The following is a 143,147-nucleotide window of genomic DNA, read 5'->3' as shown; positions in this document are numbered from 1 at the left end:
AATTAAATGATTAGGTCATGAGGGCTCCACCCTCATTAATGGGTCAGTGTCATTGCTATGTGGGGGGCGGGGATGGGCTGGTTGCCATGGTGTTGGGTGGCTATAAAATTGGAGGCCTTTGGAAGCATGTTCTCCATCTCTCTTTTCTCTCCCTTTTCCTTTGATTCTCTCTTCTTTTTATTCTTTCTTTCTCTCTCTCTCTTCTTAGTTTCTTGTTTTTTTCTTTGACTCTTGTCATCTCTCCTTTTTCCCCACCCTGTTCCCACCTTTCTCTCTCCCTCCTTCCCTCCCCCACCCCTCCCTCCCTTCCTCTCTTCCCATCTCTCCTCTTTCTATCCACTGCCCATCCCCTGCCAGTGGCTCATGTAGACAGGAAGCTTGAGCAGTTTCACACACGGATGTATCCAGATACTTAGCGATGTCGGCAGCTACAGCTTCCCCCACTGTCAGATGGACCCGTATGTTCTCAACTTTCTTTCTGGTTAAGTTTTCCTAATGTGATGTTAGATGTTTACTGTCCTCTACAACTTATCTTCAGTCTCACTAGAGATTCCTGAAGATTCCATCTAGCCAAACGTCAGGGAAGATTCCTATTGGAATTTACACGTGAGTAGCAACTGGCCCTGAGCTCCCGTGTGCCACTCTGGCTTGCATGGGGAGGATGGATATTACACAGGTGCCCATTCTGCCTGGCCCCGTCAGGCCCTCTTTGGTTTTCCCTGTATGGGAAGATGGTTCTGGATATTTGGCTGGGGAGCTGCATGCGATGGCTAGATTCCAGACATCCTGAGCAGCTAGACCCTGCTCAGACCTGTCCTGAGTTCCGGCTTCTCATGTGCAGGCTACAGCAATGCCGGGAATGGGGGCAGGCTGCCTGCAAAGGCCCACACACCAACCAGCCTTTCTCTGACCCTTACTTGGCCTTCGTGTGCTGCAGACTCTGTGGCCAGGGCAAATATGCTTTCATTTTCTGAGCCGGCCTGGAGGAGAGGCACCATCTGACTTCAGGGGGAGGCTAGCATCCAAAATGGCTCTTTCCCAGGGTGTTAGGGTGCTCCTTAGCTGGAAGTCTTTTGTTCAGGTCCAGGCTTTGGGGTCAGCCCTGGACCCTCCTCTCCCGTCTCACGAGAGCCTGACATCTAAATAGGAAGCATAGTTGCCACCCTGGGAATCTTGGCCACCTGGATCTTTGCTTCCCCACCCAGACTCAAGCCTGATGTGAGAGACTGAGGGGCAGCCAGCTCTACCTGGCTATAGGGAGTGTTCTTGGGTTCCAAGGTCCTTGCTATGGCAGGAGCTGGCTGAGGGACAGTGAAATAACTAGGACCCCTTGAAAGACAACATTTTCAAGTGGACTTAGGGACAGTGCCCAGTTTCAGCTTCTAGGCAGCTAAGTTCCTATACAGCTTCCACTTCACACTTGTCTGAGTTCCTAGAAAGCAGTGACAGCGACTTTATCAATAGCTTCATCAAGAGAACAGGGTCATGGTGTTGCTGTACCCTGGGAAGGCCATGCTGCCAAGGGACGGAGTGTTAACACAACTCCAGCACATAAATACACATGCACACATACTGCAAGATACCCTTAACTCATGGCCTACAAGAATTAGTATATTAGAATCCAATTAGGCATGATGGAGTTTGCCTGAAATTCCAGCATTATGGAGGATGGTGAGTTCAAGGCCAGCTCAGAGTAGATAGCTAAACTCTCTCTCAAAAAACAAGCAATCAAAAACCAATCCAGCCCTGTGTCTCCTCGGATATGTTCTTTACATTTGTACGGTTTCCTTATAGCCACCTGGAATTCTGCTCTAGAAGTTCAAAGGAGCTACCTGCTTGTAAACACAGCTTCCCGCCTCTCCCAGCTCACTTAGTCACCTCTGGGTCCCTCTAAGGTCACCAACTGCCGGGATGCACTGTGCCCCCCTTTCCCATGCTGAATCTAGCCCTCTGGTGCAATTGTGTATGGAGATGATTCCTGTTTGGGCAGTAGTTCAGGTTAATTGAGGCTATAGGGATTGTGATCTAACAGGACTAGTGTCCTCATAGAGACGAGTCCTGCAGGGTGCCTCATGTCTGTAACCTCAGCACTCAGGAGGCAGAGGGATTGCCATGAATTTGAGTTAGCCTGGGATATATATATGTGTGTGTGTGTGTGTTTTAAAAACAAAAACAACATAAAAATAAAAAAGGGCTGAGGACACAGCTCAGTTGGTAGAGTGCTTGCCTACCATCCACAAGGCCTTGCGTTCCATCCCTAGTGATGCATAAACCAGGCATGGTGCCATGGGCCTCTGATTCCTGCACTCCCGAGATGGAGGTAGGAAGAGATGAAGATCAAGGTTATTCTTAGCTAGGTAGTGAGTTGGAGGCTAGCCTGGGATCTTGTCTCAGAAAACAGAGGAGGAGGGGGATGGAGAGATGGCTCAGTGGCTAAGAATACTCACCGCCCTATGAGAGGACTGAAGCTCCATTCCCAGACACCACTTTGGGCAGCTCAAAATTGCCTGTAACTCCAGCTGTGGAGCATCTGACGCCCTCTTCTGGCTTCCAGAGGCACCTACAAGATGGGAACACATCCACATCCACATATATCTAATTAAAATAAAATAAAATTTAAAAAAGAAGAAGAGGAGGAGGAGGAGGAAAAGGGAGGACACTGGGTATCTGTCTCTACATGTACATGTAAAGATAGTGTGGAGGGACTGGGCACAAACCAGACAGGGGTCCTCACAAAAACAGAGCCCTGGAGAAGACCTTGGTCTTAGACTCCCAACTATCATCCCTCCGTGTGAGAAAATACTTTTCTGTCTTAATAACTACTCAGCCTGCCACATTTTTTAAAAAATTTCTTCATTTTTAGTGCATTGGTGTTTTGCCTGCTTGTATGTCTGTGTAAGGGTGTCATATCTTGGAGTTACAGACAGTTGTGAACTGCCATGTCAGTTCTGGGAATTGAACCCGGGTCTTCTGGAAGAGCAACCAGTGCTCTTAATCACTGAGCCATCTCTCCAGCCCACAGCATTTTCTTATAGGAGTCATGGTAGACTGATACACCCAACATGCTTATTCTTTTCTTAAAACATTATTTGCTTATTTGTTTGTTTTGTGTGTGTATTTGCATGTGTATTCATCCGTGAACCCATGTGCCATAACACCCCCACGGGAGCCAGATCTTTCCCGCCACCACATGAGGTCTAGGAATCAAATACAAGGCAGCAAGTCAATGCTGGGCAGCGAGGACCTACACCCACTAAGCCGTTCACCAACCCTACACTGCTCATTTTTTTTGACCATATCATTTCAGGTCTGCCTCTAGGAGACACAAATAAGACAGGTGCGTGGAGCATCAAGGAGACAGAAATGAAAACCACAGGGCAACACCGTGTCTCACCCACCCAGACAGTGGGCAGGAATCTGTCCACGGCAGTGCTGATCAGGGCACAAAGCTGTTATGTGCAGCTGACAGATGTGTGAACCGGCAGGACACTCTGCAGAAGTATTTTCTGATCCCCAGCAAAGCTGAGGCAAGGTAGAGCCAATGACCCAACAATTTTGCTCCTAAGTATAGACTCAGCTTCTAACACTGTGGCTTAGTGGTGCCCGTGGTCAAGGTATGAGTGGCACGGGGTGGTCAGTACCATCCGGCTCTGCACTTTGAATAAACCAGGTTGCCGTGTTCAACATGTTGTGACTCGGTGTTATAGGGTCTTGCTATAATTCCTGTGTTTCTGGGTGACTTCCGGTTTGGGGGGGGTGTCATAAATATTGCTCAGGTAAACATTCCCTCCTCCTTTCTCTTGAAGTGAACATCTAGGCCTGTCTTTGAGTAAACACCTGGCCCTTGTCAGCTTTAATTCCATTCATTGTCTTCTCCATCTTCTAGTCCTGGCCTCCCTGAGTTCCTCTTCCCCTAGCATGTCTCCCTCCCCCGCCCCCAAGCGACCTCTGGCTCCCCTCCAGATGAAGTCAGCAGGCCTACTTGCCCCAGGGCTGGCCTGCATACTCACTCTGGGTGCCTTGAGGCTGTAGGAGCTTGTGAAGGGAGTAGGATCTGTGTGTGGTGTGGTTCCTTTAAAAGCCTGGCTCAGGACTCCGCCTGCCTGAGGCCAAAGGTATCCCAGGCAGGGCAAGCACCCAGCCCCATTCTCAGCTGTCCCAAGGCCAGATGCAGAAAGAGGGCCAGTGGGTGAGACTCAGGTCAGGGCCAGGTCAGCAGAGGAGAGGTTGGACCAGGCTGAGCACCACCCAGGCTGGGTGGCAGGAGCTGAGCTGAGGGGCTGGGGTTCCCTGCTCTGCCCACCTGAGTGGGCCGGCTTCTGCGGCACCCACCTGATCTGCCTGGGGGATCTGTTGCCTCCTCTGCCCCGAGGAATCAGTTGCTTTTCTTCCGGAGGATCGAAAGCTACAGAACACTTCGGCAGTTTGTGGGGACATGTGTGCTGCCCACCCATCTCACCACCAAAGCTGGAGTTGAGTGACATGAGTTAGCCTCTTCAGGCCATCAACAACCTGAAGCCAAATCCTTTGGCTGAAGATGGCACTGTTCTGCTTCTTTTTCCTGTCTGCCTTGGGGATGACGTGGTTTAAGTTTAAGAGGAGGGAGAGCCAGCCCACGTTGTCCAACAATGTCCTTCTATTTGAATTGTTTCTTCTGGGTCAGAGTGTCCTCTTTCAGAGTCATGTAAGCCAGGGGTAAGAATTCCTCTGAGACTCTTGAGGGTAAGCCTTTCCAGACAAAGCTAGAGAGGAGTCCTGCAGGGTGCTAAGACTTCCTTCCTGCACCCAAGGGCTCTTCCACATCACGGACTGGAAATCAGACCAAGGAAAAAGAGTTCTCAGAGGTTCTCAGAGTCTTGACCAGGGCCAGTATCACAGCCACTAGGTCCCCCGGGTTAGGGCAGAGATTATCTAGGAAGCAATTCTGAAGAAGGGAGGGAGGCATGGGTGTGGCTCTGGTCTGAGGGCCTCTATCGTTGATGCCCTGTCACCCTCTCATGTATCTGCAGCCCCCCCTTACTGCCTGGCCCATCCCAATGGCTCCTCCTGTTGTCCCAGGCTGCATTTAGCTGCTTTTCAGCCTGTCCAAGGCCCCTGTATCCTAAGATAGTGGCCTCTTTGGAGTAAGGTTTCATGTGTGGCCTGTACACCTGCTATCTGTCTGTGTTTGGTGGGCGCTCCCAGAAAGAGACCAGCAAAAAGGGCAGGGCATGGTGGTGCACACTTTTAATGCCAGCCTTCGGGAGGCAGAGGCAGGCGGATCTCTGTGAGTTCAAGGCCAGCCTGGTCTACAAAGAGAGTTCCAGGACAGCCAGGGCTATTACACAGAGAAACCCTGTTGAGAAAAACAAAAACAAACAAACAAAACAAAGGATTTGAGGGTACGGTGTATGTGTACTGGGACCTGGTCCAGACTGTGAGAAGTGTGCTAGGGAAAGACGCCAATGTAGGTGAGCTAGTGAGCGACGAGCAGGCAGCTAGGGTGTAGGAGACGGCAGAGGCCAATCCTTGAGGGTATCCCCAAAGGAATGGGGATGCTGGCCACCAGCCTAGATGGACCCGCCCATCTCCCAGGGCTGCTCTAGAAGGCATGGACTCTGAATTCTGAACCTGACAGTTCAGGAGTCCTAAGACTGACTCTTAGAACCTGGCTTTGTGCCGAGGGGGAGGTTAAGGAGCCCCCGGGGGGTGGCCTGCAGACTGGCCCAGCCCGGCTTCTTCTTACAGGTGCGTGGTGAGGCCCCGAGCTGATAAAAACTCTAGTTGTCTGGGGTGGAGGCTTTCTCCTCCTACAGCTGAGCAAGCAGCAGGCTGACTCATGTCACCTACAGGTGCCCAGTGACATGCTGTTTGGACCAAACATTGCTGTTCACATGGCATATTCTCCTTTTTTTTATCTGTAAATTTTAACGTCAAATGTTGACTAATATTATATCATACCGGGCCAGGGTAGGCTGTGGGCACCTGAAAGAGCTGTAAGCTGGTCCTTGGCCTGAGGGAGGCCAAAGTCCAGCTGGGAAGACAGCTGGGGAGCTTTGAGCGCTGGGAGACACAGAGGCAAGCCTAGGCCGGGCAGTGGGGTAGAGACTGTTCAGGCCAGGAAGGCGTGCACATAAAAAAAGTGAGCAGGGGGTCAGAGCTCCTGTTGGGCATCTCTTCCCCGCAGAGGCAACATATGCTGTCCACAGGGCAGTTCCAGCCAAGAGCAGATGTCTACTGGCACTGCCAGAGAAGGGGCTGGCCTGCAGCTGGGACCTCCCACTGGGGACATCTACACCTGACCCACTCTACCTCCATCAGAGGGAGAAGAGGTAGAGCTGGGGATGACCCTCTGGGAAACTGAGGCAGGAAGAGCCCTCAGCTCTGGCATCTGTCCCCTTGTCCCTTCTTGGTTCCTGTTGGCTGGGGCAGAAGCCTCCACTCCTTCCTGCTCTGTTCAATTCCATCTGAATTCTGCATCTGTGATATAATCATGTTTGTTTTTAAACTAAATGAGGTTTATAATGACTAGCTAATTACCAAAATAATTAATCTACACGTAAATAAAACAAGCTGCTCAAAGGTTACACAATGGCATTTACCCCTTAGTGCAGCGGTTCGCAACCTTCCTAACGCTGCGACCCTTTAATACGGTCCCTCATGTCATGCTGAACCCCCCAACCATAAAATTAATTTTTTGCTACTTCACAGCTGTAATATTGCTACTGTTATAAACTGTAATGTTAATATGTGATATGCCGGATATCTAATGTGCGACCCCTGTGAGAAGTTCATTTTACCCCCAGGTTGAGAACCACTGGCTTTGTGGGGGTAGAGGCCAGAGGCCCAGGGCAGGCACAGGTGGGGTCAGGAGGAAATACCATGTCCTTCAGAATTAGGGCTCTGTGTCCAGAGCCATTGTACACCTCACCTGCAAGTGCACACTTGTGAGTTCACACCTGCAGTCACACTGGTGCTCAGAGGTTCACACGCAAGTGTGTGCATGCATAAGTATGTCGCCTTACTCGTGCGTTCTCAGACATAGGCAGGCCACCACATGCACGCTTGCCCCAAATCTGTATTTCCAATCACTTCATGCATGTATTCTCACACGTATGTAGCCTCCCAGTGTGTGTGCACTCCCCAATCTGCACCAGCATTCATTCTCTGCATGTGCTCTTTTTTTTTGACCAGAGGTTTAAGTAAGAAAAATATCCCAATACTAGGAGGGACTCCTAGGAAGGACTGTTGCAAATATATGTTCTTACAGATATGCAGAACATCACATGGGTGTTCCCTCTGTCTATACTACCATTCCCCATATGAGTGTGTTCATATATGTATGCAGCCTTCCCTACATACATGTGTACTCATGCCACGCACATGACTCCCCACACCCACAGTCCTAGATTATCAGACACAACTTACAGGAACAGACACAGCCTCAGACATGCACACATATGTGCACACGTATCTATGTAACCCCAACCCAGCAAGAACACATTGGGGGCACTCCCAGACACACTGGCATGTGTGTGTGCAGGAACGTATACATAGGAATCATAGGAGTGCACACATAGTGTGCAGGTTGTTTTGGACGCCCATCCTAAGAGACTCAAACTCATTGCCTATAGACTAAGGAAGGGCTCCCAGTCTCACAACTGGGAGTATGTTTCCGCTCACATTCTTGTGTATGTGCTCTGACGCATGAGTGGCTTTATTACTGCATACAACATGTTTCCTTTTGGCTAGGTAGGACTCCTGTGTCCAAAGTTCACTGTGTGGAACCAGAGTGGTTCAGAAGGAACCTGGTGGTTCTCAACCTTCCTCATGTTGTGGTAGCCCCCCAACCGTAAAATTAATTTTGTTGCTACTTCATAACTGTATTTTTGCTACTGTTATGAATTATAATGTAAATTCTGATGTGCAGGATATTGGCATGTGACCCCCACAATGGGGTCATGACCCACAGGTTGAGAACCACTGTTTCGGGGGGCTGGGGACTGGCTCACTTGGTAGAGCGCTTCTAGCAGGAGGAAGCCATGCGTTCAGGCCCCAGCGCTGAATGGACTGGATGTGCGGGTGCACACCTGCCTGTAAGCTCATAATTTAGAAGGTAGAAGCAGAAGAATAAGAAGTTCAAGGGCAAAGCTGGGTGGTGGTGGCGCACGCCTTTAATCCCAGCACTTGGGAGGCAGAGGTAGGAGGATCTCTGAGAGTTTGAGGCCAGGCTGGTCTACAAAGTGAGTCCAGGACAGCTAAGGCTGCATAGAGAAAGCCCTTCTCAAAAAACCAAACCAAACCAAACCAAACCAAACCAAACCAAACCAAACCAAACCAAAAAAGAAGAAGAAGTTCAAAGGCAGCCTGGGAAACATGAGACCCTATCTCAAAATGAAACTTCTGTAGAAACAAACCGTATAGCTTAATCTACACAGGGCTAATACTCCTTTTCCGAGCGGTGAGGCCTAGGGACTGGCTCCTTACTGGGTTCGGTTTTAGTTACCACCTCGGTCACACTATATTACCTCTATAATGAAACAGATAACTAAGATTTCTCATTTGACTTCTTTAAATCAGAATCTTACATGTATTGATTGATTGATTGATTGATTGATTGTGTATGCATATCGGCCCATGCACGCTTGCATTCACAGCTTGTATGTGGAGGCAACTCGAGGGAGTCACTTTTCATACCATTTATTTATTTATTATTTTTATTTCTTTCTTTTTTCTTCTTTCTTCTTTCCTTCCTTCCTTTTAAATTAGATTTCATTTGTTCTTTCTTATGTTGCTTGCATGTGTATCTGTGCACCCTATTTGTGCCTAGCGCCTGAAGAGGTCAGAACAGGCCATCAGATTTCCTGAAACTGGAGTTACAGATGATTGTGAGACATCCTATGGGTCCTGGGAACCAAACCTGGGTCCTTTGCAAGAGAAGCTAGTGCTCTTAACAGCTGAGCCATCTTTCTGACCCTGCATCCCAGTTTTGTTTTGTTTTTTTAAACAGACGGCGGCCCATGGGAAGTAGGGATGAGCCCAAGGCTGGGTGGCACTAGCCAGGACTGTGGCACTAAATTTAACTCCACCAGAGGGACATTTTCTCTGCTGCCCAGTGGCGTCTCCTTGGGCGTGGACAGAGGGGTGATAGCTACGCATCAGGGGTTGTAAGATGGTCCTTTGTCTCAGAAGCAGGCTCGCATTGGGCTGAAGCTATGTTCCCTTCCTGGACGACGCCCATGTTCTAAGAAGCTTGCACCTCAGCACTCGGTGCGAGCTGACAGCCAATCCTGGCTTCAGCTTTGCCTGCTAGCCCCTGCCTCTGTCCCTTTTAGAAACCTGGCCAAGAGCCAGACCTGTAATCCATCACTTGGGAGGCAGAAGAGGAGGATGGTGGTGACTCTGAAGCCTAACTCTGCAGCCAGGCTGAGTGACACAGCGTGTTCTTGGATAGGCTGGGCTAGAGAGTGGTACTCTGCCTCAGAACAAACTGCTGTCCAGAAGGGCCTCCTTTTGCTAAGTTCTCTGGGTGTTCCTTTGGGGGCAGTTTGCTAGGTGAGTTGGCCAATGTCATTTGATTTGGCTGAGGAGGCAGGAATCACAGTGGTTAGAGAGGACCATCCCCTCCAGAGCTTGCTACTAGGGTGAAACCTGCTGGTTACTAGTTGTGTGATATTGGATGGCTTGACTAACCTCCCTGGACCTCAGCTTCTTTGTCTGGATGCTGCTCCTGATATCAAGACCACATTAAGGAGTGCCAACGGTTTAAATAAAGCCCTTAGACCAGTATGAGCAGGCCAAATCCATCAATGGGTAAGTGCAAAGTCTTACGAGGCCCCACAGAGGAAAATCATCCAGCTGTGATGTCACAGCATGAGGAAGCTTGAATACACGTGGGGGTTAATATCAGTTGCCAGCCTGACAGGGGGGTCTGGAAGGAGCAATCGGTGCCTTCAGGCACACCTGTGGGAGATTGCTTAGATTAGGTTAGCCTCCGAGGATGCTCGTCTTGATGGAGTTAACTGAAGTGGGAAGACCCACCCTGAAAGTGGGCAGTGCCATTCCCTGCACTTGAATCTCCAACTGCCACAAAAGCTGTGACCAGCTGCCCCAAGCTCCTGCTACAGAGACTGCCCCACACGCTGGACGGCAGAGCCAAGTAAAGCCTTCCTTCCTTATGGGGATGCTGACAGAGTTTTATCAAGGCCACAAGACAAGTAAGTGCTACAAAGTATTGAGTGAAGGAAGTCAGGCACAAAGGGCAACATACCGTCTCATTCCATTCCTAAAGAAAAGTCCAAAGGAGGTAAAGAAACTTAGCAAGTTAGATGGTTGGTGGCTACCAATTTTCTTTCGGGGTGCTGAGAAAATCCGAGAATTCTATCACTGAAGACTATAAAACTCTGTGAGTCTAAAAACCCTTGCCTTATGCACTTAGGGTTTTTATTTTGAGAATCGCATACACGAATCCTGTATGTACACCATTTCCAACTCTTCAGCTCCATCTGCCAGTTCATCTTCTACCCTTCCCAGCTCCCTTTCAAATTCATGGCCATGGCCTCTTCTTTAATTATTTATGGTTATACACAGCACACACACACACACACAAAATATATATACATATATACATATATATACACACATACACACAACACACACACACACACACACACACACACACACACACACACACACCTGCTGAGCCCATTTAGTGTTGCTTATACTTATCTGTACTTAAGGCTGACCTCTTGGGAATAGCCTATCAGGGGCTTGTCCTTGGAGAAAAGTCCCACTAATTACCCAAAGCTCTTTATCCAGGGATCCAGCCTTGTGAGATTTCCCCCATCTGCACTGGCATGTCAACTTTTGCTACCATCATGCAGGTCTTGTTTAGGTGACCATATTGTTGAGACTTTATGGGGTGCAGCATCCATGACATATACAGAAGATGCTATCTCACGGCAGACGGCCTGGCTTTTATTCTCTTTCTGCTCCTCCTCTTTGATGTTCCCTGAGTTCTGGGTACCAGGGTGTCAACATGGGGTAGGCATGCCACGCTCAGCTCTTCTCTGCATTTTGGCTAGTTATGGGTTTCTATAATGTTCTCCGTAGAACATCTTTCTGCTGCAGAAAGAAGATTCTCTGATGGGAGGCAGTGGCTAGGATCCTTATCTGCAGCTATAAGGGTGCGCATTTAGAATGCAGTTTAGTTGGTCACAAACAATATAGGTCACTGGCCATTGTTGATCCCAGTACTTGGCAAGGCAAGATCCAACTGCTGAAGCCACCACACAAAGGACTTGGGAGAATGGAGCTGTTTCTGGCCTGGAAGCCTCCTCTCTTAAGACTAGCTCTCATAGTATGTGGTATGCAAGCTGCCAAGGGAGAAAAGCAGCCACTAGTCCTCCCCAACTGTAAAGCCTACGAACCAAAGCAATGACCAGCCCAGCAAGATAGTCTCAGGGTGCTAAGACTAGCTGCCTCCTCCATCCCCTCACCCTCTCCTCCATCCCCTCCCTCCCTTCTCTCTTCATTCCCTCCTCCCTCTCCCCTCTTCCCCTTCCCCTTCCCTTCCTCTCCTCTCCCACTTTTCCTCTCTACTTCCTCTTCACCCTCCTTTTTCCTTCCCCATTGCCTTTAACCTGAAACAATCCTCATGTGCAGAAGGTGGGAGAGCTGGACCTGCACCTCGCCTGGGCAGCACAGCAGAGCTGGCCCTGGATATGCAGATTGCAGGCGAGCCCACCCCAAGGGTGTAAGCATGAGAGAGCGGGCCCCACCACTTGCCTGCCGAACAGTGAAATGGACAAGAAAGAGATGCCCCCACCTCTCGCCCTTCGCTACCTACAGCAGGCTCGGAGAGTTGTCTGCAGGTCATCAGATCAGGAGAGCTGGCCCTGTACGTGGAGGTTGAAGGTGAGCTGCCCAGAGGGTGTGAGTGTAGAAGAGCAAGCCCTCCCTCTTGCCTGCAGTGCTGCAGTGGGCAGGAGAGTTGGCCTTGAAGGAGTCATGAGAGGAGGAGAGCTGTCCCTGCCCCTCACCAGGTACAGCACTCAAGAGAGCAGGTCTTGCACCTCACCTGGGCAGCACAGTAGAGGTGGAGGTGCAGGTGAGCCAGCCCTAAGTGTGTGAGTGTTGGAGAGCTGACCATGAAACTTGTCTGCTGGGAGATGGCATGCATGAGGGAAAGATGCCCTCCTCCTGCCTCTCATCCTTCGCTATCTATGGCATGTGGGAAAGCTGGCCCCAGGGTCATGGGAGTGGGAGAAGTGGCTGCAACACGTAGGAGAGCCAGTCCTGCACATCACCTGGAAAGCAGGGTAGAGCTGGCCATGTAGGGGTTGCTGTTCAGATGGTCCCATCGGTGGGAAAGCCAATGGTCTGCCCAGCTCAGATACCTCTCAGGTCCAGATCCAAGGCTTTGAGTTGGCCAACTCCCACATCTACCTCACTGATGAACTGCTGGAGTGCATGAAGGAGCTGGTCCTACAGATCCAAAATTACAGGACCCCCATGACACAGGGCAACAGCAGGATATCCAAAAGGAGACGCGGTGAGGTTCCAGTATTGATGGAATAGCAGAAGCCAGAGGTCTTGTACCAGACCAACTAGCCATTGCAATGAACATTTGTAGGAAAAGAAATGTGGACAAAAGGCTATATACTATGGGACACACTGTGACACACTACAGCTTCCAAAACGAGGGTTGTGTTTTGTTTGGATTTTAATTTTGGGGGAGAGGTTGCAAGGGTGGAAGGTAGGTACAAGGGGAGGGTGTGGGGAGTGGGATTGAGGTGCATGATGTGAAATTCACAAAGAACCAATAAAAAGTAAAAAACAAGACAAAACAAAACAAAAAACCCAAAACCCAAAAACAAACCACTCAGGATTGTGCCTGACATATATCAAGTGCCTTTTTGTGGGGGGATAATGTCTGTTATTAATGAACACCAGGGCAATCCAAAACTGCATCTCACTCAAGCTGCAGGAGCCGAGGCTTGGGATGTGATCTGGTTATGGTCTCCTATCCTAGCCTGCTGCCCGGCCATGGACGAGTCTTGGTGTCATGCCATTGGGGCTGCCCTTTCTAGCTCTTGTTTCCTTCTTAGCTCAGGTTTTCTGCAGTGGGGCCATTGTCTGTGTCCCCTGTAGGGGCACTTGATCAAAGGCTGCATATGCAGCAGAGTCAGCTGGTGCTGCAGTTACTGTGTTTCTGGAATAGACTCCGGCAGCTGGAACCAGGTAGGTGGGGACCCAGAATGTGATGGCTTAGGTAAATGTCTTGCTCATTGCCATAGGTCGGGTGGGAGGACCTTACGTGATAGGGCTTAGTGGGAAGAGGTTAGGCCATTGGAGACAGAGCCTTGAGGGAGATTTTGCACTTCAGCTCCCCACTCCCCCACCCCCCCTTTCTTTCTTTTTGCTTCTGGCTACCCACAAGGTAAGCAGCTTCCTTTGCTGTATGCTCCAAACATGTTATGCTGTCTTGCCACAGGCCTCAAAGCAATGGAACCAAACAGTGATGGCCCCAAATAAGGGATTTTGTTATAGCAACAAAGAGCTGTCAAATACAACATTATTTCCTATAGCCTATAGCCTAGCCGGCCCAGAAATAGTGAACCATTCAACTCCTGGTGACAAGGCCGAGAGAACCCTCAGGAGCAAGGCCCCCCTTTTTTTTCCTGACTCTGCTTGTTCTCTCTTTATTTTAGGCTCTTTTTTCAGCTGACTGTCCCTGGGAAAGGAACCACACCTCCACAGGCCTCCGTTTCCCTCAGTGTTCCCAGCACAATGAGTTAGGCCCGATCCCAGAGATTCAGTTTCAGCTTTCTGATCACTGTGGTGGCACTAGGAGAGAAATTTATCTCTCCAGGTCTCATCTTTTTGCCGGCACAGTGGAGCCATTATCAGTATCCTGTTTCTGGCCCGAGTAAGGATTAAATGAGAAATATCACCTAGAGTGTCAATGGTACCTTAAGGCCCCAAGGCTGCTGCTGTCACATTCACTCTGAAGGGGCTGAGGACACGTGTGTGCCTGAAGGCAAGGGGCAGGCCCCAGTCCCTGTCCTCCAGCTCCCAGCCTGCATCCGCACCCCCCCCCCCACTGCTTTACCTCTGAATGATCGACAGCTGGGGCGGTGGGGCCCTGGCAGGCCTGTCCTGGCAGCTGCTCCCACAAGGCGAGGCCTGGGAGCTTCAGAGAATTAATTAGGCTGCATTCCTCCTCCAGGGCTCCCAGCGGCCCCCTTGTAAGCTGCCTAGGGCTCTTGGCACAGATCCCTGGCAGGCCAAGTCGAGACCCACTCTGCTCGCACTGAGAGAGGGGCTGGGAGGGCCTCTGTAGGCTAGAAGCGCTGGCCCAGGAAAAGCTTTCGGTTATCCAGCAGCCCAAAGCCAGCTCCTGCACTGGCTTTTACTTAGCAACCTTCGCCAACTCTCCATCACTCCATTTCAAACTCCCGGCATTGGATATTCCTCTATGCCTGGCTCCTGCCCCTCTGCCTAGCCTCCTCTCCCTACCCAGATGCTTCCTTGCTGCAGCCAGACATTCCTGTCCCTGCTCCCCTGGCTGTGGTGCCTTCTGGTCATGCCCTTCAAGTGTCTGTGGCAGCTGGAAGGCTAACTCACAGCGTATTCCTCTCCTTGTCTTTTCCCCCTTGCCAGCCTGGGAGGCCTTCAGGGTAGCATGTAATGTCCAGAGGCAAGAAGCACCAGAAACAGAGTCTTCAGGATAGTGGTGGCCTTCTTTCCTGAGTCTCTCTCTCCCTCCCTCCCTCCCTCCCTCTCTCTCTCTCTCTCTCTCTCTCTCTCTCTCTCTCTCTGTATCTGTGTGCGCACACATGTGACAGTTGCTGCCAGTGTCCCCTGCCTATAGCCCTATGCCATGTCTAGATATGGCACTCAAGACATCATGGCTCATTCCTGTAGACCCTCCCAGACTTTCCCAGCTCCCTCCTGTCTTTGATGGTCTGGGGGAGACGGAGCACAGCGTCTGTCCTTGAAGAAGAGAGGCTTCCTCTACGCTGTTCTTTCTGTCTAGGACCCTTTCCCCCACCCTACTCCTTCAGTCAACTGATGCTAGGTCCTTCAGTCACTTCCTCCAGGAAGCCATCTTGGGCTTCCTTCCACAGAGTTTCCTCTCAGTGTGACTATTTCCTTGTCAGAGTTAGGAGGGCGTGAGATTTAAGAGCTTGAGGGTTAATGCCAGCTTAGCTTACAGCCAAACTGGAGATGGGCACCCAAGGCAGTTGGAAGAGTATTAGCCGAGCATACATGAAGCCCTGAATTCTTCATAACAATCTCAGCACATAGAGGCAGGAGGATCAGAAGTTCAAGATCCTATTGAATTTGAGGCTAGCCTGGGCTACATGAGACCTTTACTCAAAACAAAAACAAACAAACAACAACAACATGAATGAAGCAATGGGGGTCCCATTATCTCCCCGCCCCCACCTTTGTTTTTTCAAGACAGGGCTTCACTAATTAGCCCTGGCTGTTCCTGGAACTCACTCTGTAGACCAGGCTGGCCTGGAACTCTCAGAGATCCTACTGCCTCTGCCTCCCGAGTGCTGGGATTAAAGGCGGACACCACTATAGCCAGCCCTCCTTTCCTCTTCTGTCTCTTTCCTTCTCTTCTTCCTCTTCCTTTTTTTTTTTTTAAGGGATAGGTTTCACTACCTTGCCCAGCTAGCCCAGTTTCCTAGACTCAAGTGGTTTTTCTGCCTCATCCTCCTAGGTGCAAGCTACCACGCCCGACTTACCTCATCCGTGAGAAGGGAGTAATAATTCTAGAATCTGCTGTGTAAGGCTGCTGCTGTGAGGAGCCCATTAGCTTGCAGGAAGCTTAAGTAGATGGGTCCTGTGTGTATCTCTGTGTCCAGCAGCGCTCTTGGCCCTCAAGGCCGGGGCCACGTCCGTCTGCGCAGCTCACCAGCATCTCCACAGAGATGATTATTTATCCTCCCTATATGAATGGATGGCCACAGTCCAGGAGTTTATTGCTCTGAGGCAAATGGCTTATCTGACCTGACCCTGGACTCTATTGGAGGTAGTGGCTGGGGTGGAGCGTGGGTGTGGGTGTGTGTTTGTGTAGGAATGAGTTCCCTGGGCCTGTGGATGAGGTGTGTCTGAAAGCAGCCATGGTTCAGTCAGCAGCCTCCCTATATAGTGCCCTACTTGTTGCCCAGCTCACTTCCCCTAATGCATGTGCCCCAGGAAAGCTGGGGTCATTCCCATTTCTGGCTTCTTTCTGCCTAGGATTCCAGCTGGCAGAGCATGGTTTTGCTTCAAAAAGTCTTGGAAAACAGGTTAGTGCGATGGCTTAGTGGATAAACGTGCTGCTTGCTGCAAAGCTCGATGACACCTGAGTTTGATCCCAGGATTCACATAGTGGAAGAAGAGAACTGACTCTCTCAAGTTATACTTTGTTACACACACACACACACACACACACACACACACACACACAGAGGCATGCATGCAGAAAATGCACACAAACAATCATGCTCTCAGTCACTATGGCACGCACATGCCCTTTCTTCCAAATAAACGTAAAAAGAAATTAAAAACTTGGAAAATATTTTTTTTGGTTTATTGAAAAGGTAGAAAAGGGGGGAGACTTTTGTTGCCCGAATCCAGACTTTCTAACATGGTTCTTCCCAGGGCTGCGTTTGACTCACAGTTTTTCTCTTCCCAAACTGCAGCCCATACCCGCAACTGCTGGATCTCAGCTACCCGGGGCCTGTGGGAAATACACTGGGCCTATACGGCCCCTGGGCTCTGCCCTCTCCTTCCCCAGTGCGTAGAGGTGGGGCTGGTTGAGGGACAGGACAGGGTCTCCTGAGGTAAGAGGCCAAGTCAAACATTGCTTTCTGTGACCAAGGAGCTAAAAGAATGGCTACCACCTTGGCCAGTGTTTGCCATTCTGTCAATCTCTAGACTGACCATGGTTCCAGGCCTGAGTTGATAGCAGTGAGCACCCTCCTCTGTAGCCTCCAGCACCCCTCACCAGGACTTGCTTGTCTCTTTCCAGCCTGGTCCTGGGGCTGTCAGGCCTGGCCACTGGGTGTGCATTTGGGGCTTCTGAGGGAGCAGGGCCAGTCTGAATGGAAGGCCTCTGTGCCAAGGATGGGAGCTTCTTATTGCTAGCCCAGATGGGGTATAACAGGGCTCTCTGGCCTGGGATGCTAGCATCAAGTGGCAGAGTGGTCCCCATGACCTCATGTCCTGGAGATCTCAGACCTCCCCAGGGGCAGGCGCTTACATTTTTTCTCTGCTACCTCTCCCCTCACTCACTCTCAGCTCTGACTAGCTCTCTGGAGGACAGTGAGTGTTCTGGAGCCCACCTCTGACATTTTTTCTTGCCATTCAGAGTGCTGACAGTTAGTTCCCAGGGGCCCACAGGAGAAAGACCTGTCCCCTTTGAGGCCCTTAAGGCTTCATCTCTCTTGCCTGCTTTGGCTAGCTACAGAGCTTCTCTGGAGGACCTCTCTGTCACCTCACACCAACACCTTGCCTCCCCTCCTGACTTGCTTCTATTCCAATATTACTTATCTTTTTTTCTTTTTAAAACACTTATTTTATATTTAAAACTTTAAAACTAAGTGTGTGTGTGTGTGTGTGTGTGTGTGTGTGTGTGTGTGTGTGTGTGTGTAGGGGTATGTACATGTCATGGGGCACATGTAGAGGTGAGTGGGCAACTTTTGGAAGCCAGTTCCCTCTTTCCACCCTGTGGGGATGAGGGACCAAACTCAGGTTGTGAGTTTTGGCAGCAGGTGCCTTTTTCCCACTGAGCACCCACACACACACACACATTGGCCTCTTACTCACCTTTGACAGCACCGCTCTCGTGTGGACTCCTTTCTCCAGCCCCCACCTCTACCCTAGCCAGTCCCAGTCTGCCCCCACATAGTCCTTTGGCACAGTCCCCATTGCATGTGCCGCCTGCTTCCCGGGGCCAGAGCTTGCCACTTTCTGCTCTGACTGCCTGTCGGGTGAGAATTACCTCTTTCTGTTCTCTACAGGAGACTACAGAGGCCCGGAAGGAGAAAGAGTTCAAGGTCAAACTGCAATAGAGGTCCAGGAATTCAACCAACACATATTTATTATACACATGGATGCCAAAGACTCTGGATTCCAGTCCTTGTGTTCTTATTTGTGTTGTGTGACCCAAGGAAAGTCTGTGCTTGTCCCTGTGTGCCACTTTTTCTCATCTACAAAATGTGGGCTCTGGAAGTCTCTACACCCCAGTGCTGCTGTGAAGATAAAATGGGTTAATCTGAGAAGAGTATGAAACAAGCCAACGTGCAGGGAAAGTTCAACACATGCCACTATGCTGCTCTCCCAGGAGGAGGCTGGGGTTGGCTTTGTAAAGAAGGCAGGGTTGTAGCAGGTATGTAAATGATTATTGCCTGTTCCATAAATATTTTCTGACAGTGGGCTCAGGTCACAGCCTGCCACTCCCATTATGAGCCAGCCACTTCCAGCCAAGGGAATAGGACACAGCTTGTTTGTGGGAGATTCAGCTGGTCCAAGGGTCCAGGTAGCTAGCTGCCAGCGGGAATGGTCCAGACACAGGCTCACCCTGATTTCAATCAGTCACAGAGATGTCGAATTTCACTCCTGGACCTCCTGAGGTCCCAAGGGAGAGGCAGGGCCAGGGCCAGGCTGAGGCTGGGTCTTGGCACTCATTACTGACCATCAAAGTTGCACACGCACACATCTATCGGGTTCCACCTGTCATAGGACAGCTATGCCGTGGCCTCCTAGTCAGACCCTGGCTGGACAAGATTTCTGGAGCTGAAGATGGTCTCTGCACCTCCGTAGTGCTAGCTCCTTCCAAACATGCTCTTGAGGAAGGCCTGGTCATTGTATTCTGGTCTGGTATGAGTATATGACCCAGAGTGCTGACATCACTGCTGCAGATGGCTGGCTAAGCCATGACGGGAGTGGGGGGGAGGGAGATCCAGAGAGGAGCATCTTAGGAGCCAGAGAAACTCAGGAAGGGGCAAGCAGAACCTGGGCTCTAGCTACGCACGTTGTTGAACTTTCCTCTTCTTCCCGTGTCCTTTTAACATCCAAATGGACCCTCCTGGAAGGAGCCTCTCACCTCTGCTTGGCCAAGACAAAACTCCTACAAGACCATTTCATCCTTTATTACAAACAGGAGTTCCATAAGTAAACAACGGAGGCTCTAAAAAAATATGTTAAAAATAAATAAGAATCTCAAAGTTCTCAGAGCAAGTAAGTTATATACAGATGAGGGAGGCCGAGCAGGCTCTGCATCCCCAAAAGTGTCCCAAGAGAACAAGATGGCAAGACCTCTAGGGTAGGGGGACCAAAGAGGGCCACTGGGGCCAGCCAGGATGTCAGTCATCAGGCTGACCTGACCTGTCTCCAGGTGTGGCTTAGGTAATTGTGTCCTGCTGTGGGGCTTTCTCCTGGATTGCAGTCCAGCGAACAGGACACTCCTCAGGACACAGTCAGCGTGTTCATTTGGCCTCACACAGCTCTTTCAAGCAGTGCTGTAGCCAGCAGCCAGCACTGGGAGGCTGCACTGTTGCCCAGGTGCTGAGGGTGGCCCTGGCAGTGTAAGGGCACAGAGCTGCTTGCTGTAAGAGAGGCCAGAGCTTGTGCTGAAGCCATCAGATGGGTCTGGCTGACCAGAGCTGAGGCCTTGGCCCAGGAGACAGGCGTAGGGTCTCCCACCAGCTGCCCATTCCCTCGTCTCCACGTGGGCTTCCTTCTCAATGGTCCTGCAGCTCACGATGTTATCTCTTCCTCCTTCTAGAGTGTGCAGGGCTGGCTTCTCTTGTCACCACCGGCTGTAGCCTGGCAAAGCGGAGCTTGGTGGCAGAAATATCCCTGGAAATAGAGGAGGATCACTTAGCATCTCGGGAGACAGAGGGTATCCTGGGCTCCCTTAGGAGAGAGGTGGTTGAGCCTAGAGCCTCTGCCTAGGTCTCAGAGAACAGCTGCCCCTGGTCAGAATGGGGCTGTAGGCCCATTCAAGGACTGTGCATTGAGGTCTAGGCAGGTAAGTATAGTCCAGGCCCGGCCCAGGAGCTTGGCTGCTCATGGAGGCACCTGCAGTGCTTATGCTCAGCATTGGATACTGCCAGGATGAGGGGTCTGCCAAGAGCAGCCTGGGGGTGGTCCATGGTGTGCTATCCTTTTCCCACAACTTATGAATGTCCTTCATCCCTTCCTGGCATCCATCCTCCTCAATCCTAAACTGCATGGTCCTGGTGGCCTTTTGAGCTTGGCTGAGGTCATTACCACGGCTCTGGGAACTTGCACCTCTCCACTTCCTGATCCTAAGAGCTCTATCTGGGAGTGAGAATTCAGGCCTCAGGGTCAGGCTGTAGGGACCTGAGCAGGACCTGCCTTCTCTGAGACCATTTCTCTACTTTTAAGATACCAAGTAGGTCCAGCATTTGAAAAGCTGAGACAGTAGGAGATCCCTGAGCTCAAGGCCTGATTCATACATACTGAATGAGAGACCCTGTCTCAAAATCAAACCATACCAAACCAGCCAACCAACCAACCAAACAACAGGAATAACAAAAACCCTGCATCGCCACCAGGATGAATGCTTGGGTAGCAAAGCAAGCTCTGCGAAGTGCTGTGGATTTGCAAAGCCTCCCTTATTCTCAGTCAATTCCTGAGTGTATGCAGAGGCTTGCCTTACCTATCCTACCACCTCTGCTCCATTATTCTACCTTTTCCCAAAGATGGGAACTCCCAAGGAGCCACAGCAGGTACTGTCCATCCCCAAGGACCCTTTCACAGCAGAGGCAGATACGGCCAAGGCCTCCAGAGCTCCACAGGGACATATACTTCATACACGTCAGCACACCAACCTCATGAAAACCCTGCAGGGTGGACATTGCTAACCTCTTACTTCAAAAGTCAAAATCTGAGCCACAGCCAGGAGCCAGAGCTCACAAAGTCTCTGCCCCACCAGGTGCCCCTAGGTCACTCTGTTGAATGGCCCATGGTGAGGTTTCTGTCCTCGAGCTAGCTTGCTTGGACAAACATTTGTGGGTCTTCTTGTGCTGAGCCACCTGTGACCACCAAGGGAGGAGATTCCATTGGAAGTACGGAAGGAGCGAGCAACACAGCGAGTCGCTCACCCCAAGCCCCATACAGGGAAGATGCTCGACTGAATGACTGTGCTTCTTCCCAGTCAAAACCCTCAAGGCCCAGTACACACCTAGTGGCCCCAGAATGGAATAGTTAAGAATGTAGGCTTTAGGGGTTGGGGATTTAGCTCAGTGGTAGAGCGCTTGCCTAGCAAGCACAAGGCCCTGGGTTCGGTCCTCAGCTCTGGGGAAAAAAATGTAGGCTTGTGGCTCAAGAGATGACTCAGTAGTTAAGAGCACTTTCTGCTTTTGCAGAGAACCAGAGCTCTGTTCCCAGAACCCAGATGGCAGCTCACAGTGATCCACAATTCCAGTTCCAGAGGATCCAATGACCTCTTCTTAAATAATATAAGTTACATACAGACGACGCCTTCTTGTAACTTCTAAGGGCAACTTGCACACACTTGGTGCACATACATACATGAGAGCAAAATACTCATACATGTAAAAATAAATCTAAGAACTTAAAAAAAAAGAGCACAGGCCAGATGTGACAAATGCAGTGCGGCTCTAAACAAGTGGTGTCACCTGTGTGAGCCTCTGTTTTCTAGCACAGACGATGAAGACCCAATTCTGCCTCACACAGAAAATAAGGCAAACATGTAATGCATACAGAAAGCAATCAGCCATGCAGTTACCCTCACCTCAGCTTTCGGAGGAGGTCTCCCTCAGCGGCCCACCTCTCGCCAGTCTTGGATGTAGTTACAGGAGTCTGGCTGCTTGGGATGACCAGAGCTTCAGGCCTGGGTCAAGAGTGGCAACAAGTGAGGGGCTGGCCAGAACCCTGAAGCTACCTGGCTTCAGGCCCAGCCCAGCCCCCACCCCTGCCCTCAGGAGCAGATCCATTTCCACACGGTGCACCTGGCACCCTTCCCTCACAGGCGGGGTGGGTACCAAGGAAAACTGAGCTACTGGGAATGTGTTCTGAGCCTCAGAATGAGACAGATGGGTGGCTGGCCTTCCCAGAATCTAGCCACCTGCAGTTGCAGGGGAAACTGAGGCAGGGGTGGAGCCCCAGCTTGATCCCCGGAGGAGGAGTTTCCCGTAAACTGTCATGGGAACCGGAGCACTCAGTCCTTGCTTTCTCAATGGTTCAAAAGAAGGAAGGGACAAATGCATTCTCCCCCTTCACAGACGGGAAAACCAAGGAGACTTGGCATCCGCAGCCCAGTTCCCTGACATAATGGCAACTCTGGTACCTGTCACACAGATTGCTGGCTCTAGATGTTATTTTTCTTCTAAACAAACTGCGAAATATCAGAGCTTGAAGCCTGGGGAGGTAGGGATGCTGGTTCCTTGTAAGCCTGACACAAGGCCTGGCCTCTCTGAGCCTGGGCTATCACTTGGGCCCATGAATGGGGAGGTGTGCTCTCAAAAGCCCAGGAGCTGAGCAGAGGGAGGAACTGAGGGTATTCCTTCCTGTGGGACTTGGGAGGGACTCTGCCATAGACCCAGTGTTCTCATGGGCCCACCTCTGGGCCTCTGCCTCTATTAGTCTCCCAGATACCTTGCTTACAGGCTTGGTCCCAGCTAGCAGTCACCCAACCCCTGAAGGCTAGGAGTCCATACATACCAGGCTCTTCGATGGCAGAAGGTGGCACAGGCAGAGTCCCCGGCAGAAGAGCACTCACAACGCCTTGGCAGGGAGCGGCGCCGGCGCCTTGGCGGATTTCCCAGGCCGTAGGGAGCTGTCTGTCTGTGGGCGAGAAGCCAGCAAGGTAGTGTGTACATGGGGTGGGGGGAGGTAGAGAGGAGAAATAGAGAGGAGAGTCAGGATTAGATAAACACACCACCGGCCAGCAGGGACTGTCTACACTGTACAGCCAGTCACACCTCCAAGGTGGCCAAGAGAGGTGACCACCCGACTCTGTCCCATATTGTCAGCCACGCAAATACAGTCTCCTCTGCCAATGCCTCTGCACACTGCTCTGTTAGGAGCTCCTGCAGGGGAAAGTCTGCAGTCCCAGCGAAGCCCAGGTCGGTCCTCTGTGCTCAAAGGAACCTTCTATCTAGGCTGGGAGGAAGGGAGGCCTGTTCCGCTGCCAGTGAAAAGCACACAGCTCACAGCCAAGTACCCTCCAGTTGGTTTCCCACTTGCTGGGGGAAGTATGACAAATACACCTATGAGGTGTGTATGTGTGTGTGTGTGTGTGTGTGTGTGTGTGTGTGTGTGTGTGTGTGTGGTGCATGCATGTTCCTGCTTGTGCATGTGTAATTGGATTGATTTCTGATCCAGTTTGGCCAAGGCAGGCAGAGTAGGGGCCCTGAGGCTAGTCCACTCAACACCTTTGGTCAACAGCTAATTTTAGGTGGCCTGGTAGTTGGAGCCACAGCGATTCTGGGTGGACCCAGCACGCAGGGACTGGCAGGGTTCCCGCCCTGAGCCAGCGTTTGGATGTGGATTAGCTCTACACACGCTTATGTGCTCAGCTTCTCTTGCCTTATGCAATTTGGAGAAGGGGAAAAAAAAAAAAAAAAAAAAAAACCAACACAAACATACACAGAAACTTCAACCTGAGGTATGCAGAGGCCTGGAGGCAGCGTGGGGCAGGTAGAACCCAGCTCTGGCCCCTGCCTGGGTATCCTAGGCAGACTTCTTGTCTGCCCTGTGTGGGGCTGCAGCCTTGCCGGCCTTGTGGGGCACCTGGAGGCGCAGCGGGCAGATCTGCACTTGTGGTGCTCCACATACAGCATGCTATGGCCAGCTGCTCTTCTGCATGGGCTAATTCTCTGCAGGGGAAGTGTGCTTGAGATCCAGCATCCCTAGACTTGGAAAAGATTCTACCACTTATTTTTTCCTGTGTGACCCTGAAGAGGTCACCTCGTGTCTCTGAGCCCCCCGGTCCTCTGATCTGGAAAAATGCAGCTAGCACCTTCTCACAGGCTGTTTGTGAGGGTTTGAAGGGTACAGGGCCCTCTGCCCAGTTCTAGTGTCTCCCACGTGGGAGCTGATGCATAACTAGTCACTATGGGTACTCTTCCAGTTTCCCATCGGAGGCTCATGGTGAGCCAGGCAGACACAGAGGTTGCTAGCCCGCCCCAGGCTTTCACCCACCACCCTCTCCTACAGTCCTGGTGAATGCTTACCCTGCAGTGTTCACCCAGATGATGTCCAGGTGGCAGAAGTACACACACTCCTTGTCAAGCCAGGAATTACAGGAGCAACGACGGAAACGCAGGTGGGGGCCTCGGCCCTTGGGTGCTGATGCTGGCTGCTCCAGGGTGGCAGCTGCCTGGCCCTTCCCTGTACACAGGAGGGGAGGAGGGAGAGAGAGGTGGAGAGGAGGTCAGGACACCTGGGCTGCCTCGGATAGGGGACCGCAGGGCTCCTCCTCTTGCACAATAAGGAAGTTGGCACTCTCGGCACTCAGGAACCACTGGCTAGCCTGGGGAAGCCCCAGCCACCCGCGCTTTCCCTGCGCTGTGACTACACTGCAGCGGCAGCTCCTACTGTGGGCTCCTTGCTCTATGACCCCAGTTTTGGCTTTAGGAAGCACCATGCCCCTGGAAGAGACACCAATGGATAGACCTCGGGGCAACAACAAATGAGGGAGGGCAGCTCACCTTCATGCAGAGCCAAAAGCAGGGCCAGAGCGATGGAACACCAGGCGGTTGGTGTGGAGACCATAGCAGCAGCGCGCTTGGCTGGTCCGAAGGAGCAGGGAGCGCCTGTCGCCAGTGTCCTGCTGCTAAGCTGAGCTGAGAGCTCATTGCTGAGGTGCCCTGACCGCCTCTTTTAATACCAGTCAGGGTGCCCGCCCCTGCTGGTGCAGCCCCGCCTCGCCTTGCTGCTGCACCTTGGGCAGAAAGCCAGGGACACCGCCTCCTCCTTGGGTGCCTGGCCCGCCCTGGCCTCCCGGTGAGAGGGGGAGGGAGGTGGAAGGCTGGGCTCCGCCCTTTGAGTTGCGCTGGAACACCTTTAGGAGTCTCCAGGCTCCCTGCAGGCCCAGGGCCCCTCTGAGTTTGAAGTCAGCCCTAGGTGCTCCCAGCCCCCTCCCTGCTCTCCCAGTGGCGCTCCAGAACTGGAAATTTGGAGCAGAGGTCTCAAAGCAAAGCCCTTCCTATTCACAGGGAATCTGCCACCCTCATCCATGCCCGCTGTGAAGCAAGCTGGTATGTCCCCTCACTGCGTGGGAAGTGAAAGGCCCACTCAAGGCTTCATGGCCTTGGGCGAGTCAGAGCCCCTTTCGGACCACTGGCCTCAGGAAGGGCACAACTCATGCTTGACCCTTTGGCAGCCTCATCTGAGGAAATCCACCGACCCCTTCCCTCCCTCCGCCAGTAGACGTTCTGGTCCTTTATGGAAACTACTCAGCTATGCAATCATGGCCAGGCATAGCCTCCTGGGCCTCAGTTTCCTTGTTTGCCAAACAAGACCTAAACAGATGGCTCCCTTCTCTGTTTGACTCAAATGCCCCCTTGAGATAGCTGAGACGCTTCAGAGCTCACTCTAGGAAGAAGCTCCTCTGGCACGCAGGGGTGTCCTGAGTGCTTTCCCACTGTGGATGCAACAGAATATCTTGCCTTACCTCAGTGGTGATTTTATGCAAAAAAAAAAAAAAAAGGAGAGGCAGGGAGGCTGGCAAGGTGGCTCAGAGGGTAACAGTGCTTGCCACACAAAACTGATGATCTAAGTTTGATCCATGGAACCCAGCAGTGATGCGTATCTACAATCCCAGCATTCCTGTGGTGAGATGAGAGAGGGAGCCTATAAATTTACAGGCCAGCTTGGCTGGAGTAGAAAAATCCAGCAGCGACAAGAGAGACCTTGCCTTAAATAAGGCAAGAAGAGAGAACTGCCACCTGAACATTGTCCATTGACCTCCACACATGTGCCACAGTATGCATTCACTCACATTCACATAGACACACACACACACACACACACACACACACACACACCAATAATAAATAAATGGAGAAGGAGGATGAGGAAAAAGAGGACAGTAAGGCAGGAGGAGGGCTCTGGGTCTGGCATTCTGCTTCCAGTCCCTAGGTTGATCCAGAAGTCTTGTTGGAGGCAGAAGCAAAGATATACCGTGGGGCAGGGGCGGGACAGAAAGAGCAGCCTGAAGCTCTGGCAGCCTTTTTGTGTCTGTCCTGTCCTGACAAAGTCTGCTACTGTAGTGCCTTTCAGGGAGCCTGCCTGCAGGTCCATGGGAAAGGGGCTCAAAGTTCTAGGAATTTCTAGGGCTGCTTGACTCATCATGGCAGTGGACTTATATTCTCGAGCTCCAAAACCCTGCAGAGGGCATGGCCTGCAGCCTTCCCTGTACACAGAGCACACTGCTGGAGCTCCCGTGAATGCTTTCTGAGGGACAGAGAGTGACTTAGGTCTGACCTGCTTTTAGACTGTACCCAGACTGTTCAGCATCTTTTTATGTCTGTGTGGAGTTTTTAATTCCTGCATTAAAAATGGATAAAGAGGAAACAGGGGATGGAAAGGTATAGGCTATTGTGCCTCTTCCCAGGGTAACCAGTATGTGTGTGGTGTGGTGTGTGTGTGTGTGTGTGTGTGTGTGTGTGTGTGTGTGTTATGTGTTTGTGTGTGTGTGGTGTGTTTTGTGTATTATATGTGTGAGTATTGAGTATTTCTGTGTGTGTTATGTGTTTGTGTGTGTGGTGTATTTTGTGTATTGTATGTGTGAGTATTTGTGTATGTGGTATGTGTGAGTGTGTGTGTGTGTGTGTGTGTGTGTAAGCCTGGAGATGTCTGGCAGAGCAAATGAAAGATGAGGCAAGCGCAATGAGTGAAAGCTGTCCCAGGCTGGCACAGAAGAAGCAAGAACACACTTTCACCTATGATGTACTCAGGCGTTTGTTACTTCTCATGGTGACCCTAGAATGCAGCTCCTCTCCTCTAGTGTCAGTTCCAAGAGTGGCCACAAGGAGGCGCAGAGAGCAGAGGTGTGTGTGTCTGTGTGTCTGTGTGTCTGTGTATGTGTGGGGGGGATGCACATCAACTCCATAGCTGGCACACGACAGAACCCCTGTTGCAACCCCAATCTTGATCTCACCAGTAAACCACAATGGACTGGACTCCCATGTGGGGCTCACTGCCCTTCCCCGTGCCCCAGCTCTGTAAGAACTCAGAAGAATAGCTCTGGAGTGAGGTGAGCGATTCTATTAGGTTCTGAGAGAATGTGGATAGAGACTTGTGTGGGGGGATGTAGAGGGCGAGGAACCCGAAGACAGAAGAAAGAGCAGGTCAGTGGAGAAGGAGTAGGGTCAAGGTGGGGAGGAAAACAAACAGATAAAGGCAGGGAGAACCAGGAAGCAGAAAGACAGGAGCTGGGATTTGAGAAAGTAAAAGAAAAAGACCAGAGGCAGCCAGAGGCAGGGTTCTAACTTGTCTAATCTTCATACAAATGCAAAATGCCAGGACAATAGGGAAGTAGAGGCTCTGGGTCTGGGCAGCATAATAGGAGAATTAAATGGGGGCAGGAGACAGGATCCTTCTGGGTATGAAAAGGGTGACAACAGGGCAGGGGCCACTGCAGCCTCACAGGGTCAGCACAGGGAGCTGTCTTACTGGCTCTGGTTTCTCTCCTTCCCTGGCTCAGGGCTCCAGCTGGACAGGCTAGGCTATATGTAATGGAGAGGCCTGCCTAGGAACCTGAGCGAGTCTAGCCTGTCTTAGGGGATGGAGCCTTTCCGGGAACAGAGCTACCCTACTGACAAGAGCTGTTTTCCAGGTAGAGAAATTAAGCTGAGTTAAAAATAACCTCCCTATGGGAGGAGAGGAGAGAGGGGGCTAGGATCAGGGTGTAAAGTGGGTAAACAAGCAAGCAAACAAACAAACACATTAAAAAAAAAAAAAAACCCAAGACAAACAAAATAGCCTCCCTAGACCTTGGAATCTCTTGGCCTAGGCCCTAACAATCACCTATGTCCATCATGGTAGGTCTGGTGCACACGCCTGTTCACCGTCCCTAGTCCTTCCAAGTGACTTGGCTGCATGCCCTTGCCTCGCTTTGCTGGCTTTGGTGTTGTGGTCCTCACCAACTGGCCCTGCCACCCATTTTGCTGAATCCTCTGGCTCTGCAGTGCCCTGCAAACTGCCTGGGGTCTTTCGCAGCTACAGAGAGGGAGGTGGGGGGAGCACACCTAGCACCACCGGGCAAGAATTTGGGGGAACTTTCTTGCACAAATAAATTTCCCTCACCAGCTTGGCATTTGTCTAGGTGGGGGGGAGAGAGAGAGAGACAGAGAGAGAGAGAGAGAGAGAGAGAGAGAGAGAGAGAGAGAGAGAGAGAGAGAGAGAGAGAGAGAGAGAGAGGATTTTTGGGGAGTGAAGGCTGGCAACAGAACGATTGAAGTTTATTTTTGAACGAGAAGTTAGGAATTGCCCAGAAGAAATCCCCACCAGTCATCAACCTCCAATCCATAGATGAGATAGGGACCTGCTCGAGCTGTAATGGGTATGTTCTCTTAGATTCTGATCAAGGCTCACCCTTCTCACACACCATGAGTCTACCGTCGGGTCCATCTGGGCCCCTTTGGGAAAAGCTATCAGGAGGACCCCACTGAAAGAAATGCCAGACACTGGGGGGTGCCTAGGCTATCTCTCTAGCACCCTTGAACCAAGGAGCAGCTGTCCTGCCACCAGGAATACTGCAGTAGATGGAGGATTCCCAGGAGCAAGGGCAGAGTGCTCCAGGGACATTGTCCCACAGAAGAGGGATGGCCTACAGCAGGCCCTGGAGCATGAGGCCTTCGTCAGCTCCCTTCCTTGCTTCTGCCATTCCGCCTTCCTACTGATGCTCCCAGCCCTGACTACCCGTGGTGTTCAGAACCCAACCTCCTGTAGTTCAGAGCCCTATGAATGGAGGTTCCACAGTCTGTGGCTATGTGAGTCTGGTTCCTAGCTAGGCCCCTCATCTCTGGAAAACCAGCCCCAGCAAACTTCAGGAAGTTTGTTTGTACCCTGGATAGAAGGGGCACAGTGTCCGGCTGGCAGGTACATGCTGTGCAGGGGACTTAGAGTGAGCAGCTGGGAACGAGACTGGCCAGGTGCCTATTGGCCGCTGCGTGGCGAGGGTTTGGCCATAGAGCCAGCCTTGGCTGGGAGCTTGGGGACTGCAGACGTCTTCAGACATTCCCATTGTCACTTGCCTGGGAGGTTGTAGCTTGAACCACCCCTCTTGGGGCAGGAGGGCACATAGCCTCAGGGCCTCCTTCTGGTGGGTGGCCTGGGCCTCCTGCCATCAGTCCCAGCTCACCTGGAGCCAGCAAGACCTGCCACTGCCCACCCACATCTGGGTCTTCACAAAGGCCATGTGAGGCCTGTGGGACCGGCTCCCATGGTCCATGCTTCCTTAGGGACTACTCCTTTCTGTCCTCTCCCCGTTTTCACCTCAGCCCACTTGGAAAGATTTCTATCTCCCACATAAAGCATACATTTAAGGGCATAATTCATGCGCCTTGTTTGTTATTAAACTAAGAGCAACCAGAATAGGGTTACCAAGGCTATGGAATAGCTGGACTCCCGGCGGAACTCAGGCAGTGTCCGTCAATGCTGGACTGACACCTCTGAGGGTTTGATGGACATTTTGAAGTAGGTAAAAATGAACACAGAGGTTCAGCAGTTAGGACAGAAACCTTTGAACTCCAAATGTTAAGGCCCTTGTTCCCCATTTGGCCCTTTACGAGTTTAAGGAGAGCACACATTTATTGAGTACTTAATGTGATAAGTGATTTGCATGCACCAATCCCATGAACCATCCCAATGTGCCCATGGGATGGGTACTGTAGAAAGTTCTTGTTTGATAAACGAGGAAATGGAAGCTGACAGGAAGTGACCTGCTCAGTGACAGCTAACAGAAAGTGACCTGTTCAGTGACAGCTAGGGAGTGGTAGAGCCAAGATTAAGAAGCATGCCCATGTTGCTCCTCAGACTTGGCTCTGGACCCTGTGTGCCTCCAATGTCCTCTTTGTGGACCTCCACACAGCAGTTCTCAGAGGATGGTTTCCTGCTCATATTAGACAGAGAGCCCAATGCAGGCTTGGGAATATGGGGACTCCAAGAACGGACACAGGCCTCTTACCTGTGTCCCCAAACATAAAACAGCCCGAGCCTAAGAGGACAGTGTCCGAGGCCTGGACATCGAACACAGCTCACTTTTATTTTCACTGGATCCTCAAGCTGACCTGGGAGATAGGTTGAACTCGATCTCAGTACAGATGAGACACCAAGAAAAGCGGCTTTCTCAAAGAAAACCACACAGTAAGCAGGAGGTAGGGCTAGAGGTATCTCTTTTATAAATCTCTTCTAATAACCCTTCAGTTTATCCACAGTTTATTCAGTTATCCATTACCCAACCACCCTTCCACCATCCACCCACTCATCCACACACCCATCCTTTACCCACCTGTTCGTCCATCCTTTTATCCATATGTCCACCCATTTTTATCACCCATCCTTCCTTCCATCATCCATCCACCTACCCCCCACCATCTGTCCACCTACCCATCCCTCCATCTATCCATCCACTCATCCTTCATCCATTCGTCATCCGTCCATCTCTCCATCCCTCCATCCATTCACTTATCCCTATTTGAGCCTTTTTTCTCCACACACCTGCCCTCCAGTTCATCTGTCCTTCTTCATGAGGAGGGTCAGGGCTTGAGCGTTGGATGGAAGTGTGTGCTTTTGCTGAGACAGAATCTAATCGTTTCTGAGGAAGAGATCCCCGTTCCCATCAGATAACGAGGCACCGGCACACACCGTTTTCTCCGGAATTCTAATTTTAGGCTCTAGCCGAGGCTTGGATACATGGTACAGACTAAAGGCTTGGATGAAACTGAATGCAGCAAGATGGGTTATCAGACTGAACTTTGTGCGTACGACACTTCTAATGAATAGAGTCATGTCCCCTTTCTTGTCTGATACCATCTTTAAGATGCTCGAATGACAATGAGGTAATTTTTAAGAAGAAAATTCAGACAGGCATCCAGAAATGGAAATTCCGTTGGTCGTGAACCCAGAGGAAGAAACCGAGGTTGCAGAAGACTAGCTGCCAGTCCCCAAGCCTAGGAACTCAGGATATTCCACCTGCTCTGTCTCCGAAGCCCAGGCCCCTGCACATGGAGGGCTTAGAACCCAGCTTTTCCCTCTGTCCCACCACCACCACCACCAGCAGCCAAGACATGTGGCTGGTATTTTTCAAGGCCACACCTACCCTGTTGCCTAGAACCCGTGTTTTCCAAGGCACACCCAGAGCCCCACCAGAAGGCCGCCTTTCCCCTCTGGGAAGGTGTGAGCCACCAGGAGGCTGGGCCTAGTGAAGTAAAGTGCTTCATTCTAGAATTTGATGTCAGCCCAAACTAAGTGTCTGATGCTTGTATCATCAGGGCAACTTGGTGCCCAGAAGGCAGACAAAGCTGGAGTTCCCACTGGGGTTTTAGTTGACATTCATGAGAAGAGGTGTGCCCAGGGTACCACCTCCTTGCCTGAAGGCATGACTTTTCTAGTGGCTCTGGGAATCCCAAGCCATGAATGACCCAGGAGCAGTACAACTGAGCTCAGGAAGGCAGGGCCGACAGGAACTAAGTTATTGCCCAGGGCAGGTCCAGGGTGTGGGGGATGAATCAGGGGTCCAGATGACAAAGGGCACACTGAATGGCAGAGGCTGTATCCATCAAAGGTATCTGAGGAGGAAATATCATGCCTGACAGCTTTGAGGTAGAGCCAAAGTGAGAAGGCCTGTGGCCAGCTTTTGTCACACACTGTGACATGTAGAGTGTATGGACCCCACAGTGTGGATGCTGTCCTGTGAGGGAGGTGTGTGTGTATGTGTGTGTGTGTGTGTGTGTGTGTGTGTATGTGTATATGTGTGTGTATGTGTGTGTATGTGTGAGTAACTGTGTGCGTATGTGTGTGTATGTGTGTGTATGTGTGTGTGTGTGTGAGTAACTGTGTGCGGATGTGTGTGTATGTGTGTGTGTGTGAGTAACTGTGTGTGTATGTGTGTGTATGTGTGTGTATGTGTGTGTGTGTGTGTGAGTAACTGTATGTGTGTGTATGTGTGTGTGTGTGTGAGTAATTGTATGTGTGTGTATGTGTGTATGTGTGTGTGTTGCATGCACATATGCATATGTATAGGCTATTATTGGAGTTGTACCATCCTCAGGCCATGGGCCGATTCCCACAAGCATCTTCTCTGCTGTTCTGTATTGCCTGATCTCTCCGAAGCAAGCTGCACCTGGTTGGGCCCAGTCACTCACATTTGCTTCCACGCACCATTCAGTGACACACCAGACAAGAGGTGTGCCACAACTCTGGCATCTGGACAACAGTAGCTTGCTTCAGTTGGAAGTTCGAGGCTGGGACCTAGTGTAACATCAGAGTGACCTATCTCAACAAACGCCTGTGCTGACATTGGGTCTGTGTGAGTCTGACCCTGACCTATTTCTCCTTCCTTGTCTCCTCAGTCCTTGTCTGAGTGGCCCACACCCAACAGACCACAGCCAACTTCAGTGCTCTGCCTGGCGTTGCCTCAGTGCTGGGCAGGGCTGTACATCATTTCTTGATTTCTACTTGGTTCGTTCTGTCCCTCCTTCAAGGCTCACTACAATTCTGTGCCTCGTTTTTGTTTTTATTTTTGAGGTAGTGTCTCATGTGACCAAGGCTGACCTCAAACTCCCTATATAGCCAAGGACCTTGAACCCCTGACCCTCTTGCCTCTACCCTTTGAAGGGCTGGGATTACAGACATGCGCCATCAAGCCAGGCTCCATCTCAAATGTTATCTTCCCTAGATAACATCCTCAGTTCTAGTCAATAAACAGGGCTGGAGAGATGGCTCAGAGGTTAAGAGCACTGGCTGCTCATCCAAAGGTCCTGAGTTCAATTCCCAGCAATCACATGGTGGCTCACAACCATCTATAATGAGATCTGATGTCCTCTTCTGTTGTTCATGTATACATGCAGACAGAACACTGTACATAGTAAATAAATAAATCTTTTTAAAAAACCAGACAGTGCCTAACTCTCCACTGAGTACTTGCAGCCAATTATAGCTATCTCTGGCCAAATCTTCTCTTGCTTCTCACTGGGGCAGGCTAGTGGCTAAAAACCCTGCTTCTGGCATCAGGCCGAGCTAGGTTTGAATCCAAGGCCCACATCTCGCCTCAAATGGCTTTCCTCTTTCTTCGAGTCCTGGTGTCCTTCTATATAAATGGATGCTCACGGATCCATGACCAGGGTGAGGATTCTACAAGAGTCAGTCAGAGGTAACAAGCCACATGGCTAATCAAATCTGGTGACAGTTCTTGCAGCATAACCTCTGAGGTACGTCGCCTTGTCTATTTTCAGGTTAAGAGGTCCAGGTGTTTCCCTAGGGATATTCTAGGCTAAAATCCAGCCTGCATGAATTTGATTTCCTCCGATCTTCCTGCCCTTTGCTGTCGATGTGATGGCAACTGCACTCCATTTCCAGATCACGTGTGTAGCCAGGAAGAGTTGCACGAGAAACGAGAGTCAGTGAGGACTGCCTCAACCGTCCTTGTCCATGGCCCTGGGCCCTCAGATCCAATGGCTGCTTCTTGAGTATATCACATGCCAGTTTTTGGTACTGGCAGCTGGACAATGACCAAGGACAGCCCTGGTCAGTGCTCACTGGGGAATGTATGAACCTTCGTGAGGCAGGTGAGATCTGCAAGGTGCCCAAAGAGTCCCCAGGAGACTGAAGGGGGACACTTTTAAGTTCAGGATAAGATGGAGCGGCAGATGTGGGTCAAGCTTCCAGTTGAGGGAGCTGTAGGCAGGCCCCTTCTCTTCTCTGAGCACCAAGTGTGTCTGCTACAAAAAGAGGGCTCTGAGGGTGCTTTGGGGACCGTAAGTTGTAAGGCTGGATAAAGCACAGAAAGGCTCTCTACAGAAAGCCTTCTACAGCCCCCTGCCCTGGAGGGAAGTTCAGAACTTGGCCTGCAGAGGGCGATGTGGAACTCCTGCTCCCAGGATCCCTCCTCTGATTGGCCACTGTCATCACCTCTCCAGGAAATCAATGTAGGCTTGGCATGTGCCCAGCACTCTAAGAGTTAACCTCAGCTCCTGCTGCTGAGCACATCCCACCTGCTCCTGTTGTCACCCCCACAGGAAGGTCCTGTCTAACTGAAGAGAAGCCCAAAACTCTGAGAGCGAAGGTGGCTTACGGGTTCTAGGTCCACCTGCCTCACGGCCTGCAATTTTAGCCACCATCCCAGCAAGTGCCATCTTATGCATAGCAGGATCCTCACGGATGCAGCTTCATCTTGGCCTTATTTTCAGATGAGGAATAAGTATCTGGTCTAAGGCGATTCATGGAGCAAGAGAAGTGAGATTCGAACCCGGCTTAGTGGGAGCCCTTGACCAGAACTCACAAAGTCCCCCATAGCATGTCATCCTTGAGGTTAGGGGCAGCAGGAGAAGACCACTATTCTTTCAACTTGACCCCTAGGCCTTTAACAGTAGGAATCCTGGGAGCTTGTGGCGGGGGTGGGGAGTGGGGGGGGGGAGGAGGCTGTTTACATACTGTGATGGGTGGTGAGGTGAGCCATGGTGACTCAGGGAAGGAGGTCCTGAGTGGAGGACGGTAGGCTGTGTGTGGCAGCCCAGACTAGGCCAGGCCATTGTTGGGGTCCCCCAGGAGGAGGAGGAGGTTTGGGTAAGGCTGAGCTGACTCATGGCAGCGAGATCAGACAGGGAGCTGGGATGGCCCAATGACCTCACACTTTCATCAGGGTCTGGCAAGGAGCCTTAGGCCCAGGCGGGCCTGATGGGCCCAACCTAACTGGACATGCACACTCTCTCCCTGGTTGCCATTACCAGGGGGTGCCCATGAGACCAGAGAGCCTCCATTCAGGCTCACCAAAGTCTTTTGTTGCTGGAATCTTCGAATCCTACCTGACTAGGGGCCCTTTGGTATAAGATCAGGTGGTATATAAAATCTCAAGCTGCCTCTGTATCACCTGAGTCTCTGAGTTTCTTTTCTTTCCCGTGTGTGTGTGTGTGTGTGTGTGTGTGTGTGTGAGAGAGAGAGAGAGAGGGGGGGAGAGAGAGAGAGAGAGAGAGAGAGAGAGAGAGAGAGAGAGAGAGAGAGAGAACACACATACCTTTTCTCTTTCTCTCTCAGCACATCTGTATGGATGCACATAGAGACTGGAAGTCAACCTTGGATGTTGTTCCTCAGAAACTGGGGTTTTTTTTTTTTTTTTTTTTTTTTCTAAGACAAGGTATTTTTACTGAGATCTTGGGCTTGCTAATTAGGCTAAGCTAGCTGGCTGATGAGTCCCCGGGCTCTCCCTGTCTCTGTCTCCCTGGTGTTAGAATTGTAAACATGTACCACCATGCTTGGCTTTCTTTCTTTCTTTCCTTCCTTCCTTTCTTTTTCTTTAATGGGTGCTGGCAATCTGAACTCAGATTCTTGTGCTTGTTTAGCAAGCATTTTACCACCCGATCCATCTCCCCACCCCCAAGGTCTCTGAGCTTTGACAACCTCAGTCCAATGGATTCACACAAGGAGCTGAAAACCCAGTAGCTCTGGTACTTAGTCAGAGCTGGGAAGAATTGAGTGGATGAGCGAGACATCTACCCCCTGCCAGGAGCCATCACAGAACAGAGGGCTGGAACATACTGGCCTTGACCACCCTGGCTACAGCAGCCTATACTCCAGGTTCCCAGGTGAAATGACTTATTCAATTCTTAAAGTGACCTCCCTCAATGCTTAAAGTGGGAGAAAGAGGGAGGCATCCATTCCTTCAAGGACTGAGGCAGCAGGCATGCCCATCATTCTGCGGGAAGCACGAGCTGGGCATCCTCAAGAGGCCTGTGCCTTCCCTGTACAGCCCGTCTCAGGTCTGGGTCAGAGAAACTGAGTGCTGCCAAGGCCAGGCAGGCAGCTGAACAGAGCCTTCTCCAAGGGAAAACAGCCTTTATCTCCTCAGATAAGAGGCACTGAATAGACCCTGGAGGTGGAGCAGGCTGGGGAGGGCCTGTTGGCCTCAGGCTGACCATAAAACAACCACATTTTTTTTTTTTTCTGGGGCATCCTCAGCCTGAGTCAACCAGGGGCTGAGGTGGCTTCTGAGTTCATCCGCCTGCTGCCCAGCCTTGGAACCCAGGCCTCAGGCACAAGGGAGGTCCGGAATAATGAGTTGGTGGTAATGACAGCTGTGTGGGGAGCTGTGCCCACGTGCTAAGCACTCTCCTTGTTTTCACTCATTTGATCTTCTGAATAGCCCCAGGAAGTGGACAGGGTGTGGCTTGGGAAATGAGGTTCACAGAGGCTGTCGGCTGCTTAGGGTCAGCACTGCCAGGGGTGCCAGTGAAGAGTCTCCGGCCCTGAGGTTGAGGTCCTGGCTGCAATGTAGTAAACAAAAGCTTACTCTCTCCTAGACCTGGGGTCCCCGGACGTTAAGGACAGAGACCCCAAAGGCATCCGTGCTTGCCTGGGACAAAGAGCTGGGCAGTAATGAACAGTCTGGGAACGAAGGCACTGAGCTGAAAGATCAGGGCCTGGCTCTGTGTTGGTCAAAAGAAAGAGCCAGTGTCCATTGCTAATGGGGGTGGAATGGGGGTAGGCCAGAAAGTTCCGGTACAGACCAGCTTTGAGGAGGTGAGGCACTTCCTTCTAGGTGGATGACCACATAGAAGAGTAGCCCAGGCTATCTCCACATTTGAGAACAGAGAACAGGCTTGATCTATGATGGTCTCAGTCGGGAGAAATCAATCTCTCTCTCTCTCTCTCTCTCTCTCTCTCTCTCTCTCTCTCTCTCTCTCTCTCGTGTGTGTGTGTGTGTGTGTGTGTGTGTGTGTGTGTGTGTGTGTACAGTTTTCTGGAGGCAGGTCTCTTCTTGACCCTTGTTGAAGCAGGGTCTGCTTGCTCCTTTTGTTTTTGTACTGAGGCCAGTTGTTCCTCTGTCTTCCAGTCAATGAATGCCCTGTTTTTGCCTCCCGTCTCCAAGCAGGAACGCTCAGAGGATAATCAGATGCCACCACATCTGCCTATTTATGTGGGTTCTGGAGTCAAACTTGGATCCCTCGACCTTCGTGGTTAGCTCTTTTACTTGCAGAGCAATATCCCTCGCCCCTTCTATCTTTTGAGAGCTAGCCCAGGCTGGCTCCAAACTCAAAATCCTATGGCCTCATATTCCAGCTATTCCTGGGGCCCAAACCCATGGCCTCTGACTGCCTTAAGTCCCATCCTCTTGTCCCTTGCCTTGAAAGAGAAGTGGCCTTAACTCAGTTCCTCTCTGTGGCTCCGTGTAGGACAAAGTAGCTCAGGGGACCAAGGTTTGTTGAACCGAGGTTTGTTTCTTTCTCCAAACAGTGCTGTGTTTTCGCTTGCAATTTCCCCAACAGCCTCTGGAGGGCGCGCTGCGGCTGACAGCTATGAGCCCGGGAACAGAGGACCAGGTGGAACATCCCTGGTCTCCTCCAACCTACTTCAAGGCCTTATTCCACGCTACGGGGGGACATAAACTAATCATGAAACCTTACAACCAGGGCTCCAGTCCTGGCTTTGCTGCTCCATGCCTCAGTTTCCTGGTTTTAGGGCGAAAACCAGATCCTTGCAACCGTGTCTGGGGGCTAATCTCCACTGGTCACATGGAGAAACCAAGGCTGCATGAGAAGTAAGGCCTCCCCCAGAGGCTCACCTCCTGCCACCCTCGCATCCTGGGCCACAGGACCCACGCTGTCATTTCCCTCCGTTGTGCGTGTTGGGAAACCTCGTGCCGGGGGCACGAAGTGCGCCAGAGAGCAGGGTTTTGCGAGTAGGTGGCTTTGTGAGTAGGCTGTGGTGTTTGCCCCGCCCTCGCCTTGCCACCAATTTTGGGCAACAGCAGCGGCGCGCTACGTGAGGGTTGTGAGTCAGCGCGCAGGAATGCGGAGGACGCTTTGTTCCTGGCTAGCCAGCGGACGAACGTGCCGGGGCCCGGGCGAGGCGGGCCTGACATCACCGCGCGGGCTGCACCGCAGCCACGTGTGCCCGGATCAGGGCTGCGGTCTGGAGCTGGAGCCCCTGAGGGCCCTGCAGGCCCAGCCCCCGGGAGGCCTCGTGATACCTAGTCCCTAAATGGTGCTTGGCAACCCAAATCTCTGTATGAATCACCCGGGAAGGCGCTTCCCATTGCCCTCCATCTCTGCCCTGCATCCCTGTTGCCTCATGGGACAGTGAGATGGAAGGGGAGGTGATCTGGGGCTTATGGGACATGCTCACCAGGAGACTGATGTGGGAGAAGGAAGCAGGGATGGGGCCTTCCCTAGTCCTGCCTGCAACTTGGCTGGTGTTTTGCCTTCCCTGGGCCTGGGCTTGCTCCTCAGATAGATGATGTGACCTGGCTATTTTGCCCTGTCCCAGAATCCTGCACTAGGTAAGGGGTGCCGGGCCTTGAGGAGTCTTCGAACTACACACAGATGGCCAAACGGAAAGTCCTTAGTGTCCTAGGTCATGTCTGGGTCTTTCTAAATGCAGTGCCATCTGATGACAGATCAACCTGAGTGGTAGCCGTTGTGGTCTGTGGATTTTGAGGCTCACAGACAGGAAGCCCAGGCCTCACTAATTCTGGTACCTCAGTTGGCAGCCCAAGGGAACCTGGGCTCCTTCTTTCTGTTGGCTACAAACCCTTCTTTGGGCTGGAATGACCCAGGGACTCCCCGGGCTGATGCATATGCTCCACATTTCACCCCTGGCAAACAGAGTGGGGCTCCTGAGGCTCGGGAGGGGGTGTTGGTTCCAATATGGACCTGTGACACCTGAGTCAGAGTCCCTGCAGCCTTGGGTTTGTTACTTGCCTCAGGGTTTTTTTTTTCTTTTTCTTTGTTTTTTTAAAGTAACAATGTTTTTTAAAATACGTTATTTTATTTATTATGTATACAGTGCTCCAACTACATGTACACCTGCATGCCAGAAGAGGACATTAGATCACATTATAGATGGTTGTAAGGCACCATGTGGTTGCTGGGAATTGAACTCAGGACCTCTGGAATAGCCGGTGGCGCTCTTAACCTCTGAGCCATCTCTCCAGCCCTTGCCTCAGTTTTTACAAAGAGAACTTTTGCCTTGTCCATCTCTGTGTCCTTGGGGGCCGAGTGTGTGGGTTACGGGAGTTGCATGGGACCTGCAGCATGGCCCTGGGCTGCAGGGAAGGGAGGCTTTCTGGATGGGCTATTTCTCCTACATACCTATCTGCCCTGCTTTCTTTTCATCCCGATGCTCCCTGACACCATACTGCCCCTAAAGCTGGCCTGAGCCCCCAGGACTTCAGTTGGCCTCTCTCTCTCTGCTAGTGCTGCATCAGGGACTCTGTAGTTGACCAGGTCTTTCTTTATGGGGACCTCACTAACTGGGAACCCCAAAGCTTTACTTGGGGGGCTGTTCCAACATTCTGGCCCTGTATTCTGAGTCTCGTTGGTTTCTGTTCCTCTCAGACTGTGTATTCTGTATGGAGGAAACAGTGGTGTGTGTGTGTGTGTGTGTGTGTGTGTGTTCAGTTTTAGAAACAGGGTCTCATTAGCCCAGGTTGGTTTTAGATTTACAACTCTTTCTTCAGCCTCCTGAGTGGTAGGACTAAAGGCCTGTGCCAGCACACCCAGGTTGTCCTGGTTTCTTTTTGTTTGTTTGTTTTTTGTTTTTTGTTTTTTAATGCAGGGTTGCATGCACCTCAGGCTGGTCTCAAGCTTGACCTTGAACCTTGAGCTTCCTGCTTCCACCCCCTGAGTGCTGGGGTTGTAGGCATGTGCCACCACTGCCAGTTACTGCACTGTTAGGCATTGAACCCAGGCAGGCAAGCACTCTACCAACTGAGCTAAATCCCCAGCCTTGTTCACCACCTTCCTGATTGCCTGTCAGTCTGGCATCTCCTTGTGTATGGTCTTGCATATGGGTGCATCCAGGAAGGCTGATGCCGTCGAAAAAAAGGCAGAGGGGGTCCCTCTTCTCCTTGTAGCCTGAGGTCCCTGCATCTAGAACAGTGTCTTCTTCCCATCAACCACATTGAGGCCTCACTTGCAAACCTTTCAGAGCGTGAGCTGTGATTTAGGCAATTCTGGGGCCTCTGCACCTTTCCTGACCCAATGCTTTTCTGCACCTCAACTTTTGTGTCCATTTATGGGGAACAGGCTGCACCCTTTTGTGAGCACCGTGGGAATTTTCAGGCACAGAAGCCTTAGCACCAGGTAACTGCTGCCTCAACACTGGCCTCTGGCCCTAGCCTGCACCAGCGTAGTTTCAGTGACCTCCATACCACCAGCAGCCTTGACGCGCAGTGTTTGTGTTAATGACAGTCCTCCCGCAGACCCCTGTGCTCACAGCATATCCTCTCCTGCTCAGACCCTGCCAGTGAAACCCAGAGATGGAGCCAGGGCCTTGCCACATGGCACTGCTAGTCAAAGAAAATCTGTAATCCGCATCAAGTGGGGGCCCATGGTCTCTAGGCCCCTATGAACTCCAAGACCCAGAAGCTCTAAGGACATGGGGTGACAGGTGAGATGAGAGCAAGTGTCTGCACGTGCCCCACCCCCTGCACAATTCCTAGCACCTGAGGGCCCCGCCTTAGCCTGGCACGCCTGGCCTGCCTGGATTCCTGCCCATGTGGTTTCCCCTCGGCCTCTCCCTCACGTCCTCTGGCAGAGCATCCCCAGATGTCTGCATTCCTCTGTCATCAAGACGGCCACCTTAGGGCTGGGCCTGGCTAGGACATCCGTGAGTGCTGGCTAAGATGTGTGGGGACACACCTGAAGGCATCTGTGTCTCTGTGCCCATGTATGGTGGTGCCCCTGTATGTCCATGTATGTGTGTGTGTGCACAGTTGGGGAAGCACACAGTAGACATGGAGACTTCATGCATATGCATGAGTTCATTTTTCAGAGGTGGTGGGGGGCCTACTATGTAGCATCCCATTGGCCTGTGGACAGGGATCTGTGCTTGTGCACCAGGGTGCATGCATGCCTCCTGCACCAAAAGGCTCTTGCATGTGGGGGATTGTGTGCCCAGCAATGGCCTCTCTGAAGCTCAGCTCATGGCTGCTAGAGGGAACTAGAGGAACGGGGAGAAGCAGGCCAGGATAGGGTTAAATATGGAAAAGTAATTTGTCTAGTTGGGCCGGACCCTGCCTACATGTCCCCTTTCTCCCTTTAGCCCTCACATCAGTCCCAGAACATAGAAAGGTGGAGAAAAAGTCCCTTCTATTCAAAGCTCAGAGGGCCAGTTACTTGCCCATAGTCACCTGGTCTGGAAGTGGTAGAGTTTAGGTTCACATCTCTATCTGCCTTATTGCAGAGGATGTCAGGAGGGAGAGGAGGGGACTGCAAGGGCCTAGACAGTAGGGCATATGTACTGTGCAGCCAGGCTTATGCAGTGACCAGAGAAGGGGAGGGTCTCAGAGCCCCACCTTCCCCAGGCTGGGAAATAGACAGGCATGTAACAGTTAGCATGTAACAGTTTACATGTTCTGGGGCCTTGCAATAAGATTCTCTTTGCATGCAGTAACTTATCTAACCTCTAATAGCTCAAGTGATTATTAAACTATTATTAGTCTACTATATAATATTTATTATATTATGTAATAATGGGTAATAACGATAAGTATTACTAATAGTCTATTCTTGTCTTAGATATGAGGAAATTGAGGCATAGATAGGTCAAAGAGGTTTCCTAAAGTCCCACAGCTGAGAAGTGGCACAGGTTGGGCCTCACTTTCTGTAACTTGGCTCCAGGGTCTGAGGGCACTGCCTCCATAGACATTGCTATGGCTGGCATCTTCTCATTCAGGGTACCCCAGCTTCATCCTCCCTAATGGTTGAATGGTCTTCCATGCCATCCTACTTGCAGGCCTAAGAAGGCTGAGGGGATGTCTCCACTGGTCACCTACCTACCACACAGAAGGGGAAACTGAGTCTGTACTGGACTGGAGCCGGGGTCTATAGACTAACCCCCACACAAGGTCTTGGTTGCTCCCAGCTAGAAAGACCCAATTCTCTTCAGATTGTAGCTGTAACTTCTGTTCCATGGCCAGACAGAGTGGGTAGGAAGGGCTGCCCCCAAGCTGCCAGGCAGGGAGTCCTGGAAGGAGGCGGGGCAGGCCTGGCAGTTGGCACAGAGTAGACAGGCGGCTGAGGGTGAGGCTGGGACAGGGCCGAAGCGGAGGCTCAGGAGCCGGTTTTCCCAGGCTGTGTCTGAGTAATCTTGTGTCTATATTTATCCCCTCTTTTCTTGGGTGAGCAAACAGAGTCTGATGCCAGGCAGGTCTGCCACCCCCACCCGGTGCCAGCACGTTTCTCTCACCTGCCAGTGGCCTTTCATGGTACCACAGTTTTGGCCCTGAGCACAGCTTAGCCTGTGCAGGACTTATAAGGATGCTTAAACCTGTGGCTTCTGTGAAAAATCTCATCGTCTGTCATGGTCAGGCATGCTCCAAACTGGACGGTTGTGGTTGTGGCCATGCCAATGGCCTAGGCAGTGTTGGTGCAGGGAACCTAAATCACTTGAGAAATAGGTGATCCTCCTTCGAGGAAGCTTTCAATCCTGCCTTCACACTGGTCTACATGTGACCAGACTGCCTCCCTCTAGGAGCTAAATTCAGAGGAGAAGGGTTTGAGGGAACATGCCCTTAGGTTGAATACTACACTCTGGTCTTGGGTAAAGAGGCCCTCTGTGACTCACTTTCCCTTATCGTCAGTGCTGTGTTTTCCAGCTTCCACAACTCCTCTGTGTGTGTGTGTGTGTGTGTGTGTGTGTGTGTGTGTGTGTGTGTGTGCGCGCGCGCGCGCATTCATGGTTTAGGTGTGTCTGTATCTTTCTGTATGTGTGCACATATGCATGCATTGTGTGTGTGTGTTTTCTGTATGCGTGCACATATGTGTATGTACATGTGCACACATGCCCATGGAGGCCAGAGGCCAACATCAGATGTCTTCCTCAATCCCCAATCACCTTGCTTTTTGAGATAGAGTCTTAGAGCCCATCATTTCAGCTAGAGTGGGCGGCTAGAGAGCCCCAGGGATGCTTCCATTTTCCCGGTGCTGGGATTATAGGCGTTCTATGCCATGCCTGGCTGTTTACATGGGTGCGGGGGACCCAAACTCAGGTACTCATGGTGGCAGGAACATTATCAACTGAGCCATCTCCTCAAGCCCCCTTCCCACGGATCTTGTAAGCACCAAATTAGAGGCATTAGGAACTAACTGGTTGGTGGGAGAGAATCTGCTGAGAAGGGACCGTCGGTTTTACCTGCCTATTTCTCCCTAGCCTCGGATCCACAGCAGGACAATGGATGCACACAGGCCACCAAAGAAAGGATATGTATGAATTATGCATGTGAGTCTCACAATATGTAGGCATTGATGGGCATGCCTGATTCCGAGGTACACGTAGCCTTAGGATGAACAAAGTGGCTGGGGACATACCACAAGGTATGAAGGCCATAGGACTTGCTGAGGCCCATTCCAAAAGCAGAGAGGACAAAGGGATGAGAGTAGACACTCTTGTCAGTGATGATGCGGCCTGAACCCGGTCCTGTCCCCCATTATCACCCTGACCTCACCCAGGGTTGAGGGGTATCCCCATGACCAGTTAAGCTCCTTTCCTGACTCTGGTCTCTGCCCTGATAGTGCCACATCCCTGACCTTGGGGAGCCCTGGGCCTGGTGCACGTGCACTGCAGCCCTGCCTGCTCCCAGGCTGGATTAGGTAGAGTCGGAGGACGTGCTGGGCTGGCAGGCTCAGGGGTGGGGTGGGTGCCGGCACACTGGAGCTGCCCTGTGCCTGATCAGGACTGGGCTGCAACCAGGCCTTGTATGGCTCTGCCAGAGTAGTTGAGCGGCGGCACCCATTGGTTGAGCTGGCACTCCCAGCCAGGGCTGCCCGGGCCCCAAACCACGGGTAACCAGAGCTGCCGGGAGCTGGTGGATTAGCATGCCCGCCTGCCCGCCCGCCTGCCACCAGGGCTGCTCTTTTCCTTTCCTAAAAAGGCAGAGCTGGGCAGAAGAGCTGGGTAGTAGCACTTGGGACTGGGGTAGGGTGGGGTGGTGCAGGTGGGTCTGTGGAGACTATGGGAATCCTAGCCCTGGCCACAAGCCAAGGTCTTCCCGGCTCTGAGCATCCATTTTGTCACCAGGAAGAGGACAATTGGCACTCTTATCTTCCAAAAGCAGATGAGGTCATGATAAGAGTGTGGGATGTGTGAGCTGGGGGGTCCCCAGCTCCAGCCAAGGTCCCTGGGCTACAGAGGCCCAGACTCTCCATGGCTAGCTAACCAAATATGGAGCTCATGAATCAGAGCCCAGGCTCCCTTCCATGTAAAAGGTAACAATGTGATAAAATGGCCTTCTATCACCCATGCTGAGCTCTGCACAATGAAGCCCCAGGCTGCAGCATCTTCAGACTCTTGCCCCTGTGGCCCTTCCATCCTCCCAAGGCTGTCCTTCCTGAAGTGGTCTGTCCTCCAAAGTCTTTAGGGCAGATTATGGTCCCCAGGGATTGAGCCCACAATGAGCATAGTCTTAGGAATGGGGGCAAGTTCTCCCAGTTCCTGTGGACTTTGCCCAGCTCTGGATGGAGACCCAACAGGCCTTGACCAAGATGTCTGTCATATTCAGCCACTGTTCTCCAGGGATACTGGGAAGTGATGTGACAGACAGGACTGTGGCCCTACCACTTGTGAGCGTGTGATCTTAGGCCTTATCTTCACCTGTAATAAACATGCATTGTGACCCATTTGCTTCCCGAAGGGCAACGGCTCTTGACCCGTGTGCAAAGACCTGGGAGCCAGCAGCATGCCAGTGTCTGTCTGGTTCGGCATTGAGCCAATGGCAGGCAGGAGATGGCAGCAGCTGCCGTGGGGTCCACAGAGCCTGGTGGCAAGAGCTACAACTGGACTCCAAGCACAGGCAGCTGTGCAGCCTGATACCCAGCATTACCCGGGAGCCAGAAAGGAGCCAGAGATTAAGGGGGGAACTTGGATTCCCTGGGAGGCTTCCTCAGGGCCAGCCATAGCAAAAGGATCCCACTATGTAGTCCAGGCTGGCTTCCAACTTGAGATCTTCCTGTCTAGGCCTCATGAGGGCTGGGATTGCAGGCATGTGCCACTATCCTTGGGAGAGCTTCAGTCTTATTGTCACTACCTATGGTGTTCCCTTCTCTAAGGATGGCACCTGAACTCACCATTGGTCGGTAGTTGTCACAGCTGCAGACTGAGTTTGTAGGACTCTGGACACGGAGCACTGGGCATCCTCTCCTGGAATTCAGCAGGGCTCCTCTTCCCCGCTGTCTTGGATGAGTGTCCCTGACTCCGTTTGTGGGGCCCCCCCCCATTTTCTGTCCTCCCCTTAGGGTTTCCTCTCCAGGCTCTATTCCTTATCTCACACACACACACTGTGATTTCAGCATAGGGTACCTTCTCTGCTTCCTACACTCTCCTGGGGCCATTTCTCCATTCCTGTAAAAGTGCATCCCCTCTGAGGGGGACTCCATTGTCCTTGCCCTGTCCCCATCCCATCACACACCTCTGTTCATCTGGCTCACTCCTGAGAAGTTCTAACCTTGTATATGCATCAGAGGCTGTGCCCTGGCACCCCCAGTTCTCCTCCGTATGAACCTGGCAGTGTGGCTGGCTCTGACCAGTGATGGGAAAAGAAGGGATATATCCTAGTTGCTTTGGTGTCCATGTGTTGGAACACCTGACATCAGTTAAGGGAGGAAAGGTTTACGGTGGCTCACAGTCACGGTGGGCTCAGTCTAAGCGGCAGGGAGGGGCATGGTTGAACAGTACACCAGAAGGCAGTATAAAGGGAAATGCCAATCCTCACCCAGCTTCATCTTTCTCCCCCTGCCTTTATTCTGTCTGAGCCATGCAATGGTGCTCATATTTAGGGTGGGATTTTCTCTCTCAGTGACTCTTCTCTAGAAACACCTTGTAGACACACTCAGGGTGTACCCTATCAAATCTCCCAGGTGATTCTAAACTCAGGCAAGTGGATAGTGACAATTAACTGTGGCAGGATATTTGTTGCTGGTGTCCATTGGATGTCAGTTGGAGAAGGAACATGTTCTTGCTGCCTTCAACCCTAGAATGTCAGGCACACTTGTTTCAGCAGCACTGCAGAGCCTGTCCTGACTGGTTATAACCGGGCTCCCAGACCTGATCTCCATCTCAGATCTGCCAGCATTGGAGATGATCCTCGCTTGCTACCTGCATCACCTGCCTGGTACCCAAACTCACGTCTTGGCCTCTGCCTCTTCAGCAGCTGTGGTCCATAGGCTTCGTTCACTGTGGTCTCATCCTGAAACAGCAGCTAAAAGCACATCTTAGCCCATTTTCTCTGCATCCATACACCTATTGTGTAACCACGGCTTTTGGTCTGGCTAGTTTTTCCCTCCCAACTCTACACAAGCCAGAGTCATGTTGGAAGAGGGACTCTCAATTAAGAAAAAGCCTACATTAGCTTGCCCGGTAGGCATCGATTTGGAAGGGTTTAGCCCATTGTGGGCAGTGTGACCCTTGGGCGGGTGGTATAGGGACGCTATGGGGGAAACAAGGCAATAAGCAACATTCTTCCATGGCTTCTGCCTCAGTTCTTGCCTCAGGCATGATCCCCTTCATGGTGGACCGTAAGCCAGAAGATGAAATAAACCTTTTCCTCTCCAAGTTGTCTTCGGTCATGGTGGTGTTTGTTATAGCAGCAGAAAGCAAACTAATACAGCCTCCATCCTCCTCACCCACAGCCTGACTCCATCCACACCCAATGGCCCACAGCCTCACCTGCTCACTTGCCCATCTCCCTCCTCTTCTTCGCTCACTGTCGCTCTCTGCTGTGGGCTGGCAGAAGCCGCGCTTGGAAGAATCCTTGTGCCCATGGTCTGACTGCCCACTGCCGTTAGAGAAACCACCATCAGGGAAGACAGTGGCCACAGCCCTCTGGTCTTGCAAGACACCTTCCTTCTTTCCTGGGGACTTTCTCTCACTGTCCTTAATGGTCACTCATGCCTTCTCAGGTTGCGTTGGCTTCATCTGCAGCTCCCTCAGGTGATTCTACTGGGCTGGCAGAGAAGATCCCTCACAGAACACTCTCTCTGTCATGTCACCAAGGATGCTGACCTCTAGCACTTTTTTGGGGTGGGTGGGCTCCAAAGCCTCCTTCCCCACCTCCCAAGCTTCTCTTATTCCACCACAATGTTCAACATTTGCTCCCTATAATCAACCAACCACTCCCACAGTTCTGCTGCTACTGCCCAGGGGGTCTGTGTCCAGGTCTATGACAAAGTATTCTTCTCCATCTCTACCCACTCCCGCCATCCAGCTCTCAGAGGGCCTGCCACATCAGGAACAGATTCAGGTACCATCTTATAGTTGGTTCAACAGTGGCTCTCAAATATGGTCATATGTCATAATTCCCGAATTTCCAAGAGTACCCTTGTTTGGAACAAGGGTCTTAGCGGCTGTACTTAAGGGTCTTAAGATAAGAACATCCTGGATTATGGTGGGGCCTTGAGTCCACTGAGAAGTATATTGGGGAGAAGGGGGCATAGAATTGCATAGGCGTCAAGGAATCGGGTGTGTCTAAAAGCTAGGAGTGCCATGATTTACCTGCAGCCACCAGAAGCCGAAGAGGTTTCCTTAGAGCAAAAGGACCAAGCCAGCGACACCCAGACCTCAGAAATCTCCCAAGTACTAGCCAGATCCCATTCTGCTTAGTTTCAAAGACCATTGAGGACGGATATGATAAAGGTGGCATGGCCACAGATGGAGATTTCCAGAACTGCTGGAGAGGATCCATTCCTGCTGTTGAAAGTCAGGCAAACACTTGCTATGGTAAACCCTAGGGATGAATTCAGGCTTCTTTCCCACAGTGATGAACTGAGGCTTGTATTGACAGGCCTGGAAGTGAGGGGAGTGAAGTCCCAGGCCATATGACTATGACCTAGCCATTCCCCCTCCATGGGCTGTCTGCTGTAAAATAAAGTGAATGCCTAGGGCATCAGTATTCACCTAACCCTAATGTTCTGCAGTCCTCAAGAAAAGCCATGACGAGGCCGCAAAGGTAGCTCAGTTGCTGCTCTTCCAGAGGGCCCGGGTTCAATTCCCAGCACCCACACTAGGCAGCTCACAACTGTCTGTAACTCCTGCTTCAGGGGATCTGATACTCTCTTCTGACTTCTATGGGTGGCCCCTACGTGTGACACACACTCACACAGACGCATACCTAAAAATAAATTCTTAAAAAATGAGGAGGAAAAGCCACGAGCCAGGCCAACAGGGCTCTGTTGGGAACTTTCAAATTTATTCCAACGTGCTGTTATTTTTTTTTGTAAAAAATATCTTCAGGCTGAACACTCAGCCCAAGCTGTAATAAAGGCAATAATTATACTTGTAAAAACGTCTCATTCACAGTACAGATGGGATTTACAACAAGGGTCACACACACCAATACTGAGCGATTCTTCTCTTTTGTACAACGGACTCTGTGCTTTAGACCTGTGTAAATTTCTGTCTTTCTCTCTCTTTTTTTTTCTTTTTGGTTTGATTTTTTTTTTTTTTCTTTTGCACTGATGTATACCATACTGACAACTGCAAGATACAAGTGTAGAAACTGGAGTTTAAAGTAAAACCACAGGCAAAACTACCCCTCTCCAGTGTGGTTGCTGTACATATCTACAGTACAAGTTTTGGAATGTATTGCCATTTAAGAACGTGGAAACTCTCTACAGACAATTTCACGTACAGAATGCATACACCTTTTCGAAAAAAAAAAAAACAAAGGCAGAAATTTATCTTACAGAGAGTGAGTGAGTATCTTACATTTGCCTACACGGTTCCCTCTCTTCTTGGCCACCACCACATTCAGTAAAGCGATCAGTAGGACCCAAGCGGGTTTTCAAATGCCAAGCAGACAGGAACTGCAACACGGGGGCGGAGTTAGCGGCACTGACTTCAGACGACATGGCGGAGCAGATGGTCTTCCAGGACTGCACCTGCAAGAGTTAGCTGGAGCGAGGAGTAGAAGGAGGTTTCAGCTCAGACATATTCCTTCTTCCTGGGCCAGGTGGGAGCAAACAGCATCTAGAGGCAGCCGGGAGGTACTTCTCTTAAGATGTTTTTCCCCGCCGAGGCCAGCAGAGGCTTTGTGTCTGGAAAAATAGGCAGCTACCCATGCCAGGACCCCTGGAGGGTCTTGGTGGCTGTAATGGAGGAGGGGCGGGACGAGGCAGGCCTGCCCTCGGTGTGGAATGGGAGAGTACTCTGATGTGAGGTTGCCCCATGAAGGGCATCTAGGGGTCAGGCCTCAGGAAACCACCACCCACAGAAGACAGGATTTGACTTGAGACCTTACCAACTGTCACAGGTAGGGAGGGTCAAAGACAGTCTGTGCCAAGGCCATCTTGTTCTGGTGTGTGTCAGCAGACCCCCACACAGATCTCTGAATGAGACTGTCATCGTTGACAGTAGTGTCATGGGCAGACTGCAAAGCCAGAAGTTGTGGGTGAGGAGCCCAGATGGCATTCCTGGAGTGAGAGGTTTTTCCAGGTAGGGCAAGTGTGTGTAGACTGGGACCCTGTGCTTGGATAGGGGCTGGGGGGAGGGGCCTGGAGAGAGCTTGCGGGGAGGAGCTTAGAGCTGTGCCTGGTAGCAACATCCATTGCAGCCCTCTGGGCATCTGTGTGGGGCACCAGCCCAGGCTAAACTCTGTGTATTCTATCTCTGTCACCTAGAGGCAAGTCTCCAATTCCTAGCTTTTGTTCCATCCCGTTTCCCTGAGTCAGCTGTGCCCAATAACTGTGGAGACTTTTCATTTTGTGGCCACACAGTAGCTGAGAAAAAAGGTGGGGGTGGGTGGAAGGGAGGGAGGGAGGGAGGAAAAGAGAGACGGGGGGGGGGGGGGCAGGGGGGGGGGGGGCAGGAGGAGGAGTTGGGAGATTAATTCCCAGAAGATTTTTGGGCATAGAGTGATGTGGAGAAATGTGGGTATCTCAAAGTCAGGAGCTAGCCTGCTGTCCACTCAAGGTCAAGAGCTAGTCTGCTGTCCACTCAAGGTCAGGAGCTAGCCTGATGTCCATGGCTAGGAGCTCTCACCTAGAAAGCCACCAATCACAGGCTGAGGCCATGTTCTTTGTCCAACTCAGCCCCTAGCATCTCCAATCTGTGAGGCCTGTGTGTTAGGGCTGAGCGGCCGAAGGGACGAAAGCTGTGATCTGCGGCTGATGCTGGCCAGCGCCCAGGCTTCTACTATCTTCCTTCCAGCATCCCAGCCTGGCCTTGACAGCTTCTCCCCGTTGGGCAGGAGACTTACTGAGAGCACCTGGAGGCTCTCAGCCTGGTACCCATGGTACTTTGCAGCACAGCACACAGCACACTGCCCTACACTCTTACTTTTTAAGCATCAAGTCAGGCAAAGAGGACAAACTGACAAACCAGGTGATTGGCCCGGGCATTGGGCCTGTGGCTGATTTGCTCATCCAGCAAGGACCACGTGCACTTATGGGCACGATCTGGAGGGAGGAAGAGGGGCAGGCCAGCGCAGGAAACTCATGGCCTTGCAGCTCAGCCCTCCATGAGCCTTCAGCCACACACCCTGCCTGATGGCCAGGGATAAGTCCCTGCTTTGTATAGGGTGAGGGCAGTACCCAACATGGCTGGAACAAGGAACAGGGCTGTAGGAGGGGCCTCCTCGTGATGGTACCCCTTTTCTCTCTCTTTCTTGGGGAAGGTAAAGAAGATTATTTCTGGAAGGTCTTAGAAATGTAACCACAGAACCTGTGCTACAGATGATTTGTTTTACTTGTTTTTGTTTTGTTTTGTTTTGTTTTAAAGTATGAAACAGGTCAAGTTCCATATTTTAACTTGGGATTTAAATATTTGTTCTTATTACTTATTATTATTATTTTTTAAAGCGGGTGTTTGCCTTGGGAACTGGAGAAAAACTCAAATGACTTGGGATAATTCACAAGTCCTCTAAGTCAAGAGAAGAGAATCTGAGGAGGCTGGAGAAAGTACCAGACACCATCTTTGGTTTCTGTGTGCATGTACACACACACACACACACACACACACACACACACACACACACACACACACACACACACACACACGTAACCCAGCCATGCAAGAAGTGTAACATTTTGTTTCTTGGGGTGGGAGGTGGGGTTGGGGGAAACAATGCAAACCCCAGTCTCAGAACAGGGCCAGACTAGGAACATCCCTAGTCTTGCCTTGACCCCCTTCATCTGCAGAATCACCTGCCCATGGCCAGGCCCAGGAGGCTGAGACCCACAGTGCGTAGGAGAAAGCAGACAGGCTACCTGGGCTCCTGTGTTAGCCTTGGGAGAGGGTGGGGAGTGGAAGGGAGGAGGCAAGGCCCGCAGTTCTCACTGTGGGCTCTTCTGCCCCCCTGCTATTATTCTGTACTGAGATGCTACCAAAAGTAGTTTTTTGTTCCTATTCTTACAAAAAATAAAATAAAATGATGTTCTTGGTTGGTGGGGTGGGCGAATTCCTGCCTGTATCTACATCTTGGCACCCTCAGTGCAACAGAACCTTCTCATGGACTTTGAGGTTGGGATGGCTGCCAATGTGGAGTGGAGGCAAAGAGACCTCCCCCCTCCTACAGCCTTGTCCCCAAAGTACAAACTAGTCACAGCCTCAAGTTCCTTCATGGGTATTTTTGTTTGTTTGTTTGTTTGTTTTTATGGATGTGTGTGATTTGTGTTGTTTCTTTTCTTTCTTTTCAAGCAACAAAAGGGCTAGAAAAAGGCACAGGTAAGTGCATATGTGAAACAATATAACAGATGGGGCTGAGCAGAAGCCGCACGGACAGACGGACAGATGGACGACGATGCCCATGGAAGCAGGATGACTCCAGGCTGAAAATGTCTGTTGCCGAACACTGGACACCAGGTGCTGAAGTGGCTGGCGAGGCTAAGTGCTTGGGGGGTCATTGTCCTTGAGCAGGAATGGAGAAGTCCTGAGCTCCCCACTACATAAGAGCTCAAGGGAGCCTTGATGGGTCCTGGGTTCCCCAGAGAGGTTCCTGCTCCGGGCTGGAAAGTGAGCAGCGGAGGCCTCTGCCAGGCAGTCCATGGAGCTGCTGCGGTCCAGGGGTAGGAAGCTTGAGGCCTTTGGGTTGGCCAGTGTGTGTGGTGACTCCAAGAGGTCGCTCCAGGATGGTGCCACCTGATGGCCCTGGGGCAGCTGTGGAGAGCAGGGGTTGTGTGTGCCCGTGGGTTCTGCAGGGCCTTCAGGCCTCTGAGGGTTCCAGTCGGGAGGTCTTCCTGGGCCTCTGCTGGTCCTTCCCTCCTCCAGCTCTGAAGACAGTGTAAACTTGGAGACCTTGGCCACAGGGGACACCGATGCTGAAGGGCTCTCTGTGGGACTCCAGCGGTTGCGCTCCTGGGCTTCTCGGGCCCCAGTTAGGTCACTGCCGCCCCCTGAGAAGCTACTGACCCAGGCCGCACAAGGCCCTGGGAGCAGGGTGGAGTGGGCTCCTGGCCGGGCCTGGACCATCTGGATCCCTCCAATGGGAATGAGGGGGCAGGGGGCTCGGCTCAGGTGCCGGGAGTGCAGAGGCAGGTGGCTGAAGAGCTTCTCCTCACTTCGGCTAGGGAGGTGGCCACGGAAGTCATGAGGGGTGGAGAATGGTCGGGAGAAGAGAGGAGCAGGGCCAGCTGATGGACTTTGGGACTCAGTCTTCTGCTGGGGTCAGAAAACAGAACAGGGGAAGGCAAGGGTTACATGCTGGGCACATGCAGAACTGAGGTCTAGAGTCCTAGAGGTCAGGGAGGCCTGAGATCACGGACGAAGGCTGCTGACTGGGGCCAGAATGAGGATTTACCCCTACTTAGAGAGTTTCCTGCTGGGCAACTTAGAAGAATGTGCTGGCTCCACATAGGAGGGGGATCCTGGGGGTGGCATCTCTGTGGTCATCTGGTCTACCTTGGCTCTTCTGCCTCTTACTTGCAGGGAATGGTCTTGACCTAACCTTACCCTTGCATACAAATTCACATCTGAGGATCTCAACCTTCCACTACAGGGACTCCCAACTTAACAAGAAAGGTGCTTTGGTCAGTGTCCCACAGAAGAGATGCTGTGGGGTCATGACAGCACAGTGTTAGAAACGTCAACAGGGATAGTGCCAGCACTGGGTGGTGGCAGCCATGGTGGCAGAATGGTAATGGTACAGACACTGCAAGGCAGCAGGGTGTGTGTGTGGGGGGCAGGGTAGATGATGGGTAAGCATCAACGAGAGTGGTGGCTAGTGGCAGTGGTATGGTAGGGCACAGTGGTGACAGAGGCAGTGCTGCTCTTAGCCACTATACTCATGGCTTCACAGGGATGATGTGAGCTGGGAATGTCGGTAAAGGAGATGGGGATGGATTTTGGTAAAGCTCTGTTTTCTGCTTCAAGGACACAAGTGGACAGGCAAGGGATGGATGAAGAATTACTCAAGTGTTGGTACCCACATCCAAGGCTACACTGCTCACTAGGGCTAGAACCCAGAAGCCATGAGCTCCAGAGCCATGTTTGGGGTTTCTGAGGTTGCACTGAGGTGTAATAAACTAGCTTCCACAATGGTGGACCCCAGAAATGTTTGCTACCGTGTCCAGGAATACTGGGCTGGCTGCAGATGCAAAGTGGAATGGGCAGCTCTCGACCCCCCAAGAAGGCCATAATGGGGACTCACCCATGCAGAGATGCACAGTTCACGGCTTCTGCTGAGAAGTATGTGAGGTAGAGGCACGGGCTGGAGGAGAGCCCGTGGAACCGGCCCCAAGCCCAGGCCACACTTGCCCACTGAGGGGCAGCAGGGCCCAGCCAGGGCCCACTTCCCTGGCAGCACTGACTGTGCCAGTGCCTCAGCCTGACCCAGAGACCATCTCCTGGTGGGTGAACATCTGGGGGAGCCTGTGTCTGTGGCACTCTTGAGTCCAGGGGCCAGAGGTGCTCCAGGGTGCACTTCTCTTCCTATGGAATGGGGAGTGAGAGGAGACAGCGCCAGTCTTGGAGACCCACAAAGACGAGGGCCCATGTCCCTCCCTGGGCCCATCTGGGGGCCAGGTGTGCTCGTGACTGAGGCCTGCACTTCTCCTCTGGCCGGTGAACACCGCTGGGGAGATGAGTCATTTTTGGTGAGTGAATGTTTGCGAGTGAGTGAGGGGTGGCTGTCTGCTTCTTTGCTTGGGGACCATGGCCTCCTAGGGGATGTGGCCTTGGGACTCGGGGCTGAGATCACGCCCTTTTCCAGTGGGGCCAGTCCCAGCCGGGGAAGGCCTGGGCTACCCCAGCTAGGTGTGGAACAACTGCTAGCTGTCAATTGCGTGGCTTCTGAGATGGAGCTGCCTTGTGGGACCTCGTCAGAGGTGCTAGCTGGAGGCTGATGGCCCTGACTGGGTGAGGGGTCCTCCTGTAGTGTGGTTGGCAGGCAGAGTGGAGCAGCCTCTGAAGATGGCCTGGACAGCTCATCCTGGCTCTCCTCCTCGTCCTCCTCCTCATCCTCTTCATCCACATCTGAGTCTGAATCAGAGTCCTCTAGGTCTGAAAACTGGTGCTCCTCCACAGCCTCGGAGCCCTCTCGCCCCTCTGAGTCCTGGAACAGGCCATCGCTGGTTCCTGAAGGGGAGAAGACAGGGCACTCAAGATTACAGCTGCATCAGGTTAAGCCCGGTCTCACGGGCCTGATGCCACATGGCACACGACCAAGTGACATAGCAGATAAAAGAATACTCTGTAAATCATAGCGCACAATGACCTCACGCCTCAGTGTGCAAGCTCAGTTCTGAGAGCTTTAGGTACGTGGATTTGTGTAGTCCTCAGAGCACTCTGGGATCGCCGGGGGACGTGGTTCTGTTCTTACCTCCATGTTGTGGATAAGGAGCTGAGGTAAGGGGATTAAGTAAGGCAGAAGCAGAGAGGAGACCTCACTGGAGCGAACGAGACCATCTGTTCTCTGGTTTCTCAGTGTGGGCTCTACCATGAGCCAGTTATATCATTATGCCTCAGTCTCTCCTTTTGTCAAATGAATGTCTCACTGCATGGGCTTTTCTAAGAATAATAATAATAATAAAAATACAGGCCTGGTACATAGCAAGGGCCCAAATAATTATAGCCACCATGACCTCATTAATGATGGCATCTATCATTCTGAGATAGGGCATGCTGGCTGGCCCAGTGGACAGTCACAGTCAGTTAAAATGCAAACCAGATGCCAACATGACCAGGCTGGCCTACACAGCAGCTTTGGGCAGATGGTGGAGTTTAGCCTCTGTGGGTAGCTAGCTGGGTTAGGCTGGCCTCCGACTGCAGGGCAGGACTCAACCCTGCCATTCCTGGCCTGTGGAGTATTCTGAATGCCAGCATTCAGGACTGGCTTCTTATGGGGTCAAGGCTTCTATCTGCAGGTTGAGGCTGTGCTGCCACTGACAATCTAGAATTGGGCATCTCTGAGATGGCAGGCTTCTTCTGCCTTCTGGGGGATGACTCAGAGAGTTTGGGTTCTGTTGGCCCAGCACTAGACTGCTTTGATGTGACCGATATGGGCCAGTGACAGGTGGAGTAATGGGTCCACTAGCCCTATTATACACACACACACACACACACACACACACACACACACACACACACACACACACACACACACACAAACACACACACACACACCTATATTTTCCCCTGGTCAGAAAAGATAGGTCCAGAACCCTGGGCTACTGGCTTTGACTCTCTACCAGGCCTAGAAAGGGCAGAAACAAGGATGCTAATACCTCGGTGGTCAGTTACCAATGTGGATGATGTGAGTTAGGACAGAGACAGAAGATTGTATGTAGAGCAGGAGCTGTCAGGCACACAAATGAGGCCTTGAAGGGAACGAAAGAAACCACAGCGGGTAGGGGATGGGGGGCAAAGCCTTGCATTGGGAGAAGCCACAGTAGGTAGGGGATGGGGGGCAAAGCCTTGCATTGGGAGAAGCCATGGTAGGTAGGGGGTGGGGGGTGGTGGTAAAGCCTTGCATTGGGAGAAGCCACAGTAGGTAGGGGATGGGGGGGGCAAAGCTTTGCATTGGGAGAAGCCACAGTAGGTAGGGGATGGGAGGCAAAGCCTTGCATTGGGAGAAGCCATGGTAGGTAGGGGATGGGGGGGGTGGGGGGTGGGGGGTGGTAAAGCCTTGCATTGGGAGAAGCCACAGCAGGTAGGGGATGGGGGGGCAAAGCTTTGCATTGGGAGAAGCCACAGTAGGTAGGGAATGGGGGGCAAAGCCTTGCATTGGGAGAAGCCATGGTAGGTAGGGGATGGGGGGGTGGTAAAGCCTTGCATTGGGAGAAGCCACAGCAGGTAGGGGATGGGGGGGGCAAAGCTTTGCATTGGGAGAAGCCACAGTAGGTAGGGGATGGGGGGCAAAGCCTTGCATTGGGAGGAGCCATGGTAGGTAGGGGATGGGGGGGCAAAGCCTTGCATTGAGAGAAGCCACAGCAGGTAGGGGATGGGGGGCAAAGCATTGCATTGGGAGAAGCCACAGCAGGTAGGGGATGGGGGGGGGGGGGCAAAGCGTTGCATCGCCTCCGGGCACTTATCTCACGGACCTTGGCCTTTGGCAGGAGCCCTGACTGCCACCTTCAGGTTTTCCTCAGCCCTGCTCCTCACTCACACATGGTAAAACCCGAGCACAGAGAAGCACGGCCCACAATTGGCCAGCTATCTCCTGGCCGGGTCAGAACTAAAGTTCACAGTCCTTGCGTTATTAGACTGTAGCTCAAAATGACTCTATGCTTCGAGAAGCAGACATGGCCCTGAATCCCTGCCCCAGCATCTTCTTGCTTGGTGATGATGGTTAGTTTCTGTCCTTTTGTGTTCAGCTTCTTCATGGTACCATGGAGGGGGACTTCGCTCCCATCTGTCTTCTCCATCTGCTTCTCCCCACCTATGGGCAGGTGGCCAGGGTGGTGCTCTTAGCAGTTATAGATGAAGGCTGAAGCAGGGTCCTGGTTGGGGAGGGAGTCAGGGCCAGCATCTCCTGACAGCCCGCAAAGCCCTTGTTTACTACGGAGAAAGTGGTATGGTGCTTTCCTGAGCTCCCAGTATAGGAATGAGGGAAGCCCTCTCCGGGCCACACTACTTCAGGCACTCTACTTCCGGGTCCTGCAGGTATCTCAAGGACTCCCCTGCCTACTTAGCCCCTTCTTGATGTTCCACAAGGAGATTTTCTACCTTTATTGCCCTCAAGGCCAGTGGAAGGCTCTGGACAGAGCTGCGGCTGGGTGCAGTTCCTAAGACAGGCCACATGGTGGCAGTGGCTGACCAACCTTCTCCGCACCAGTGTGCAGGAGCGGCTGGCAATCTGGGTTGGTACTTTCTTCCCTGCTACCATGCCCTGTGTGTTCAGGATGCACCAGTTCCCAGTGCCTGTCCCTGGGATTGCCTTGGTGCTGGAAGTTAACAACTCTATCCTTTCAGTCTCTTAGGTTACAAAGCTTGGAATCATCCCTGGCCATTTCCCCTCCCCTTCCCCCTCCCTTCTAGGATGTAGCAGGAAGGTCTATAGGCTCCGCCTCTGAATTCATCTGGAATCAGACCGCTTCTCACCTGCACTGGACTCACTCAGCCTGTGCTCCCATGTCTGGCCCTGATCACATCCCTACACCCCTACTGGAGTTCCCTGCACACAGCCAGAGTCCTGGTGCTCAAAGGACATCGGTGCTTTTCCCACCATACTCAAGGATAACAGACAGATGACAGCCCTGACTTTCATGGCTCTTTCGTGGTCCTGGCTCTGGGCTCCACTTTTCCTTGAGTTGTAATGGGACAATACAAGTACCTACTGTGTGTTACAAGGACTTCAGCGAGACACCACCTCTAATGGCCTGAGGTGCATTTTGACAGCATGGGGACCATGCATTACAGTCTGTGAAGACAGTGCTTTGAGTTCACTGTTCTAAACACTGATTAATTAAATGTCAAAGGAAACCTGATTTAACTCTTGCTAGACTGTTTTTCACAAACAGAAAAAAAAAAAAAAAAGAAAGAAAAGAAAAAAGAAAACCAACCAATTCAACTTTTTCCTTTTGTCTCTTCCCTTTTCCTCCTCTCTTTTCCTCTCTCATCTCCTCCTCTTGTTACACTAAGTTCTGATCCTGATTTCAGAGTCTCTGCAGTTAGTGTCTGTGACCTCTGGAGGACCTGCCCATCCATCTGCCATAGCCCCTCTGGCCTCCTGCCCTGCCTCCCTCCTTTCCCTTGTCCCTCCCTAGTCTGCTATCAGACTGCCTCTAGTTTGCCACTGACCTTGGAAGACCATAGCTAGGTTGTAGTGATGGGGGCAGGGATGGGAATATATGGGCCTATGGGATATAGCTTTGCCTTTCTCAGTGACACTCCCAGCTCCACAGGTCATGTTTTAAGCTCATGGCAGAACAGGTGTGAGGGTGGGAATGAGAATTCCAGCTAAGTAGCTGAAGATCCATCCAGGCTCTGCTAAGACAAGTGAGTGCATGTGCTTGGCTTCCATCTGACACACAGTGGGTGCTTAGCATTGCCCGTAGTTACTCATGAGCTCACAGTCAGCAAGCATTGCCTGAGCTCTCACTGGTGCTGTCACTCTACCGGAATGCTAGGTTATACTGAACTGCACAGTAGCTGGCTGTGTGACACTGGGGAGCATTTTATAGATTTAACATTTGCTTCCCAGTTGTTCAGCAAACTAGAGGGGAGGGCATGGAAGGGAGGGAGGAAGAGGAAGGGGAACAGTAGTAGAAATTAGGGCAGCTGGAGAGGGGGGGAGGCAGGGGAAAGCGGGAGAGTTGGGGAGCGGAGAGCAGAGGCTGGCACGGTACCTTCTTCGGCTTCCAGCTCCTCCAGCACCCCCGTCTCTTGGCACTTTTTGCTGTGGGCTTTCGACTTCATATGCTTAGTCAGATTCCCTGGAAAGAAATGAGGACAGACTCAGGCCTGGTGGCCAAAGAGGGCTGGGACACATGGAGATAACACAACAGCTGCCAGGCCACAGCTGCTTAGACCAGTTTCCGGGGCTGGGCAGGGGCCAAGGCACCCTCTGCCCCCGGAGTCCAGCCAAACTATGCAGCCATAACTGCTGCTGAAGATAAAACACAGGAGCTGGGGAGGGCATGCGGCTGGGAGGAGACGGAGGGTGCAGCGAGAACCCGAGATGATGGTTAAGACACAAACAAAAAGAGACATCAAAAGACTACTCAAGTGCATTTTTTCCCTGCTTCTGCATTGTGTTTGGGCCCAGGAGCTGGTGGCACACTTAGATAATTTGCAAATGCTGGAATGACATGGGGGCTCTCACAACTACACAGTAGGTAGGGTGGGGGTGGGAGGCTGAGAAGTCCTGACAGAGCATACTGCTAGGTCACCCATAAGGCCAAACCTTAGGGTCTGGGCAGAGAAACCAGGGTGTGGTTTTTTGCAGGAGCAGTGAGGTGTGCTGACAAGGAACATGAAAGTCACAGGCTCTGGGACCCAGGCTAACATTTTCTTAGGGAAGTCCTCTTTCTGGGGCCAGGGCACAGTGACTAGAGTGCTTTAGGAACAGGCTGTCCAAGGCTCTATGAAGCCCTGAGGTGCTGCCCAAAAGTTGTAAGCCTGGTCCCACAGGCTAAGGAGCCAGAGCTATATATTAGCTCCTGGGGCCAGGACAATAGCAACAGCAACAGTGTTAGAGTCTCCACTGTGCACACATGCCACAGGCTGCAGGGTGATGAGCTTTGTGGACAGCAGGTTCTGAGAGGAGAGGCCAAGCCCCCTGTCCTGTCCCCAGAGCACACAGACAGACACCACATGAAGTTCCTTTGGGTTGCACTCTGGGGATTTCTGGATCTCCATGTCGCTGATCACGTAACATGCCAGAAGCTCCCGAGCCAGGCGCACTGTCTCACGGGCCTTACATTGCCAAGTGTGAATGGATGGAGGGAAGAGGGCAGAACAGAAAGATGGAGCACCCAGAAATGAGTGCACAGAGGGACTAGGGGATGGATGGATGGATGGATGGATGGATGGATGGATGGGTAACGGCACAGAGGAATGTGGAAAGAATAGGAGCATGAAGGCTGGCGGGTAGGAGGACACTGGTGAGAATTATGAGGCAAAACAAATGGGAGAATGAACGGAGGGCGGGCTGCAAACAGATGGGAGGACAGACAGCTGTGCGGACAGAGGATGTCCACGCATGGGAAGGTATGGGAGGCCAGACAGGAGAATAAAGAGAGAACGTGCAGCGGAACGGGTGGCCAGACAAAACGGAGACGGGAGGACAATAAAGCCTGTGAGTGGTGACATAAACGGGGACGCTGTTAGAAGAGTGGACAGGAGAGGGGGCTAACGGGAAGAGAGACAGACAGGCTGGTGAACCCAGGGAGAGCCCATCATCGCCCAGATGTGTCGGGTTCTGCCGGGGAAGCGTAAGTGAGACAGATTCTCTAGGTTGGATGAATACGGTGGCCGCCGAGACAAGCGAGCGAGCGCTGACTCCTTCCCCACTCATCATAGCAGATACTACCCCGCCGCAGCTTGGGCCTCCCTCCCGCATCTAGATGGAGACTCCCAGTTCAGCCTCACGGGAGGTAGGACAAGAGGGCTGCGGACCGGAGATTCCAACTGTCCTGAGGTTCCGGTCCCTGGGTCCCTTCTTAGGTCACAGAGGACAGGAGCGCCGCTCACCCCGGTGCTGTTTGTCATATACGCTTTACCTGGAGGGTTCAGATTTCGATTCAACCATGCTAGACACTGAGAGTTGTGTTTGTAGTCGCCCAAGAAATGCACCTGAGAAGCAAAGTGGTCGGTGGGGACATCACAGACCATGTCATTTAACCCTACTGGGCTCGTTCCCACTGTTTCTGACCTAACCCTGGGCTCTGGCGCTCATGATAACATTGAGCAAGATTCTTGGCTGTCCTGTGTGCTGGCAGGGCTCCTGTAAACCAGGGCAGGGAAACAAGTAGCCCAGAGCCACAGTGTTGGCTAGTGTCAAGCCCTGACTAGACTCAGGTCTTGGGACCCTCTGATGTGGCTGGCCTTGCGGTAGAAGAACGGATCTGGATGGTTTTGTAGCTGAATTGTCTGGTCAGGGTGGGGAGTGCGGAATAGGTCTGGGCTCTGCGCTGCTAGCTATGTGCTCTTGGGCAAGCTTTTCAATGTTTCTCACCCGGAGGGGTTCCCCATTTCTGTATTGAAAGTAATACCCACCTCGTGGGAACACTGGGGAGGTCTTAAGACAAAGCATGTGGGAGTGGATTGTGGCTGGCACAGAGAAGATCCCTCTCTCTCCCTCCACGACAATCTCTTTTACTTAGTGTTGTAGCTGAGATGCGACCCAGGGCCTTGCGAATGGTAGGCAGTCACTCTGCTCGTGAGCTGTCTCAGACTCTGACTCTGTCAGGCACTGTGCTGGATGGGTATGGGTAGGTGGCTTTCTCCCATGGGTAGGGACCTCAGAGGCTCTCAGGAGTAGGAAGGGGCCCACCACCCAAAGACCGGTCAACATCCTGTAGAGGCTACGGGGAGGAGGTTTGCCCAGCCAAGGTTTTCCCAGTCAACCCAGCCCCCATGGACAGCCCAGCCTGGCATTTGGGAGTGGAAGATGGGTGAGTGGTTCAGAAAGCAGGTTGTCTGGAAGAGGAGCTGATGCCAGTAAGAGCACCCAACAATCACCTTGTCCCTCGGGCTGAACAAGGGCCTGCCCATAGCTGCTGTTTCTGTTCCCTAGGTGATCAGTACAAAGGCTTGTCCATGGCTCAGCATCCGCCCCCAGTGGCCTCTTGGAAGAATCTAAACACAGGAAAGGGACCCTCCCAGGACTAGCCTGCTACCTCCTCCTGCCCCACCCACCGAGACCCTTCTCATGGAGTTCCCAGAGGCCAAACTGCCACCTCAGTGTGTGACAGACACAAAGACAAGACACAAACAGGCAGACAGAGACAGACAGGAAGGGCCTCCTGGCACAGGCACAGGCACAGGCACAGGCACAGCCAGGTGATGCAGACAAGGGCGCGAGGCCTGCCAGGCCCAGCCCCAGTCCTCAGTCCACACACATCCTGACTGGAGCCACAACTCAAAGAGCAAGACCTGGCTAGGAGGCAGACAGACAGCCCTAAGAGGAGAGGAGGGGCTCACAGTATCAGGACTGATGGCAGACAGGGCTTCAGAGATACCCTGCCCCCCGCAAGGAAACAGGTACTGTAGCCTTCTGCCCTCCCTTTATGCCTAACAAGGGCGCCTCTCTGTGTTTTTGTCTACTGTAACGACTGCCCACTCTGTGCTGGGCATGAAGTATGAGACCTCATGTTTCAGACTTAGTTTTCCTGCCTCTGGCTCAGAGAGGAGGGAGAACTTAGCTTGCTCCAGGTCATTGGCCAAGAGCGAAGCCCAGTCTCCCCAAGGGACTCTCTGTACCGTGGAAATGCAAAGGCCTCAGTCCCCTGGCTATACTCGCAGGACCCTCTGGATCTCTGGGGTGGCTCAGAGACAGAGAGACCCAGGGAAAGTTCCCAGAGGCCAAACTGCCACCTCAAACAAACCTCCCTGAATGAGGCCACGGAACTAGGCGGGAGCTTTGCAGGGGACTGGGGCCAGGCACAGGTGCACTGTGGGTAGCCCAGGTGGGAGGCTTCCTCAGGGCTCTTCATGCTGAGGACAGAACAGTGCAATCCCATGGACACCCTGGAAGAGGAACAGAGTTGGTGGCCACTTAGAGGGTTGCCTCAGCCAGAGCAGGGAGGACGACGAGGGCATTGCGTCCTTGCGACAGAGGCTGCAGCATCTGTGGACTCTCCTGGCCCAGTCAAGAAGTTTCAAAGTCAAAGGCCTCCTTGCTTAAGTTGCCAGTCGGTGATACCCATCTCTCCTCCACAAAACCCCAGAAGAAGCGAGACTAGAGATGGCGGTGTGGGACAGAGGACTCACACACGGGCTGCTAAGCTAAGATAAGCTGGGCTGCTTCGGGTCTGGCAGGGCTCCTGTCTAACTGTCTTCTCAGCACCATTTGAGACACTGTTCCTGAGAAGCTAAGAGGAACAGGAAGAGGAAGTGGAAGGTGGGTGTTTCCACCCAACTCCAAACCTCCGTGGGGGAACTACGAGCTCAGCTCAAAGACGATATGAGAAGACAGGGAGTCAGGGTCAGCTAACAGTTAAGAAGTGAGACTGGGAACATGCCAGAAAAGAGGCCACTGAGCAAGGGAATATGACAAACAACCCCTGACCTAGTATGGCAAGAGCAGAAAAGCCACAAGAGGCTAGAGGGCCCCTCCTGTCCTCAGCTGCTGCCCCGGCCCTTGTATTTCAGAAGAAAAGACAAGCAGAAAGCCAAAGTCTGCCTTGAGTTCTGTCTCTGGAGCCTCTTGTGGCTCCTCCTTAATTAACTCAGAAGAAAAGACAGGATCCAAGTATAGGAATCTGCAAGGTGTGAGAGGCAAAGCCCACCAGGGATGCTGAAACCCCCAACTTCCTTATAAGGCCCGGCATCTTTCTCCACGAGCAAGCTACAGGACCTTCCAGCAAGGGATGAGCCCCATCTAAGAATCTTGCTTGTCCCCACCAGGGCCTGGAGACTACAGCAGGCCCAGGCCACCACTGCCCATCATAGCTCTCTGTGATGCATGTCCTCATCAATCCATCTTCTTACAGATGGGCTGCCAGACCCTGCCCAGACTCCGATGTGGGGCGTGGCCGCAGCCAGGGGCCCTGTGCTGAATGCTGCAGGGAGGCCGGGTGGCGAGGAGGAGTGGTGAAAGGTAAGCATGCAGGCGTGTTATGTGGCTCCAGGTGGAATGGATCTCCAAATGCAAGAGTGACTGTGACAAGTATGCATGCCAGAGCTTATCAGATCCATGGAAGACATGCAAAGGACGGGTGATGAGACTGATAGAAAACCACTGAGTGTGGACTAGATGCTACAGAATATGGAAAGGAGCTTGTACGCAGGGTCCAGGTCTCGACAGTGGCAGCTGTGGGCATCGCTGACCAGTCTGGAGCCATTGCTCTGCCATGGGTACCAAGTGGAGTGGGAGTTCAGGATGTGGGGTGTACTCCAGGCCCCCAGGCAAAGGGCTCTGTGCTGGGGCTCCCCCAAGGGGGATCCCTGCCATGGGCAGGGTGGTGCTCCAGCTGACTGTCTCTTACCTTTGGTTTTAAAAGCAAAGTGACAGTGCTTGCACACATAGGGCCGGACGTCAGTGTGGGTGCGGATGTGTTTCTTCAGCATGCTGGGCTTCTTGCAGCGAATTCCACATTCCTCACAAACATATTTCCCTCGGCCGCGGCCTCGCACATATATATACTCTTCGTTTGATTTGTACCTGTGAGCAACAGGTGTCATGTAAAGGAGAAAAAAAGGGGGGGAGGGGCAAGAGGTCGAGTCCCACCTCAGAAGACCAGTGTGCTCCATAGCTGCGTCCAGCCAGGTGTGTTGGACACTGGGTGAGGAGGATGTGCTACAGACTATAGAGTTGAAAGGGACTCAGTTGCCCTGATGATCCACCATAGGTCCCTGCAGCCCACTGTCAGATAGGTGGGATGGTATCTTCCCTTTCCCGGGAGCCACAGGAGGCAATTTTTCCCCCATGGCAAAAAAAGGAAAGGATGCTAATGTTGCAATTTCCCCGCTGGCTGCCTTCCCACAGCCAGCTGCTGACGTGGCTCTGCCACACAGAACAGCCAGTGGAGATCACCAAAGCCACAGAGAGAAAGAGAGAGAAACTCAAAGTCACAGGCGCTGCTATTCATCAAGCCCTTCACCTGAAGTAAGACACAGTCACAGTCGCCTCGCAAGGAAGAGCTAAACAGGTTTGGAGAGGTGAAGCATTCACCAGAGCACCTAGTCAGAAAGGGGCAGATGCACCTGCCCACACCAAGCTGTCCACCTCCCCGCAAGAGGGCAACAAAAGGAAAAGGCAGCGGATCAGGAAGCCACCCAGACAGGTGTATGGGGGAGGTACAGGGGCCACTATTGTTTCCCTGGGTACAGACTGTGAACCAGGGTCCCTGAGCTCTTTTCCTCATTTTATTTTGGCCAACTTGGAAGTACATAGAACCTAAATTATTCCCAGCAGGTGAGGGAAGTCCTCAGCTCTCAATCTCTTGAGTAGGCAGTCCACTTTTTGGGGCTGCAAGATACCTCAGACCCCCAAGTCAGAATGTCATTCACACAGCGACAAAAAAGCCCATTAGTCTCACAGGCACAGACAGGTCTGTGGTCTAAAGCTATCTGTGCAGGTGTCCTGGTAAGGTGAAGAAGCAGGAAGGACAGCTCTGGAAGATCTGGAAGGTAACTTCCTGACTCAGGAGCTATGGACCACAAGACACCTGGCAAGAGGATATGCGTCTCCTCAATGCCCTCAGCAAGAACTGCCCATCACCTGCTCTCACAGGAGGGGGCAGGTGGATGGCACAGAGATGACAGTGACTAGGATGTGAGGCTGCTCAGCCAGGTAGCTCAGGGCTGAGATGTGACAAGGATGGGCCCAGAAGAGCAGCTCTTACGTAGGGAGCTACAGGCAGCAGTGGGAGGTTTGTCACATTCCATGCCTATAGACCCACAACCACACACTCATGCCCACACAATCATGCCTCACACAGTCACACACTCCTCACGATCGTGATCACACTGTTACAGCCAGACTCACACACTTCTTACCATCAGTCGCACTTCACACCTTCACACCAACAATCACACGTCCCAAATACCCATAGTCACCCTCATATTCACTCAGTCAGTCACTCCTCACCCTCAGTCACACCCTCACACCAACAATCACACACTGCTCACCCTCAGTCACCCTTACACTCTCATACCTACAGTCAGACACTCTTCAAGTACACCCACACCTCCACTCTCACACTCCCACCCCACAATTACACTCCACATAACTAGCTATATCTAATCTCTCTATATCTATCTCATGTCTATCTATCTATCTATCTATCTATCCATCATCTATCTATCTATCCATCATCTATCTATCTATCTATCTATCTATCTATCTATATACCTTGTATTTAAAAAATTGCAGGCCTTAGGGGACAGTGAAGGGTCATTCCAAGAGGAGCCTATGTACAAACACAGAGGTTAGCCTTCTAAGTGACAGAATGTCACCTTTATTCTCACGTTTTCCTTGTGTCCTTGGGACCCAGTCTACAGGGGAAGCTGAATTGAGATAGGCACCCTTTCCCCAGTGGTGAGGATGGCTTTGTACTGTAGACTCTGTCACCTGTCACCTGCTACAACCTCCAGTTGGCTCTTCTCCGTGGCTCCGTGCTACCACCTTAAACCACTCTTTCACGTCACAGCCCCACAGCCATTCTGCCCTCCTCCGATGTGGGCTTTACTCAGCTCGTGGAAACCCAGAAGTGGCTCTAAGTGTCAGTCCATCTCGACCGCCCACTGGCCCCTGCGCTTCTCCCTCCACACCACATTAAAGAACATTCCGTTTTTTGTAGAGTTTTTGTTTTCAAAGGCGAAACTTCACACACCACCTGGTCACGTCTTATAGAGGTTGGGCGCCATCTGCTGGTCAGCGCAGGGCAAGGCGTGCGCTAGGAGGATGGTGAGAGGCGGAAGGAAGGTTCTCAGCAAGGGCGAAGGAAGGGCTGTTAAAAGGTGCGAGGAGTTGGCCAGAAGAAGCAAGGAGACTAGACAGGTTGTACAGGCTGCAATGATCATTGGCCAGTTTAAAGAGTCCAGAACTGCTGGAAGTTGTGTTACAGATAGGCAGAATCTCAACAAGATGCTGGTGCTGTGGGAACGGTTTAGACTTGGGGTAGCACTAGGACAGCAGATTCGGGGTGTTCTGGGTGTGGACTCTACGGTCCTTGGCAGCTGCCTGTTTAGAGGAGGGCTCAGAACGAGGGAGAATCAGACATCTTAGGCTTTCGCTTGCCTTGTTCTTGAGACCCGTTCATAGGCTGGGAGCGAGGCAATGGGGTGGGGGGGGGGAACCCTCATTTTAACAGCCACGTGTAAGATACAGGTAAGAAAGATACTCAGAAGCATCAAGCACCCATCTGGGACCTATGGATGCAGAATTCTGTAGGTTTGTGGAGGGTAGGGTGGCCGGACAAGAGAACTGAAAGCTATTGGAGAATTGCTGCTGCAGGTAGAGGCCTGGGAGGTGCAGGAAAAAGGTGTGCATATCAACCTGCCTCAAACACAGCCAGGCCAGAGCCACGAGGACCAAGGACAGGGGAGAGCTTGATTGGTTTAGAAAGGGGCAGGGCAGCAGAGTTGCAGGTCATGGAGGGCCTGAGGTTGGTTGCTGCTGGTTCAGGGATTTTGAAGAGGCAACTCTGGTTGAACACAGGGTTCAACCCTGTGACTTACCAGCTCTTTGAAGGCTGGGGCCTCGTGGAACATCTTCCCCTTAGCACCCAAACGCCATGCAGATCTGCTGCCTACTCTCGGATAGTGCTGAATGTAGTTTCCCAGGGACTTGAGACCTGCCTTACTACAGATAGGGAAGAATAACATACACCCAGCCTTTCCTCTGGCCTGGGCTCACGCATCCAGGTGTTGGCAGCTGCAGAGAGTCAGGACTGAGGAGCAAATAAGCAAGGGTAGGGTGGGAGTTGGCCATCCCTTCCTTTGCTGGGTACTTTCCCTTGGAGGCCCAAGTCGCAGACTTCCTTTTACCAAGGAGGATGAGTGGCTGATGCCCTGTCTGTTAGGTGACTGCAAGGCAGATTAAAGCTGGTAGGCTTGGTGTAGGTGACTTATGATTCTGGGGCTCCAAATAGGGGACTCCTACGGTCCACCTGTCCACTGCAGTCTGGACTAGCCAGAGTGTCAGCTAGTCTGGTTTTTTTTTTTTTTTCTTGCATTAAAGAAAAAGAGACACCGCTAGGAATTTGGAATGTATTAGCTGTGGGGGAATCTTAATATCAGATACCCTGGCTTTCTGAGAGTCAGAGCCAGGCAATGGGGGGTCCAGCAAAGTGGCCTCAGCTTTGGAGCTCCCAAATCGTACTGGGATAGGAAGCAGCCCTTTGTCCTTTGGTCTGAGGATGGGAAATTGTGTGTATGTGTGTGGGCATGCACAGATGGGCAGCTGTTTTCTAGTTCCACCAGAGCTCTGAGCCTGGAGACTCCAAGGCAAAGAACGCCTCCCAGGCAGGCCCTAGTCAGGAGGACTTCACCCCTCTAATCAAACTGGGGAGAGAAAAAGTGAGGATGCCATCATGCTCAAAGCTGCTAGGCAGCTGTGAATGGAGCCACCAGGACAGGGAGCCAGCTCTGATCTGATCTGTGTGCTATGACATATGACACAGTAGGTCTTAGACTGAGGTGAAGTTCCCTCCTACTCTCAGCTGATGATGCTGAACTGCGTGTCTGGGCAGTCAGAGTGTGGGACACCTTGGAGTGTGGCTCTGGACCCTCTGCAGGTGTTTCTAAGACCTGAAACTTCCAGCGAGCTGACACACAGCCAAACCAGATCACACCAGAGGAGGTGTACATCTGCCTTCCACAGGTTCCAGAAGAGGGGTGCAGTGGGAATGAGATGGCATGACAGAATGACCTTCTCAGGCTCTGCATATGACAAAGATGCAGCCACCATGCTGCACTGTAAGGCAGTAGGCTCCCTGTCACAAAGCCTGTGCTCCCCACCTCACCAGCCAGGTAGACAGCGAGGACGACGGAGCCGTGACTGTGAACTAATGGGCTATTGGTGGAATCACTTGTTCAAGCCATCATAGTACTGTCAAATGAATGTACATTTTCTCATATAGCCTACATTCATTCCTACCAATGGAGGGTGGGCTGTACCAAGAATCAAGTGCTGAGGAGGTAGAGGAGGTGTATGTGTGTGTAGGGCCTGTGAGAAATGGAAGGCAGGGCACATGGTCTTTCTAACGGGTCAGGGGCTGCTGCCATCCAGCAAAAGGCGGCATGAAATTGCTATAGCTTTGCAGGTTTCTTGAGAAAACCACCAATCCAGAATTAAAAAACAAAACAAAACAAAACAAAACCTAAAAATATCAGTGAACTTGTATAGCTTTTACTGGGTGCCAATTGCTATTTTGAAAAGCTCATGTGTTAGCTCATTCAGATCATGTGACAGTCGGTGAGCTCTGGGCTCCTTCCCACTCACACTGAGGAGACAGTTACAGAGTGGTCAAGCACCCTGCCAAAGCTCACAGCATCAGTTAAGGGAACCAGAACTTGAACCCGGATACCTGCCTCCACAATTCAGGAACTTAAAGGCTGTGTGATTATGTCTTTAAAACCAACCAACCAACCAACCAACCAACCAACCAACCAAACCAAAACTATGTAAGTCAAATAAAATTCAAGGAGACAGTGCCCCAACCTGGATCTAAGCTAGCACAAGGCAATTTCCCTGAGGCCATATAGCTGAGTGGTTGCAGGGACATTTACTTTTTCAAGCTGGTGACTTCTCTCCGCTGAGCTAGGCCATTCTCTTGGATAAGGGGATGGTCATCATGGTCTCCAGGTTACTCTCTGAAGTGGAGACGCTCCGAGGCTACTATCCCACACACCATTCAGGCTCAGCTGTAAGGCTCTCACTTCTCTTCCAACTTTGGATATATAAAAGGCCTTTCAACTCCCTGATTTTATTATGACCCTTTGGCAAGTCTGATGACTTGTCACAATCACACCAAGGGAGAAGATGATGTGACTGGAAATGTGCACGCTGGGTGTCTCAGGAACTGAGAGCAGCCTTTGTCTGTGGGGGTAAAGTTCAGGACCAGTGCCCAACAGTCAGCTGGCTTAAGGAGATCCAGCCACGGTGAACTGGTTGAACCCAGAGAAACTTAAAAAAAAGAAAGATGTCTGTAGGGGAGGAGAAGCAGGTGCCAGGTGGCACTGCCTGCTGAGTCATGTGCCAGTTAAAAATATTCAGTTGCCAACACAGCCCTTTAAGAAACTTTAAATGATGGGGCTTTGGGGTGGTGGTGGCGGCTCTGAGACTGGCAGGATGTATGAATCAGATCTGGACGCATCTCAGGTTCCTCTCTGGTCAGGATTCTGAAGAAAACACAGCATGTCTTGATGTTCTCCCAAATAAGGGTTATTTAATGTGCATCCAGCCAAAGACCTGCTGGGCTGGGTCTTCCACAGAGGTACAGAGCCCACCAGCCCACAGAGGACTCCACTCAATACGCCTATGCTAGCTTTCAGCCGAGGGTCAGCACTTCTAGCCTGAGCCTGGGGCTGGTGAAAGGCCACAGGGCTCTGATCTTGGCCTCAGGGTATCTACAAAACCACAAAACAAAAAAGATAGATGTATCTCTGCAGACAAGATCAAAGGGCCAGACCTGGCAGAGGGGCAGCTGGCCATGGGTCTTGGGTCCTTTCAATCAAGAATGCCACTCACGAGAGTCCACGCCAGGCAGGTCAGTAGGGAGACCCAACAATGTAACCCCTGGTGGACATAGCAAGGAAGACATAGATGTAGGCAGATTTGGAGGCCAGGGAGATGCGGGTTTTCTGAGGGCTTGTGGGGGTGGCGGTAATGATCTGTGACCTATCTCCCCAAGAGGCTCGATATTTCTTTACCTACTCACTTGTATCTTTTCAAGCAAACCAGACCCCATTCTTGCACCCTCTTTCCTCAGATGCATCACTTAAGGGTGTGGCACCTTCCAGAGCACCCTGTTGAAGGACTGTGAGGTTCTTGGATCTTCACAGAGAGATAGCCCCTCTACTTGATGACAGAGGTTCAAGTGTCTTTTCCTACAGGTTCCATCTGAGCTCTGTCTCCAGAATTGAGCTCTGTGGTTCTCAGAGCTCAGAGACAGCTCATTGGCAACAGGGCCTGGAGAGGCCCTACATGTCCTGTCATGACTAACAGACAGCTCATCCAAACCCCCAGGGCACCATCACTGTACAAAGAGAAACAGAGGCTCATAAAGAGCCCACCATTGCAGAGGGCCGCAGAGATAACAACAGCGGAGTAGGAATTCACTAGCCGGTCCCCAGTCTCCAAGCCCAAGCCTTGTCCTTTTTCAATTACAATCTAGAAAAGTGACCCTTGCAGAAAGAATAGCACCCGGTGACTCTCCAGCTCCAGGACCCACACAGCCCGGGACTTCCTGCTCTTGTTTCCAAAGAGGCCTAAAGATAAAAAAGGTGAGTGCTACCTGTGAGACACAACTGAGAAAACTCAGGTCTCCATGCTCAACCCTGCCAACAGACGCTCCACCTGTCCCTAGAGCCACATGTCCTTGGTTGACTTTTTCCCTTTGTCTCTGGATTCCACAGTTACAGGAAAAAAAAAAAAAAAAAAAAGCTGAATTTCCCCTCCATTTGATGGGTTTGTCCACACAAGGCTGTACATGCTCTGGCTAAGCTGGCAGAAAGGCCTCCTGGGGAGTCAAGCTGATGGAAGGAAGGCAGGAAGGAAGGCATAAGGGAGGGGAAGGAAGTGCCGCTTCTACTGAGCATGGCTTTGAGCTGAGATAACCCCAGCATTGACTCTGGCTGCTCCCAAAGCCTGTAAGCACTGGCACTCTCCCATGTGCCCTTCTGAGCCTTGGAAGGTTGGAATGGCGCCTCCACACAGAGTTGGGGGACAGGCAAAGCCATGGCCTTCACTGAAGAGTTCTTTGGAGGGAAGTGGAATGGTTGAATTTACTTTCTAAGCAGTCAACTAGCTGTCATTTACTAAAGATGGGGGACATATTAGTGATTTTTGTTGTCACTGTGACCAAATACCTGATAAGAAGCAACGTACAGAGGAAGGAGAAAAGAGACAGTACTTGAAGAGAGAAATGCTGCTACCCCTCAGCCCGGTTCCTGCCCCTTTCCAGCCAGAGCTCCTGGTCCATGGGATGGTACCGCCTGTGTTTCTGTGGGTCTTCCCTTCTCAGTTAAACACCTCTGGGACACCCTCATCAACATATCCAGAAGTGTGTATCCAAGTCCACTGAAGTGATAATGCCCGTGAACAGCATGGTAGGAGAACTTACCCTACCGTCCCTTCCTCCTTCTGTTTCCACCCCACCCCAAGCCCCCTTTTCAGTACACTAATCCCACAATTATACCTGCAGGATGAGAGGAAAAAAAACTAGCAGTAAAACGTTGGGGGTTGTCAAGAAATGAGTGGATGGAAAAGATTAGGCCAAGCCAAGAAAATGGAGAGACAGCGTAGAGGCAACCCAACTTCAATCACAGGAGGAGGGGACGGAGGGCCATCTTCCCTTCTGCCTATAACTGCCAGAGAATGCCCTCCTTCTGGATGATCTTTCTCTTCCTCTCGCCTTCATCTCCCCAGGTAACCCCATCTAGTCAGAGCCTCAAATTGCACCCTCATACCGACACGTCCCACATGTGTATTTCCAGCTCAGGCCTGTCTTTTGAGAGGCAGACTCAAGTACCAATTGCCAATGGATGCCTCCCTGAATCACTCATGTGGACGAAGGGCTTGGGCTCTCAAATTTACACGGCCCCCCCCACCTCCAGGATCAGAGAGCCACTCTTTCAACTTGGTTCCTGTGTTCGCCTCTGCCTTGCCATGTGCCCAGGAGTTATGGAGGCCACACTTAAAGTAGCCACACTTCATTTCAGTCTTCCTGTGCTTTCGGTGGGAGTGCCATGGTTCCAACTCTACTGTCCTTGCCATGGCCCTCACAGCTGGCCTCTGGAAGAGACCTAATATTGTCTCATAATGTCTAATAGTAACAATGACCCTACCAGCTCCTTTGGACTCACACTATCCCACAGTCTTCACTGCCTTGGTAAGCACTACTTTACTCCAAAATTTATGTTGTATTCCCCAGTAGAGACAGAATGATCAGATTTGAGGATACCAAGAAAAACAGAACAGAGACAGCATGGCTTGCGTGAGAGGTCAGATACCCCACTCCCCAGTCCACAGCAAGGAGAAGGCAAGGGTCAGCTGTGCCCACTGCTAAGGGTCAGAGAAGACTGGAAGTGAGTTACATCTGCAAGGGGCAGGTCACTGTTGATCTTGACAAAGCAGCTGCTAAGGTAAGAGAGGCCCTGGGCCACCTGGAACAGAGCTGAAGAGGAAGAGAAAAGGGATGGACACAAGCCAGAGCCGACTGCTCTGGGGTTCTTTCTTTACGTTTATTTTGTTTTATTTTTGGATTTTTATCTTACATGTATGAGGGTTTTGTTTTTTGTTTTTGTTTTTTTTTTTTGCCTGCATGTGTACCATCTGCATGCTTGGTGCCCATAGAGGCCATAAGAGGGCATCAGATGCCCTGGAACTGGGGTTTTTGATGGCAGATGGTTGTGAGCCAACATGTGGGTGATGAGAATTGAACCCAGGTCTTATGCAAAAGCAGTAGGTACTCTAAATTGCTGAGCCATCTCTCTAGCACAATGTACTTATTTTTAATGTGTGTGTGTGTATTCATACATACGCATATATACACATATATCTATGTACATACACATGTATGTATGTATACATATACATACTAATACATACAAATACAAGTATGTGTGTGTGTGCGTACCATGTGCATGTCTGATGCCTGAAGCGGCCAGAAGATAAGCACTGGAGCCCCTGGAACTTAGAGGCTATTGTTAACCACCACATGGGTGCTAAGAACTGAACCTGGGTCCTCTGCAAGAGCAAAAAGTCACTTTAACTGCTGAGCCATCTCTCCAGTCCCTGGGAGTTTAAAAAAAAAATTTTCTTTCTTATTTATTTATTTATTTATAAACAACTAGTATTTGTTTGTTGGTTTGTTTGTTTAAACAACTAGTAAAATGCAGCTATCCAAGAAGTGATTTTGAGGTGGAAACAAACTTGGATGTGTTTATTTGAATGAAGTGAGGTTGAACAGCCTGGGGTCGGGGCTCTCCCTGGGAACATAGGTTCTTTCTTTAGCATAGCACCTGGGTCCTTCTGACACAGGCCTGTGATGAGAGGGTGGGGCTGTGGGTCTCCATGCTCTACCTTTAGGGAGTAGGGACCTCAGCTCACAGTGAAGCTTAGGTGTCTCTTCTCTGTGTTCCCAGCTGAGGCTGGGTGTTACCTGCTGCTCATAGCCAGCTCTATGAGGCCCTCCCCTAACGGAACCAGCCTCCCTGATCTTCACCAGCTTCATTCCTCAGACCTCAGCACACACAACCGGCCTGCACAGGGCATGGCCAGGCACTGCCATCAGCCAGGTCCGTCCTTTCCATCCCAGAAGCTTCTATGCCAGCCACAGGGCAGAGTTGTCAGCTTCCCTTGCAGCAAAGGCACTTGAGTTAGAACAACATGGTCACTACAACTCAAGGGACAATATAACTGGGTGTGCAAACGCTCCTTCACAGAATGAGCCCTTCCAAAACTTTAAGGCAAATCAAGGGGTTCTGCATGTAATCCAGCATAGTGCCCATGGGTACTCCCCGATGCTGCCGGGAAAAGACAGGCTTTGTTCAGGTGTAAAAGTAGCAGTGAACACAGAGACTATGGACTGGGAAGTCAGGGCAGTCCACAGGAGTCATCACTGTCTGAAAAAAAAAAAAAAAAAGAACTGCCCTAGGACCAAGTCAAGATGAGACTTGGTACGGTATCATGGACAATGTCTATGGTGTGCAAGAACGGGGACCTCAGAAGTTCACCAGACAGGGCTAGTGCTTGTTTTTGAAGATCAGGTGGGTTTGACAAAGGGGGCAGGGGCCACAGGCAGCAGAAGGTGGAGGAACCTGGGCAGGTTTAGACTACTAGACCTGAGTTAAAATGGATTCTACAGGGGAGAGTCACAGAAGGGTACACAGGAAGAACCATGCAGAAAAGTGTTCAGGGGCACTGGTATTGGAGGTTGGATGGCAGGACGCAGAAAGAGAGAGAAAGTGAGAGAGAGAGAGAGAGAGAGAGAGAGAGAGAGAGAGAGAGAGAGAGAGAAGCCATTATGAGCCCCTGACTACTTAACAGGGACACCAGACTTTGGGGACCACATGGAATCTAGGGAGAAGGTGTCTGAGGTGATGCTGGTGATGTTGAGGTTTTATCATGAAGGTTTCATCATCTGAAGTCCAAAGGTTGCAGGAGATGCTGTGTGGTGGTTGGAGTGAGAATGATCCCATACTTGAATGTTTCCTTCCAAGCCTGTTTCTAGAATGTTTCCCAGACAGTTTCCAGCCTAGTCTGCTGGGCTGTTTAGGAAGGATTAGGAGGTGTGGCCTTTTTGGAGGAGGTACATCATTGGGGGTGGGCTTTGAGGAGTTAAAAGCTCACCCCAGGCCTAGTCATCATCTCTCTCTGCCTGTAGTTAAGATGTGAGCTCTCAGCTACTGCTCCAACACCAGCTGCTGTGCTCCCTGCCATGGTGGTCATGGACTCACCCTTTGAAACTGTAAGCAAACTCCAAATTCAATGCTTTCTTTTATAAATTGCCTTGGTCATGGTCTCTTCACAGCAATAGAACAGTAACTAAGACACCATGAGTGAGAAGCATGGGCCTCGCTTATCTGTGCTGAGTTTGCGGAGCAGTGGGTCTCCTAGGCAAAGATACCAGAAGTATCCAAAGCAAATGTCTGGAGCTCGCGAGTGAGGGCCCCAGCTGTGGCCTCAGATATTGCAGCAACAGCCATGAGAAGCCTAAAGCCAAACAGTTGGATGGCATAAGCAAGGGAGACTGCCTTGGCAAGAATGAAAAGAAGTCTCAATGGTCACATCTGGAGAGCTCTGACCAGCCTCTGTCCACACCACCCAGCCTGGCCCTCCAGCTGTCTGTCACACCACCCAGACTGGCCCTCCAGCTGTCTGTCACACCACCCACCCTGGCCCTCCAGCTGTCTGTCACACCACCCAGTCTTGGCCCTGCAGCTCTGGGAAGCCCTCTGTGGCTACTGTGGGCATCTCAGCCCTGATGGTCCCTCCCTCTGCACCAGGTTTTGTATTGCTGCCTTGGTCTGGTCCATAAGCCACCTAAATCCTGGATGACAGTTGATACTGAGTCGCTATAACTTCTAGCTCAAAGCATCTGCAGGGCACAGACTAATTCTATCCTCCACAACAGATGGACTAATTGATCAACTGCCAGACTGAGGGTCAAGGAGAAGGAGAACGTGATGTAAAGACTTGAGGAAGCTGAGCACACAGAGAACCCATCATCTGCTTTTGGCTTCCTAGCTCATCATATGAGTAGGCTCTGTTTACACCTACATGGGTACCACGGGGAAGCTAACCAGTAGCAGATGCATAGAAAGAAGACCAGAGTCCCACCAGTGCTATCAGCGGAGTGTTTTAAGTTCACGCAGGCAGAGGTATGACTGCGATTGTCCCTCCCCACTCCCAAGATCCTAGACTACACAACTCTCTGCAGTCGGTGCATGAGAGCCCAGGGCCATGGACGGTGCGTTAGCAATGGCACACAGTGTGCCCGCTGTTCTGCCTTGCTTGCCCTCTGGGCCTTTGCTTCAGTCAGTGAGAAGGCCTCATTGTAGACCCCTCTCCAGTATGTACTTCAATGAAACAAGATGCTGTGTGTGTTAAGAAAGGAAAGAAACAGAATAAAGCACCGGGGTTAAGAAGAAAACCTTAGTGTGAACAGATGGGCAGGCCTTAAGGATGCGTTTAGGATCCCGGGATGGATGCGCCCTTGGAGACAGACAGGTGAGGCAGGTACTTGGTCAGTCCTGGTTGCATCCATGAGATGCTGGGGAGGTGTCCTCAGATATGTATCCACATGAAGCGATCCCCCTTTCCACATTAGCAAACATCCCTAGTGCGCGACACATACTCCGTGAAAGAAGAGGGTTCACCAGAAGCAAAGGGCAAGAAGCACAGCAGAGCCTGGGTGGGAGTCAGGGTTGGGGCAGCCGAATCGAGGGTGGAAAGGACCTGATTGTTGATGCCCATGTGACCAGCTGTAAGAGTGAGGATGACACGTCCCATAGCCAAGAGCAGAGTGAGGGACTTCAGGTGGAGACAAAGATCTGGGTACAGGTGAGAGACAAGTTGGCATCCACATGGTGAGTCTGTGGGAACCATATCCTTTCTTGGCCTCATGGGGCTTATGTTATTGGCACAAGCCTGTTGTTGTCCCCTTCACAGAGGAGGATGGCAAGGGCATAGCTACCAAGCATGGTAGCATGAGAGCACATAGCCACATGGGGGCACTCTAACCAAATGGCAGGCACAGAAAGCCACCATTCCCCACATGGGGCTGTGAAGTGCCTCTTGTCCTGTTTTTGTCAAACGGGGACATCTTTTGTATTGTGGGTATGCTTCAGGGATGTTCACCATTTCCTGACCCTGTCCCTGTCAAAACCACGTCCTGCTCCAGAGAGCCCTTCTAGCCACTACAAAATGCCAACTTTTCCAGAGACTTCTACACCTGTCACTGTGTGTCTCTATGACCAATGACACTTGCAGGTGCTGGAGAAGGAGAGTTCCCAGTGATGGCCCATGTTGTTAGAGGCTCGTAGAGATTGCTGTCATCAGAACTGGGGCTGTCATCAGAACTGTGATCACAACAGGGACACAGACACAGGACCGTCTCACAGACATGTGGCCACACAGAACACAAAGTGCACAGAGGACTTCCACAAAGTACATCTGAAGCCAGATACCCTTCTAGAGCCTGGGGTATGTGGGGGTGGGGTACAGGGTATGTGTGTGTCCCAGAGTGGCAAAAATAGTAAGTCCTGGGCCTGCCAGTGGGTAGGGCAGGAAACAGTGTAAAGAGTGTGCAATGATTCTTCAGCACCGTGAGGAACGGGATGTGACCAGGGTGGCCTGGGCAGGACAGAGGCAATACATTCTAAAGGAAACAGACTTGTAATTGGGGACTTCACATCACCTCAGTGCTGGACTGAGAACCTGGACAAGATCTGTGGACACAGAGATGGAGAGAGACCTTGGCTCCTTCAGATCTTTACCAAGGATCCCTGGTGGCGTTTGCAAAACGAATGATGCCTTGGGAGTCCCACAAAGCAGAGAGGCCCTTTGGGAACTACAGGCACCTGTGGGCACCCTATAGCCAGGAGCCACTGGCCACCTCTGTGCGCAGGTGATGGGTGGTGTCCACACAGGCAGCCGACTGCAAACAAGGCCTGAACCTTACCCTCCTTCGAAGATCTTGACCCTCGCCGGCTCTCCTCTCTTGGAAGTGGGGGTACCCTCCTCTGTCTTCCCTCGCTTTTCTTCCTGCTCCACTCTAGCTGGGTCTTTCTGGCTCTCCAGGGAAACCAGCGACGGGAGGTGCACCTGAACTCCATCAGGAGGACAAAACCAAGATTGGTTAAGCGTGCATGCTGGGTCAAATACAAAAACACATGTGCCCACACAGCCTTCCGATTTGTACCCAGTCCTCCTCTATAGAGTCAAGGACTGGCCACAAGAGACAAAATCTCCTTCAAGCTGTGTTTTGACCCCTCTCAGGATCATTTTCCCCTGAGAGGCCGAGGTGGGTCTTTGTGTTCTATGCTAGACTTGGGGCCTTTTGGGATATGTCTCCTTCAACTTGGTCACTCAGTACTCAAAATGGGATTAAAAAAAAAAAAATTTAAGTCGTGCTGAAGAAATAAATGAAGGCTTGGTGGTGCCTCACAGATTAACTGTGGTGTTCTCAGATCAGAAAGCTAAAGTAGCCCACGAGGTTAAGGGTGTGGCTGCAGGAAAGCACAGGTCTCCTGCTTCCAGTACTAGCCCTCCTGAGCCAGCACCAAAGACCAGAAACCACAGACCCCAGCACCCAGAACCAGCCTGAGAGTGGGCATCAGGGTATACATTCTCTGTTAAGAGCAATGGGCCTCAGTGAGCCATGGGTCTGGGGTGGGAACTGACACTGGTCTGGAACTTCCCAGACTTTTCCAGTGTCCTCAGAATATATTCTCCAAATCTGAGGCGGGGGAAGATATACCTTTACATAGGGTCCTGGTACCCATGGAGCTGAGATAAGGGTCACCTGACTGGGAACCAGGAGATGTGAGTTCCAGTGCCAAATAGATCACTGGAGACCAGGACACCCTTAGGTAGACTACTACAGCCTCGGGGCCTCCTAGGGCATTTAAAAAAAAGATTCTATCTATCTATCTATCTATCTATCTATCTATCTATCTATCTATTTTTGTTTTTTGAGACAGGGTTTCTCTGTGTAGCCTTGGCTGTCCTGGACTCACTTTGTAGACCAGGCTGGCCTTGAACTCACAGTTGTTCACCTGCCTCTGCCTCCCAAGTGCTGGGATTACAGGCGTGTGCCATCATGCCAGACCTAGATTTTATTTTTATTTATGGTGTGTGTGTGTGTGTGTGTGTGTGTGTGTGTGTGTGTGTGTGTGTATTCTGTGCACAGAAAAAAGCAGGGCATCAGATCCCCTGGAGCTGGAGTCATAGGCAGTTGCAAACCATTTCATGTGGGTGTTGGGAGCTAAACTCTTGTCCTCTGTAAGAACAGTAAGCAGTCTTAACAAAGAAGCCATCTCTCCAGCCCATTTTAAAGACCATTTTAAAGATCCATTCAGAAACCAACTTCTGTGATTTAATGACCCCCATGGAATCTCTCCTAATGGGAGGAGAAAATGGAAACCAAACTCAGGTCTATAGAGCTGTGCTGGTGGAAGCCAGGCACTCAGATTTCCAGGGCATATTTTCTACTCTCATCCTGGCCTGTAATCCACAGAGTGGCCTATGGGTCCACTACAGGCAGGTAGACAGTGTCTCTCTTGCTACCTGATACCACTCTGGGGAAGCCAGAGGAGGTGGGTTTGGGTGGTAGTGATGGTCCAGGAAACAGTGCTAAGAGTGAGCAGGGGGCCCAGGACCCATGCTAGTACTAAACCCAGTAATGTGGATCATGTACGCTAAGACATACATACACATAGCTTCACCAGCCAGCACTGTTACCTGTACACTTCCGGTTAGCCACCTCATAGACTATGAGTTAGGTTAGTATTACCCCTCATTTTCAGATGAAGAAACCAAGATACACAGAGATGAGGTGAAAAGCCCATGGTCACACAGCTGGATAAGTGAAATAAGGGGACTCAAACCTGGGCAATTCAGGACCCATATCCTTGCTCCCACTGTGGCAGGGCTGTCATTAAAGTGAGGCCAATGGAAGAAAAACAAAAGAAGAAAAATCTTAAGGAGAGAAATATGACTGCAAGATGGATGGTTATGCAAGCGTGGGTCTCTCCAGGTTCTAAATGCTACCAAATTCAAATGTGCTGTACCTGCAAGAGAGCAGCTAAGCCAGGCTTCCTAATGCGTAGGTAAATGGCATTATCAGAATGGTTCGTGGAAGACAGCAGCTACAAGGTGACAATTGTCGGCTGAGCATGCAGAAGAGTTCAAACCATTGCCAGGTACAGACTGGGTGGTGTTGAGGTTGGCAGGGGGTGAGTCTCCCATCACTGGAGACACACAGGCAAGGAGTTGGGGGGGTAGTGGTGTAGAAAGGCCTCAGCTTGCAGACCATGCTGTTATGTTAATGTGTGCACTTTGGGTAGGAAAATTTGAACAAAATTGACACTTTCAAGGAAATGTCTACAGGTTTTTAGCTCATTTTAGGAAAGTAGCAGGATGAAGTAATGGCTGTCAATGGCTGTCAAATTAGACAAGAAACCAACACGCTGACACCTATCATCAGGGAACAGGACAGCTCACACCTGTTTCAAAGGGTTTGCGAACGAGCTCTAGTTCTGAATTTGACCTTTGTAATTTACACTATGGCCCTGTGCAAGTGACTTAGCCTTTCTCAACTTTGATTTATCTTCCTCATATACCATGATTTTCCAAGGCTTTATTAGAACAAAAGTAAAGCTTAGTATGGTATCTGCCACATAGCTGGTGCCCCAAAAGTTATGAATACAATTATGCCAGCATCTTGGCAATAGCTACAGTTTGTGGTAGTTATTGCAAAGGTGGAAATCCTTTCCAGAGACATCTGTGGACCCATGAGGACATCAGAGAATAAATTTGGAAAGCAGTGTGTGAAGACTATCCAGCTGAGCTCAGGGCACCTCTGATATGACTTCCACCCTCACAGTGGAAGCAGAAGGCATGAATGAGCATTTGGGAAGCTGTAGACCCAGATCTACTCCCATGTCCACAATAGAATTCTGGGTTCCAGTATATGTGTGGGGTGTGGTCAAAGCACCTGGTTGGAATGGTTGCATGTGAACATCATTAACTTTGCAGTTATCTTTCAAAAGTAACTAAGTACCTCACGTAACAAAGAAAGGAGGAGGAGGGGAAGGAGAAGAAGAAGGAGGAGGAGTAGAAGAAGAAGAAGAAGAAGAAGAAGAAGAAGAAGAAAGAGGAGGAGGAGGGGAAGAAGGAGGAGGAGGATGAGGAGGAGGAGAAGGAGAAGAAGAAGAAGAAAGAGGAGGAGGAGAAGAAGGAGGAGGAGGATGAGGAGGAGGAGAAGGAGAAGAAGAAGAAGAAAGAGGAGGAGGAGGGGAAGGAGGAGGAGGATGAGGAGGAGGAGAAGGAGGAGGAGAAGAGGAAGAAGAAAGAGGAGGAGGAGGGGAAGGAGGAGGAGGATGAGGAGGAGGAGGAGGAGAAGGAGGAGGAGAAGGAGGAGAAGAAGGAGGAGGAGGAGGAGGAGGAGAGAAGAGAAGAAGAAGAAGAGAGAAGAGAAGAAGAAGAAGAAGAGAAGAGAAGAAGAAGAAGAAGAAGAAGAAGAAGAAGAAGAAGAAGAAGAAGAAGAAGAAGAAGAAGAAGAAGAAATAGATTCTCTTTATAGTCAGATAGGTCTGCTTAGCTCAAATTCTGGAATTGCCACATGTTTGCCCCAAGTCCTCGACCTCCTTCAGCCTCTGACCCCAGGTTACCTCATTTGTAGAACAGAGAAGTGATGCTGCCTTACAGATGGAGATGAGCTGTGACTGGGTGGAGAGGTGCATTGCATCCCACTTCTATGTGCCATCTTATAGGAGAGGTCTTCTCAGGAATAGTTTGTGTCAAATGTGAAAATAGGATGATTTTTAAGTGATAGTAGAGGATTAAAAATAGCAGATATAGATAAAAAAAATTTAAAAAGTAGAAAGAAACTAATAGGGCAATGGAAAACTCTATGGGAAAGGGTTGGAATAAAGTTCTAAAATTGCCAAAAAGCACCCCAACCAATAATGTTTCCCATCCCTGCTCTTAGGAGAACTACTCTTTGCTTTGCTGAGCCTGAATTTTTGATTTTACAGTAGACGCCTCTGGGAAAGTAGAGCAACTTTGCTGATAACATTATTCCAATGATGTTAGGGACACAAGATCAGAGAAACCCAATGAACATATTTCCTTATAAGGTCATAACTCCCTGAGAGAAAAACCTGCCTCCCACCCCAACTGGCTTTAATTCTACAATTTAGGATGAAGACAATGTGGCTTTAAAAGCTCAGCACAAGCTTTGGCATTTAGTGGCTAGAAACAAAGCTGAACTTACCTCTGTCATGCGGGGCTTTCGGGAGCTGGATGGAACCAGCCTTCCTGCCTCAGGATGCGGAGCTGTCGCCATGGTATATGTCTCTTTGCTCACTTTCTGCTTAGATCTCAGGAGGGACAAAGCAGCTTTAGTGGAAACCCCTGGAAGGTTGGGGTTGTACAAACTTATGCACCAACCAGCGTAAACAGAGGACCTCCTATCTACATGCTGGGTGTGATTTGGCTTAATGTAGTTTAAATAGCACCAAACTGACATTAGTGGTCGTGTGGAGGCTGGGGAACTGCAGTACCTTCTTTGAGTCTGTACCTTCTTGCAATTTGGCTGGTTTGGGGGAAGTGTCTGACAGAGGCAGAGAGCTAGGGGGTGCCAGGGGAGGGAGGTCAGTCTGTTCCTTTGGATCTTCTTTCTTTACACTCAGTGGAGGCAGACTTCTTCTGTGAGCTTTGCTAGATGGCTGGGCATAGTCCTTCAAAGCTTCTGAGCCTGGGGATGTCCCACGGGACAATGTGGAATGAGAGAGGGGAGAAAGTTCCTTTGGGTCAGATAGATCTGAAGACAAGCTGGACAGTGTTTCTGCCTCCCTCCTGCTCCAGCCCTGTCCACTCACATGGGGCTTTTCAGTCCTCTTCCTGTCCTCTGTGCCAGTCAGCACGACGCTGCAGGTGCTCACAAGCTCCAGTTTTTCATCTGCCTTGGAAGCTTCCTCCTCCTTTACTCTTTTCTGCTGCTGGGTTTCCATGGTAAGTTCAAGACTGCCAGCTGGGGAGAGGACACGCTTGCTTCCACCAGCTGTGGATGAGCACCCCTCCAGGCTTAGGATACCCTCAGAGGAGAGTGAAGTGCCTTTCCTTTCAGGCACTCTCAGATATGGTGTCTGGAAGCCTCTGCTTTGTTCCTTGCTTACACTAGACGTCCCGGGCCCAGATTCATATACATCGGCCCCACACACAGTCAATCCTTTGGAGGAAAGTTCTTCATATTTGGCAAGAGCCATGCTTGCTGAGCTGCCTTGAGACTGTGTGACCAAAATCTGAGATAAAGTGGTGTACATGGCACTCCCATAGGATGGCATGTGGGTCTGGATGCGGACGGGAACAACCAGTGACGGCGCCATAGCATCTGGACAGGCAGGCAGGGCCAGTGGTGGGGCTGATGTGGGAGCTGGAGAGGTAGCTGGGGGAGTTCTAGGGGCCAGCTGGATGTCACTGCTGTATTCTGTGCTGCCAGAGGGGCCGGGAGGTCCTGTTCCCAGAGGGGCTAGGCTGGTTTTGACTGGGGGCAAGTGGCTTTCTATTTCACCAGGGAGCTGCAGCGCAAACTGGGACTGCAGAGGCAGAAAATATCCAGAGAAGGCTGAGGAGGCAGGGGATGGCACGGGGAGGAAGGAAGGGGGCTGCCGGAAGGGGATATCTGCAGGGTGAGGCAGGAGCTGGGGCAGACGGAGCTGGCTGGGGTGTAGCACAGTGGGCTGCAGAGGAAGGGGTGGGGCTTGGAACAAGGAATGTGGGAGTTGGGGCATGGAGTATGGGGAAGAGAGGAGGCTGGCCATTGCTTGGGTGGGAAAGAACTCGGAGGACTGTTCTTGCTCCTGAGGCTGCTGCAAGGAGAAGAGGGAAACTGGTGGGTGCAGCTGGGTACCAGGAGATCGGAACACTTGCAGGGCTTCTGTGTAGGGTGGGCTGGACCCCAGTGGGGGCCTGTCCTGCATCTGGCTCTTGCCTCCGGAGGGCCCACCTTGTGTGGTGGCCACTGAGATCTGGGGTACGGAACTTTTGGTGGAAGGACTGCTGGCTGAGGGCCTCCTCACCGCTCTCTTGTTTTCCCTTGGGAGTAGCCTCCAGTTCTGCTTCTGGAGGTCTGTTCAGGGAGGCCTGTCTCACCAGAAAGCATTTTCTTCTCTCTGGTGGGGCAACTGGGGGTGGCGGAGCGGCAGGCACTGCTACAGATGGTCCCGTTGGGGACAAGCTGCCGTAGTCAAAGGATTTGCTTCGGGTCTCAGTCATGTGTGAGGAGTGGGGCACATTGGGGCTCTGCTCTGAGGCTGACCTTCGCATCTCTCGGGCGTGCGGGTGGTGGCTGGGGACAGTCAGCATGTGGGTGCCCAAGGTTTTGGAGCGTGCGTCTGAGGAGGGCCCGGGGGTCTCAGCCTTCCCATGGTCTTCCCTGTCGAATGAGGTGGAGTGGCTGGAACCACTCAGAGAAATGCTGCTCTCCTGGCTTGGGCTTCGAGACAGAGGCACAGAGGACTCAAAGCTGGACTCCCCCGAGGACTGTGCCATCTCAGCCAGGCGGAGCCTCTTCTTCTTCGGTGGCAGCTTCTCCGCCGGGAGCTGTGCCAGTGTCTGACTGCGCTGAGGCCACTGGAACTCCTCTGTCTTCTCAGGCTCCTTCGGAGGCGGCTCAGGCTCTGTGTCAGGCCTGTCCGGCTCTTCTGTCACCAGGATCTCTGGAACCTGAATGTTGGGCTGGCGGACCAGCCTTGGCTGCAGGGAGTGAGCCGAGCGTCCATGTGGGGCAGGTGGTGGGGATGAGAACTGGGCCAGGGACTTGTCTTCTTCCAGGCTGCTAGGCTGCTCCAGTGGGTCAGACTTCTCAAAGGAGCTGGTGTGCTGGATGACAGAAATTTCTTTGGACATTGTTCTCCTCTCTTTGCCCTGGTCTGAGCCAGTTCCTGCCTTGGGAGTCCTTGGCTGGAAGCTTGGGGGTCCCTCTAAAGAGGGCACTGATTTGCTTGGTTCTGCTGGTGACTTGGTGGACTCCAGGGGGAGGTTACGAGCTGTATCTGATGGGCCAGGGCTGCCAAAGGCAGGTGGCTCCTCCTCATCCCCAAGGCTCTTTTCCTTCCGTCTTTTTCTCAGTGGAGTGAGTTCCAAGGTGGCCCCTAGTTTATAATGCATCATCTGGGACCAAGGCTCAGGCTCTGCCTGAGTCTTTTCCACCTCATGAGCACCTGCAGAGTGGGCTTTTGTAACCTGGAGCTCAGAACAGTAGTACTTCTTATGAGCTTCGTAATTATCTTTCTTTTTGTACCGAGCACCACAGATGGTACATTCATAGTTCATGCCTTTTGCTTTCAGCCCCTTCTTGGTTTTTTTGGTAAGATCGCTTTCCTTGGATTCTGGTTCGTCAGAGGGTTTCGAGGTGGGGTCTTTGCTGCTTGGTCCAGGTTCCTCGGAACTGTACTCACCTCCCAAAGGTAGTTCAATGGCCGGCTGGCGCTTCAGCATCCGTGGGTGGGAGGTAAACACGGGACTGCTGCGGCTGGGGGCCTCAGGGTCAGCAATGTGGTCATCAAAGGAGTAGCTACCACGGAAGGTGTGGTGGGGGGTGCTGATGGTGCAGGCGGCAGAAGGCATTGAGTGGCTTCTCAGGAGAGGCACAGGGTGCGCGGAGCTGGGCGGGTGCTGGAGGTTCAGCAGCGATTGTTCCGGCTTTGTCTTCTCCCCATGGGATGATAGTGAGTCCCGGTAGAGGCTGGATTTGGGGGACTCCACACTGCTGCGCCTGGTGAGAGAACTCCTCCTGGGCTTTACACTGTCGATTTCACTGGTGTCCACCACGGCCTCGTTGATGGTGATGAGCTTGGTGATGTGTTCAATCACCTGTGTCCGGGGCACAGACAAAGGCACCAGGCTGGGCTTATCTTCAGCCGACAGGGGCAGTAGGGGCTGGGTGGAGCTGGATGCCAGCATGGAGGTCCGCTGCCCAATCCGCCCGCACTTGCCAAAGATGATCTCTGCGTAGGACTTGGCATTGGTGTTGGGGGGGCTGACCTGCTGCTCGGCGCTCTCAGAGCGAGAGAAATACCCAGACTCTGTGCTGCCTTTGCTCCCTGGGCTCAGGAACGTCTGCTCCTCAATCAGCTTTTTCCTCTCACTCAGGCGGAGTGCCAGCTTCTGCTTAATGGTGTGTGTGTCTTCCGGTTTATGGCTCAGGGGATGCTCCGATGAGGCTTCTGCAAATGGGGTGGGGTCCTCGAGTGATGGTGCAGCGCTTGACTGGGACAGGGAGCCGCATTCCTGGCTGGAACCGTGGCTCCCCGAGCTGTGCAGGCTACTTGAGAGCAGGGGGTGCTTAGATTTGGGAAGAGCCTCTGTGGAGGGACCTGCTGAGGCGCCAGTTTCCTCCTCAGAGTCGGTGCTTTCTCCTTCGGTGGGCTCCTCAAACTCTTCCCCGGGGATCCTCTCCATCTCCAGCCCAGGGGGATACATTTCACCGCTGGAGCCGGAGGCCAGGCCAGCTTTGATGCGGTGGGCATGGGATTTCCTGTGCTTGTAGAGGTTACTCTTGGTTTTGAAGGAGAAGCCACAGGGGCCGCAGGGGTAGGGCCTCTCACCTGTGTGTGAGCGAATGTGCTTCTGGAGCACACTGGGCTTGGCGCAGGGCCGGCTGCAGTACTGGCATATGTACTTCCCCGGCTTCTGTGGTTTCCTCTCTTTCTTGTGTGCCTCTTCGGTGGGCTTCAGGGAGACCTGTGAGGGACGGGGCACGAAGACCTTAGGGATGCCAGGCAGGTCCTCGGGAGGGAGGATGGAAGTATGGGATGGGAGGAGCTGGCTCTGCGGATGCAGCCCAGGGGCCACAAAGGAGCCTGAGGGGCCAGGTCTCATGGGGTCAACCAACTGCCACGTGGACCCCTCAAGAAGGTGCTCTGGTTTGCCAGGGGACATAAATGCTGGTGTGAGAGGGTGCTGCGGAAGCTGTGAGATGTGGACTGAGGCCTCGATGGAGGGCCTCCTGGAAGGCTTCAGCTGCTGGCCCGTTTTCTCCTGAGAGCCTTCTCTGAGGCCCACTGAGGGGCCTGAGAAAGGCTGCGGGGCTAGGAGCTCCTGGGTGGCACTCTCTGAGGGAGCAGGTGTGCCACTGCCTGGGTATGGCGTGCTGGAAGAAACGCTAGTCTGAATGGCCTCTCCTTTGGTCAGCCGCTTCCGGGGACTTCCATCAGCCTTCTTGGTACCCTTGATGCTTTGGTCAGGATCCATGACCTTCACAAGACTTCAGATGCTACTCAGGGAGTTTGGGGGTAGGTTGCATTTATGAATAATCCAAGTGTCCCGAGGTGTCTGGCTCTGCCCACATTGGTCAAGAGCGGTAGAAGCCAACCCCAGGATGGCTTTGGGAGTTGGGCTTTCCCCCTGGCAAGTGTCAGTGGCTGCAAGTAGACTCAGAGCAGGTCCCGGGGTCCACACTGTTCATATTGGTGTGGCATGGCCCTCTACTCTGTAGACAGAAAACACACTGGCATTTTCTGCCTGAGTGTCTGGCTTGAAAACAGCACGGAGGATGTCAGTATTGCCATTGAGTGGGGTTGATTGGCAGTGACGAGTGGCCCTTATGAGTCCCCTGTGTGCTATTTGAACAGCTGAAGGTTGGAGACATCTGCGTCCATGGTCCTGTCATCCCTGGTCCTGGCTGGAGAGATGCCACACTGGATGCTGGGGTGGCTCTGTTCCGGCCTCTTCTCCCCTTGAACTCTGTGTTGGAGATTAATGGCCTCAGAGGAGAAATCACGGTCTTCTATGAAGGGGAAAAAATACACACAACAGAGGAAAGAGATTTACTGAGGCTGTCCACAGGCTGGGCAAATGGAGTGCAGTTACAGCTAGCTAAGGCCTCTTAAAGATTAGCCAGAGACATTCAAATAGGATGCAGACACCCCCCCCCACCTCCCCATGCTCATACTGTCCCACTGCCAGTGTTTCTGATAATGTCTTGTGGGATTACTTGTGGGGGCTAGAGGCCTGAGCCCTTGTCCCTGCCCTGTGACCCAGTCCCAGTTAGCCTGGACTTGCCAAGACTCTGCTGTGAATCTGGAATAAGGGTAACAGCAGGTCCTGTCTGAACTGCTCCTGTAGCCTTCAGCAGAACACCATGAGGAAATGAATACAGATGCTGCTGAGGGGGTGGGGGTGGGGGAGGGGCAGAAGAGGTACCAGAGGATGCAGGGATGAGCTTTCCGAGAGATAGCTTGTTATTTAACTAAGCTCCTTATTTAAGAGATCCTGACCCAGGTTCCCTTCAGCCCCTGGCAGAGACCTGAGTTCACACACCACACTTCCACAGATGAACCACTCTGCAAGGCGCAACCATCTCTCAAATAATATAGTCTCTCTGGCTCTAGATCTGCATGTCCTTGAGAAATATCACTCATCTTTTTACCCCTATGCAAACCCACTCCCTATCTTGTGTTTCTGAGCAAGCAGCAAGGGTAGGGACATGGCCTATGGTAACTCACACTGAACTTGGCGATGATCATAGGATTGATCCAAACAAGGAAATGGGGAATTTTCTAGAGGTTCCTCCAGCCCTGGGTTTTGTTTTGTTCTTGTTTTTTGCTTTTGGTTTTTGTTTTTCAAGACAAGGTTTATATGCGTAGCCCTGGCTGTCCTGGAACTTGCTCTGTAGACCAGGCTGGCCTTGAACTCAGAGATCTGCTTGGCTCTGCCTCCCAAGTGCTGGAACAAAAGGCATGTGTCACCACCACCCAGAACTTTGCAGCCTTTTCTTGTCCTCCAAATGGGCCAATGAGGTCCTATGTATAGGTCAGAATGTCAGAACAATGCACTAGAGTTTCAGGGATCCATTTCAAGCCACGTAGAGGACGAATGTAGAGGCCATAGGATAGCGACCAAGCTCGTGTCATATAGGATAGCCACCGAGCTCGTGTCATAGGATAGCCACCGAGCTCGTGTCATAGGATAGCCACCGAGCTCGTGCCATATAGGATAGCCACCGAGCTCGTGTCATATAGGATAGCCACCGAGCTCATGTCATAGGATAGCCACCGAGCTCGTGTCATAGGATAGCCACCGAGCTCATGTCATAGGATAGCCACCGAGCTCCTGTCATATAGGATAGCCACCGAGCTCGTGTCATATAGGATAGCCACCGAGCTCATGTCATAGGATAGCCACCGAGCTCCTGTCATATAGGATAGCCACCGAGCTCGTGTCATATAGGATAGCCACCGAGCTCATGTCATAGGATAGCCACCGAGCTCATGTCATAGGATAGCCACCGAGCTCGTGTCATAGGATAGCCACCGAGCTCGTGTCATATAGGATAGCCACCGAGCTCGTGTCATATAGGATAGCCACCGAGCTCGTGTCATAGGATAGCCACCGAGCTCGTGTCATATAGGATAGCCACCGAGCTCGTGTCATAGGATAGCCACCGAGCTCATGTCATAGGATAGCCACCGAGCTCGTGTCATATAGGATAGCCACCGAGCTCGTGTCATATAGGATAGCCACCGAGCTCATGTCATAGGATAGCCACCGAGCTCATGTCATAGGATAGCCACCGAGCTCGTGTCATAGGATAGCCACCGAGCTCGTGTCATAGGATAGCCACCGAGCTCGTGCCATATAGGATAGCCACCGAGCTCCTGTCATAGGATAGCCACCGAGCTCGTGTCATAGGATAGCCACCGAGCTCATGTCATATAGGATAGCCACCGAGCTCGTGTCATATAGGATAGCCACCGAGCTCGTGTCATAGGATAGCCACCGAGCTCCTGTCATATAGGATAGCCACCGAGCTCGTGTCATATAGGATAGCCACCGAGCTCGTGTCATATAGGATAGCCACCGAGCTCATGTCATAGGATAGCCACCGAGCTCATGTCATAGGATAGCCACCGAGCTCGTGTCATAGGATAGCCACCGAGCTCGTGTCATAGGATAGCCACCGAGCTCGTGTCATAGGATAGCCACCGAGCTCGTGCCATATAGGATAGCCACCGAGCTCATGTCATATAGGATAGCCACCGAGCTCCTGTCATAGGATAGCCACCGAGCTCGTGTCATAGGATAGCCACCGAGCTCGTGTCATATAGGATAGCCACCGAGCTCATGTCATATAGGATAGCCACCGAGCTCGTGTCATAGGATAGCCACCGAGCTCGTGTCATAGGATAGCCACCGAGCTCGTGCCATATAGGATAGCCACCGAGCTCGTGTCATATAGGATAGCCACCGAGCTCGTGTCATAGGATAGCCACCGAGCTCGTGTCATATAGGATAGCCACCGAGCTCGTGTCATAGGATAGCCACCGAGCTCGTGTCATTTGTCACTTAGCCCATGGTCCCTCAGAAGCCAACTGACAACTATGAGGAGAATCTGGTTTCCAACAGGTAATTGGCTAACACATCAGGCCAGTCAGCTCTTATTCTAGAAGCTTCAACAGGTTTGACTGTTGAAACAACCCAAGAAGGAAGCAATCAGAGCTCACTGGAGCTAGAGCCACCAAGATCTCAGGCGCTAAGGTCATGTAACAGAGACACCAACAGATTCAAGGCAAGCTGGCCGGAAGCCCGAAGATAAGTGGGAAAACTCCTTTGACATCTAGTGCTACAACCACATGGCCAGAGACTGGAATGGATACCCCGAAGCTGGGGGAGCCGGGAGCTGGGCTTTGTTAGGCCAACTAGGTCACTATCACTGCCAGGACACCAGAAACCTACTTCAGGCTCTAGGCTGAGGTGCTAGGCCACTGCTCAAGTGAGGTAAAATTGAGGTGGTGGGGAGGAATTTCATGCCCAGGGAGCTGTTATGCGAACTTAAGCCCAGAGGTGGTTAGGATGGAGGTTCTAACAAGGTTCTTTGTTAGTAATTCACACACACACACACACACACACACACACACACACACACACACAAACACACACATATACACGTACACATACGTACATACACACATATACACACACTCACACATATACCCATACACTCACATACACACTCACACACATACATACACACACACATACATACACACACACATGTACATACACACATGTACACACACATACATACAGTATACTTAAATTTCTCACAGTGTTTTCTTTATTGGCTCTCTGTGACATTTCTTTGCATATAAGAAATGATGTAAGGACTAACTTATTTTTTTAATTAATGAAAGCTCATTGCCCCAACACCATTATTGAGTAGCCCTGAACCCTCTAGGTGTCTGCTAAACTTATAAACTCTAGGCCCACAGTTTTGATACACTAAAATAGCACCTATGGGGGAAAGGTCTAGAATATATTTTTTTTTGTGAAATTCTTCCATGTGAATCTGACACACCACACATGTCTATAGCCTGGCACTTAGGTAAATAGAGCAATTGACCCTCACTGCCCCCCAGAGTTAACCAGCCTGCCTGTCTGTTTCCACTCAGCCTCCCCACAGCTACTCCACTACTCACTGTGGAAGGAAAATTCTGTGGCAGTTAGTGTAACGAGGCTAGAGTGCTTTTCCCTTTTCAGGTCCTCTCAATAGCTGCTCAGCATAGAGACTGAGCCAGTGGCATTTAGCCCTGTGATACTTGGGCCCTAGCCTCTCAGCTTCTCCTTCCTATGTTGCCTTCACATACTGTTGTTCCAAAGGGGGAGGAACTGTACAGGCTTCCTGGAGAAAGATGTGCTACAGCTGGGCCTTAAATGATGGAGACGATTGGGTTAGATTTGAAAGAAGGGGGTTGTTTTAGTGGTAGGTGCAAAGAAAGCCAGGAGGTTTGATGTGGTCACAGGATGTTGAGATTTAGGGATCTGGTACCTGGGGTGTCAAGGAGGGGGCTTTGTGATGCTCTGGGGGTGGGTTCCAGGCTTTGGGATGAGTTCTTACGTATTCCCACCTCAGTCCCAACTGTGAGTGCTCAGTGGTGTCTCACACATGCCTTAACAGAACCATAGTCACTGGCCTCTGGAAACAGGGAAAGAGGAAGCCTTGTCACCACAGTGTGCTGGGGAACTGGCCCAGGCTTCTGGGGGTGATGTCACCTCACACTCTAATCTGATTTATTCCTGGCAAGCAGTTGGCTGAGGGTCCTGTGGCTGCCCTGGGTTGGACTGGGAGGACGTTTTCTTCTTTTTCATGTACTTATGTACTTATCCATGCAGTAGTGCACGTGTATCCATATATGTATGTGGGCGTGCATGGCACCTGTGAGCGTGTAGGCCCTAGGGATGCTTGTGGGAGTCATTTGTCTGCTTCTACAGCGTGGGCCTTGGGTTCAGACTCAGAATGTTTCTCGGCCAGTAGCTCAAAGCACTCATTCTCCAAGTCACCCAGGTGACAACCCTGGGTCAGGCCTGCACTTAGCCACTTCATCAGGGGCTTCTGGTGAACTTGTCTCTCTCAGGCAGGGGCAGGGCCTGGGCCTACACATCTTATTTCCAGTGCCCGATCCCAAGCACATCATTTAGCGCAGTGTAACGTATTTCTTAAAAAAACCCTCAGCCGCCGAGAACATACCATGTCCCCGCACTGCTCAGCTTTGGTGTATTGATTCTTACGCATGCTCCTCTGAAGCTGAAGGCTTCTTGCTTTCCAATCAAACAGGGAAGAATCAAGATAGGAATTGAGTCCCCAGTACAGGCTGATGCCTGGGAGGTCACTTGGGTGAGGTGACCAAGCAGTCTGAATCACTGCCTTCCTTTCTGGCCTCCTATCTCCTTCAGAAGTCTCTCCAGAGAGCCACAGTCCATGAAGTTGTACCCGATCTGTTCCCCAGGTGTCAGTCACCGTGTGACCATGGTGACTGCTATGGTCTCGACCTGACCATCCCCAGTACCCACGAGTAAAGGTCTGGTCTTCACTTAGTGCTATGGGCACGTGGTAGAAAACTAGAAGAGGTAGGCTTAATGGGAGATCTCTTTCAGTGTGCTGTTGGGAAGGTGACATGGGACCCTGACTGTTCCCAATTACTTCTGTTTCCCAGTCACTGTGAAGTGAGCAGCTTGCTCCACAGTGTCCTTCTGCCGCAGACCCAAAAGCAATAAGCTGGCCAATTATGGACTACAGGCCCCTAAACTATGAGCAAAAGAAACCTTTTCTCTCCTTAGCCTTACCTCTTTATCTCAGGTATTTTGTTATAGCAGCGAAGCTGACTAGTTCTTAACCTCAGGGTGGCAAATCTCTTGGACCATGTTTGCCCCTGTATAATACATGGGGGTATGGTGGGGGCTCTTCACTATCTGGGAGACTCTTAAGTACTTCCCCTTGGACAATTGATCTCTGGCTCTTTGTTTTGTTTTGTTTTGTTTTGTTTTAATTCACCTCTCATGTAATTCTGAGACCTAGATAGAGGGCCTTTGATTTCTGAGCACTGGTCAAAAACCACAACCAGTTTGTACAGAGCAAAGTGAGCTGTGTCTGGTTGGGATCTGTCTTCCTGTTAGACCCAGAGATCAAGGTGACACTCTTATAATCAGAGAGGTTGAAGTCTCTGGTGACATCCATGGAGAAACCAGGCACAAGATTCCCAGCCACTATGAGGCAAGTGTAAAGCCAGAGCTTAGGCCACCCTGGGGCACTTGTGCAGTGATAAGAGGCAGTGACGGTGTACACGCAGGTTCTGAGTCAGTCTGGCTCTGCTAGTACAATCAGGGCTACCAGGTGCCTTCTGCAATGGAGACCCTGTGGGGCCTGGGCCACCCAGCCTCGCAGATGGCACTCAGCTCTGAATTTAAGTCCTAACTCCCAGGGCAAAGCATAGCACTCCCAGCAGCCTTTCTTCCTGCCATGAGGGCTGGCCTTGTTAAGAACTTTTTGTGTTTTTCTTTTACCTGGAAAAGTGTCTACCGTGCTGATGTCTTGCCCCTGTGATGCTGAAAATGAGAGAGATCATTGGGGCAGCCAGCAGCTCATCTCAGCATGGGCCTAGTGCAGACCTGATGCTCGGGGCTAATTCATCTACTAGGTTGCCTATTGTTATCCACCTAGTTAGCACGCCACCCTCCTAGCTTGTCATTTATTTATATCTGCCTTTCCCACTAGCATCCAAAGCGATGTTTGACACCCAGGGAAACTCAGTGGGCGTTTGTGAACTTAAGTCGACCTATTTATGTTCAATGAGCCAAGAAGTGCTACTGAGGAGACCCTGGGGTAAAAAAAGAGCCTGTCAGGAGACTGGGTCAGACTAGTGTCTTCTGGCCACTGTGCTTTAACAGGATCTCCACCTGGACTAGACCTGGATTCCAGAGCAGCTAGCATGCTTGTCAGCTTCCAGCAGGTCTCCAGCTAGCTTTTGGCCACATTGGTACAAAAGGCACACTCATCCACAAGCTGCCTAGGTTGTTAGGGTTCTCCTGTCTATCATGAAGGGCAACATATAAAACCTGCTACAACAGTGCTGGAGGCAAGATGGCTCACTGGGTAAGGATACTTGCTCCAAGCTAGATGACCTGAGGTCAATTTTTGGAACCTACATGGTAGAAACCAGCATCTGCAAATTATCCACGGCACACATGTGTCCTCCACCCCACATATACACAGTAGATAGACAACTGCAATAATTTCTTAATTAAGAAAATAACACACTACAAAATTTAACACACACACGCACGCACACACTGGGGTGGAGGGAAGTGCACACTTCCTATAAGCATACTAAAAGGGCAGATGACTGCTATTTATTGTGTATATCCACAGTGAACAAGGACACTACCTATAGTCTCTCTCTCTCTCTCTCTCTCTCTCTCTCTCTCTCTCTCTCTCTCTCTCTCTCTCTCCATTTGTGTGGCAGGTAGACATTACTGTCCTACCAGTGGCACACAGTCACGATCACTCTGTAACACACTGTTTCATTTATCTGCTCCACCTCAAATACTACATGGACTTTCTCAGGACAGGGACAGGTGCAACTGAAAATGGCCAAAGTTAACTCAAAATGGAAACAAGACAGTCAGCACAAAAGTTAAAACTATAAAACTCTTAGAAGAAAACATAGGAAAAGCGCTGTGGTGTTTGAACTAGCAATGGAAATTTAAAATATAACACAAGGCCAAAAAACATTAGACTGGATGGCACCAAGATCAGTAACTCCTAGGTGTCAAAGGTCAAATCAGCAGAGAGAGGTGAAAAAGCCTCTAGAATGAGAGAAAATATTTGCAGTTATAGCTCTGACAGAACCAATATCAAATGCATATAAAGCATGGTTATAATTTAATAACAACAAAAGCAAACACTTCGCTTAAAAAAAAATGGCCAAAGGACCCAACAGACATTTCTCTGAAGACCTTCAAGTAACCAATAAGCACAAGGAAAGATGCCTAGCATCACCAATTATTTGAGAACAGGAACTCAAGCGCAGAGTCCAGTACCATCTAACCCATGTTAGTTAGGATAGCCACTATCATGAAAGGAAGGAAGAGTGTGAACTGGCTCAGTGGGTAAAGTACTTGCTGAGTTCAGGTCCCTAGCACCCATGCAACTGCCAAGCAGGCTGCCTGGAGCCCCAGGTCTCAGGAGGTGCAAACAGGGGACCCCCCCTAGGGCAAGCCTGCTAGATTAGCCCAATATGCAAGCTCTGGGTTCAAGTGCTTTAATACATGTAGTGGAGAATAATCAAGAAAGACACCTGACATCAACCTCAGGACTCTACATGTACACACACGCACACACATACATGTGAACACATGTACAAGAGTGCATACATACCACACACATAAAAAATGTGTTGACAAGGGTGCAGAGAAACTTGGAAACTATTATGCGCTGTTGAGAATGAACAACGATTCAGCCTGCATAGAAAACAGAGTGGCAAAAGATTAAACACAAAATCACGGGGCCAGTGACACGACTCAGTGGGTGAAGGAGGCATTCGCCTCCAAGCCCGATGACTTAAGTTTGATCTCTGGGACCCACATGATTTAAGAAGAGCAGAGGCATCTACAAGTTGTCCCCTGGTCTTCACATGTGCATGTGTGCATCCGCGCCCGCGCGCGCGCGCGCGCGTGTGTGTGTGTGTGTGTGTGTGTGTGCGCGCGCGCGCGCGCGCGCGCGCCCGCGCGCATGCGTGCTGGCTCCATTCTTCATTAATTTCCGCCGTACCCTCTGGCTGCACCTGGAGAACACTGATCCGCTAGGCCGGCAGCCAGGGAGTCCCAGCAGTCCTCCTGTCCCTGTCACCCCAGCACTGAGATTACAGATGTACAACTGCTCTCCTGGCTCTCTGTGTGGGTAATGAAAATGCTTATGCAGCAATTGTTTTGCCCATCAAATAGCAATGCCTTTTATAGGACCAAGAAGGAGCTTGCCAATCTGCATATACCATGAAGTTTCCTCCTGCGTGACTGTGAGATCCAGTTTTAGGCTTTACATTTAAGTCTTTAATCCACATGCAGTTTTAGGCTTTACATTTAAGTCTTTAATCCACTTTGAGCTGATTTTTTTAAAGGTATGGTATAAGGCAAGGACTCCGGTTCGTTCTTTCACATGTGAGTATCCAGTCCCACATTCACACTGCAGATTCTTGGCAACACACGGCTGACCATAAACGTGTGGTTCTATTTTGGAATCTTTATTTTCTTTCACTGGTCTCTATGCCTAATACCATACTGCTTTGAATACTGCAGCTTTGTAATATAACTTCCAACCAAGAGGTGTGATGTTTCCAGCTTTCTTACTCTTCCTCAGGATTTAGTTATTCATAGGGATTTTTGTTTGTGGTTCCATATGTATTATAAAATCTACCCTATTAAAATGTGTTAGGATTTTTTATAGTCTGCACTAAATCTGTAGATTGCTTTGGACAGTATGGACATTTAACAATAATCGTTCTTCCAGTCCATGAATATATGCTTTTTTATTTGGGCTTTGAATTTTTTTTAATCAACTTTTTTTTTTTTTTAGCTTTTGGTATATAATGCTTTCCTTTCTTTAGTTAAGTTTATTTCTGAGTATTTTATTATTTTGTGTACTACTGCAAATGACATTGTTTTTACTTTGCTTTCGAGAATAGTTCATTGCCATCATATAGACAGGTAACTTATTTATATGACTTTCCACATTGAAACCTTACTAAATTTATTATTTATAATAATAAAATTTATTATTATTATTATTATTATTATTATTATTATTATTATTATTATTATTACTACTACTACTACTACTACTACATGATTGGGGGCATGCCATGACGAATGATATGGTTGCTGGAGGCCAACTTTGTGGAGCCATTTCTCTCCTCCACTTTTACACGGGTTCTGGGGATAGAACTCAGAAGATTAGGCTTGTACAACAAGCATCTTTACCTGGTAAGCCACCTCACCAGCCCTCTGAGGTAGAACACAGTGTATCTATCTGGACTACCTGGTACCTGAGATAGAACACTTTGCATCTCTAAGGACCATCTTGTCCATCTGAGATTAAACACTGTATACCAATGAAGTCTATCTGGTCTGCCTGAGGTAAAACACTGTGTATCTGTGATGTATATCTGGTCCATCTGAAGTGAAACACTGTATTGGCGAGGTGTATCCGTGGCAAAAGACTATGTAGTGTATCTCAAGCAGAACACTGTGTATCTTGAGGTCTATCTTGTCTAAGGTAGAACACTGTATATCTGTGAGGTCTATATTGGTGTATAGTGTTATTATTTGTTTCTATTTCTTCTGCATAAGTTTTAAATCTATGATTAAAAGTAGAGTATTATAGCATGTAAAGAGAAAATCAACATGATTAATCACTAGGGAACTATACATTAAACCAAGCACCTATCTACCAGAAGACCTAACATGAAAAAGCCAAACTGGCCCCATGGCCTAGGCAAGGCTCAGGGCCAACAGAACAAACACATCATGTACTACTTGGTTGGATAAAGCTAATGCCAAGCACATCTATCTCTGACCCAAAATTTGGTAAGAATATATCCTACCAAAACGCATATAATTGTATACTGAAAATAATAACAAAACACTCAAAGCAACTTTGTCCATTGAGAACAACCCAATGGCAATAGCAAATTGAATGGATAAATAAATGTTGGTATATTCACACAAGTAACACACATAGTAACACACAACAACAGCAGGGATATAAGCATTTAAAATCTAGGTCCTATAGATACAGCAGCAAGTGAAGGACCTCTGGCACCATCGACTACCAGCTGTATGCCTGTGTCTGATTACCTTACGTGTAGGCAAAGACTGTTTTATGGCCTTACAAAGCTGATTCTCTCTCTCTCTCTCTCTCTCTCTCTCTCTCTCTCTCTCTCTGTGTGTGTGTGTGTGTGTGTGTGTGTGTGTGTTTACTGGGAAGCAGATTTCTGGGCTGACAGAAATATTCTACACTTTGATGCATTTACATATATATTAAACACACATATATACATATACACATACATATACATAAAAATATTAAGGCTTATGCTTGTATATATAATGTTATGTCTGTTATACCTCAAGTTTTAAAAAGTCATAGATTTTGCACTTATAAATGGAGACTGGTGGAGATTACAAGGGTGGCTATACAGAAATAGACACCAAACTCTGAAGAAAAAGTGGGATTACACTAAGGAGAGAAAGGAACTAGCTGTGGGCAAGATCAGATGACAAGCACACTCCAAGTGTGAGAGAGGACAGGTGGCTCAGCATGGTCAGCATGCTGGGTGTTGTTGGGCCAGCGTCGTATGCACATCAGGTGTTTGGGGTTTAGGACATGGGCTCAATCAGATTTCCCTCCATCTACTTATATGAGCTCCCCCAAAATCACATGTTGATGGAATATTTGAGGCTCCTCATCATCACGGTGCAGCCAATGTACAGAATCACAAATGCATCAAGGCCTGATTGGGGAGTACATCTGTGGATACAGGGGCTGTTTCCTCTATAACTGTTAGTGTCCCCCAAGTACAATGCTTTCTAATCCTCAGAATTAAGCCATCCTCCCTGGATTCTGGGTCTGAATCTCAGGGGAGGTTTGCATTGACCCTCTCCCCAACATTCACCCAAGTTATGCTATGAACAATGAATTTTAAATATACTCTCTCATTGCACCTCACTCTCCTGTCCGCCTTCACATTTTCACTATATCTCTGTTTACTCCATTTAGTGCCCCAACATTCACATTCACTTCCATATTATAATTTAGTCTGTAGGTTAATTAAAAAAGGAGAAGCCATTAAACAGCTTGACAATGAATGTATCATTCATCCCTTTGGGATCAGTTGGTGTGAGTGGGCCCAAGTGAAAACAAAGTAACTCTATAGCAATGAAACTTTTCACAAACGTTAATAGCTTTCCTCGTTAACTTCTTCAATCTCTCAGCATCCTAGTTTTGGATTCTTTAAAAAAATGGTTTTGATTTGATGTTGGCCAAATCTTCCTGGACATGGGCTTGCCCTGCAGAGTGTTGGAATAGCCAGTGGCACTCCATTGAGAAAACTGATTTTCCCTTGCTAGTGGGTATCAATTGCAAATAGCTTCTAACTCAATGGTATTTTGTTGACTTTTCTTTTTTGTTGTTCCATTCTGCTTTGTTTTGGCACTTTTTTGTTTTAAAGGCCTTCTAAATGACAAAAATTATAAAATATTGCAAATTTTTTGATTGATAGATATATCTCCAAGTGATTTTTCCCCCTAGAAAGAATAAGGAAGGGGCTGTGATAAACTTTTCTAATTCTCACTTGTAAAACATGTTTTTATTTTTCTATCAAAATTTGACACAATAAGACTCTTAGCTTCAGAGCCCCAGCTTCCATACTTTTGAGAGAACTACCCAACTTGGCTAGATAGAGTATCTCATATTACCAATGATAAATTCTTATATAAGTTTTTTCTTTCTCTGGAATTTCACCAAAATGAATCTAAATGTTCATTTTTACTAAGTCCTGTCCTGAATCCATGTACTTGTCCCATTCTAAAGCCTGTATATGTTTCTTTAACTTCTAAAACATTTCTTTGCTACACTCTTGACACTTCTACCCAGTCTTCATCTTTACCGTCACTGTCTGTGCCCTAACTTCTGGCTCTCCTCTTTGATGGATACTTAATTTTATCAATTCTTGTTTTTTCTCAAGAAAAAAATAACCCAACAGATTTTCTTGGTTTTTACTCCTTGATCACCAACCCACATTTATCGTGTCATTCAGTTTCCATTAACTTTTTCTCATAATTCAATAACAATTTCCTTTTCTCTGATTGTTCTATTGTCACAGAAACTGGTCCCTTCCAAGTAAATAAAATAAACTTAGGCTGGAGACATGCCCCAGTGATTAAGAACACATGCTGTTCTTGTAGAGGACCTGAGTTTGAATTTCAGCACCCAGACCAGAAAGCTTGTAAGTGCCTGTAACTTCGGTTCCAGGAGATCTGACTCCTCTGGCTCAGAGCCTCCAAGGACACCTGTGCTCACATGCACACACACACAAACACAGACAGAGATGCATCATTAAAACTAATAAAAATTAATTGTTTAAAAATGAAATAAACGTTCAGTAGTGCTAAGCATACTAATGTTGGTTTATTTTGGGCTTTTCTGATGTGGAATGAGCGGAATGAGCTTTCTTTGGTCTTTATCTCCTGGCATTCTTTTTTGTGCTATTGGTTCGATGTTTGGTGGTCCTGGTTATGAACGAGGGACTGCATCGTAAAGTCAGTGTTTGCATGAAGGTATTGACTTGAGCTCCCATAAGGAGCTTAGACAAGATAGAAATTTACTTCTGTCTAATGTAACAGTCAGAGTGCCAGCAGCCAGGGCTGAAGACATCTTCTCTTTTGTCCCCAACATTGTATGGCTCCCATTTCTCACCATCACATCCGCATCCTAGTCAGAGGCCAGAGAAAGGGAGGGCAGGCTTGAGGATCGCGGGTCATTTCAGTTCACACCAGCGCGAGAGTCACACCTTATTCCTAGGAAGGCCAGGACTTGTGGTCTTTAGCTGGATAGCCTTGGTGGGACCTGCTCAAATTTCATCACCGCAGGAAAAGAAGAGGAGGGGCACTCTGCTGAAACCACCAACCACACTGGGCTTCCAATAGCGTTTGCTCCCTTCTCTCACAGACTAACCCTGGTGGGGGAGCCATGTCAGGGATCTTCATCAGAGTGTGAAGCAAGTCTCCCGGTGAGACCTGCTCGTGATGCTGTTCTGATCTCAGGTGCTTCTCTCTTGTTCTCTTTGTCACAGGCTACAGGTTATTCTCAGAACCCGTGTGTGTGTGTGTGTGTGTGTGTGTGTGTGTGTGTGTGTGTGTGGTGTATGTGTGTGTGGTGTGTGTGTGGTGTATGTGTGTGTGTAGTGTATTTACGTGTGTATGCACGTGTGTGTGTGTGTGTGTGTGTGTGTGTGTGTGTGTGTGGTGTGTGTGTGTCCATGTCCTCTTAGTTCTGTTTCCCAAGAACTTGGGAGAATATACTGTTCTGCACTCATGTTCTCTGCTGAGCTTCCCTGAGCTCCTAGCGTCTCTGTTCCCTGGCCATGGTGCCCTTCTCTGTCGCTTTTTTCTCACAGGTGGAAAGTTATTTGTTCACAGGCTTTTCTCTTCCTGCATGGTGAGTTCTTTTAGAGCAGGGAGCCAGTGCCTTGCAAGACACACAGATGGCATCTATCAAAGAGTGGAGGAATGAAGCTGGCAGCTGACTGCGGTTTTCCAGGATGGAAAGAGGATGCTCCCATGCATCTTCTTAAAGAGGACACTGTAGAGAGGCCAAGGAGGGACAAGAACACCAATTCCTGAAAACCAGCTGTGACAGGATGCTGACAGCAGGCAAAGAGGTGCCCCAGGGTTCACACCTGAGTGGCCTGGTGTCCACAAGCATAGTCTTGTGGAGGATTTCATGGGCCAGGGCACAGCCAGGCCTGTTCCTTGAGGCCCATGGGAGTTCTGTTAAGCTCAACAAATACTGAATTCCAACCTTATTTTGGGGTCAGGAATTGTCACTTCAGGCCCTGACCCAGATCTTCCTGTTTTGACAACTTCTGAGTTCTAGAAGCACTTGAGGACAGGCCACGCCTTCCAGGCATAGTTCTGAGCTGCCCTCCAACCTCCCGGTCTGTCTTCATGGGGCAGGAGGCTGCGGTCCTGTGTGGTTTTCCAAAACTTAAAAAAATATATATACTCCTGCAGTTCACACATTCGTTTACCACCCAAGCCAAGCGATTTTTGAAAATTCCACCCTGGCAGAAAGGCCGCAGGATATGGGAGAAGCCTGGGTCCAAAGCTATATTCTGTGGGAATTCTCTTTTTGTTTCCCAATTCCCTAATCACAGGCTGCTGGTTGCTTGCTGCATTATGAACAAATGGATGGATGGATGGATGGATGGATGGATGGATGGGTGAATCCAAACGTGAAATGGGATGCATCATAACATAAACCTGGTTTCTCCACTTCAGCCAGCCTCCCCCCCCCAAAAAAAAAAAAAACCAGAAGAAAAGATAAAGAGCCCATTAGAAAGGGTCTGGTGCTTTAAGAAAGATGGATTGTACCAAATGACAAACTGCAGGGCATCTCGAAGGGTAACAAGGCGTGGGGGTGGGGGTGGAGGGGGGGGGGGGCGGGGGAGGGGCGGCTGACACGAGCTTGGGCTCTGCTAAGCACCAGAGGCACACTTCGTCTTCAAGTCTGTGCAGTAGATAGTGTTTCTAAGTCTGTTTTACAAGTAAGGAAACTAAGGTAGGAAAGGTCACATACATACCCAAGAGGCTAGGGGTCTGCAGGTGGCTGGGTAGGGTCACCACCTCCTTACATCACTCCAAGGAAACAAGGGAAAACTGGAGTGGTGTGTGAGCTTTGGGAACTAGAGCGCCAGCTTTGGCCCTATCCTGCAGGCAACCCACTGAGGCGGGTGACAAGCCAGTTAGGTTCACCACTCCGCCAAGTAAGAAAGGGTGTTGTGTACAGTTGGATGCTGAGGTCTGATCTGCCAAGACATTTTGGGTTCTTCTTATCCCTAGCCTAGCTTACTCCAGCAAAACTGCCCCTGGCTCTGACTTCCTGCTGGATCCCTGTGCTCAGGGGCACCGATGCCCTGGCTCTCCGGACCCTGTACAGGAGCTGTCCTGTCTCACCTTCTTGCCTAGTCTCAGGACACTCTACCCAGTGTATCCACCCCACCTGCCATCTTTAAGCCTCCTACCTCTCAATCGCACCCTAGCCCCTCTACCCTTTTTGTCTACCTGCTGGGGGCTCAACACCTACCCAGACAACTGTATACTCTCCGTTCTTCCTTTCTTTGGCCAGCTCAAGCCAAATTGTCACCGGTTGCTCCTTGAGGCCACCGCTGTCCCTTCCTCTGCCAGAATGTGCCCCCCGCTCTATGACACCGATGATACCCAGAGAACTCCCACCTCGAATTAGTGTAGTAATGTAGCTTTCACAGCCCCACCTCATCTGTTTCTACCTAAATTCATCCCTGTGAGGGAACCAGTTGATGACCACTTTGCCTGTCCCGAGATTGTAAGCACACTGTCTAGACATCACGTCATGACTGATACATCCTTTTGAACAGTCCCCTGGCAAGAAGAGCCTTACCACCCGTTGTGCAGATGAGGAGACAGAGGCAGCAATAGCTGGGATGGATCCAGGCATCATGTCAGCCCCAGTCTACCTGAGGACTCCAAATGCTTCCTGGGGTCCTGCCTGGCATCTGACTTAAGGCATAGCTTCCTGTCCTGCCCCGAGTCTGAACTAGTACGGTGTGCTGGAGGCTAGCCAACGTGAGAAATGACCCCACAAAGGCTTAGAGTCAGGGCCGCCGCAGCCCAAACCCTTGCAGAGTACCAGGGCGCCAGCCGCACCTCATATTTGTGCTTCGGTGCTAACAGAGCTTGGGCCCTTCACTCAGAGCCTGAGGAGAGCCCAGACATATTTCTGATTGTCAAGATGTTACTCTCAGGCCAGCAGGGTTTATGCAGTTGTTCTTCCTGAGAATTACTTGCGGATACTCCTGAGGCACTCAGACAGAGGCAAGGGGTGGGGGTGGGGTGGGGTGGGGGCAGAATGCCCTAGAGAGGGGTTAACAGAGGCTACAACCGGGAGGGCTGGTTATCAAGCATCCATCCAGTGTAAGCACATACTGGTCCTTTTTTTTTTTTTTTTTTTCCTGTTCAGGGTTGGCCCTGTTGCCACCTGCCCACAGGGCCTACCCAATCACTTCTCAGAACCCCAGCTCTCCCAGCCCCAAATTCTTCTGCTTGGGTTTCCCCAGAGGTTTGGGTCCGAATACATAGTGCTTCTCTCTCCTAGAGCAGTGGTTCCCAAAAGGTCACGATCCTTTTGGGGGGCCAAATGATCTTTTCACAGGGGTGGCCTAAGACCATCAGAAAATACAGCTATTTACATTATGAGTCATACCAGTAGCAGAATTGCACTTAGAAAGTAGCAACAAAAAAAGTCATTTTATGGGAACTGTATTAAAAGGTCACAGCATTAGGAAGGTTGAGAACCACTGCTCTCAAAGCTCTAGCCCAGGCCCTTCACAGAGCCTTTCTGTGGCAATGACACTTGCCAATGTTTTTCATCCTATGAGTTTTTTTCAACTGACACATAATTTTATATATTTATCAGCCACGATGTGATGTTTGGCCTGCATACACTCGATGTCTGAACAAATCGGGTCAGCTGGGCCAGTATCTCCCTTAGTCATCCCTCCTTCATGATGGAGAGACTTCAACATGCTCTGGCTAGCTACTCCGAGATGCTCTGCACACACTCTTGACTGTAGCTACCCTATTGCATGACAGTGTGCCAGGACGTGCTCTTCTTCCCTTCCCTGGTTCGTGACTTTCTGGTAACCCCAGTCCTACTCCCCAATTCTGTGAGACGAGCCTGCTCAGATTCTACATTAGCGGAAGCTGTCAGGGATGGGTGGCGTATACTCTTGGGGTTGGCGTGTGACTGTTCTTAGGTACCCTGTTAGTAGACATTTTCACAGAAGTTGGAGGGACCTGGGTCTGAATCGCCGTCGTGCCCTGTCACACTCAGTAGGGACAGTTTGAGAGTGAATGGATGAAGAAGGGAAATGTCAGTGAACGGACAGTTCATAAAAGTCACCTCAATTCTGAATTTTTAATTTCTGGAAAAAAAGGGTATATTGACCTGTTAATAAATAGAATTTCCTAACTTTCTTTTTCTGTGCTCTGAGACAGAGTCTCTCTATGTAGCCCTGGCTGTCCTGGAACTCACTGTATAGGTAGGTTGGCCTCAAGATCACAGAGATCCACTTGCCTCTGCCTCCCTCCGACCAGTGTTGTGATTAAAAGTGTGTGCCATCACATCTGGAAATTTTCTAAATTCTGACCCAGCATCTTTTTCACAAGTATGACTCTTTAGCACTGTCATTTACTTTGGGATAAACTGATACATAATAATATACCATAAAATTCACCCTATATGAATGTATACCTTTATTGCTTATTATTATTATTATTATTACATTTATTTGTTATTTATTGTGTTTGTGTGCTCATGCACATGCATGTATCATGGTGGGCATCTAGAGGTCAAAGGACAACTTGCAGCAATCAGTTCTCTTCTTCAACATGTAGGTCCTGGAGACTGAACTCAGGTTACTAGGCTTGGCAGCAAGTGCCTGTACCTACTGAGCCACCCATCAGACCTATCATTACTTGTTGAGTTAGGATTTCACCCTGTATGGCCTAGAACTGAGTACATAGCCAAGGCTGGTGGCTCAAACTCATGGCAATGCTCCTGTCTCAGCCTCCTGAACACTGGGATTATAGGTGCAAGCCATTATACTCAGTAAAAGTTATGTTTCTAGGACACTTAGTCTCTCTCCATCTTTACTAAACCCGGGACCTCCACAACCCAAGTGTATGACTTTCTACCAATCATCACAAGATTTCTCAGTCATCTAATTTCAGGTGACACTGACACTCTATAACATTTTTACCACTCTATAAAGGGTTCCTGTACCCATTAGCAGTCATTTTATATTCCCCTCAAAGTCACCATACATTTCCATCTTTGTGTGTTCATCTTCTCTGAGAATTTCACAGAAACAGAGTCATCCAGCAGTGCGGCCCACTGTGCTTGGCTTCTTTCTCTTGGCATTAAGAGCCTTAGTTACTTAATTCCACAACATCAAGGTTGCATGATGTTTCTTAGAGTGCCATGACCTCCAGTGGCTTCAAGGCCATGGTGTTCACAATGTTGCAGTGTCCTGACTAGTTTTATACTAACTTGACACAAGCAAATGTCATCTAAGGGGAGAGAACCTCAATTAAGAAAATGCCTCTTAGCCGGGCGTGGTGGCACACGCCTTTAATCCCAGCACTTGGGAAGCAGAGGCAGGTGGATCACTGTGAGTTCGAGGCCAGCCAGCTCTGCAAAGGAGGACTAGGACAGGCAAGATTACACAGAGAAATCCTGCCTCGAAAAAACAAAACAAACAAACAAACAAACAAAATGTCTCTATAAAATCAGGCTGCACACAAACCTGTAGAGTATTTTCTTAGTGATTGATGAAAAAGGATCCAGCCCATTGTGGGTGGAGCCATCCCTAGACTGGTGGTCCTGGTTTCCATAAGAAAGCAGGCTGAGTTAGTCATGATGAGCAAGCCAGTAAGCAGCACCCTCCACAGTCCCTGCATCAGCTCCTGCCTCCAGGTTCCTGCTTTGTCTGAGTTCCTGTCCTGACTTTCTTCAAAGATGAACAACGTTGTGGAAGTGTAAGCCAAATAAACCCTTTCCTCTACAGAAGTTTTTGGTCACGGTGTTTCATCACAGCAATAGTGACCCTATGACATGCAGGTTGGACTAGCCGCTGTGATACACCCTCCTCCTTGTCCAGCAGCAGGTACACAGGCCTGGCTAATGTCATCGTGAGACAGAAGTGTGCTCAAGACATAGGCTGCAGGATGAGAGTGGCTAGGAGCTGATGGGCTGCAGTCAGAGTATCCTTTGGGGACTGGGACCCTAGAGAGAAGCCACCTAAAGATCTGGTTATCCAGTGAGGAAACAGGGCATCAGAGGCCAGCAGCTATGAGCCTGCCAATCTGAGTATAAAGGGAGAATCTCATTTCTCAGATGACCTAAAACCTCATTGGCTGGTTCACTTTTGGGGTACAAGACAGACACTGTCCACCCCAACTGTTCAATGCCCTATCTAGCCAAGGCATCCTTTCAGAAGGGAGGGGCTCCTGACAGAAAACCCCAGTAGGCCAAGCAGAGCCAAGGAAGCTGTATGCTGTGTGCTGCCTGTCATGACCAATTAGCTAAACCCATCTTTATCTTCTGCAGTTGTAACTCGCTCACAGAGACTCAGTCAGCTCAGGGAAGGTGGAAGACCCAATGTCTGGACCAGAAGGAGAAGAACGAGGGTAAGCAAGTAGAAAGCCCCTCATAGTAACTCCACTGTGCAGCTCTCTGGCAGTCAGAGAAGAGCTGCCTAGGCAGCTGCATGGTCTCAGTGTCCCAACCAAGGACAGGCCAGAGTCCCCAAGTCTTCCATGTTTTACTACTGTTCTATGTCCAGGCCCTAGTCCCTGGGGCCTGCTGGGGCATGTGACATCGTATGAATGGCAAATCCACTTTCCCCCTTCATGGGGAGTGGCCTCACTCCTGTCACTGGGCTTCCCCACCCTCACCCCACCACAGGAGTTCAGCCATCCCTGAGCAGTGTCTGGGTTAAAGCCTGCATTTGACAGATAGCACTGGGACCCAAGGGGAGAAGGGGTCTGGCAACAACAACAGATTCTAACAAGGCGGCATCCTGGTTTTGGTTTCTTTACTGCAAGATGGGGCAGATATAACCAAAGACAGGGCATTGCTGAAGGAGCCTAATAGGAAATAACCCTAGGCAGACAGGCATGGGCCTCATCTAACTCCACGGGAAACCTCTGAGGCAGGGGGAATCCAGCACCTGGGACTCTGTGGGGTGGTAACTTCGAATCAGAATGACAGTGCTTAAGAGAGAAGGAACTGAGATGGGGGGGCGGTGCTCTGTGGGGCTCTACTGCAGTTGTCACAGGGTGGTGAGCATGCTGGTAGTCTTTATTTTAGCATGTATTAGACGAAAATACCAAAAACTTTATATATATATATATATATATATATATATATATATATATAATATGCGCGCGTGCGCACGCGAGCACACACACACACACACACACACACACTCCATTGCTGTGATACCATGAAAAAAAGCAACTTGGAGAGAAAAGGGTTTAATTCTTTTTGCAGCTTGCAGTCCACCACTGAGGGAAGTCAAGGCAGGACCCAAAGCAGAGGCAATGGTGGAACAGTGCTTACTGGCTTGCTCTTGAGGCTTGCTCAGTCTGTACATTCGTGTACAGCCTACAGCCACTTGCCTAGGGGTGGCTCTGCCGGTGGGCTGGGCCTTTCTCACCAAGAAAATCCCCCACAGACTCGCCCACAGGCCAATCTGATGGAGGCAATTCCTTTCCTGAGGCTTCATCTTCCCAGATAACACCAGCTTATGTCAAGTTGACATAAAAACCAATCAGTGGGGGTTAAAGGGATAGCCCAGAAGTTAAGAGTACTAACTCTGTTTCAGAGGACCCAACTTCTATTCCTAGAATCCACATGGTGGCTCCCAACTGTCTTTAACTCCAGTCCAGGGAGATCCAACATCTCTGTGGGTACCAGGGGATCCATATGGCGAACAGATATACCCCAGGGAAAATACCCATACACATATCATCATCATCATCATCATCATCATCACCATCACCACCATCATCATCACCATCATCATCATCACCATCATCATCATCATCACCATCACCACCACCACCACCACCACCATCATCATCATCATCACCATCATCATCACCATCATCATCACCATCATCACCACCACCGAGCACATGCATTAAGTACAAGAACAGCTCCAGGATCCCTGTAACAAATCAGTTTCCGCTGTCAACGTCACACATAAAGGACTGGCTTTGGTTTCCATGATGGCTCCACCCCAGCTGGCATCTTGTCTGCCTGTCACCTGCTCCTCCACTTCCAGTGTGTCTAGATCTGAGTGTGGTGTGGCCACCCAGGGTATAGTCCACATTAGCCAAGGCCAATGCACCACAATGGACACGGCTGAGATGGCCTAAGCTGGGCCTGGGAAAGGACCCAGACAGCCTTGACTGAGGCACTGTGACGCTGCAGATGAGTACCACACCAGGGAAAGGAGCCTCCCTGTACAGCTGAGCTGCCAGGCAGTGCCTCTGTTCCCCTCCTGCAGACAGGGTGAGACGTATAAGCTGCAAAGCCCTCAGGATTCAAGGGACCTTCAAGGGGGCTGGCTTCAGCTGCCCGAAAGACAAGCTTCCTGAGACACTGTACTGATTTCCTTTCTTTTCCTTCCTTCCTTCTCCCACTGACCCTCTGTCACTTTCTCTCTTCATCACTTCCTTCCCTCTGTCCCTTTCTACTTCCTTCCTTTGTGTATGAGATGGGGTTATGATGGGGAGGGGGCTTTGATTTTATAAAAACGGCATTACCCTATACACATTTCTCTGTGCTTGGCTTTTCTCAGAGACAATCTTTTTAGATCAAAGGTCAGAGTTTCTTTTTGGAGTTAACGTGTACCATACACAATTGTAAGTATGCCATGTGCAGCAATCAGTTACTCCTCCTAAGAAGGCTATAGGGTAAATTACAACTATAAATACCACAATCATAACCTCTATTTCACTGAAAAAGAGGCTGGAACTCAGGACTCTGTCTTCAGACCCTGCGTTCCTCGTCAGTGCCTTTTGGAGCAGGCACCCAGTCTGCTTGCTCCTGCGGGATGTCAGGTGATGGTTTGAATGCAATGCCTTTGATCTTGACTTTGCTCTTGAGGTTTTTATAACCTTTTTTTTTTTTTCTTCTTCTAGAATTTTGCAATAAACACCTTTTGCACTTCAGATCTTTACACCCTGGTGCTGTTGTTCCACAAGCCGGATTCCCAGAAGAAGTAGGATCCTGGGCCAAAGAGGATGTGTGTCGGGTTACAACAGTGGTGAGGCCTATTGTTCAAGGCGTCTTCCTATTGATGAGCCCTGCAGTTTTTGCTCACTGGCTTCAATCCTGTCCACAGGGCCACACATCTCTGACCCCATTTCTAGTGGGTAGAGGACAGATACTGCCCCTATTTCCTCTGAAACATGGTGAATGTCCCCCTGGCTGGTTCAGGGACTTTAGGGAGGGCATGTACTGTCAGCAGTGAGCAGGCCTGTGCCCTCTCTTTCCATTGAAATCCACACTCAGGGGCATGGGAGTTTTCCAGATGCCAACTGTGCCACAGGAGAAGGTTGAGAAAGCAGCACTTATAGTTCTGGTCTTGAGCGCCTCCAATCAGTCAATATCAATCAATCAATCAATCAATCAACCAACCAACCAATCTCTCTCTCTCTCTCTCTCCCTCCCTCCATCCCTCTCTCTCTCTCTCTCTCTCTCTCACACACACACACACACACACACACACACACACACACACACACACACACACAGTCCTAAAAAGGGAACATCAGGAAAGACAGTAGCAACCAGGAATCTTGTAATTCCAGGTCCTACTTCACAATAGAACCCTGGAGAGCAACAATGGAGCTAGACACACATGCTGGGCATGTGGCAAACCCTTCCCTGCTATGGAAAGCAGGTCGCTAGGGATTGTGGGGGGTGAAGTAAGGAGTGAGGGGAGTTCTCCAGCTCTCTCTACTTGCTGGCTCCCAGGAACCGCCTTACTAGAAAGGCGTAGTGCAAATATTTAGCTAAGCAGCCAAGAGAGAAAACTTACCCAGGCTGAGCTGCCCAGTGCTGGGCACTGGCCACGGGCACAATACTCAATGAGGCCATTATCTGTGAAGGGAGGTCTGTTTGTTCCACTGCAGGACGGTGCCAGAGCCACCAGGCTTGCCACTCTGGCTGCTACACAGAAGAGTCTCCTTGCACTCAGCAGACCCTGTGGTTAAGTAGTGCCAGGCCAGGAGGCTGACTCTCTGGTGGACCAGGAGCCAGGCTTCACTCCTCCCTGCCTGAGCATGTCTGGCTGAAAATATTACAAAACTAAGGACCACAGTGTTCATAAAAGATGCTCAGGCCCCAGACCTGCAGGTCTGCTTTAAAGGGTGTGGTCCTGGGGAGCTACGGGCCCTTGCATCTATTAATAGCTCTTTGCCCCCTCCTTCCTGCCTGGGCTGGTGCTCTGAGGATATTGTTGCTGGTCTCATCATCCTCTGCCCAGCTGCTCTTTTCTCCCACATCAGCTGGACCTGGCCTAAGCATTCATAAGCACAGGTTCCACCCACTTCCTCAAAGCCTTCCCTGATCTCCCCAGGCCCCAGAGCCTGAGAGTGAAAGACTGACTTTTCAGCTATCTTGGAATTCTCATTTTGCCGATGAGTAATGAGACACCGACTAGCCTGAGAAAGAAGCATCAGCCTATGTGGACGCTGGTCGGCTTTCATGGCAAAACTCTCTCTTCTGTGCCTGGTGTCCCATCTCAGTGAATCATGCTGGCTGGACCTCACAGTATGGCCAGAGACTCACCCTCATGTCATGGCCTTTGAAGTCACTGTCCTAGTCTGAGTCGTTGTCAGACACTGACCTCTTGCTGTCACTCTACCCCATCGCCAATGCAGGTGTCTCTGCGCCACAACTAGGTGGACCACAGAACATTCATGCTCCCTCTGCTAAGCTCAGATCTCCCAGGCTGCCCTGTGTGACCTGTTCTTCCCCTGCCCCGCCTTCCAGTCATACTGTGGCCTCCTGTTCCTGCCTGACAGGACCCTATGTTTGACCAGTGCTCTGCCCAGCCATCCACAGAACTGGCACCCACACTTTCCTTGGCGCCTTACTCAGACACTACCCACTCAGACTGCTTGCTACCTGCTCAGGCCACTGCGTGGCTAAACTCACCACAACTTGCCAGCCCTGTACCACCTATTCATTTCCCAGCTGTCACTCCATCACTTTTACTTAAGGAAAGAATACCTTTTTGTTTATTTTGTATACACTAATGTCTGCAAGAACTCACAAATATTATAGATGTGTGTACCTTATTTATGTTCTCTCTCTCTCTCTCTCTCTCTCTCTCTCTCTCTCTCTCTCTCTCTCTCTCTCTCTCTCTCTCTCTCTCTCTCTCTCTCTTTCCCTGTGTGTGTATGTGTATGCACTGGGAATCGAACTCAGGTGCTCAGCTACCCACTCTGTTTTCTCCATTGGAATATGGAGAGACAGGCATTCTGTTTTGTCCCTGGGAATAGTGCTTGGCACCTTGTGTCTAATTGGCTGCATTCCAGGACAATCCGCCCATCTGATTGTGACAGTCCTGTCACCTAGAGTGGGAGGGAGTCACTGTTGGGAGAGAAGGGAGGAATTCAGTTTTTAGTGTATGTGTAGAATCAAGGGAAGGCGTGTGGTGTGCTGGGAGGCTAGGGCCAGATATGGGTGCTGGCTCTCAGGGGCTTGGGCCCATTTTCCTAACTCAGGCCCAGTTGCTCCCAAACAGCAAGTTCACAGGGGCAGGCCCAGAGCAGCTGCTCTGCCACGCCTTGTGGGCATGCCCTTTCTTGGTCTTGGCAGTCCAGGAATCTCCCCGAGGATGTGTAACTCTCCAGTGGATGACCTGGCAGCTGTGACGGAGAGCCTGTGGATAAGTTTGGATAAGCTTTGCTCCCAGTGACAGCTGCCACATGAAAAGAGAGGCATGCTGGGAAGGGGGAAAGGAGGGTGCTGAGGCCCAACCAGTAGAGGACAGAGATTCAGACCAACAGGAAGAAAGATTCCAGGGCACCAGCCAACAGTGCTGGAACCGAGGCAAGATGGCAAAGCTTGTCCTGACAGGAGATATGGGCGGCTCCTGTTCCCATCACTAACACACCTGCACCCATGGCTGGCCAGGAGCACACTGTCACAAGCAAACAGGAACTCCTCCCTTTGGCCCCACGTGGTTGACATTTTTTTGTTTACCTATGGCACGGTTTCTTTCAGGTTGGCTGGCTTCATTCTAAAGGGTGCCCAAAGTCAGTTCCCCAGGCGACCTGAGGTGCTGCCCACTTTTCCTGTGCACCCCACCCTGCCCCTTTTTCACCTCTCTGAGCCCTCATCTGTCTCTCACCTGAGTATTGCTTCACAACAGGCCCACTCCTCCCCCAGGCGATCCACCTGCCTGCTCTTCTGCCCAGCACCCTACACGCCTGTGCATTTCCAGCCACTGTACCTTGGCTTGGCCGCCCCCTAGCCTTTCAAATTCATTATGCTTGAACAAAACTCATCTTTCACCTCCCTGTCTATGGGTGTCACCATGCTCTTAAACCTTCAGCCTTGTAACCAACTATCTCTGAATCCCAATGGCCCTTTGTCCTCTATTCACCCATATCCGCCTACCCCTTCCTCCACATGCTCCTCAATTACTGACTAGAGATCTTGCACTAGCCTCTATCAGCGGCTCTTCCAGGGCCACCTCCACCTGAGACCACAAGAGGGAGCCTCTTTTAGACTCCTTATGTCCCCTGTCTGCACATATTAACAGTTTGGTCCTGGGTAAGGCACCTGCGCTGTCTGAGCTTGGGTGCCCTTCTCGGCTCTCCATGAGGAGTCTTCGTTCTGTCTCCCCTTACATCAGTCTGGCAGGGGAAGCTCACCACCCACCTCCTACAGGCGACACTGGCCTGAGCCATGCTCATAGTCAACAGGCAAATATCACAGTCTTCTTCCGACACATAACTGTCCTCCAGCCCCTCCCACTGCAGCCTCCCAGCCTCTAGTCAGACAGAGCCTAGGACCCACCTGTTAAAGAAGTACCCAGGGAATTTGTGTGTGTGTGTGTGTGTGTGTGTGTGTGTGTGTGTGTGTGTGTGGTGTGTGCGTTATGTGTGTATGTGTGTATGTATGCTGTGTGTGCTATGTGTGCTGTTTATGTGTTGTGTGTATGTGTGCTGTGCGTGTGTTATATATGTGTGTTATGTGCAGTGTGTGTGATATGTGTTATGTGTGATATGTGTGTGGTAGCGTAGTGTGTATGTGGTGTGTGTTATGTGTACTGTATTTTGTCTGTGTGTGTGTATGTGGTGTGTATATGCATGTAGTGTGTGGTGTGCATGTGTTTTATAGGTGCTGTGTGTGTGTTGTACGTATGTGTGGTGTGTGTGTTATGTGTGCTGTTTATGTGTTGTTGTGTGTCTGTGTGTGGTGTGTATGTGTACTGTGCATGTTTTATATATGTGTGTGTTATGTGCAGAGTGTGTAGTGTGTGTTATGTATGCTGTGTGTGTGGTGTGTGTGTTATGTGTGATGTGTGTGGTGTGTGAGTCTGTAGTGTATATGTGGCATGTGTTATGTGTGCTGTGTTTTGTGTGTGTGTGTGGTGTGTATATGCATGTAATGTATGTGGTGTGCATGTGTATTATAGGTGCTGTGTGTGTGTGTGTGTGTGTGTGTGTGTGTGTGTAAGATATCCATCTGTGGACGATGCCTGGTGAAGTTGTGATTTATGAGACAAAGCTCAAACTCTTTACTATTCTCCTGCACTAGCAAGTGCTCCACTCAGCAGCCAGGCCGGTCAGTCCATCACTCAAGCCCAGAACAGATCTGTTCTTGCTTAGCCATTTCCCCATCACAGGAAGTCCTCTTTGCTTGGGAAGTCCTCCCGACCTGCGGTGTCTGAATGGTTTCTGCCTCTTTCAGAAACTTCAGGGACAACTCCTGCTCCAGGCACCCCAGGAAGCACACAGCTGTCCTTCTCTGCCTTGGTAGCCTGCTAGGTTCTCCACTCTGGACTGTGATTCCCTGAGATGTTTTCTATGGCAGAACCTTGCCTTTAAGGACCAGTTCTTAGTGAGCACCCACAGACACCCTGAAGCACCTGCTGGGTTATGGGGAAGGCAGAGAGGAGGCCAGCTTGGAGGCTCCGAAACCTGTACGCTGGGTCAGGGTAGACGTGAAAGCAGGAGTCCACAGAACCCTACAGCAAGGCTTCCTAATGGAGGAGGGACACACGGACGGAGCAGGGAATAGAAATCCAAGCAGAGAAAACAGCAAGAGAAAGATGGCAAGCCTGAGGCATTGACATGGGGGCAGGGAGCAGAGGAGGAGGAGAACCCCCGGGGACACCTGGGGAGGCCAGCAGGAACACTGAGCTAAGGGGCTGGAATCTTCCTGTAGGTCAGGAGTGGACACATGCAGCTGCTGTCTATTCTAGAACATGACCTTTTCATCTTTACATGGTGTCTATAACTGATTGTATGTCGGCACAGCAAACTTGTAAGAGAGTGTGCTTGCCAGGGTCAAAACATTTATGGTCTGGCCACTTAGAAGGCAGCTTTGCTGACCCCTGGCACAGCACTGCAAGGGGACCGGATGGTCAGTAGTATGTTCTAGCTTCTCGTCACTTTGGGGATATCAGGGGTGGGGGAGGGGCAGACAAGCTAGTGGAAGGAACAACTGGAAAGCTCACACAGTGGTCCAGACAGGGAAACATGGTTGCTTTTTATGAAAAGACTTACCAAGCTTTACTATGTACCTAGACTGAGCCAAGCTCATTACACATGTTTCTTGAACAGGCACTGCTTTGCCATTACCACTGCTGTCCCTGGGTTTGACACAGCCTGCCCAAGGGCGTGCACAGTGAGGATGCGAACGCAGTGGTCCCACTTGAGCTGGGACCCTCCATGCCACGTTCCAGGTTTTCAGACCCAAGTACATTTGCCTGTTGACAGAGTCTCTAATAACTGCTGGAGAATCTACAAAGCACAGCTCCCCGGAAGACCTACCCTGTGTCCAGTCAGGCCGGAAGTGGGAGGCAGGAGCAGAGAGCTATTTTGGAGAAGAGACAGGAAAAACCACGAAGCTTCCTACCTGTCCTGTTTTGCCCCAGTCTGCCCTGGGGAAACAAGGCCACCCCTCTCTTAGATAAAAAGGTGTCTCTCCCCACAGTGGCTCTTCCACCAGAGCTGGGAGAGCAAGGACTAAGCATAGCACACGTTGGCTATTTTTAAAAGACTACATAAACAAACATGGCTATGTAAATAAGAAAAAAACATGAGGTCATCCCTTCAAAACCTAAAACTGTCTTTTCTGGGGGTGGGGGCTATACACGCTAGTCCACAGCGTCCCAAGCCACTAGGCCTGGTCCTCTCTTCCTCACACCCATGGAGGTAAGTAACAGCAGCTGCTCTGAAAGTCAGGACGCCTGGTGTTTATTCCTGGCTCCGTGGGCTTTGCCTAAATGCTTGTGGTTACTGCCCAATCCCTATACTACCTTCTCCTCCTCTCTGGGCCCTGACACCTGTCCCTTTGTTACTTACAAATGGTCCACACTCACAGATCTTTGTATTCAGTGATTGGTGCTCACTAAACACTGTCCAGAAACCTTTGCAGTGCCCACGGGGGGGGGGGCGGGGGGGAGGGTGCAGAGGTGGCAGATAGCCACCCTGCCTGGAGACTCTAAACCTGCATCTGCAGCCAGAGCTGGCATGAAGGCGGGTTTCCCAGAACCCCATGGCAAAGGTTCTTAATGACCTAATGCCATGGAGGAGGGGCACACAGGGCAGGGATGGAAATTCAGGCGGAAGAAACAGTGTGGGAAAGGCTCTAAGGGAGGCCCTCCCTTCCTGCAACACACTGTGACCTGCTTGCTACACAGCCACAGGGCTCCCTTGGCATCCATATCAGAAGCATGGCAAATGTCTCCATCCCTTCCCTGTGTGTTGTCACCTGTCCCCAAGTGTACCTGCACCTTGCCCTTCATGTGGACAGCTTATAAGTCATAAAGGCAGCTGGAGAGCTAAACTTGGGAGATACAGCAAACTGGGGGACAGTTTGTGTCAGGGACTTGACTCCCTGCCCACTGCCCCCAGGATGTCCTCTCTCCCCTCCTCTGCCTCCCAACAGGACACCCAGCATCCTTGACTCCTCTATTATCCTTAAGCACTGGAATAATAAGCACAGCCAATTCTTGCCGAAGGCAGGCTTCAAATTGTGTTCCATTAAAGCCCTTTCAGAGGGGGCTTTTCGATCACTACAGGAGAAATCTGTGCTGAAAATACAGTTTTGCAACTGTCAGCACTGTAACAGAAAGTGCACCAGAGCATCTGGACACGCTCCGCAATGCACCGCAGCGCAGGGTGGCTTGGATGGACTAGAGACTCGGGTCAGGGAAGATCGACCTACAGGGCTGAGATGTCTCTTCACTGGGGTCTCTGGGTTGGAGGTCTTTCCTGGGTGTCTTTGTGTTGCTGGCTAGGCTCAGGACTATGTGTAGGTCTGAAAACCTACAGCGCGACTAAGCTGTCAGTGACGAGGAGCAGAGTCATAAGGTTAAGTGCGGGGAGTGTGTGGGGCTTCTTGTCCGACTGGCATTTGGAACAAGAAGGAATTCGAGCAGCTGTTGGATACTGTTGGTGATGCAAACCGGAACTCCCTTGTAGTCCTGAAATGCCCCAGAGCATATCTAAAGATAAGCACACTGTGGAAAGTGTAACCTTTATATCTCCTATTGAAACGATTTAGGGTTCATTAATTATTTTCTATGTAATCCTCTCTCTCTCTCTCTCTCTCTCTCTCTCTCTCTCTCTCTCTCTCTCTCTCTCTCTCTCTCTCTGTGTGTGTGTGTGTGTGTGTGTGTGTATGTGTACATGTGTGTGCATGTCCACACATATAGAGGCCCAAACCTGATGTCAGGAACCATCTTCATCTTCAATCACTTGTCTATCTTATTCAACAAAGCAGGGTCTCTCGATCAAAACCAGAGCCCCTTAAAGTGGCTGGTCTCACTAGCCAGCTTGCCCAGGCGATCCGTCTCCACCTTCCAAGGCTGGAGCTATATGGGTGGGCTACCACACTCAGTAACATCTCCATGATTTTGGGGATCCAAACCCTAGTCCCCAATCATGCACAACAAATGCTTTAACCACTAAATCTTCCCAGGACCCTAATTTTAATCTTTTTTTTTTTTAATGGTGTTTGTGAGTATGCACATAGCAGAGGCCCTAGGTGGGTGTCGGTTGTCTTCCTTGACTAACTCCCACCTTATTTATTGAGGCAAGATCTCTACTGAACCTGAAACTTGCTGAGTCTTGTTAGTCTAGCTAGCCATCTTGCCAAGGGGATTCCCTGTCTCTGCCTCCCAAATGCTGGCTTTACCAGTGGCCGCATATCCACCAGCTTTTTACACGAGTGGAGTGCTGGGGCTCTGAACTCTGGTCCTTTGTGCCTTTGGGATAAGTGCTTTCTCCACTGAACCATCTTCCAAGCTCTGAGCTCCTTAACTTTTAACCCTTACCAAGCCAACTGAGAGAAGAGAAGGGACTATGGAAGCTGCAGCTGGCAAGCAAGACCATGGGCGCCTAGGGCAGAGGTCGGCGCACTATCCGTGAAAGATTGGGTGCATGGGCTGAAGCTGCCAAAGGGAGCATGTAAATGAATGGCATGTGTGTTTCAATAAAGCTTTATTTACACAATCAGGTGGTAGCCACAGGACTTAAATCGTGGATCCCTGGCCTAAAATTTCAGATTCAAAGTTTCTGTGACTTGAAGCAGAGCTATTACCCTATGTGTGGACTTTCACAATACATCCATTTTAAAGACTGAAAGTTAAAAAAAAAAATTAGAGAATACACACACCTGATTTACACATCCCCATTCCTTACAAGAATCGACTTTTTTAATGGCTTCTAAGACAATGAAAACTGCTAGCAGCAATGTTTGCTGGGGAAATATTTCCTGGTTCATTTTCATGTTAGTTTTGGCCTCAAGGCCACTCATTCAGAAATCACCTTACTCTGGAGATGGTCCTAGGTTAGGTCTCTCCTGAGGAGAAGCACAGACTCCCTGTTATCTTGCCCTCAAATGACTCCAACCCCCTCTGGGAGCACAGGTGTCCCCAGCCTTAAGCAGTGCTAGTGGGCCACTTGAGCCTTGGCATGGTGGAGGCTGCTACACAGCACACCTGCCATCCTGGACTCTTATTCTTCATCTGCATGGATGCTCTATAGTCCAGCCCCCTTCCTGGTGGCCCAGCTGTGCCCAGGATCCCCTGGATCCCCCAGCAACTCTGAGTCAGCACCCCATTAATCACCATGTTTTCTTCCCCAGGGAGAACACGGGAAGGGGTGGGGCCAGGTTACTGGCTGGAGCTGAGTGCTCATTTCTTGCTGGGCAGGGCCGCCTCTGCAGATTGTCCCACAGCTGTCAGAGCCCATGTGGACCACAGGGGATCTGGGCATGAATTAGCAAATGCCAGTGTTCCTCAAGTAGTTCTAGTTATAGGCTACTCAAGAACCCAGGGTACAGCTTGTAGGCCAGACCCCTGGGACTGCTAGAGAAGGAGCCTCCCAATACACAGTTAATTGTCACAAACACGGATGGAAACAAATGCTCAATTAATACACCAGGTGGTGCTGCAGGAGGCCAAGGAGCAGGGCCCATTGGTGATGGTGGGTGCCATCGATTCAGGCTGAAACACGGTTCCTCCTAGAGGCAGAGTCACTGAAGCTACCGTCTTCTGGGTCTTCTAGAAGCATGTCAGTGGAAAACAAAAGGGCTGATTCTCTTGTAGACAGAGTTTCTACCCCTGCGAGCCATGTGACTATCTTTAAATTACTGAACCTCTCTGTGCTCAGTGCCCATACATATATATATATTTTTTTTTTTTGGTAAGGCTTACTTATTTTAATATCAAAAATAGTTCAAAAATACAGAAACTGATATACTTAAAAGGAATACAAGCAGACAAGAATAAACACTAAAACCACACAAACACAAGGAGAAACGAAATAAGAGAAACAGTACATACAGAAAACAAATAATAAAACAGTATACACAAAAAAATAGTATGCATAAGTACTAAGAAATGACTAATTATCATATAGTTGGTTGGCTTAAATACACTAATTACAAGAAAAGATTGGCAGACTGGAATTTAAAAATGCTTTCTACTCACTCCTTTTTTTTTTTTTTTTTTTGCCCAGATAGTACTTTGAGAAAGAGTTTCACCCAATATGTCTTGAATATATTCTGACTGATAAGAACCAAGCCAGCATTTGTGACTTTTTCTATGAGACTGCTGTGTTTCACACTATGCTATTGAGAGGTCTATGAATATTTCCAAAATAGAGACTTAAACATTTTAAACTATAGACAAAATATCCTTACTTATTAGGCAGTCAGTAGAAAAGAGGATGATAATAGCCAATAGCCATTAGAAGGAAATACTCAGCATAACTAGAGAGGTGCCAACCAAGTCTACATAGCAATTCCTGATCAAGTCAGGATATCAGTAATTAAGAAAGGCTGGGCTGTTAGGAAGCAATAGCTGGTAATGCCACTTTCTACATAATCATCATGGCCTGAAGTTGATACCTGTTATCTCCATACATATTTTAAAGCGGCAACAAGGTCAGCCTCACTGGGATTTTTTTTTTCTCCCCATCAGGACTTCAATTCGTCTATGAAGTGCCAGGCCTTGTGTGCAGATCCCTTCACTTTAGGATGCTGTGCCATTACCAGGTGGTAGAGTATAGCAGATCTGTCACAGGGTGGGTGGTGGCTGAGTAGCCTGCCCAGTGGTGGAGGGTGACAGGAAGGCGTCCCAGGTGGGTGGTCCGTGTTCTAATGAGGTCTCATTCATATGTTCATGGTGACCCTGTGAGGCGGGTACCACTTTATCCTTTGTTGCAAGATAGAAAACTACGGCCAAGGGAGAGGGAGCTGCAACAGCTTGCTTCTAAAAGCAGCAGCACCAGCAGCAGAAGAAGAAGAAGAAGAAGAAGAAGAAGAAGAAGAAGAAGAAGAAGAAGAAGAAGAAGACGAAGAAGACACCAACAATAACAACAATAATAAAACCAGTAACTATTAGAGCTGGGATTTGAACTCAGGCATCCCCAAGTTCAAAACCACTGCAAACATCCTCCATCAAAAATGAGGTTCAGACAGTTTATTCTTCCTAGCTCCAGGGAATCCTCCTACCTACACAGGATAATTCTGGTCAGGACAGGCCTGCTAGGCCAAGCATACTGAGAAGCTGCTGGCGGAAACCAAGGCCCACCTTCCCACATTCGTGAAGCTACAGCAATGCTGTCCCTGAGGTGACCTATGGGCTAGCCCTGACTCTGCACAGTAAGAAAATGTCTGCTCTAAGAAGAGGGGACAAACAGGCCAGGTGGAAAATCATAGCTTTTCCTACCTCGGACACCAGAGCCGAGTCCATGGATGTAAACATAAGATGGGTGGAGAGCTCCAGAGCCCTCAGAAGGCAGCTCCCAGGACCCACCCAGAAACCAAACAGAGAGGGCATGAAGCTGTATCCTTGCAATCCTCAGTTCTGAGGATGCCGGAGGCAGAAGGATTGTGAGTTCAAGGCTAGCCTGGGCTAACAGAGTGTGATGCTGTCTCAAAGGGAAGGACTCCAAATGCAGGCCCGAGTGTCCCTAGTGCCTGAGCCGGATCAGATGACACAGGTACTGGGGAAGTCCATGTTTCCTTTCTTTCTTTTTGAAACCAGGTGCTCTCTCCTTCTGGGTGATGCTGGCGCATTTTGTAACAGACAAACATTCAAAGCCACACCCCCACCCAATGTCATAGCCTGCATACCCACTCTTAACCCCCCAAACTGAGATACACATACAAACACACACAGGAGCCCAGGGACCTCACTGGCCCATCTACTCGGCACTTGGAATTTCTGGAACTCTCCAGGTAATCATGGCAGACCACACCTGACATCCTTCCATACCTTCTGATGGAGCTTTTCACAGCCACATGCTCTAAACTGGGTAGGGGGTAGGAGTAATGTAGGGTGTGTGTAAGGTAAGGCAAGCCTGAGAAATAGGCTGATAGCCCAGAGCCCTGGGTCCTTGAGAGACATTGCTGTGTCCTTTACCAGAGGTGAAGTGGAAACTGAGTGACCAGTGGCGAGGGAGATGACATGGGAAACAGGGGCAGAAGCCTGGAATTCCAAACCCAGGAATTAGGGAATTCCAGACCAGCACTGGCAGAGGTCATGGGAGGCACAGACAGGCAACCATGGCTGCTCCCACAGAAGAATATTTTAAGACAAGAACACAGGCAGCTCCAGCCAGCTAACGTGACAGCTGGCAAGCCAGACTGGTGGCGTCTTACCTGTGCTGCAGGCACCACTTCCGATGACCAAAACTGAACCGCTGCTCTCTCTGGAAGCCAGCGTTCATGTCCACTCTTGCTGCGGTGCCTCTGCTTACACACTGCTCCTCCCCGAGGAAGGGACAGCGTGACCGGCCAGTGGCCCGTGGGAGTCTTCCATGAGCTACTTCGAGGCGGCTTCGTTTGTGCCTCTGATCCTGCATGAGGTGGGGAAGGTGTAAGGCACGGTCAGAGCGTTTTCTAGATCAGCGTTAGGCACAGAACAACCCCTGGCTTATTCCAGGAGGCTCAAGCCCTGACGTCCCTCCAAGCTGCATTTTCATCCCATGTCCCCTCAGGGAGACAGTGGGAAACAGTGTCCCTGAGACGACACACCGTATACCCTTTGCCCCATGCTGAACTTCCTGAGGCTCATTCTTCATCAGTGAGGTGGGCAGGGCTCCTGGTGGACTTCAAGGTTTCCAGATGCCTGGAGCCCAGTCTTGAGACCGTGACCGGTGTCTGGGGTCTATGACAGAACACCCTTGACCATCAATAGGCTCGAGGAAACTCTATTTTTTTTTTTTAAATTTATGTATATAGTGCTCTGCCTGCATGTACACCTGTAGAACAGAAGAGGGTGTCAGATTCCATTACAGATGGTTGTGAGCCACCTTGTGGTTGCTGGGAATTGAACTCAGGACCTCTGGAAGAGCAGACAGTGCTCTTAACCTCTGAGCCATCTCTCCAGCCCAGAAACTCTATTTTTAAAGGTAGACTTTTCTGTTTGGTTCTAGATGGGAACGGTAGAGAGACTGGCACCAGTCAGACTCTATGAACTCTTGCTGGCCTGAAGGTGGAAGGGCCACGGGGGAAGGACCCAGAGGCAGCTGCTCGCAACCTAGAAGGACCACACAGCTAAAACCCAGCAAGGAAACGGAACCTCAGCCGCCGCACCCCCACCCCTCACCCCCCATGCCCCAACCACAAGGAGTCAGGTTACATCAACACGAGAATGAGATGGTAAAGGTGTCACGCTCCATGGAGCAGAGTTGAGTCCCCAGTTTACAAACCGCACCCAGTGCCAGCCTAAGCGAACTGCACATGTGATTGGGTGCATTCGTGGTGGCATGGCTGGACTCTCGGGACCTAGAGAAGCAAGCTGATGCATGGGCATGGTGCACAATCACTAAGCCTGAGGGGTCTGCTAACCCAAGAGAAAACCAGCATGACTGGTAACCGTGCCTGGTCATTAGATGTGTAAAGACTGCAGCCCTCGGGGGTGTTGGAACACACTGTGGTTTCCAAGTCACTAAACGAAACACTGTCCTAGCCAAGGGAACCCTAGGACAGGACAGGAACTCCCTAGCGGTTACTGGGCAAACGGGTGGATGGTTAGCGCTCCTGCTCAGGCACCAGAGTAGCGGGCTGTTGGAAAGCTGCAGAGGGAAGTGCTTCCTAAACCAGAAAATCCGAGAGTTGTTCAGCCGTGTGCAGCATAGCACACCCTAGCCACGCCGTGGGCCCTGGCTCGTCTGCTCTCGTGGTACGGTGTGATAGCGGTGGTTCTCTAAGGCTATTATACCCTAGGTTCAAATCCATGTCCTTCTCTGTGGTGACGTCTGTGGTGTGAGAAGGAGGCTGAGGATGGCGAAGGCTTTCTGGGCTGTCGTGAGTCAGTGTTCACGAAGTGCTGAGAACAGTGGCCGGCACGTGGCGCTAATCCACATAACTGCCACGGACTTTGTCCCAGAGTGGAGCGTGGCAATGTGCAGTAACCTGCACACAGGCCTGCAACATTGTCCCCTGGTTTGTCCTTGACACCATGCATTGTGAGAACTTAGTCCTTGGTAACCACTCCACATGGCTGATTGCTACAGGACACAGAGGTCACCCGGGGTCGTCAACATTCCCTCTCATCGCACCTGCTCTGCAGGTCCGCAGAGTGACATTTCTCCACCACAGGATTGAGAGGACTGGCTCTGTGACTCCCCATGATACGTTTTTGAGTCTGCCAATGGAGCCATCTAGGCGTTTCACAACCCTGTCATTTCCCATCAACCCCAAGCCTGACCTCCCAGTCCACTGCAAGCATTACAGAAATAGGGGTGCCTGATTCCTCCCACTGAGACTCCAGGGCACCCACAGACCAGGTCCCACACTCCAAGCCCTCTTCAGATGGCTTTAGAACTTGTGCCCATCCCACATAGCATGTCTACCTGGCCAGATGCTCAGCCCATCACAGTAGACATGAGTTCTACCACCCACAGCCCCGACACCCACTTGCTACACTTCTCTTGAGATAAGCAAGTGTCCCCTGTGCAGACACCAGGAGCTGAGATGGTGTGACACCTTCCAGATGGTGTGATGTTCAGACCAGCTTCCTCTGAAGCCCATGCAATCCCTAGCAGACATCTCACCCACAGCCAGAGTGTGACAGCTCTTTTTAGAACCCAGCATAGCTATTCATTTACTTAACGGATGTGAACCCAGTGCCCATGTTGGGTCTAGCTGGCTGGCAGTGTTGCCAAAGGCAGAAATTAGACAAGATTTGGTCCTTGTTTTCAAAGGAGCCATGGTGTAGTTGGTTCTGATGATGTCTGGATGTGGGAGTGTTTCAAACACACCTCCCTAAAGCCCCGCATGGGGGAAACTGCACAGTGAGGGGTAATGACTGAGGTCAGAGTCAGCAGGGCTGGGGAAAAGAGGTGTGCCAGACAAAGGGGCAGATCTTGAGCTGGCTGCAGTGGAGTGAGATTATAGGATGGTTTTGTGTAATGAGTCAACGTACTTGGGATGAGGGGGTGTGGCTTGTTGATGGGACGAAACATGGAGGTCAGTATCACCCCATCACCGGCTGCTCTTAGTTTTCCCTCAGTAGCTGTCCAGCTACATCTGTGTACTAGTCACCTGAAAACATCATCCCTGATGATCCCCATCTAGATGATGAAGAGGGCTCACTGGTCAGCCTCTTCTCCCCAGATGCCAATAAAACAAAAGAGACTACACAAATCAGAATACAGTCACATTAGCCGGCCAGAAAGTCTGAAGACTCAGAGGAGTGGGGACCACAGAAAGCTAATCACACCTCACTGATTGCTCCAGGCAAGGCTGGAGGAAAGGCTCACCCAAAAGACCAGGAAAGCAGATCAGAGAAGGAACAGGAGCCTTAGAATAAAAGGATCAACTAAATAAATCAATAAAAGTCTCCAAAGAGACCAGGGTGAACAGGAGGGAAGCACTGGGAACCGAGGTCACACACCTCTGCCCCTACACCCATAGACCTCACAGAAACTTCTGGAAAGAGCCACTCTCTTCATAGTAGTTTATGCAACAAGCTCCTGTGATTCCCTCGTCTGGCCTCATCACTCCAAGCTTGCTGTTTCTGCTGGTCACAGACTGCTGTGTGACAGCCGTCATGCAATCTGAGCCAATCCCCGTGGAAAGACAACTTCTAGTTCTCAGCAGAGCCAACTTCTCTGACTCCACATGCACCAGGGCAGGGAGCACCTCAGCTTCAATTAATACCAGTTTCATTAATGCCGATCTTGGAAAAGCTGCCATTTGAGAGTCACTGTAACAGTGTTAAGAGCTACATTGCTACGTATCCTGGTTTGTTTTCTGCTGCTGTAATAAAAATACCCTGACCCAAAGCAACTTGGGGAAAGAAAGTATTTATCTCATCTTACATTTTCAGGTCATGGTTTATCATTGAGGGAAGCCAGGGCAGGACCTCAAGGCTGGAAGCTGATGGCAGAAATATGGAGCAGAGAACGTTCACTAGCTTGCTTTCGGTCTTGTGCTTACCATTTCTCATATAGCCCAGACCTCCCACCCTAGGGATGATGCCACTCACGGTGGGCTGGGCCCTCCCACATCAAACATCAATTGAGACACCCCAGACATGAACACAGGCTCATTTGACCTGGAAGGTTCCTCAAGTGAGGTTCCCTCTTCCCATGGGACTCTAGGTTGTATCTGGCTGACAATAAAAACCAACCAGCACACACTGGGTTTGACATCTCCCATCCTGACTGCTAGTGGGTAACAAGGCAAAGATTCTTGAGGGGGAAAAAGAGATAATAAAAAACCCCAAGATCCATTGCAGAGTCAAACCTCAAATAGGAAGAGAGAAATACTAAAATAAGAGGCCACCCACCTATCTGTTCTTTAAAAGTCATCCAAGGAATTACTTCAGCAAAACAAAACGAAACCAAACAAAATGAAAAAGGTATCAGGATAAGTCATTCAAGAAAGGACATGGCAGGAAGACTAGGAAACAGGAGAAGTACAAGCAGAGGGTGTGTAGTGTCATCTGGACAAATGTCTACCAGGATGGGGACCCAATGCTAAAAATTAGAAACAACAACAACTTCTTCTTCTTCTTCTTCTTCTTCTTCTTCTTCTTCTTCTTCTTCTTCTTCTTCTTCTTCTTCTTCTTCCTCTTCTTCTTCTTCTTCTTCCTCCTCCTCCTCTTCCTCCTTCTCCTCCTCCTCCTCCTCATCCTCCTCTTCCTCTTCCTTCTCCTCCTCCTCTTCTTTTTTTTTTTTTTTTCTCTTTTTTGAGACAGGGTTTCTCTGTGTAGCTTTGGCTGTACTGGAGTCACTTTGTAGACCAGGCTGGCCTCGAACTCACAGCGATCCACCTGCCTCTGCCTCCCGAGTGCTGGGATTAAAGGTGTGCGCCACCACCGCCTGGCCTGAAACTTACTTCTTGATATGGTCGCACAAATATGTTTCATCGAAGGGTATTTCCAAAGGAAAAATAAGGCAGCCTTCTGAACTACCAAGTGTGGGAAAGAAAGTGGGACCAAAGATTATTCAAGCAGTGCAGCAAGAATCAGGAAGACTGAAGTTAGTCCGGAAGGAAAAAGGATAACAAACAAGAGACGTGAGGTGCCATGGTGAAAGAGAGCCAAGAATATTAATGAATTCAATAACATGAATAGATTCAACTATGTTATGCTAAGAGAAAACCAGAACGGTAAAAGATAATATAAATCCAGCCATATATTTGGAAATAATGCACTTAAACTAATAAAGAAAATTGGAGAAATGGGGAAAATGGTTAAACAGGCAAGATGTTTAGTAGAATCCTGGCAGGTCACACCGGTGAATGAAACGGAAACATCAGGTGGAGAAAGGTGGGTGTTTTGTGCTGCTTGAGGCCTCTTTTCAAAAGATGGTCTAGACCCCTAGCTCGTTCCTCACCCTGAGTGAAGCAAATGAGCTAGTACAATCATAGAACCGTAAGGCCAGCAGGGATATTGTGTATCTGGACACCTGCGCTCCCAGGCCTAAGGAAGCCAAGGTCGGGGGATTACGAGTTCAAGGTCAGCCTGGACTACATAGTCAGCCCCTGCCTCAAACAAAAAACAAAGAACAAAGAGAATGAATGACCTGGGTGTCACCAGTGAGTGTGGACAGGGCATAGAAGAAACACAGGACTCAGGGAAGTGTAGAGCCTGAGTCTGTAAGCTTCCCTTTACACAGGCCTCAGATACAGAGAAGACACCCTTTGCTCAGACATCCTCACACTGGTAAGTGGTGCAGACCCAGGGAGCAGCTCTTCAGGCAACGTCCAGAAGTCTGGGTATCAAAAGCTAAAGCACCAGATCAGCAGTACACATGGCAGTGCCAAGGCACTTTCTAAATGACTCGAATACAAGGGATGTCAAGTCCGAAACTGTAAGGGGACTGGACAGAGAGAAACTTACTGTTTGGAGAGTTGTGGCCATGAGCAAGGCTGTGCTCAGAGGAAAAGCAGACCTCAGATGCTTTTGTGATGAGAGGACAGGGGATCGATCCAATGATATAGGTGAAGGATTTCACCCAAGCTGACGTGGTGGCACACGCCTGGAGTCCCGGCCATTCAGAAGGATGAGGCAGGAGGAAGGCAAGTTTGAGGCCAGATGAGCAACTCTGCAGGGCACTTACTGTCTCATAATACAATAAAAGACACAGGGTTGGGACTGTAGCTCAGAGATAGTGTTTGCCTACGGCACTGGTTCTCAGTCTTTCTTATGCTTCGGCCCTTTCGTACAATTCCTCATGTTGTGGCGACCTCAGTCACAAAATCACCTTCATTGCTACTTTGCACCTGAAATTTTCTACTGTTATTAATCATGATGTAAATATCTGTGTTTTCTGATGGTCTTAGGCGACCCCTATGAGAAGGTTGCCACCCACAGGTTGAGAACCAGTGGCCTAGGATAAATTAGGCCTTGGGTTTAATCTCTTGTATTAAAAGAAAAATCAAACATAACAGTCCAAAAGGAAGAGGTGAATATAGCCCAAAATAAAAATAAGTGAGTGAGCAAGTGAAGCAGTCACCACCACACATGCAATGCCACGCCTGTGCCCTGACACCTTGGACACCCATGATTGCCACCAGCAAAGGAGACAAGGAGTAAACAGCCAAGTCAGACAACATGGAGAAAGGTGACAGGCGCATGTACTCAGGCGTGTTTTTGTAAGATGTAAGAGGAGTGGAAGGGAGCCTTTTATGTCAATAAAAATGATGCATTTGAAAACTGACAATTTCCTAGGAAATGACATGACACAAAACCGGAAGAGAGCAAGAGACACCGGCCCAACCAATAACTACAGGAGAAGCTGAAAGGGGCTGTCAAGGAGGGCATTCCCAACTGCCAGAGAAAGGATGGGGGAGTCAAACAAAGGGGACAGCAGACAGTGTGTCCCCCTTGCTCACTAGGTCCTCTGGAAGTGTCCGTGAGGAGTCAGGCACCGCTCTAGGTACGGCAAGCACCATGCAAATAATAACAGAAACATAAGACAGAGAGAGGCCTGGCTTTCCTGGAGCTGAGCATCCAGCCAGAGGAACCGAACAACAAACAGAGGATGACATAAGTGGTATGGCGAGTGGTGGTGAGCGCCAGGAGAAAAACAAACAGTAGAGTTGCACCCCAGGGCAGGTGTGGAAGGCTACTTTAGGTGGGTTCAGATACTCATTGAAGATATAAACTAACCAGTGTCTTGGGGTAGGGTTTCCAGTGCTGTGGTAAACACCATGGCCAAAAGCAACACGTGAACAAAAGGGTTTCTTTTCTCTTACCACTCTCGGGGCATGCTCCATCACTGAGGGAAGTCAGGTGGGGACCAGTAGGTCGGAACTGAAGCAGAAGCCATGGAGCACTACTGCCTACTGGCTTCCCCACCAAGGCTTGCTCAGCTTGATTCCTTACACAGCTCAGGCCTGCCTGCCCAGGAGTGGTACCACCCCAGTGGGCTGAACCCTCACACATTAATCCATCAGGAAAATGAACTCCAGACTTGCCCACAGGTAATACAGGGGAGGCATTTTCTCAGCTGAGGTTCCTCTTCCCAGATAACTCAAGCAGGCTAAAACCCAACAGGATGCTAGGTATGGCAGCATGTGCCAGTAACCTGAGCACTAAGGAGGCTGAGACAGGAAGATGCCAAGCTTGAGGCCATGCTGGGCTACATAATGAGGCCCTATCTGAAATCCCACTCAAATAGACACAGCAAACCTGGGAAAATGCCAAGGCCGTTGGATTTTGAAACTAGATTTCAAAGCCTGAGTTAGACTTTAGCATTTTTTTAAAGGTCAATAAATTTGAATACATAAAAAATTAAGTGACCAGCAGTGGGCATGGGACACAGGTCCGTGGGGGTTCTAAAGATGAGATCCTCAATGCATTCTTAGGAGGATGATTGTGTTCCAGAGCTACACAGAAATGTTCACCCCTGAGAGCAGCCTGATAGGGAGGAAACACTTAGACGTATTAGAAATACCCAAGCCGAGATCATCCCAAGATGGCATTGATCACACACTGTGTCTGATCCATGGAACTGCAGTGACTGCACAGCCACCAAAGGACCATACTGAGAGCTCCAAAACACAGTGCCGGTGTTTCTCAGAAAGAAGGAAATCCTGTCATGTGGATCATCCATGCCCTCCCACCGCAGGACCATGGGATCACGCTCAGGTGAGATCCCAAGGACCCTGGGCCACTGCCTTTCAGGTCGCAGCCCAGTGCAGTGAGGGCCAAAGAGATGGCGTTCGAGGAAGGGGTGCTGTTCGAGTCGAGCCTGAATGAGGACTGCACCGCACACACCACAGGCCTCATGAACCTCCTCTCACAAGCTGGGGCCATGCTCACTATCAAGAGCTGGATCGTGCAGAGGTGGATACTAGGGCCCATGGTGGACGGAGCACATGATGGAACCAGAGACTTGGGAGGTGGGAATCAACAGAGCCACATGTTCCCCGGGACAAGAAGCTGAGCTGGGCCAACATCAATTGTTTCTGTGAACTACTCAACAAAGACTTTGAGGGGCCTTCACTTGCCACCTGCTTGATGGTCCACAAGATCCAGTACCCACAGGAGTAGGAGGCCATCCAGGCCTTTATAGTCAGCAACAATCTGGTGAATTGAACTGAAGCAGGAGAGCTGGCCCTGAGGACATGGAAGCAAGAGAGCTGACCCTGAGGACACAAGAACAGGAAAACTGGCCCTTAGGATGCGGGGCCCTTAGGACATGAGTCAGCCCTGAGGACATAGGAGCCTGAGAGCTGGCCCTGCCTTGAGGACACTGAAGTGGAAGAACCAGCCCCACCCTGAGGACATGGAAGTGGGAGAACCAGCCCTGCCCTGAGGACATGGGAGCAGGAGAGCTGGTCCTGCGTTGATGATATGGGAGCAGGAGAGCTAGCCCTGCACTGATGAGAAGGGAGCAGGAGAGTGGGCCCAGCTCTGAGAACAAGGGAGTGGGCCCTGATCCAGGGCTCTGAGTGAACCTCACCCCAACATCTACCCCATGTATGACCTGCTGGAACACATGAAGGGGCCGGACATGCAGATTCAAAGATTAAGAATCTCCTGACACACAGCAACAACAGCATATCCTACAGAAGTCCCAGTGAATATCCGGTAGCAATAGTGTAGGCCTCCAACCAGACTCATGACTTGTAGCAATGAACACTTGAAAGTAAACATTTGCGGACAAAAGGATGGTGTGTCTAGAGTCTAGGGTAAGGGTCTAACGAGTCTCCTTTACAAAGGAATGGCAAAACGCCCGACTTTCTAAGAGTCTCACCAGAGGCCCACAGGTGCTCCAGTTTCAAGGTGGCTGTGCAGGACCATGACTGGAGGATCACGTTCTACTTCGCCTCTTCCGTACTTGTGTGAACCAGGTGAGACACAGTGTGCATGTGCCTGCATGTAAGAGGTGTTCCGTGGTTGTCCATGACCTTCCTCAGTTCCCTGCATGCACTTCTTCCTCTGCCTCATGGGGTTTGTGTGCTCCCTTCCCTGGCTGCTCACCCAGTGGCCACTGCTGTCATGTGCACCTGGACACTTAGATATGGGACCCAAATTCTCCAGACAAAAGTTTCCCACTTATATGTCGGTAGACTCACAGAGTACAGAGGTGGTCTCTTCTCCCAAGAGAATGATGGGACAGACCGTGGAATTCTACCTCTGACATGTATCAACAAGCCAGAGAGTGCCAAGACAAGTGCCCAATCAAAGAGAGGGTGGGTAGGCAGGAGAGTAAGACAGTTGGCATTTGCTGAGGACGAAAAAAAAAAAAAAGAACGTGTAGTCCAAGTGAATGGAGGCCAGCAGGCAGTGAGGAGGAGGGAAGGGCTCAAGACCTCAGGCTCCACATTGCAACAACAGAGCCTTACAGCCTCCAGGTTCCTCCAGGTTCTGTGAGAGCAAAGTATAGGGAGGCAGGAACTGCTCTTGGTGGGGTACAGTCACCCGGAGACATTGAAGAATGACAGCACAGGCTGAGGAGCAGGAGTGATTCTGGGGCTAAGTCCAAAAGAGCTGTTCCTTGTCATGCAAGCCACCTACACACAGCCCTCTCTCACTAGAAGGTCCACAGGCCTGGGCGCATTCACGGGAGAGCGAAGAGGACACTTCCCCTCCCTGAGGCCCCTGGGACACCCAAAAGGGGGTTAGTAAGCTGATCCAGCTGAGTGGCTTCCACAAAACAGTGCTGCCCTGGCTGGAGTTCAGAGCTGCAGAGGTGAAGGTTTGCCTTGGGGATATCAAACAGCTAGTTGGAAAATCTGGGCAAGAAAGTTACCAGGCAGCTTATTCCTTCCAAGGAGCTGTGACATCTCCAGTCTTCAGAGGCAGAAGCCAGGGGCAGGGCTGAACCCGCAGGTGCCGAGTGTCTGTCTGTATTAATGCTGTCCTTAAACAGGAAGGCTTCATGTCACATCTGCCAGCTGAGGAAACTAAGGCCCAGAACTGTGAACTGTGAGCAGCCTTCCATAGCAGAAGGCTACACCAAAGCTCTGACATCAAATAATTAGCTGCTCTCAGGGCCTTGTTACTGCTGTGGCCTCAAATAAGTCATTTCACACCTCAGTGTTTCAGTTTTCTCACCTGGAAAATGGAAGCATTAAGGGCTTATCTGACCCCACATCAGATTTAAATCACACAGTGCCCGTTCTCCAGAAAGTGAGGCCTGTCCCTCCTTCCTCTTGTGGTCATTTCTGACTTTTAAACTTTGTGTCTATCTACAGACTTAGTCTTCCAAAAGGATAAGCTAGAAATCCCATAACAACATCACTGTGATTTATTCATAGGGAGGATGGACACATAGACACAGCACACATACACAGGGGAGGGAAAGAGAGAGAGGGAGGGGGAGGGAGTATGCACACAGGGCAACCCTGGTAAGCTGCAGGGACTGAGACCTTTAATACTTGGCCATAGCCCACTAAGGAGATTGCAGAGTGAGGCTCGTGACTTCAGAGGAAGGATGGGTCTCTTCAACCTCAGTAGCCTCTTTAGCTCCAGGGGAAGCCTAGTGGTGACCAGGGTTTCCAGGGACACTGTCCAGGCCCTGGTCCAGGGAGCAGCTTCCCCTACTCTTTGCTCTGCTTCCCCTCACCACCTAACCAGCTCAGGGTCTCACAAACAGGAAAGGCTATGCCTCTGCTACAGAGCCATTTGGCTCAGTGGCCCTTCCCTTTTCTGGCCTGGTGGCTCTGAGAGTGACGCCCTTGTCCATAGAGTGTTTTCACAACTTCAGTCATATGCATGGTCCTCAACTGTGCTGGCTACTTTTTATGTCCACCTAGCACAAGCTAGAGTCATCTGAGAGGAGGGAACCTCAGTTGAAAATATGCCTCCATAAGATCCAGCTGTAAGACACTTTCTTAGTTAGTGATTGATGGGGGAGGGTCCAGCCCATTGTGGGTGGGGCCATGCCTGGGCTGGGTGGTCCTGGGTTCTATAAGAAAGAAGGCTGAGCAAGCCATGGGGAACAAGGCATTAAGCAGCACCCCTCCATGGCCTCTGCATCAGCGCCTGTCTCCATGTTTCTACTCTGTTTGAGTTCCTGTCCTGGCTTCCTTCAGTGATGAACACTGAGTGCTATGCATGTCTGAGCCAAAATGTAAACCCTTTTCTCCCCATGTGGCCTTTGGTCATGGTGTCTCATCACAGCGACAGAAACCACAACTAAGACAGCATCTGTATACAGGCTTTGGTTTCATGTCAAGGAAGCACCTCAGCTTTGTGGGGTCTGTCACAACTTAGGGAGCATGGGAGCCTTTGCCTTGCCCGGGGGACCTGCTCTCACCCTGGGGCAGCCCTCCTGACAATTCCTGGCCCTGACTGGCCACTCTTCATCTAGAAGCAGTTAAAACATGGCTCCAGTTTGAACCCACCCTCTCCTACTTCCAAGCTGGATCACCAAGGCAGGGCATTCTTTTTGTTTTGGTTTGGTTTTTTGAGACAGGGTTTCTCTGTGTAGCCTTGGTTGTCCTGGACTCACTTTGTAGACCAGGCTGACCTCAAACTCACAGCGATCTGCCTGCCTCTGCCTCCCGAGTGCTGGGATTAAAGGCATGCCTGGGGCAGGGCATTCTTTTAACATCTCTGGGCCTGTAATCGCTCATTGATAGAGAGGGAGGAGAGGAAGTTAGTGTCTGCCCGATCAGGTCTGGGTAAGCTCTCTATTACCTCATCCACAGAAAACACTTAGGGTTTTGCCTGGCTCAGAGCGTCACTGAGAGCCCATAGGTGTGAACAGAGGCGCTTGAAACCAACCTGGCTCAAATTTCCACACTCACCCTACACTGACACCAACATAGAGCAGTGTTTGAACTTGTCTACCTCCTAGATCGTCCTTTGCATGGCTGCGAAGACTGTCCCTTCACCACGCCACACCCTGAGCCAAATCCTCTTGTGGCCTTCAAATGACATTCATCCTAAGACTTGGATGTTCTTATTTGCATGCCAGGCTCTTACAGATGCTGATCTTCCCTGTAAAACCTGATTCTCCTTGTCCTGTGTGTTTCACTGCATGTCTGTAAACAAATCCGCTCTGCGTGAGCCCAGGCCAGCCCAGCTCATACATACCTCTTCCGCTCAGTCCCAGGACTTCCGGTTCCTGTCAGTGTCAGACTTCCGGTTCCTGACAGTGTCAGCAGTGATGGCTCAGTTGGAGCCATGGTCTACTACCACCCTAACCACCCTACTACGATATACCGCTACCCTACCCTACTACCGCATTTACCTTCTCTATCCTGCTAGTGGGACACAGTGTGTACAGATGCTGTGGGCATGGCAGACTCACTGTGCTGTGTTTGAGGGTAGGACTGTTGGGCCTGTGATTGACAGTTGCTTCACTTGGAGCCTTGAATAGAACTGCTGATAATAAGTGAATGAATAGACACTGAGTTCTGGTAACAGGCCATCCCCAAGTGACAGGAAAGATATCTACAGGCAAGTGGGTGAGGAGGAATCAGTCGCTTAGAGGCTTTTCTTGCTCGTGTTCAATCAGTCAGAGATAGGAATACATCTCAGATTCACCTGACTCCATTTCACTGACCTCTGCAGCCCAGGACCCAGAGGGCTGTGTGGTCAAATTCTGTCTCTCAGCCTTGGGCCCTGGGGATGGACCAGGTGAGAGGTGACCAGACATCCTGGCTGACACCACCACCACCATCACCACCACCATGATCTAAGAGTAACTGGTTTCTCAGCAAACTCACTGACTTTCTCAAGACTCCCAGTTCCTCTCCACTTCCTGCTATCTTCTTAGAAAAGCCTCAACACCTCCTGCCTCCTTCCTCATCTCCATGCCTGCTGGGCTCGACCCTCCATGCTGCCATGAATGGTGTGCTTCTGCATCAAGTCTCTGGGCACTATGCTGCGTGGGTATTTCTGAAGTCATTGGCCTTCCAGGAAGGTAATGGCGCACCTCCCTCATGTATGTCCCCTGACCCTTGGTGCATCCATCTTCCTTCAGACGGTTGGAGCATGCAGGGCAGGAACAAATGGCAGTGTCTGCCCTATCAGAGCCTCATGCCCAGCGAGCACCACACTTGGTGTGCAGCGGGTGCTGAATGGCTAACATTGAGTCCACACCACTATTCCCTGGCTAGCCTTCCAGTGTGCCATCCAGCATTGCTCTATTTAGACCTCACTGTCTAGACCCAAGTACCAGGCAGGCAAACATGCTCACCTGGCAGGGGCATTGTCCACCTGAGCCAAGTGATTTCCCAGGGCATCTGTGGTCCCTGGACTGGGCTGAGGCTCCCAGAGTCCTATCTGGGACCCCAGGGCAGGTGGTGTCTTTGTGTTGGCCTCAAGGCCTGGGGCCTTGGAGATGGGCAGTGCCAGGAGCATGGCAAGGAACCTTAAAGGTGTTCTCCACTGGCCACCCAAGAACTTCCATGCCCCTGTTCTCCTCCCCCTCCCCACACCGGCCACCCAAGGCTGGGCCAACCAGCTTCCTTCCTTTTTAATCCTTTTAAAGGTCCACTCTGCTGGTCTCTGATCTGGCCATGTCTCTTCATCACTCTCTAAACTTGCAGAACTATGGGACAGCACACAGGTGCAGTAGGAGACTAGACCTAAGTCTGTCCACAACAGTGTCATGTGACTGAGAACAAATCATGTCTACCTGTAGGCCTCAGTTTCTCCATGTGCCAACCCAAAGACTTGAAAGGTCTGCCTCTTAAAAACCACTTAAGTTCCAACTGCCTGCCACATGGTAGATTTCTTCACTGGCCAGAAAAGTCCCCCCAGTTATAGAAAAAACCAAGCAGAGAGGACAATGGGTTTACTCTACTCTTTCACAAGGCCAGGATAGGTTTCTAGCTCTGGGATCCTAAGCCAAATCCCAGCATCCTTGAAGGACTGACTGTCCCCAGGCAATGGCGTTTCTGACCCTATCCAGCAGGGTATTGAAGCCACTTCATGTCTCCCCTGTCCTTTTGAATTTAACGATGGAGCATGATGCTAAGTCTTCATTGATTCCATGCTATTGATAGCTGGAGGCTCTGGGGGCTTGGAGGCTTGTTCCAATTACCCAGCTAGTGTTTAGGAGAAGCAGAACTTGGCCCAGGCCACTCAGGTGCTCCGCCAGAAGCCAGTCTGCGCAGGCAGGGTGCTTTAATCAACAACTGTGTTTGGGCTGGGGAGATGGCTCAGTTGGCAAGTGCTTCCTGGGTAATCACAAGGATCTAAGTACAGACCCCCAGCACCCACATAAAAGGCCAGGCATGGCAGTACACGCTTATAATCCCAGTGCTGGGGAGGCAAACACAGGATTCCAGGGGCTCACTGGCAAGTCAGCCTAGCATAATCAACAAGCCTCAGGTTCCCAAGAGAGAGATTGTCTCAAAAACAAGGTGGCCAGTTCTTGAGAAACAACATCCAAGGCCACTTCTGACCTCTACATATATACACATGTGTGCATGAACATACATGTATACGTATGTACACACACACACAAACACATACATATATGCACACACATGCACACATATACATACAAGCACACAAATATGCACACAGGCACATATACACATGCGCAGGCACATGCACACATGTATACACACATACTGCACACATATGCACGCACGCACATATACACACATCCACACACATACTGCACACATATACACACACATACAAGCACATGCAAACACAGGGCAGGTTGTGGCTGCTATATTCCCAGAAGTCAGGCTCCTTCCAGGGCCAGTGCTCCCAAGTACAGGGAACACTGTGATCTGGGCTCAAGGCAGTAGAGAAGCCTTTATTGCTGAACACCTCAGCCCTTCCTACCATCACTTTGGTCCTAAGGCAGCACAGGTAAAGCCCTGGCCCACAAGGCAAGGCAATGCCAGTCTTCCTGGTCCCCAGGCCCTGCTAGTGGCCAGGCTCTACCCAAAGGATGGCTGACCGCATGCCATCTGACCACCAAAGAGGGAGATGGCGGCCAAAGTCCAGACAAGAAGGAAAGCTTCCAACCTGGTCCTTGCAGGTGTTTATGACCTTGGGCCATATTGCTTTATGGTCGTACCAATCCTGCGCTCCAAATAATACCATACACTCCTTCGCGGCAGTCCCACACCTGCTGTGCAGTGCCCAGTCTGCACAACCGTTCTTGGCCACTGGCTTCTGACGGTCCCTCACGTAGCATTTATCCCCACTGTAATTCAATCGTTGCATAATTACTCATTCTCTCCACAGAATAAAATAATCTCAGGGGAGGGCCAGGTCCTGTTTGTTCCCAAGCCGTAGCCCTGCCCCCAACACGGTATTAACAGGAATAGCTGCTCAATAAATTTGAGTTGCTTCAGAAAACTCATTCAGCTGTTCGCCCAGCACTGAATCAGAAAGAGAGTGGATCTGCCCCGGGCTTACACTCTTGCTCTGATCCCCACTTTCCTGCTGCTCCTCCTGTGCCCTTGAGCAAAGCATTTCTGTTCTGGACCTCAGTTTCCATCATCTGTAAACTGGAACACGGGGCAGACTTTGTGTGCCAGATTTGCACGGCCTGGGAGTCGAATGCCTCGCTCAATTCTGCACCCATTCTCTCTAACCTTGCCTGGGGTTCACGTCTCCCGGGTACCACCTAAGCCAGGGTGTAAAAGAAGTATCCAACTAGGCAGGGCCAGAAGGGTCCCAGACAGCCCAAGTGCCACACACCACTGCTAGAAGTTGAGCTACAGCCCCTGGACTTCAAGGGCCATCACCTTTGAAGTTTACACAAACTCGCTGCTCTGCAGCCTTCACAGAGGAAGGAGGCAAAGACTTGGCCAAGGCATCCCAGGCAGCCTGGTGCATGTCTAGCCTGCACATGTGCACTCACCAACATGCACACACCCAGGTCACAACAGGTGTCAGCCAGCAGTGGCACACAGAATAACAGGGAAAGGATAGGTGACCGAGAAAGGACAGGATGGACCTGGGGAGTGGGACCAGAGGAGGGGATCTAGACTGTGTGTTTGCAGCAGCAGTACCTGCCCAGGGCTCTAAAGAGCAGCACGCTCACCAAGTGGACTTGTGCCCAAGAGTGAGATCCTAGACAAACATCAGACCCCCAGAAAGTAAGCAAATACATGTACAACTTTGTCCTGGGCACAGGGAGGTCCTGTCCCTCAGCACAGTCTCAGCTCCTTGTCACTTGAGTTCTTAGAGGTTTCCGGGACAAGACAGCTTAGTGGGTTGATATGTGCTAACATATGACCCAAGGTTTCTGGGCATTGGGAATCTAAAATGCAGCCCACTGTATCTAAAAACAAGTTGTCAGCATGCCCTTGGTCCTTTCTAGAATTTCCGGGGGGGGGGGGGCGGATGTGTTTCTTCACCTCTTAAAGCTAGTAGAACATTGCCTCCTCTCTTGGTTCACAACTCCCCTCACAGCCACCAATGGTCAATGGAGTGTTTCACACACCCAGATGCTACCTGTAGGCTTTGGTCCTCCACATCTGAATATCACATGATAACCTATACATTTATATAATTAAAATAACAATTTCACACACGTATTTAAAGGACCTGTGTGGCTATACCAGGTTCACGTAGGTAATCCTGGATAATCAGTGCTTCACAGCTGATTTCCAGCTCAACCCCCCCTTTGAACCAACTTACAAATCTGTGGTGTATGATGGGGGCATGCTGTCACAGAGGGGAGCAGTCTTGACTTCCAGACAGCATGGGAGAGTTCAAGGGGAAGGCATCCCAGAATGAGCAAGCAAGAGAGTGGGTAGGTAGTGGGAGGAAGACAACAGGTATGTGTGTGTTCTGAGGTCCAGAACAGAAATGGTTTGCTCAAGGGACTGAGCATGTGCATGCGCGCGCGAGCATGAGCACACACGCACGCGCGCGCGCGCACATACACACACACACACACACACACACACACACACACACTCAGCGTGCAGCAGTAGCAACAGCCATGGCTTCCCTGCTGTCTGCTCTGCACACATCATCCTTTCAATCTTCACTGTGTTTCCACACTGAGCTGGGCACAGACAGTTTCCACAGAGACTGCAGGAACCAGAGCAGAGCCAGAAATAACCCCAGTAAGATGAAAAAGCATCCCCTGCCCATCCTTGCCTCCCTACTCTCTCCCTCCCCCACCCCATGGGGGAAGGTCCCACTGGAGGTCTGCTCCCAGGCTTGAGAAACAGTCCTCTGCTGCCTGGCTCCAGGGAGAGGATGAGAGGGCAGTGATTGGTACCCAAGGATCAGTTTGCAGGGCAAAGTCTCCTCCCTAGCTGCATCTCCCTACTAGGTTCCAACTGCTTCTTCTCTGCCTTCTTGCTACCAGCCACTGGGGCCTGGTTCTGATCTCATGCCCAAATCTAAGGTCTGCGGGTCTGGGCCAGCACCTGGGACTCACAAAGAGCAGCAGCCAGGGGACAGATCTCCTAGTGGGTCCCCAGCACTGCATGTGCCCTGTGCCCATCCCTTCCAGTCCTGAGAAGCTTGTCTGCAAAGCTCAGCAAACCCTTCCTCTTCCCAGGCTCTTCCTGAGAACCAGAGTCCTCATAGTAAGGCTGAGCACTCATGCAGCACTGTCCTTACTGTTCCCAGAAGCACTGCACCGTTTGATTTCTGACAGCTCACATCCAGTTCCATCAAGGACACAGACATCTGTGCCCTGAGGTGGGCTTGTGCTAAGGCATTCTGCATCAGCTTATACAGTCCTTATCTAAGAGGACCAAGTCTGACTGGCCTTCTCCAGGGCGCAAAGCTCCGAGGCTGCAGCTACAGATTATCCCGGGGGCCTGGGGGAGGAGACACATTGACCAACAATGATAGATGTCAATGAAACATTTTGAATTCGTTCCCTGCAAAGAAAGCCATTGGCTACTCAAGATACCTCCAATTATGTCTCTGTGTTATATGATGGGAACTCAGCTTATGATTTTATTTGGGTTAAAAAAAAAAGTTAAGGGTCTGGGAGGAAGTTGCACTATTTAAAACATCAGGAGGTGGCTGACTGTAGCTAGTCTCAGGTCACATGTCTGCAAGGCAGAGGCTCAGGAATAGGATAGAATAGCCCCCAAGGCAAGGCTTTCCTTGTGAGCCCCTCATCTGTTCCTCCTCTAGGGAAACTCCATGTAGAACCCTTTGGCCTTTGGCCTTTCTTGCTTCAGCTTAGACTCCAGGGCGCTGTGACTCCTGTTAAGATACACCCTCCTAAGAGCTGCACACTTGGTGTCTGTAGCTCACACACACCACGACCTTGTCTGCACTGTGAGGACATCTGTGTTGGGCAGCAGGTGCATCTGTGTATGTGAACATGACAAAACATGGGCGTGCTCTGACCAGTCATGAGCAGTGACACTGAGATCACAGGTGGCAGTGCCAGGCTCTGGGTCACTGCTCCTGGTCAATGAAAAGAGCCCTATATTTAGAATAAAAAACCTCAGGCAGAGTCCCACTTCTGCCACTCGTCACTCTGTGGCCTCGAACCGCCCACCTGACTTCTTTGAGTCTTTACTCTGGGGATAAAAATGTTTCCTGTAAGGAGAGCATACGGGTTCAAATGAGGTGACCAGTGCGGATAGTCGGAGCTGCAGAACGGAGCCTGCAGTCTGAGCCTGCCACTGTGGAGTGGAGGAACAGCCCCCTACACCATAACGATGCTGCAGGCTGAGGATGGACCATGCTAGAAAGCACTCAGTGTGTGTTTGCTAAAATCACCCATCAGCAAACATCTGCTGAACTGCACATGGCTACAGGAAGACATGGGCCGGAGGAAATAAGCAATTTTCTCCAAATACATTTCCTGTGAGGCCCAAATGCTGGGAAGTGGGTTGGGGCTTCTAGGATGGGTAGGATGATGCAATGATGGCTCCTTCTCCTGAACCTCTCCAGTCAGCTGGGGAGAGCCCTGGCAGGAAGGCCCCACCCTGAGGTGCTAGGTTAAAGGCAAGAAAGAGTGCTCCAGAAAACCAGTGTCCTGGGGAGTGAGTCCAGACCCCATTCCCTTCAGCATCTTCATGGAGACAGGAAAGAAAGAACTGAAAATATGCTCATTAAATCTGCATCTGGCACCCGGCTTGGCAGGGTTGCCAAAATTCTGTAAGACTAGAATTAAATTAGCAAATTGGAAGTCGGATGATTTTAAGCAAGCATGACGGAATTCGCCAGGACCAGGTGGAAGCTGGTGGGGGAGGGGGCCAGGAAAGCCCACATCCCCGGGGGTTGGAAAGCCTGGCTGTGAACAGAAACAGAAGAGAGACAAGCCAGACATGAGCCACATGACTGAGATGCACCCTGGGGATGTGGGGGTGATAGAGGGGGCCCATACTGCAAGGTGGGAGAGACAGGAGGCGTCGCTAGACACACCCAGGAAGGGGTGACTGTATTTCCTCTTCATAACAAAGAAAGGACCCTGGGGGCTGTCTAGGTGATGGGCAGATGGGTTCTCTAGACAAGTGGCTCTATGTGGGTGACACAGCATGAGGGTGGCTGACACTGTTGCAATCGCAGCTGCATACTTACTAAGTTTGGGGAAATACTAGGTGGATCTGCAGGGGCGGGGGAAGGGACTTGGCCCAGACTCCATGGAGGAAGATGTGAGAGATGTTCACAGGGACACTTACAAGGTGCCAGGCACCGTGTTTGATACCATGGATTATTTCATCAACTCAGCACACCAATTCTTTACCTCAGAGATTTTTTTTCCCAGTCTTTTTTTTTTTTTTTTTTTTTTAATTGTCTTTGCTTAAAATACACATGTTCCTGGGCACAGTGGTACATGCCTCCAGTCCCAGCACTTGAGAAGTGAAGACAGAAGGACTAGGAATTCAGGGATATCCTTGGCTACATAGGGATATAGAAGGCAGTCTGAGCTGCATTAGACCCTGACTCAAAACAAAACACCACCACCACCACCACCACCACCACCACAACAACAACAAAACACATGTACACATCAGGCACAGTGACTCTCAAATAATGCCAGAATTTTGGGGACAGACGCAAGAGGATTACCAGGATTTAAGGTCAGCCTAGGGTACAGAGTGTATGGAGTAAGATTATGTACACCCCCTCTACACACACACACACACACACACACACACACGCACACACACACACACACACACACACACACACACGAGACAGAGAGACACACACAGAGACAGACAGACAGACACAGACACACACACACACAGACAGACAGAGAGACAGAGACAGAGAGACAGAGAGAGAGAGAGAGAGAGAGAGAGAGAGAGAGAGAGAGAAAGAGAGACAGAGAGAGAGAAAGAGAGACAGAGAGAGAGACACACACAGAGAGAGAGACACAGAGAGAGAGAGAGACAGAGGGAAAGAGAGAGATACGTATGAGGTAGATAAGTCTCCCTTCCACCCTCCCAAATCCTACTCCACTCATGGCTGACGGGGTATCATCTCAGGCAGCTTCCATGAACACAGAAACTATTCTACACATGAATGTATGCAGGGCCATGCTTAGCCAGCACTAACCTGAACGTTTTCTGGGTTAGCGTGGGACTGAGCCAAACACACTGCGTGGAAGCCACCTTCCGGTGAGGAGTATGCCCTGACTGTCCCCATCACAATGGCTCCCCAGGTACACATCTTTCTTGATAACAGACACTAGACATTCAACGCCACTATGTTTGAGTCCTGCCTCAGCCAGGCATGGAGGGCCTTGTCAGTTCTCTGACACACAA

The 143,147-nt window shown here is 50.5% G+C and overlaps 2 protein-coding genes across 2 annotated transcripts; both read right to left on the bottom strand.

Moving 5' to 3' along the window:
- Nucleotides 1-19,031: 19,031 nt before the first annotated feature.
- Nucleotides 19,032-24,819, bottom strand: Edn2 (endothelin 2). Its single transcript, XM_051171860.1, has 5 exons — nt 24,687-24,819; nt 24,210-24,366; nt 22,696-22,818; nt 21,767-21,865; nt 19,032-19,842 (listed from the first exon to the last, which is right to left on the bottom strand). Exons 1-5 carry the CDS (start codon nt 24,748-24,750, stop codon nt 19,749-19,751), a joined length of 537 nt encoding a protein of 178 aa, XP_051027817.1. The 5' UTR covers nt 24,751-24,819; the 3' UTR covers nt 19,032-19,748.
- Nucleotides 24,820-51,957: 27,138 nt separating this feature from the next.
- Hivep3 (HIVEP zinc finger 3) lies at nt 51,958-122,515 on the bottom strand. Its single transcript, XM_051171835.1, is given in 9 exon segments — nt 51,958-52,785; nt 53,774-54,699; nt 58,911-58,997; nt 64,215-64,390; nt 78,081-78,223; nt 82,398-82,643; nt 82,645-84,195; nt 84,197-87,914; nt 122,211-122,515. Coding segments are annotated over 8 exon segments (7,086 nt in total). The 5' UTR covers nt 87,380-87,914; nt 122,211-122,515; the 3' UTR covers nt 51,958-52,011.
- Nucleotides 122,516-143,147: the final 20,632 nt, after the last annotated feature.

This window comes from Acomys russatus, chromosome 29 (genome assembly GCF_903995435.1).
Source record: "Acomys russatus chromosome 29, mAcoRus1.1, whole genome shotgun sequence".
Lineage (NCBI taxonomy): Eukaryota > Metazoa > Chordata > Mammalia > Rodentia > Muridae > Acomys > Acomys russatus.
This window is presented reverse-complemented; position numbering and strand designations above follow the sequence as displayed.

What these genes read in the sequence shown, in the direction of transcription:
- Edn2 (XM_051171860.1), bottom strand. Translation starts at nt 24,750, where the DNA reads ATGGTCTCCACACCAACCGCCTGGTGTTCCATCGCTCTGGCCCTGCTT. An exon ending in ATCTGGGTGAACACTGCAGG is followed by an intron (nt 22,819 to 24,209) that starts GTAAGCATTCAC and finishes TCTCGCCCACAG; the next exon opens with ACAGACAGCTCCCTACGGCC. An exon ending in TTCTGCCATCGAAGAGCCTG is followed by an intron (nt 21,866 to 22,695) that starts GTATGTATGGAC and finishes CTCTTGACCCAG; the next exon opens with GCCTGAAGCTCTGGTCATCC.